Genomic DNA, 143,707 nt, shown 5'->3' with positions numbered 1-143,707 from the left:
ATACATATAATACTGTATATCAGAAAAAAGGAAATCACAATGAAAAAAGAATTAATTAAAATTAAGGTAAAATTAAGATAATACAAAAAATAGTGTACACTAGTTAGTCGAACAGCAAACCATAATATATAAAATATTGTACGTTATTACAGAAGCGAAAGTACTTAGTAAACGTGTTAAAGGGGCAGTTCTTAGCATTTTTACACAAGAAGTTTTCTTTTAAGACGACTCTCAATGAATAGTTTTTGTTCCAATTTCGACACAAATTCAGTAAAATTGCAGGCTTCATAGTACATTTTCTGGTAGTATAGGTAGTACACCGAATGCAAATATGGCGGACCACTCGGTTGTTGCCTGGGACGAGCTGCATGAAAGCGAGGCTAGTCAGGCTTCGGTGTTGTGTTTTGACAATGCTTTCGTACAGAAGTCTTGCTTATTCATCGATCTGGTGTGTTTCTTTTCGCTGCTGCTACGAGTTGCTGTGTTTCTGAATGCCACGAGAAGTGATAGAAGTGTTCACTGTTTGCCTCTTAGGGAAAAAGTGGATCAATGCAATTCGTTGAGACGAAACAAAGGAGTTCGCGATCGCCGCGGGAACTACCGGTATTGAGGTTTGTTCGCTACAGTTCGAAGATCTTAGAAAATTTCGTTTAAATGACGAGCTTATGTGGTGTCTGGTGGTGTTGCAGCAAGGGTTACATGGCCAGGACCTTTCCCAAGGTAAAGGAAAGCTCCACTTCCAAGACATCTTCTGTCTCAAAAGAAGATGTTCATGTCCGGCTTTGTTCGCGTACGATCCACTCGCACGGAATCGCACGATCAAATTCTAACCAAGTGAATGAAATTCAACTGCCCCGATAGTTAAAGCTAGTGAAAACATTGAGCCAAATAAGAACGACTTGGAGCTAAATGTGATCGCTTACACATATTTCTAAGATCTTCTAACCTGAAACATAGCGAACAAATTAACAGTTCCCGCGGCGATCGTGAACTCCTTTGTACTCCTTTCTTTCGTCTCAGCGAATTGCATTGATCCAATTTTTCCCTAAGAGGCAAACAGTGAACACTTCTATCACTTCTCTTGGCATTCAGAAACACAGCAACTCATGGGAGTAGCGAAAAGAAACACACCAGATCGACGAATAAGCAATACTTCTGTACGAAAGCATTGTCAAAACAAAACACCGAAGCCTGACTAGCCTCGCTTTTATGCAGCTCGTCCCAGGCACCAACCGAGTGATCCGCCATATTTGCATTCGGTGTATAAACAATAGTTAAATTTAAGTTCATTATTTCTTGAAATATCTAGATCTGTTCCCAATAGCTTTTCATGAGACGTTGGGAAAAAGAGCAGTTGAATTTTGTATTAAACCAATCAACAACTTTAGCAAAAAAAGTTCGAGTGTAGTGGCATTCAACAAAGTATGGAGAATAGAGTCTGGCTCTTTACAGTATGGACATCTGTTTTCATCGTGTACTCCATAGGTGCACAGCTCCTTTTTAGGTAATTATTAGTCTATGGAGTAATTTAAAATTGAAATCTTGTAGTCTATTTTCATGACATATTTTTCCAATGTTATTAAATTTTGTCTTCCAATCAATATTCCCTGATTTAAGTTCCTTTTCCCATTTTTGGGGTCCTGTGGCAGTACAGGTAGTCGCATTGATGTAAAGCCAATAGTAGTCCTTGCACTTCATTTTGTAAAGATCGATATTTAACAACAGCGTCAGGGGAAAGGTTGTCATATCAGCTACAGGGCTTTCTCGCCTTCCTAAGGATTTTGCCTTAAGTAGTAGATGCTTTGGAATTGCCGAAATAACCTGAAGGTAGCTTAGAAAATTACATTTGATGTTAAATTTGTCCTGAAATGATTTGAAAGTTAAGGGCTTTCCATCTTTATCCAGACCAAATTTAATTCCCACGATCCTGATCCGTGAAACCAAAAAATCGCTTATCAGGACGACGGGATTTTTCGCGCAAAAGTTTACAACAACTGCCCCTGGGTCTGCAAGATCAATTCATAAGTACGTCTGGCTTCACGCCAGGAATGTAGGTATCAGTGAGAATTTCGACAATATTCTCCATTTGCATAAAACTGAAAACTGGCCCAATGACAATGTTTCGCAGATACTATACTGTTAGTATTATTTTTGAACCTGTTTAACAGTTCAAAATGTTGCCCCTCTTTCGGTTATCATATTACAATAGGCGATTGTAAAATGTGTGACATTTCATGGTTGACTTGTTCCAGCCGGGATTAATAGTTTTTCTTATATGCAAATTCTGGCCGAATTCCCACGCACGGACGCTGAAGCTGTTTTTAGCACAGAGGGTACATGTATTTTCCTAGCATACCGAATGACGTAAACGGTACAAGTCAGGGCATGTTTGTGAAGGGAATTTTTCATATCTCTAAAATCCTTTCAAAAACACAGGCAAAAAAATAGATTACCCTTAAAAGAGAAATACTTCGCAATAACTTTGTTTAGTAAAGACCAAAGGATTCGCAAAGATTTGAAAGGTAGCTGATAATAGCTTTAAAACATTACGTGACTCGAGGTGTAGCCGATTGAAAGTGAAACTTGTCATGTCAGCACATTCTTTGACACCAACGTAATGGTATTTATTTACAGATTCTGGCCCGCTGAATTATATTTCTATTTGAAAGCGTGGAAATTTAGTATTTTCCATAAGTCAAACGCTTCAAAATCGAATATATCACACTTAACATTCTTTGTAAAGACAAAAAATAAGAAACAATTTCCAGTTGTTACTGATTTGTAGCTTCTAAACATTGCATGACCTGAAGCTTGACTGAGTGGAGGTCTGGGTCTGGTCACAGACAAAACTAAAAATAATAATAATAATAATAAACCCTGTGCAGAGCAAGAACTGCGCAGCGCAGTTAACAAAACAAAAATATCATACCTATCATCAAAGCGTTTCCACTGTGAACGGCAAGCCTAATCTTCGGAAAGTAATCAGCCTGTGAATTATGAATACTGAATGAGAAATAACAATAGCGGAATGTATGAATATAAATTAAAACAATCAACCCACAAAATGTGGGTACACACTTAAACCATGGCAAAGTTGTCAAGACATGCGGATTACAGTACACCATGTCTTTTTGAAATCCATGCCAAAGATATTCAGTGTAACCATAATGTGCAGCCTCAAATATTTATCAAGAACTGTGACGGTTTTCTCCTAAACCGAAGAAGGGTTATATACCTAAAATGTCTGTTTCTTAAAACATTTCTGCCACTTCTTGGTAGACTTCATCCTACAATATCTTGGGCTAGATTGTAGAATACCCGGTCACTTCTGAACGCGAATCTACTACTCCCACAGTCACCAAAAAAATTATGCAAGTAAATGAATGCTCCCGCAGTCCTGTAATAAGTTCTTAAAGCGTGTCGTGTGAAGGATAAGTGAAAAAACAAGTATATGTCTCGTTCTTAAAGCCTGTCCTGCCAAGCACAGTGAAAAACGTGTATATTTCTCGTTCTTATTAAAGCGTGTTGTGCGAAGGATAAGCGACTACAGGACTGCATGACTGCAGGACTGCAGGAGCAGTCGTTACACTACTTAACAAAGGCTTTAGGACTGTGGGAGCACTCGTCTTACTAGACTTACTACCCTGGACTTCATTATTAATCAAAGTTCTGTGGGACTGGAGGACTGCAGGAGCATTCATTTAAATGCATAATTTTATGTGGTGATTGCGGGAGCACGCGAGCAGCAGGGTTCTCGTTTGAGGCCGGAGCCAGACGTACATGTATTGTCCGGTCGTTTCCCATTCCACGTCCGGTACTTTTAATTAATACCAGTATTTGGGATTTTTTTTTTTTTTACTATTACATTTTTTTTACTTAAGCATTTCATGAACTTACTGACTAGAGGATAATAGAAACAATTCACAATGATAAATAACTGAAAATTCTGTTATTGCCAGTCTCCTTCCCCCTCCCCCTACCAACTGTCCATTTTCATTCAATATTTTACTTTGGAAACCGATTCCTGGGTTCCACAAATGCTGGAAACAGTGTTTCTGAGTGTTTTATTTTAAAAATGTCCTGGGGGCATACCCCCAGACCCCCCTAGGTGCTTGTGCTGTCGGTGCTCACGAGGCGCATTGCGGCACCAAGAAAAATTTCAAGTCCAGTGCTTTCACAACTATGTCCGCTACTTTACAAAGATGTTGAAAACCCATGGAGCAGTATATTTGAGTTCAGAGGTGGCCGGGTATTCTGCAATCCAATATCAATCCCGCCACTTATTCTAATGTACTCTCTGATTTTTCCTTATCATTTTAAAAAGCCTTGCAAATTGACATCTGGCACTACTAAGCTTTTAATCTGAACACAACTATCCAGCGAGACAGATAACTCTTTCTCTTTCTGCAGAAGAGAAGAAATCTGTGTGGGTAATTTGCCTGACGAATCACACATTTGATTCTTGCGTTTGTTTCGGCACAGTTGTAGAATCATATGAATTACTACTTATGATTCTCAACAATAGTAGAATATGTCATTGTATTCGGAAAATAATTTTGTTGTCTGTAAAATCATAGTTAATAGAGGGAACTGGTTATGAATCTCGGTAAACATCAAAGCAGGAAACAAAGAGACCAAGATTTAGGTTGAAAGGTCCACGAAGGTGCACACCTTTTGTTTTTCACTCATACACTATGCATGAATTACGTAATCGCAATGTTTCTATTGGTTAGTTGCATGAACACACGTAACCACCTATTATGTTTTGCCAGGTTTTGTGCACTCTCAACGCCCAAAATAGCGAACAAAAACCTACAACAAAGAACTTTGCGGGGTTTCATAACCATTTCCCTCTATTAACTATGGTAAAATCAAATACTTACGATCTAGTGTATTTCACAGGTCTGTGGAAGCAAGCTAAGCGAAATAATAAAGATGGTAGATTTTAAGCTCGGTGATAAATAGTGAAGAATATTATTCTACATGACACGAGCGTGGGACAAAGAAAAAATCTGAGTCCCCGACGGGAATCGAACCCATGGCCTCCCTGGATTTATTTTTTCAAAATAAATCCAGTTTGATCCCGATAATTAATCGGGCGTGGCCGATTTATAGTTTACCCTTTGGTCGTCCTAGAGCGTAGTCTCCTGGCGCGGCCAAAAAGACGGGGATAGCTTGGGGTTGCTACAAAACCGCTACGGGTGACGCATACCGCAATGGTTTTCATTTTAGTTTTGACAGGAAATCGTTGCAGGCACACTTGGTCAACTTTTGGGTTAATGTGTAATCAGGATGTTTTTTTTTTTGCTTCGGCGGAAGGACAGAGAAAAAAGCTTACGGGGCAAAGTACAGTATGGGGCCCAGTTCTCGGCCACTTTTGACGTAAACTTGTATTTCTTACCTCAGAAGAACCGCAGGAACTTGAAATTTCTCCCAGAGCTAGCTACACTATTCAGCTTTTTGGTGTAAAGCTATCGACCGGTCAAAAATTAATTTGCCCGAGCAATAATAAAAATAAAAGCTCCATTTGTGGGCCCAGTTCTCGGCCACCTTGGCCCAGTTCTCGGCCACTTTTGACGTAAACTTGTATTTCTTACCTCAGAAGAATCGCAGGAACTTGAAATTTCTCCCAGAGCTAGCTACATTATTCAGCTTTTTGGTGTAAAGCTATCGACCGGTCAAAAATTAATTTGCCCGAGCAATAATAAAAATAAAAGCTCCATTTGTGGGCCCAGTTCTCGGCCACCTTGGCCCAGTTCTCGGCCACTTTTGACGTAAACTTGTATTTCTTACCTCAGAAGAACCGCAGGAACTTGAAATTTCTCCCAGAGCTAGCTACATTATTCAGCTTTTTGGTGTAAAGCTATCGACCGGTCAAAAATTAATTTGCCCGAGCAATAATAAAAATAAAAGCTCCATTTGTGGGCCCAGTTCTCGGCCACCTTGGCCCAGTTCTCGGCCACTAAAAAGCTTGTGCGTAATTATCTGTAAAAAAATGCTCAATTAATTTTCACAGTCATAAAATCACTCTGTAAACCTATTTATACTATATCGATCCCAAATTATTTTTATGATGCTTTGTTTTACTTTAGAAAAGAAGGATTTTAACGCGCCTAGTTGCCTATGTGCACGTTCTGGCAAAACCGCATTGTGTGACCCGTGCATTTAGATGGTTTATTTTGCAGTGAAAAGGTCTTGAAAGATTTAGGTGTTGTAGAAATAATAGACAAGACAAGAGTCAGCTCAAAACTTAGAGATAAGATTGAACTTTTTTTTTAAAACATTTATTTCTTTCATTCTGGCAGCAGCAGATGAAATTATATTAAAAACCAAGCGCTAAGCTGTGATAGCGAGCAGGGTGGCCGAGAACTGGCAAATACGCAAACGTCGCAAGAAAAAATTTCGAAGTAAATTAAGACCAAAAAATACAACGGTTCAACGAAAAGTTAACTAAAGCAGAAAGCTGAATTATTCTACGTTTCACATGCCAAAAATTAGCTCGTATGGTGGGGGCTTTTGGATAAAATACGAATTTAACTACATCCATGAATTTGGAGCCGTAAACAAACAACTTTTTCGGGAATGCAAATTCACCTACCTCCGCGTAAACTCGACGTGTGAGCTTTCTATATCGAATTGAACGATCAAACTCAAGATACTTAAAGCACATGAATCAGTCTATCGTTTGAAGGAAATACCTTTTTCTTTTGATTCAACTGGAGTGTTAAAAAACGCGTTAAACACAAAGTGGCCGAGAACTGGACCCGGCCGAGAACTAGGCCCCATACTGTACTGATATTCACCATTGTGAAATTGCACTTACTTTGACAAGTTAAAGTTATTTTTGTAAATGAAAAAGGTAACTTCATTGATGTCACGCAGTGTTTTTTTTAGCAAACTAGATGGTTTGCTGGTTTCTGACTATGAATGGGGGTGTGATCTTGCGGTATATTTTTTGAGCCTGACTCCGCCGTAAAACTTTTTTTTTTATTAAGCAAGAACTGTGTCGATTTTCATTTCTGAACAATTGGTCGTCAAGTCGTTTGTCACAAAGAGTAGAATGTTTGTACAGCATGTTTTGGAATTATTTTAGATTTGGTTAGTAAGACGCTTCTGAAGACCTGAGCAAAACATTGGGAATGTACAGTATTAATAGGAACTTGAATGGAATTTTTCACAAGTTGGATAAAGGTATCAACTGAAAAAAATGGAATTCAAAATGAGAACTTGGATTTTGTTGTAATTAAATTTTATCGCGGATTGGATGCATAATATCACGGCTTTGAAAGTCTTCAAATAATTAGAAAGGTTCCTTTCTTCCTTTTGATCTTATTGTTATTTTCATGTATTGATTATTCGAAAGTGGTTTTCGTTGATACGAAAAAAAAAAACGGGTTTTCACTGAATTGCTTGAAGTATTTTTAGACGTGATAATATTGGCTTAATCAAATTACATTGTGCACGAAATATTTGTTATTCTTTTGTCTTGAAACTTTGAGGAAATTGAAATTTTTGTTTGACAGTAGTGTATGAAAGGCATTTTATAGAACTGAATAAAAAATAAGAAACATTGATAAAGGTTATTTCAAAGATTTATTTTGCCTGATTTTGAAGGGTTTCAGGAGTTTTAAAGAGTGCTGGTAAACGGCTGTATGTTGTTTGTGATTACGGATCTTATTTAGTTTCGAACGCTCTAATTTTTGAAAGGTTAAAACAGGTTAAAACCGGGCGGTTTCATGAGTTTTTTGGGTAGAAAGGTACGGTGGTGGTCAAAAAACAAATGTTTAGAAAGGAATGACTGTAGTAGCACGTAAGTCGGAGGTTTGCGTGAGTCACGGGGTATAGTATGTGTGAGCTGGATTTCCGGCGTCATAACGGCATGTTTTGTTTACTGAAAGATACACTCGACGTTTAGTTAGCTTAGTCGGCTTGGGAAACTATTTTAAAAATGAATGTTGTAATAGTTAATTAATAGTAATCTAGAATTAACCCACTCTCGATTGGAGTCTGTTCTGGATTCGCGCTACCTTTTCGCCGCGAAGGAATTTTGTAAAATTTCGCTAGTGGAAAGAGGGTACTGTAAGAACAGTATCAATAACTCAAAAGGAGGAACTTCTTTGTAGCTCTGAATTAAGACGTATGATAAAATTTTAGAATAAGAAACTTTCGATATATGGTTTTCATATTGTTTTTGTCAATTTCCTTTTGTGGCAGATTTTTTGAGAATCAGCTTTTCTTTCGTGTGATGACAGACACAGGACAGAACGAGAGGTGGATGAGAAAGATGCCGAAGATGAATAGGCACCGAAAAATGACAAGAACCGTCAAGGACTTATCTTTAGAGGGCGGGGAGTTTTGGCATACTGTATTTCGAGGACTGGACTGGACTAGTAAAACGCGGACTAGTAAAACGCGGACTCAGGTAAAACGCGGACTTGTAAAAGGCGGACTAGTAAAACGCGGACTAGTAAAACGCGGACTTGTAAAACGAGGACTAGTAAAACGCGGACTTGTAAAACGAGGGCTTGTTAAGCACGGACTTGTAGAACGCGGACTTGTAAAACAAGCGCTTGTAAATCGGATATAATTAAACGGTTTAGCGAGCGAAACAATTTGTGTTTGAAGCTCTTGTGTGTTTCTTCGACGGCATATTTCTAGCTTTTTTGAGCACTCTATGGTCTGTTTTAGCGTGGAGATGTTTTTGCAGTATAGCACATGTTCGTTCTGCAAACCCCTACTAAAACAACGGGATTGATGCTATGAGTTGTGTGCATATGTTTCTTTCTTTCCACTACTTGACGTCTGTTGAGTGCAGTCGTTTGTATTGCTCGCACGAGGTAGAACGGGGCCCGTCCAGAAATCAACAGTCAATCGTAAATAAAGGTGACGGGCCTACACGACTCCTATGTTCGTGACATTAGAATATTTGCCGTTAAATGTTTAAATTCGGTCTTTCGACCTTATTTGCTTCTGACTTCTTTCTGAGGGTACTGTTTTAATTTGGGGGCAGTATGTGGTAAATTAAGGTGACGGGCCTACACGACTCCTACGTTCGTGACATTAGAACATTTGCCGTTATATGTTCAAATTCGGTCTTTCGACCTTATTTGCTTCTGACTTCTTTCTGAGGTTACTGTTTTTTTGAGACATTATGTATTGAAGAGAGCTGTAAGATGATTGTGGCCAAGGAATTCGAAGTGTCTAGAGGCGTTTTACAAGTCCGCGTTTTACTAGTCCGCGTTTTACTAGTCCAGTCCAGTCTACAAGTTAAAGACACATCAAGACCACCCCACTGTGAATTGCCATAGCACAGACAAAATTATAGTCAATATCTTATGTGTTTTTAAGAGAATTACATAAGAACCAAGGCATGTCTTGTCTTGCCTTACATTGACATGCAATAATTTGGAAATACTAAGCTCGTAACAGTTTAAGACAGAATCCATCAGGAATTTGAGTAACATTAATTTTAGTTACGCAAAAATTGAGCACCAGAATAATTTAAATCCTTGTGTTCTTTCATACCTTGTTAAAGGCTTGACATGTGATAACACCAACATAACACCAACAACAGTTCTTTATCAGTGGGGATTGAAGAAAAAAATGGAAACATCATCACACAGTTGACCCCCATGCAAAAACACTTTACATTGTCTAGTCGTCTACTTCAATCGTTTATTTGTATTTTGTGAGATACATTTATAAATTGAAACCATCATGTCATTAAGTAATAATGCAATCTCGACAACGTTCTAGATATTATTTATATTATGCACACTAATACAGCTCATGCAAGCCCTGTGACTTACACAAACACAGTCGGACTGAGTGCTACTTAAGTAACTGCTTCGTGGTTTCTGCTGTACTGAACCCTGCCTTTCAAGGCAAAGCGCCCGATTTTAAGCTTCTCAAGCTTCTCAATGTTCTTGTTCAAACCTTACGCTAACTCGAATCTTTTCGATTCCCCTTCAGGTCATTTTCCTACTACGTTTAACTGTCGTTAACTTTATCTTCCTATAATTCCAACCCTCTCGATTTCCTTCGAAGGCTTGAATTGTCGCGTTTAAACTGCAGTTTTACAGGGAATATACTTCGCCATGAGAAGCGAGGCAGTTACCATTTGACTGTGCGGCTACACAGTTGTTTGACTCTTATAAACTAGCTATTAAACATGCAAACAGTAATTTGAATAAAACGTGGAATACTTCGCGAAACAGAGCGAAAGCTGTTACATGCCTAAAACTGTAGAATCAATTGTGGAATAGATCGATTTATTCATCAGGCAAATAACCTGTGGTAGAACAGTCAAAACATGGTGATTTCCCGTACGATACGCGAAGTTCAGCATGGCTTTTCCCCGCATCACACCGCACATTTGCTTTTTTCAATGTTAATTAAAAAGAAGATGTATAATAATGAAAATGGCTACGTTTCTTACCTTGTTAGCAGTTATATAATGTAGGGACCTTGGCGTCGGTAGCTAGGGATTATTCAAAATGGCGGCTGTAGCTTGATGGCCGCGCCATGACTGGACCCTTCGTTCGGTCTTCGTCCCCAGTTTGTCTCGGCGCTCCAACAACCACCTGGTCCCAGAAGGATCGGATTTGGGGACAAGAAAGAACATCAAACAAACTGAACGGTGGAGGAAAAAGTCTGTATTAAGTCGAAAAACGACACACATCACGAAGATGAATCCTCTTTTATTCTACGCATTTCATCGTGACTTGTGACAAACGTTCGCCATTAATTAAATGTAATAAAATGAAAAGTTCTCATTTATTAGAAGTAATAAAAAGTAGCTGGTCCTGTCTTGTCCGACAGCAGTAGAGGACACACGCAAAAGGTGAAAGCAAAAGGTTGGACTAATACAAAGTAAAAACTGTGTTTTTACAAACTTGTCTGTCTTGCCGTCTCAGTTTTTTTAACTAGTTTTTTTCCTTGTTTATGTTAGTAAAAGGAGGGGGGCTAGGGTTGGGACCCCCCAACCCCAGCCCTTTTCGTGGCATCATGATAGCTTTAGATGTATTTTCAGTCATTTTGGAAGACCCAGTACTCGTCATTCCCAGGCACTCTTGGCTTGCCCAGGTGCTTTTCTCCTAGATCCTAAATATTGGATCAGGTACGGCGTGGCGTGACAGAATTTCAGCTTAATATATGAATTCTCCAGCATTTGTTGGAAAGGGTTAGTCTGTGAACAAGTTCCCTAGTGAGTAGTAATGTACTACACTCTGAGGCAAATTTGCCTTAGAGATGTAGTACATCACTACTTCCAGTGCTGGATACAAAATATGGGACAAAAATGGATTCAAATATTGGAATCAAATATTAGAATCAAAAACTGAAATTCAAACCCTAGAAAAAAAAGCCTGTAAAACCAAGCCTGAAAAACCAACCCTAACTCAACCCTAGGTTCAAAATAAGAAAAACTTCTTATACTCTTTTTCAAACTTTTTTTATAGTGCTTTCGAATGGGATTGTCTTATATGGGTCCACTTGCTACCCAGACTGTACTCTTTTTTACATTGCTCACAAAACCATCGTGTATTTCGCATATAACGGGCTTTTGTGCGCCTTATAGCTTTCATTTTGTCTTCTTTGGTAAACCATCTCTGGTATCGGCCATTAACAATATTATCATTCCAAAACATCAATTGTTATATATTAATGACACAATATATTAATTTCTTATATCATTAATAGTGCGTTTAAGGAAAAAACACATATAAAAATAAAATCTCTTTGTAATATATATATGAATAATAAAAGATTTATAATCGGTTTAACCTCGGATAAAAATAATAGATCGAATGATATTAAAATAATTGCTAAAATCTTAGAAGATGAATTTAATTTCAAGCACATGGTATTTAATCAGCCAAACAGTGTAATTGTTATGGATGGCGGGGCTAACCCATGGGCCGATTATATTGAAGCATATTTTGATAATTATAAAGATACTAATTACGTAATATCAAATTTGTTTAATTTAGATATTGTCGAAATGCTTTTTGATAACGGCTGTAGTATTATAAATATTGATACCTTTTTTTATAATGAAAATCAATTAGATGAAAAATTAGTTGTTGATAAATTCAATGTTTTTTTAAAATGAATGTATGTCCTAAAATATTTTTTGTAATCAAATACTGATTTATAAAAATATTATACTTAATATTTTTATTTGCATGTGTAATACTTGATAATTGATTTTAAGGCACTCTTAACATATACTCCATAAATAAAATTAAAAATTGTTTATATATCTTTCAAATCCTTGATTGGAATCCAACTGTTGAAGTCATCACTGTATCCTTTCCACTTAACTAAAGCTTGTTTCTTCTTATAATCTCTACGGATCACTTTATCAATTCTGAATACATCCTGTTTTGCTTTTAATAATTCAGGTTCATAAAAGCTACCTTTTATTTCTTCATCATTCAAATCTTTTATTTTGTATGTAATGGGATTAGTATGTTGGATCTTAGTAATTACGAACATTTCTTCACTCCAATTTGGTGTATAACCCTTATCGAAAACAATTCGTTTATACTTAGATATTCGGACCTTATCACCAACCTTAAATTTGGGTTTTGCTGATAATGGCTCCATATCACCGTATAGGTTAAGATATACAATTCCTTGATTCTTTTCCTTTGAAGCTTCTGTTGGTGTCATCTTTATTGAACTGTGTTTTGTATTATTGTATTCTTTTACCAGTATGGGTAGCATTTCAAGATACTGTGTGTTACCTTGAATAGTAAACTGTTTGTACATTTTATTTTTCAAAGTTCTATTAAATCTCTCAATAACAACAGCTTTACCTTCATTAAAAGTGGAATACATGTTAATATCATTTTGCTTTAGCCATTCCTTGAATGTTTTGTTATAAAATTCAGATCCCTGATCGACCCAGAGAAATTCAGGTTTACGTTTGTCATTAATGACAATATTGTTGAATGCGTTAGTTATTGATGTACCTTTCTTATCTTTCAATTGTATAGCCCAAGCGAATTTACTGAATACGTCAATTATAGTCAATAGATATTTATAACCTTTATTCCATTTTGAAAGTTTATCCATAAAAACTAAATCAGCAGACCATATGTCGTCAATTCCATTTGATATTACTCTTCTAGTTTTAAATTTTCGTCTGATTGGTTTATGTAACTCATCGGCTAATTGTTGAGACCAATCATTTTTACTCAACGCCGTTTTCCGTTTTTTGTCTTCTTTTGTTTTACACCCATACCTACTTTAGCCTTGGTAGCAATAGTGTTCCTTGCAGTAGCATGACCCCATTGTCTGTCTTTCCATGGGATAGCATCAAGGGCTTTTACCATCTTTTTATCAGCTTCGTTTTTGCATTTAACCTGATTTTTTGATGGTTTGTTTGCACATACTGAGTAATCCACGTCATGTTGCATGCTCACGGCGTCCGTTTTTCCTGTTGGTTTTTCATATATCTCCAGTATTTTACCTGTTTTTTGATCCCACTTTACCTGTTTCTCTAAAGGATTACCAGGACCTGTATAACGATGACCAGGCATTACAAAACCCTTTTTTGGTGCTACTTTTAAAATAGCTTTATGGATATCGATACCTTCACCTTTGATGAATTTACTCTTTTTGTTTTTACAGATTGAGCAAATTGATTTTTCCATAAGTCGGCCATTCTTTGCTTTTACTTTTTTAGTATTGATTGAATTTGTTTTTTTATTACATGAAACGCAGTATGACAGGCACATATATATTATATGTTAGATATTAATCACAATAATGATTAACCCATTTGCCGTTTTTATATTCTGTGTAATTACATGATGGATTAAATTTTTCATTTGTATATGCACCAGCAGGCTTCCAAAAATTAGATGTCTGAATTCCGCTTTTTTTATTAAATATACCTTTAGCAAAGTCACCGCGCCAATATTTTTTAAATAGATCTTTATCACCTCCGGTAACTGCCATGATAGCCGATGCTAAGTCTTGAGCCTGTTGAAACCCTGGAATCTTTTCGCCGACCTTTTTGTTAATCGTTTCACCTACTCCACGCCCTTTTTTCTCACTAACAAAACGGGTTTTAGTAATACCACAAGAAACGCATTTCGATTTGAGTATTAAACGATTGTTTTTTGTTCTCATATATTTTTCAGAATTAGGAACTGAATTAGTTTTTATTTTTTCACGTACACAATACGATTTAACCATTATATATATAAGTTATATATTTCTGAAATAATGTTGAATGAATTTCTCATTCTTCATTGTGTCATATATGTCAAACACTTCCAACAAATTAGAATACGTATTCCCATGGTTCATCTCATTCAAAAAGTATAAACAGAAGTATCCGCATGTGGTTGTATTTATATTCTGTATCTGATTGTTTTGATGTAGCAATGTTAAATTCTTCTTTTTTGCGTGATCGACTATTTTTTGAAATGAAGGCATACCAAAACTATCAAAATAATTGATTACCTTATCTTTTACATAAGTTGCAACCCAATGACTACCACTCAGATATGACGGTTGGAGATTGTAAATGAATATTCCTAATTTGTGATTATGTGGCACAGTCTCGTCTCTCATTAGTACATTTTTTATCGGTATATTCAAATATAAACACCAGTTTATTAAATCAAAATTACTCATTGGTATATTCTTATGGAATGTTGGCTTTCTTACTTTCTTTTCGGTTTTAAGATCTTTTTTTTTGGAAGCACCAATCCACCTGTTCTAAGAAATTTATCATATTCATCCCAAGAACCAATGAATGGTGGCGGTGTGTAAGCTAATACATCTTTCTTACTTGGTAGTCTAATATTTCCACCATCCTTCTTTGAAGTGTTATCAGTTGTTGATTTGTTAGTTGTTGACCTTCTTGATCTTGTTTTCGTTTTCATAGCACTTATTCCAATCATTGGAAAACCAATCCGCGGTGCCCCATGACCGACCCTAATGACCTTTCGAATTTGTGCCTTTGAGATGTTTAAATAAGATCCAACACCTAACTTCTTAGCCTTATTCAATTTATTGATTTGTCGTTGAGTTAGCATTAAACTGTCATTGCCAGTCATATCTGAATTGCTTAAGCGAATAGTGATCTCACTTTTATTTCTATAAGCAGTCAAAAGCTTCCTTCGCTGTCCTTCTGACAGATTCACTTTATGAGAGTGATAAGTTGTCATTACTTGTATATATATTATATGTTATATAATTTCTTGTTTATAAAACGTATACAAAATAGAATGGTTTATACATAATATTCAATTGATTGATTTATACAATAACCAGCTCATTCCCCACCTTGTCAATGACGATTGTCTCATCATAAAGAACGATGGCATGGACGTTGAAAGGACTATCTCCCGCACTATTAGCGTTTAGTTTATATCTGAAGATCAACTGCTTTGGGTCTCTAGTTACTCGCTCTGCTTGATATGATAAATCAAAAAAGATAATAGGATAGAGAGAGTTGTAATTTGCCAAGTTGAGTTGTGTACCGCTGTTGTAATCATTCTTTCTCATACCATAAGACATCAAATCATTGAAGATCCTAACTTTGGACTCACTATCATATTCGGTCTCAGGATAAAACACTCCGTTGCCGTATTCCAATCGGCATGTTGTCAAATAACTACCATTCCCACGGTCAAGATTGATATTGAAGGTATCAAATTCATAGGGATTTTCATCTGCATTGTTTGATTTAGCTCGTTGTAGATATACAAAGATAGCCTTAACATTATCAATACTGGATGAGATCTGGAAGAATCCACTGCTATTCGTTGGTGCGGAAACCTCATACATTTCGCGCATATACGTCCAAGTGTTCTTTACCAAGAAGGAACTAACAAACTTATCATATAGGCTGTCCTTTGGAGTCAATTTTGGGACCCATAGAAGGAATCTATTAAGGACCACTCGTCCATCAGCTACATCATCGGCCTTTTTAAGTAATTCGGCGTCATTCTGTAACTGTATATTGAATTGGAGTTGCATTGGGAGTAACATTCGACCTTCCAGCTCTTCAAAGAAACTGTAACGATTTAGAGGTATAACAACATTGACATCATTGAGACCTGTCGTCAAAAGTCGCCTAGCCTCAAACCCTGCATTCTGATTAGCATTTGCTATCCTATGGTCGGTATCTAGATACCAAAGACTATTTTTTGCTACTGAACGACTAAAATCGTCACTATATTCGAGGAGATTCTTAACGAAAGTAACTTTATGGAGATTATCGGTATCATAAACGATTTTTCCTGCTGATTTAATCATCATGTGGGCAATCAATGAATGTGCTCCATTAATAACTGTGATACGATTCGCCCCCGTGGTTGCTCCATCAGCTAACATTTGCACCTGAAATTGCACCTCGAAATACGCATTATACCAATCGTAGAATGAACTTCTATCGTTAATCGTGAACTTATAGCCGTTTTTAAGTTGGTGCTGACCGTTAGCTGGGACTCGAATTACATCATCGAGTTGAAATCGAACCAACTCATATCTCTGTAAGTATTCGCTTGTTCTAAAAGACATATATTATTATGTTACATAATTTTGCAATTATGTACCAATTTTTTTAATCATTTTATTCATTTTACTCAACGCCTTCTTTTTACACCTGATCCTGATATTAATCTATTAATGATCATATCAGTACTTTCATTTTTCTGTTGGTGTCTGACAGGTGAGGCATTTACTTTCTGTAAGATTGGGGATAGTGACTTTTGCCCAGCATTTCCCTTCCTCATATTCCTTAGCCTTTCCATTATAAGGTCTCCGGCTTTTTCTGATGCCCTTTTACCCAGTTTATCACCTGCATGAGAAATACCTGATTTTATTGCCTTCTTACCTAAGGGCTTGACAATTTTTTTAACAACAGACGCCATAACACTCTTCATCGGTTTGAAAATGTTATCAACGATAATCCCTGACCCTTTGTGCTTATATACAAATTTACCAAATTTTGGATGGTAAAACCTCTTGAATTCATATGGTTTCATTATATACTATTATGTTATATTATTCTATCCTTTTCAAAATTAATGAAAAAGACGTATCCGCTCCATTCAGGTTAATTAACCGTCTCTTCCCATCTGTGATGTATATTCGAATGCTACTTATCTGTTGCTTATTAACCGGGTTATATGTGACCCTACGAGGCTCGATTGTAAACGAATAACTCGGCTGTAGTACGCTGGTCGAAAAAGTATAAATGATATCCGACTCTTCGCCATCGACTAAAGAAGTATTGACTAGATCGCAATGTACATTTAATATATCGGTATCTTGGCTTAGATTTGGGACTCTTGGACCAATATTAACCGCATCCTTTAATACCTTTTTATCAAACCCTATAAGGTCGTTGAAATTGCTATGCGTCAAATCAAGTTGATAATTTTGAGATAAAGTGATTGTGACTCGGAATGTTGTTGAATCAAAATCAATAGAGATGGGATATATAGGGTTATCATCATCCCCCGTCTTAGTAATCTCTTTAATATATTCATCAAATTCAGAATAATTCCAAACACCTGCAGGGAAAGTTATGTCTTCAAATTTATTCCCATTATCTGAACTATATTTAATCAGCTGATTACCATATGAGGGATTTACATTAAACCATGTAAATGACATGTTAATAATACGATTGAGACCTATCATATATTGGTAATTGCTATCCAATGTTATAGGCCTGTTGAATTTAGTTGTAAAATTTTGAGGAGTGTTATTCCCTTGATTTTTAACACTATATGATGATAATACTAACTCACGATCCATATATATAATACAGTTACATAAATTAGACTTTAAAGTACAGATTATATATCTGTTTATATTGTTGTTTATTTATAGTAGACCTTTTTAAAAGTGTGTCTAATATAGCGACTCCCATATTTCGCATTTTAAATGATGTGTTTCCTGCGTTTATTGAACCGATGATCAATTCCAATTTTTTGAGAAGCTGTTTTACATCGTTAAAAAATATAACATTTCCACCTTTCTGATTTTTTCGAATACCAGAACCTTTTATCGTTTTGGCTTTACTTTCGTAATGATTGATGTAGTCATTTAATGCAACTCTTGCATTGCTTATTCTCTTATTTTTAATCTGTCTTTCCGCTTCAGATATATTTCCCCTATTATATTCTTTAGTAACATTCGCCTTGAAACCTTTCAATTGTCTCCGTTTATATTTGGCTTTCTCTAAAATCTTATTAAGATAGTTCTTGGTTTTCTTTGGTGTCATTTCAAGCTGATCTAATTTCATTTGCACTACATCATAATCGTCGATACCAACGTCTTCTAGTATTTCACTTACTTCATCATCAGCATCTAAAGCATAATCAATTTCATCCTCATCGTATTCAGGAGGTAATTCATCTTCATATTCAGGAAAATATTGGGGATCAATATAAATCTCCTTATTTCCTTCTAAAAGATCTTTTAAAGATTCTTCATATGTTGGTGGTTTCGGTACAATCTGTTTTTCATTTTGTGGCATTACAGGCTCATCAAATAAATTATCTACGTCCATATCCTCAAAAGGATCAACTTCAGGATAGTAATCTGGAGCTTCCATTTCACCTCTCATCCCCTTTTTGACACGATTTTTGGGTACTTTTGCTATCTGCAAATTACTTTTAATTACATCATCTAATTTACTTGTCACTGGTTTGAATACCTTCGAAAATGACTGTTGGCTTGTCTGCTGACCGATATTATTTTGTGTGATTGCATTTTTAACATAATTGATTTTATCGCCCAAATCAGATTTACTCTTTGCAAGCTCTTTCCATCTAAGTAAACTCATTTTATTTTATATTATTACGTTACATAAAAAATGAAAATTGAATATAAAAATCAACATTTAACATAGCGTTTAACACCTTGATGTACACCGTGTTGAACACCTTGTTGAACTGAAAATAATATACCCATATAATATAATGAGAATACCGAATTATGACACTAAAGACGATATGGCCTCAAACTTTAGACAACTATACGATTTCATGCCAAATCAATGTTTCAGAATGTTGATTTCTTCTCCCTCGGGTGGGGGTAAAACCAACCTTTTACTTGATATGATATACCGGCTTTTGTTTTATGATAAAATATATCTTTATGGGAAAAATCTTCAGCAATCGAAATATCAACATCTTTTCAATACCTTTGAACCCATTAGTCAAGAGGCTGGTTATTCTGTTATTGAAGCAAGTAATGATAAAATAATACCGCTTGATAAAATATCAGATGAAGGCCAAAAACTAGTCATCTTTGACGATTATCTCAATACGGGATCAAAAAATGATAGCGAAATACGCAACTATTTTACAAATTCAAGAAATAAAAATTGCAGTTGCATTTATTTATCTCAAAGCTATTATAATACCGATAAAACAATCAGATTAAATTGTACTCATCACTGTATTTTCGAATTCCCATCTAATAATGAACAAGGAATGATTTGCAGAGAACTTGGAATCAGTAAAAACGACTATCTCAAAGCAACTGCAGACCCATTTAGCTTTTTATATATTGATAAGCCACGAAAATTCGTAACTAAGAATTTCAATGAAAAAATATAATATAATATAACTGATTGATATAATATGAGTTACTCAAACGGTTTATTACAATCAAATAACACTAATATTACACCAATTAAAGGCCCTCGAGGTGAAAAGGGTGACCCAGGAGTCGGCTTTGATGTTACGCCTGAAGGTAATTTCAATTTGAATAAAAAGAGAGTAATAGGGCTAAAAACGCCTGATGACGTTGCGATTGATGATTCAATTGAAAATTATTCAAGGGATCTCGAGACGGCCGTAAATAAACGATATCTTAACCAATTCTTCCTTAAAAAGAACAGAAATGAAACAGTGTTTGATTGTGCCGGCCTTTCATTGCAAAATACCGAAGTGTATTATCCAAGTTTATATAACGATCGATCTGTACCAAACGTAGGCTATGTTAGTGTTGAGGATAACAAAGTAAGGACTGAAATTGATACCAAACTTGCTACTAAGGCTGACAAATCGTACGCTGATAATACATATTTAACGAAGAAATCAGGAGGTGTCTTAGCTCAAAGCCTTCAAAACAAAGCAGACAAATCGTACGTTGATAACAGTTTTTTAAAGAAGGTCGTAGGACGCGTTTTGACTCAAAAAATTCAAAGCAAGCTTGATATTCACGGTAGTAACATGATGCAGGCAAATCTCCATATGGGTGGGTATAATATAACCCATCTAAAAAACCCAACCAATGATACAGACGCTGTAAACAAAAAATATATGCTTGATCATGTTGATAGCAGTCATATAACTTCCGTTGGCCAAGAAAACACGTTTGCCCATATAATGGCCGATAGTATCAATCAATTAAGCGAGGAAGATGATATAAAGTTAGGCAGTTTAATCGATCATCCGAATTCATACCATAAGATCAATACGAAAGTTGTAGACAGTAAGCTGGTACTTGACAGCAATAAAGGATACTACTCAAGCAGATTAGGTATCAATGTATATAGTTTACCAATCAATCGATACACAATGGTTTTCGAGCTATTTTTTCCAGCTGAAATAGATCATGATAGTCTAGATATCGATATTGTATCATCAATCGACAACATCGACAAATCAACTACGCGAGTTTATGATGGATATAGTCGAACAATAGCACAAATTAATAAATATCAGCAACATCCTAATAATTATCTCTATGTTGATATCGTTTTAAAGATGAAATCAGGGAACGCATATGTCCCAAAATTACAAACATATATCGTGATTTATGGAATAAAAGGTTATCAGAGTAACGTTGATCCTAGGATATACGATCAGCTATATTATGTTGAAAATGATAGAATAGCTTTCAATGCATCGATTGATATGAAAACAAAGGCTATTTATGGTATTAAACCAGCTACTACTAATGACCAAGCTGTTAATTTTGAACAGTTAAAAAATTTTCGGGACAATTTGAAGTCTGATCTTGAATTAAAAATGGATAAAAAAAGAAACATCAGCTATTACCATAAAATTTTCGAGTATTTTTATGATCTAACAGATCCATCTGAATTCATCATGTCAGATAGTAACGGTGCTGTAGTGTCTGGATTAAATGGCAATCTTGTCTTTAATCCCACAAAATTGTTATCAGATTTTGATCCAAAAAAGGGCTTTATGAGTGGTTTCGAAATTAATTTAAATGAAAATGTCACTGAATCCGATGACTGGACTATATATATGGTATTTAAATATGACTATAAATCCGCTGAAAGAATTAAAATTAACTTCGACAATGTTAGTAGTTTTTCCTATCCATGGGTGAAAGTAGAGTCTAATAAGTTATCACTCGATTATGATTTAGATGTATCTTATGAGCAAATTAGAGCTGGTTATATAGGTAAATATTTGAATCTCTGGTATACTAAAATAGGTAATCAATTTAGAATAGGTATTTGTAATAACGGCATTAGTCTCGATAAAATTTTCTCGGGGTATACGCTGAATGCATCTAGCCTTCAAATTTCTTCAGGTTACTATATACAAAGAATCGGTTTTAGTAAAAATACATACCCGATAAATGGGCCCATCTATCATAAAATTCAATTTTTAGATAAAACATACGATGTATTCTTTGAATAAATTATCTAACTCCAACGATTTTATCTAATTCACTTATATGAAAACAGTGAAATTGGTTAGCAATATTATTGATTCTATTGATAGATTAATTCAAAACATAAGGAAGCTGTATTACACAATAAAGAACAAGCGCAATGGTAAAATAACAAAATGATAAAGCAAAAAAATCATATATAACTAATATATATGACTAAACATCGAAAATGCATATTTACATGGAACCATATATCAAGCGAACTGACTGAAGAACAAATTATAGAATTGAAAGCTTATTATCAAACATATCATCGAAAATGTTGGGCTTATAAGCAGGCTGTTAAACGTTTCAAAAAATGGAAATTATTAGGGAATTCATTGTCTATTCTCTTTGCATCCGGCTCCATTTCATCAAGTATTGCTACAGGAGGTGTTAGTTTGGTTGCAATTAGTACAATAGCGCTTTTAATACAAGGCTGGATGCATCATCAAAATCTCGATTTAAAAATTCAAAATAGTACATATGCATATCAGAGCTACCAGCATTTACTCAACTCAATTAAAAACACGATGAGATGCGGTGATTACAATCCGTCTAGCGTCATAATTTCAATGAAGAACATTGACGATTATGTGACGGATACCTGTCCGATAATCGACAAGTACCTACGAAAATATGATAAGAAATTTATTGGATGATCCGATTTATTTCGCCAAAATTTAATGACAAAATCTCATTCCAATACAATCGATAATAGGCTAACGTTTTCTTGCTTTTGCTAATTTTGATAAATTCACAAGGTAGATTCATCATCAAAAAAAGCTGTTTAATTATGAATTTGGTTGATATAAGTCTTTTTCTACCTTTGTTTACAACAGGAATAGCGCCGGATTCGATAATATCAAACACTTTATAAATTCGATTCCTTTGATCACTAGTCAATTGTACCCTATTTTTAATACATAAATCGTTTAAAACATTCTCAACGTGATACTTCCGATGATATACCGATTTTCGGCGTATTTTATCCATATTTGCATAAAAATCAATGAACTCATTGTAATAAATAGAACCATGAACCAAACCGCAATTAATACAAACATTTATACCGTTTTGATTTGACATATCCTGCTTACTACAGCATGGCTCAGCATCCTTGTTACCTTCTATCAATAGTTGATCGCATAAATGGCATATAGGTTCTTTTAAAATTTTTAAATCATAGTGGATTTCAGAATTACAAGGCATTATATATATAACACACATAACTTCACGGCACAGCTGTGTTTGGCAGTAAATTTCAGAATAAACTTTTTGAGTAAACTTTTGAGTAAACTTTTGTGTAAACTTTTGTGTAAACTTTTGTGTAAACTTTTTGAGTAAAATTTGTTGAAATATGATTGGTCAATAGAAATCACACCAGATTAAAATACCTGCTGACGCGTCAGCAGGTTTTTTCGGTCAATGGTTTAGTCATTAATCATTTATAACTTATGGCTAAAACCGTAAACTGAATAATTATTTATTTAATGTTGATCTTTACGAGGTCTTCCACGTCGTCTTTTCTGGTCTTCAGGTATACACTTTAAACGTACATGATTTTTGTCTTCATTTGATATGTCTGAAGATAGCATTTTAATAATACAAATATTTGTTTTAAGGATGCTCTGAATACAATACATTTTATTAATGAAGGCTATATCATTCGAGCTTTGATCAGATTCTAAAAGGTGTTTGATATTTAATGTTATATCAGTCATTCTATATATATATTAAAGAAAATAATTATCTGTTTATATCTAAACGCACTATAACAGTCACATATATAAAGACAAGTTATGTAACATATATTGAAGAAGGCTATAAGGCTGGTTACACAGTATTGATATGATACTGTTATTGTTGTTGATGACAACCAATAATATTTTATTACTGGTTATTTTTAAACGCACAATATATTTATAGTAAAAGATATAAAGAAATATCATTTATAGTATAATAAGAGAAAATGGGAAGAAATTTAAAGTATGATAACGACGCTGATAGAATAAACGCTATCAAAAATTCAAAGACTAAGTATATGTTAAATAAACGATGGAAATGCGATATATGTAATTACGATAGTTCATTAGCAGCTAAATGGACACATTTGAAGTCAAAAAAACATATCAAAAATGCTGTTATCAAAGCAATAGAAGATGATGATAGATTTGAAATAATTGATAATAACAATACACAATAAAACACTTTCATGCACTTTAACAATGACTAAATATATAAATATATCTAGTTATTCAAAAACATGAAATTAAAAAAATAAAAAAAAATAATTTTACTATAAGACACTTAAAGAAATAATAATTTCATATAGTATAAAAAATGGAAAAAAAAAATTTTAAAAACCCGCTAAAAACTCAAGATGTGATCTCATCAGTACTCACATCTAAAAACGCTATTAAAAATAATATCTCTAATTATAATATGGACCAAAATACCATTAATCATAACAATAAACAATTTTTTATAAATAGTGTTGATAACACTCTTGGTGCTACTTCGGATGGAGATATACTCAATATTCCAAAAATGAAAGTAGTTAAACCGGGTATTGATAAAGATGAATATCCTTATATATATATCGCAGAAAAAGACTATGATAACCCTTATAATCTCAAGAAAAAGATATTAGTGAAAGACTTTATATTTAGAACATTTTATAACGAAATTCCTGATGATAAAGTCGTTGTAAATGAAAATGGTGACAAAAATAATAACAGTATTGGTAATTTAGTGTTGATTGATAGCATCACAAAGGCTGAACCCAAACTCGTAACCAAACCAAAACCCCAAAACAAACCAATAGTTCAACCAATAAAGAAACCAACAAACAAACCCAAACCCAAACCAAAAACTAAAACAATAAGCTTTATCAAACAATTATCCAATGATTACCTAGCTGATGCTAAAAAAATGGGTTTTTCATGGATGGATTTGGTGAAAAAGAGTACCAGACAAGCAGTGATTAACAAAGTACATAAATATCGAAACGATAAGACTTTGGATAAGGCTATACGGGACAAAAACGACAGTATAATACGTGATGCACAACTCAGTCAAATGGAAAATTCAATTAGAGAAGCTCACTTTAAACAGATGATGAACAAAATTAAACAACAACACAAGAAGCTGATTAGCAGTCAAAATCCAATTTCAAGAACTAAACTCACAAATGAATTTAATTTCGATGACAGCATTTATGATACAACATCCAATGACCAGCCTCTATTTAAAATAACTGAAATTGGAAATACCGAAAATAAAAAATTCAATGCTTACACTAATGAGTTCAAAATAAATGTACGTAAAAATGCTATAAGCAATAAAAATGAAATTTTTAGTGTTTTTGAAAAAATGGTTGAAATGGCAATAAAGAAAAGACAGTTAAAAGGTAATGACAGACTCAGATTGGTAATTTTAAATGATGAATTAAATAATCCTATATCAACAAAAATGATAAAAATTTTTGATTTCAAGTTAAATCAACTCTTAGACATAATCAATACTTTAGAATATAAAGAGATAGATTTAGAAAATTGCATAATAATTATTCAATCTGTCAAAATACCCAGTGGTAAAGGAAGATTATATTTATCAATACAAACAGTGAATAGAAAGCAATGTATTATCACCATAAAAAACACCGACTCAATATGCCTTGCTAGGGCCATTGTAACAGCTTATGCTAATTTACACCCTGAGAATTACACCACAACTCAGTTGAAAGATGGGTTCAATAAAAGCAGAAAACTACAAGAAATTCAAGCCAAAGAACTTCATAATAATGCTAATGTTGAAATTAACGATTATGGAAATTCTTTAGAAGATGTAAATAGCTTTGCATCACATTTAGATATTGAGATTAACATTATCGATTCTGAGCAGTTTAATGAAATCATATATACAGCTAATAATGGTAAAATTAACAAAATTTATTTATACAAAACACGGAATCATTTTGATGTCATAAAATCAATGACAGCTTTTCTAAATGTAGCATATTACTGTCATAGTTGCAAAAAAGCTTATACAAGACGTGATAAACATAAATGCCCCCAAAAATGCCTTTCTTGCTTTAAATATTTCCCAGACGGTAATAAATGCAATGGTAAAGACGTTACCTGTAAACACTGCAATCGTGTTTTTCATGGTAAAAGTTGCTTTAAAAACCATACAAGAAATCGATCGAAAAAAGATGATGATGATTCAGTGTGTATCAGTGTAGCAAAATGTTTAAAATGCAATCAAATCATCCTAAAACCATATATTAAAATACATAAATGTGGTTACAAAATGTGTAATAATTGTAATAGCTATTGTGAAAGCAAACATAAATGTTTCATGAAAAAGATCAAGTGTAAGGGTGGAAATTGCATCAAAGATAACAAAAATCCTTGCAGATTAAATAAAAACATAAAACGAAAAGATTATTGCTACTCATGTAGAACGTATAATGAAAAATATTTATTTTTCGATTTCGAATGTACACAAAACACTGGAACACATGAAGTTAATTTAGCTATCGGCCATGATTTCAATGGTAATGAATCAATCTTCAATGATATTAATAGTTTTTGTAGTGGTATTCTTAATGAAAAATATAAAGGATACACACTTCTGGCTCACAATTCCAAAGGGTACGACTCCCATTTTATTCTTAAATGGTGTATTGATAATGGTTTTAAACCTTACTGTATTTACAATGGTGCAAAAATTATGATGATGGAAATTTCACAATTAAGAATCAAAATAATCGACAGTTTAAATTTTATTCAACAACCCTTATCATCGTTTCCAAAAACGTTTGGCTTAGATGAGCTGAAAAAAGGATATTTCCCACATTATTTCAACAAAATTTGTAATCAAAACTATATAGGAGAAATACCTTCTAAAAAGCATTATGGGTATAATCAAATGAAAACCCACGATAGACAAAAATTTTTACAATGGTATGATGAACGTGTAAAGGAAAATTATGTTTTCGATTTCAAAAAAGAAATAATTGAATACTGTAGGTCAGATGTTGATATATTAAGAAGGTGTATGTTAAAATTCAGACAAGATTTCATGATCCAAGAAAATATCGATCCACTAAAATACATCACAATTGCTGGGGTGTGCATGGCTATTTACAGAGGTAATTATATGCCAAAAGATACTATAGCTGTGGTTGATAATGTTGTTCAAACAGAAAACCATAGTGCAGTCAGTATTGCATGGCTTGATTACATAAGCAAGAAAAATAATATTAAGATCCAGCATGCTTTGGCAGGAGGTGAAAAACTCATCAATAACAAATTAAAAGTTGATGGTTTTTGTAAGGAAACAAATACTGTTTATGAATTTCAAGGTTGTTTCTGGCATGGTTGTCCAGATTGTTACAAACCTGATGTTATCAATAATAAGAATCAATGCGATATGGGCACTTTGTATAATAAAACACAAGCTAAAAATAACAAAATAACATCTGCTGGTTACAATCTTATTGAAATGTGGGAATGTAAATTAAAAAATGATAAATGTTTCCAAAAATATTATAAAAATGATTGGAATAGAGAAGTGATTGCCCCACTAAACCCGAGAGATGCTTTCTATGGTGGACGAACAAATGCTGTAAAACTGCTGTATAAATTCAAAGAAGGTGAATGTGGTAAATATGTTGATTTTTGTTCCCTGTATCCATCAGTTCAGTTCTACAAAAAATATCCCATAGGTCATCCTGAAAAAATTATATCGCCAGAAAAATACGATAAGAAATGGTATGGATTCATAAAATGCAAAATTTTACCCCCAAGAGAATTATACCATCCTGTTTTACCTCAGAGAATCAAATGTGAAAAGGCTGAAAAGCTAATGTTCCCTCTGTGTATATCATGTGCTAAATCAAAACAACAAGAAAGATGCCAACATAGTGAAAATGAACGAGCATTTGTAGGCACATGGACAACAGATGAGGTCAATAAGGCCATTGAAAAAGGCTATAAAATTATAAAAATATATGAGGTTTGGCATTTTGAGAAGTCATCCGATGATCTATTCAAAGGTTATATAAAAAAATTCCTGAAGTTAAAACTCGAATCAACAAAATATAATTTTAAAAATGACAAAGAAGAAATGATGTTCAGAAATAAAGTCAAAAATAAATTAGACATTGAATTAGGTGAATTACATGAAAATTCAGGTCTACGAGCTATTGCAAAAATGTGCTTGAACTCACTTTGGGGTAAATTTGGACAACGAAATAACATGAATCAATGTAAATACGTAACTGATATAAATGAATTTTATCAAGTAGTTCTCGACGATACTTTAGGTAATTTAAACATGAATTTCATAACTGATGAGATGGTACAGATGAGTTACACTTATAAGGATCAGTTTGTTGATAATTCCTATAATACAAATATCTATGTAGCCTGTTTCACGACTAGCAGTGCACGGTTAATGTTGTATGAAAAACTTGACTATTTGGATAAACAGGTATTATATTTTGATACAGATAGTATTGTGTATATCGAATCCCAAAATAGTAAGGTGATAGAAACAGGTGATATGTTAGGTGATTTAACAGATGAATTAGAGGGTGAAGCTATAAATAATTCATTCGTTTCTGGAGGTCCAAAGAATTACAGTTTCACATATGGAAATAATAAACAGAAATGTGTTATTAAAGGTTTCAGGTTAAACCATGAAAATTCCCAGATACTGAATCACGCAAATATGATTAAAATTGTAAAGAACGAAATCAAAGAACTCACATTAGTAAATGAAAATAAAATAACCAGACAGAATAAACAAATTGTAAACAAATATGAGGAAAAAGTATACAGCTTTGGATATGACAAACGAGTCATTAAGCACATATCAGATGACTGTATAAATACAATACCATATGGATATTAATTTGACCTAGGGTTTGAGCAGAGCGAGCGATTTGATTTTTAAACCCACTAAGATCCAAGAGTTTTCAATTAAACTATAAGAGCATTTGATTTTAAATATTGTCAAAAATAATCTGCTTTGCTTGGTTTACATATTTTCATTTTTAATACAAAAATATTCTACTTAAAAAATTAAAAACTTAAGTTAATATATAGTTGGATAAAGATGGAGCGAGGCTTGATCCTTTTAAAATTTTAGGTAAAACGGATGATCTGCCAAAAAAGCTATCGCGTATTGCCAGCACTGTATTCAAGATTTAATTTCCAGATTAGAATTCAGGCCAGTAAAAAAATAAAAAAGATTATAAGAATGTTTTCAGGCTTGGTTTTACAGGCTTGGTTTTCTAGGGTTTGAATTTCAGTTTTTGATTCTAATATTTGATTCCAATATTTGAATCCATTTTTGTCCCATATTTTGTATCCAGCACTGGAAGTAGTGATGTACTACATCTCTAAGGCAAATTTGCCTCAGAGTGTAGTACATTACTACTCTAGTGGTGTATATATGGGTCGGAAAGAAAAGGAAAAAAATGAAAATGATCAGATTGCCGAGCGTGTTACCAGACCGCGGTTGGTTCGCTCCGCTCGCCGAATTTTGTCTCGTGTTACGTGACGGTCACGTCTTTTTTTTTCGCTTTATACCGCACTTGCACCTTTTCCCAGGTTGGAGGAGGGGCCGAGTACATTGACAGTGATGTCCATTTAAAAGGGACTGCGTCACGGATTTTAGCCAAATTTAGTCATAGGAAATGACCGTCAAATTTGGTGAAATATAGAAATAACCTCTTAAAACAGTAAAGGAACATTTCAATAACACATCAAATACGCCCCCCCCCCCAGAAGAAGGTACGGATGGCCAAAAGTGTCGAAGATTGAAACGGATTGCGGATTTTGTTGGGCTTAACAGTTTTCAAAGTTAGTCTCGTTTGCTTGAACTTAAAATTCTATCGCTCGGGAGACACACTTGGTTGCAATGAAGCTATGGTTTTGTCATTTAGATCCATAGAATGATTTTCTTTGCAAACATAAAGTTTCATAGCAAGTATTTGGCAAAATTTAATAAAATAAAGTTAACTCAACCATGACACAGTCCCTTTAATTTCCGGTTATTGTTTTTCGTGGGATACCTGAGCTGAAAAGGAGAAGGGAAGAGAATGGAAAATGGTACATATAGATGTCCCAGTTGTCGGACGGTTCGAAATCGTACTGTATAAGTACGAAACCTAAATGAAAGGACTACCTTAAAACCTAGTCCACAATTTCTAAAAAGGTTTTCTAGAAAAGAATTGTTCCGTTTGCTTTCCAAAAAAAATGAACGAGATTTTTGGTTAAAATGGTTATAAAGGGCACCCCTTGGAAAAGCGTTTTGAACCGGCACCCCGCAAACAAATTAAAAGGAATGCATCCCGCTCCCAGCAAGACAATTACATCCCGCATCATGGCACTCCTAAAATTTGTTGTATCCCAAACCTATCTTGGACCCTCCTCAATGGCTTACGCGAGAAAAAATAAAGAATCAGTCAATTATTTTATGAATACCAATCAGTCCATTACGTAGCTATTTAAATCTTTTATCGAAAGACAATACAGGAATGATTGCTATGTTTTTGCTTAATTATCTGTCATCACTTTGAATTCCGACAACGCCAATAAATATCTTGAGTACAGCTTATTCAACTGTTTCGTTGCTGTCAGATCCGCGCGCGCCAACAGTTCTTTTCAGCATTAGGGATCAACTATATCAATTCGTCGGAAAAATGACAACCACAGAAGCCAGAGTTCTAAAAAAACGCGCCGTCTGTCCAAACATGTAAGGCATGGTTTTCCAATTATGAAACAACAATCAGTGTCAAGACCTCGGTGCTTTGTTTGTTCCTGTACAAATACCTTCCCGAAATGTGACAGGCCATTGTCAAGCACCAACCGATATCCAAAGTTTTACGATCAAAAGTCAATATTTAGGCTAAGACGTTCAATTTGAATAGATTCGTTAGCGTCCTGGTGGCCAGCCAAGAATAAGCCAGGGTTTCAAGGATTAGCACGTTTCAAGAGTCAAAATCAATTTGCAACTGTCCAGAGACACACAAAACAGAGATCAGCCCAAGTTTTTGGATTGTTAAAGTTAAAAGCGAAATCCTTTTGACACTGTTCCTTTATTACAGATCGCTTTTCATGCCGAGCCGTTTAAGATCTGCTAAAAACAACTTAAACTAGCGCTTAGTATTATAACCGGTTGACAGCTTGCGTTACATTCAAATATGGGATGCCAGGCTTGCCCCGGAGACCCGCAACGTGGAATCGTGGTTCAGGTTGCTACAGCAGCAGAGAACTGACGGAAGAACTTCCGGCTGTTCAAGCATATAAAGGATGTGAGCTGCGATCAAGACGCTGCATTACACAAATACAGTGTTTACACTTGAAAGACAACTACTGCCGGTAGTGAAGTTGTATTGCGACAGGGCAATTGGCGAAGTCAACGAACTCAAATATGGCAGAGGTTCGCAGGTTCGAAGGCTACACTCTGTTGTTGCTCGAGATTTTAATAATCATCCTGAACATTTTAGCCATCATAGTCATTCTCCGCTTCAAAAAGAAATACAACCCAGATATTTTGATCTTCACCCTGGCCGTTGCAGATCTGTTAAAGGCGCTTATTCCGTTAAACATGACTTTGATCGCTTACCTAGGCGGTATAGCAATGACCGAAGGCTCGCCTTCGTGCAGTATCTTTGGCTGGACAGCTTTTACTCTAAACAGCGGAATAATGCTTGTGATGACGGTAATGGCCATTGATAGATATGTGGCGATATGTTGGCCTTTTAGGTACAAGCATTATCTCTCAAAGAAACGACTTATTTACACAATCATTGCAGTTTTTGTATTCAGCGGGCTCCACTCCATGTTACCTTTGGTCGGAGTTGGCCAAATGAGGTCGTATAATAACGGAAGCTTTTGCCATTTTGACTTCGATTCCACGATTCCAGCGCGTTTGGGCTACAGCATTTTCGTGCTGGTTTTGGGGATTTCTATGCTTGTAGTTGTGATATTTTGCTACACACGGGCTATGTTTAGCATCAGAGGGCTCATTCGCCGCCAGCGACGAATGTCCACTCCAACACGGGACATTGACAATGCGGATCAGAAAAGACAAGCGATGAATCGTATGTTCGCTCGCCTCATGATTGTTATGATGTTGGCGTTTTGTCTTTCATGGCTTCTCTTCTTGGTAAGTTCACTCATTTTTCTGTGTGTTATTTGCGATCCTGGGCGTTTCATCTTGTTTCGTGTTTAGTGCGCTATTTTTATTAAACAACTTCGATGTTTTTTTTGGGTGTCGATGTCGTGTGATTTTAGTAATGCTGCGAGACATGTGAATTATCTCATTGTTTTGTCTGTTCAGCGACTATCTGATGCCCCGTCCCAGCCGTTTACGTTATTTTCAGTTTTCTTCCCACTCTATTAATTTTCAACAAGTTATTTTCACATTTTAACCATTTTAAGCAAAAACTGAATTAAAACTACAATTACAATTTTGTGCTTAAAAAATTTTACAGCGTTAAATAAAGAGGAAAATTAGAATCATCACTTCTCAGCGCTTTACAGCTTTGTCAGTTTAAAAATAAAACAGTTAGCCATGGATACAGACCGTCGCCCTTCATTGTTACTTATGCAATTAATCCTGGATTATTCAGTAAGCCAAACATTGTCTTGCAGCATGCGAACGAAACCGTCACGAAACTGTCCGGTCCTTAAAAATTTTATTTCAATAATACTCACGAGAATCTTCACTATTGAAGGAGGTGAGTTACGTGGAAGAAGAAGTCTTTCCAAACCGCAGTGATCAAGCTTTTTTTAAACGAACGAATACATAGTTTATTTTGGGTACATAATTCTCGCATATTCTTATTATAACTCTGGCTTGTTACAAATTAACCTCGCGCGAGATTTCGGATGTTCGCGTATTCCTTGTGATATTTGACGTAATTCTGAAAACCGCTTCCATGCGTACCTGCATGCGCTGTGAAGCACTCCGAACAAACCCTTCACAATAATAGTTACAGCTGAGCAACTGAAAATAAGACTGAGCTTTGCATATATTTATTCACTTGTTTGTTCTGAACGTGAATATAATTATTTCAAAAAAAATAAACAAGTTGATTTCGATTGATTGTTTTACAGTAGGAAAATTGTCGTAAGATCCTTGAAAAGAATGCTTTTGCTGAAAATTTTTGTACCACGTTTGTTTCGTGGGAAAGGGTGACTATTTATTTGACTCACTTTGGCAAAACAAACACTTTTTGTGTTCCACTCTTAACAAAGCGTTTCCTATTGGTTCCTGTTGTACTGCTTTTATGCCTAGATTAGTTTGATTGACTCTGTTCAACAAGGCAGTATTTTTAGAAACTACCTGATTGATCTGGCACGAAAGAAATCACAGTTGCGTGAAGCTTTCAACGTACAAATATATAGTTATAAACATTTGTGAAATGTCTCTGTTGTTATGAAACAAAACGACCGCACTTCCTTGTTGCGCTAAGTGACGCACAGTTTGTTTTACCTCCGGTTTAAATTAATATTTTGCACGTTGAGAACAAAGGTATGCAATTAATGGTTTTGTGGCGACCACAAAGGGAAGGGTGTAAAAGAAATGCAACGTAGTTGTTAATAGGATAAAGCGTGTTTGTGCAATTGGCCGAGTCTCGATTGTTTTTCTATCAAGTTCTACCTTCTCCTTACGCTGTTTAACTAATTCGCACAGGCTGGTTGTGAGAACAAACTTCTGATCATATCCGCATAAAGAAACATTTTAGAACATCAATGAAAAGAAACGAGGAAAAAAATGGCTTTTGACCTGGAACATCGAAGGTCAAAATCTACACTTGGAAATTTGATTTTTTTTCTTGTATCAGATCGCCCTGTCGAGTTTTCTTCATAATATAGATGAGATTTGTGGAAGATCACCCCTCCAAACGAAAGTTGCTAGTCTATCCATCTAGCTTACTTTGCCTTGAATTTAATATCTATAAACTGGGTTATTCCATACGTATTAAATTGAGAAGAAAATTGAAATATTGAGGCAATCAGTGGACTATCAAATTAATTTGGCCTGTGACAAACTCTTTATTTTTTTGTGGTAACTGATATTTAATTATTTTTAGTTTCCGCAGTCGAAAGTTTCTTTTGGCTGCTTGAAATGTTTCAAACTTATTCTCACCAGATCAGTCCAGTCAGATGTTCTAATCAGCCACGCATTTTTTTTCGTGGATTATCAGCCAGATTAGGCTCGCCCCAAAAACTTAGACAGTACCCATTTTAATATTGTTGCATAATAAAAAATAAGTGACATATTTTACGTTGACCTTATTTACCGCAGACAGATAAGTAGATAAAGATAACAAAGAATACAAACACGCGCGGCGGTTTTGAGATAGAAAATTTCATTATGAACAATTGCAAACTGCTGATAAAAAATATGCGGTGTTGAACGGTTGGTTCAACTGGAAAAAGAGCGGAACTAATCATCAAATTGTGATTAAAAGCGTAGCGGTAGAGGGCACCCGGGGGGGGGGGGGACTCGCATATGAAACGGACGGGGATGCTCGTCGGAAATTTTGAAAAGAACCCCTAAAAGAGACCAATCTGGGTGTGGCTTAAGCCTTTCTTGACCCCTAAAAGATACCAAAAAACTAAGAATGGAGTTTATATTTGTATATTTCTTCGTGTGTAACCATAAACGAGACCATTATGGCTAAAAATATTGGCGTTTTGGGCGTTTTTTCCCTGAACACCCTAAGCGAGACCAAAAGTCCGAAATTTACACCCCTAAGCGAGACGACGAGCATCCCCGTCACTTTCATATGCGAGTCCCCCCCCCCGGGAGAGGGCATGCCGAGCCGGTGGAACATATCAATCCTCTATTGCTTTGGAGTTATATACATGCACCATGAAATATTCCAGAGTAAATTTATTTTTTAACCAATTAAAATCACGTTTGTACACTGAAGACAAGGTCTCAACGGCAGCAAAATGGGTCAGCCTCTTTCATGCTCAGACTTTACACAGCAGGGTGCGGGAAACGAAAGAATGAAAATAATAAATGCCTCACAATATTTGGATTGATACAAGTTGAAACTACGACTACGAAGTACAGATATGTATTTCAGGCACAGAGACGCAGACAAAATCCCTCTGTTCGATGGTGGTAATAATACACTGGCATTATGCTGCTTCGGCCTTGGCCTCAATAAGTAAATTGGGAAAAATATCTTTTTAAGATAACAGTCATTGTCATTTTGGGAGGAACGAACATTTATTACCAAGACATCGAGAAACGAACTAAAACAAGTTTCTTGAGGTGGACCAAAGTTCTGTAGGGGTAGGGGGGGGGGGGGGGGGGCAGGCAAGACAACACTTTTCTGATGAGCCTAATGGCCTGAAAATTGGAGATGAGACTAAAACAAGCTTTCATTGCTAGAATAATCGCATACAGAGGTTTGAATCGTCAACCTTAGTTTTTACACCTTATAAAAATGGCGGTAACAAAACCAAGACATCACCATGCACAATCACAATCTCTTTTGTGGATTGGTCGGTCCAGTACTTTTGTTTAATAAGTTTTTTTTTTCAGATTGTCGTTCTCCAACATGTCAGCGGCTGGTTCACAATTCCACCTGATGCACATTTCTGGTCCATGCGGCTAGTTGGTATCAACTCTGTTATGAACCCAATAATTGGTGCAGCAATGTGCAGGCCATACAGAAGGGGATACATGTTCATCCTGTGTAAATGCCTTCACTGCTGTGGTTTGTGTTCGTCTTACGATGCTGAAAGTAAGTTGAGTTTTACTACACTTGACACGAAAACAAGATACAGAGTTTGTTGAGCAGGCAGTTAGGATAAACAATGACAGCTGAACTGGCCCTGTTTGAAATCTATTTATCTGAGTTCATATTTGCCTGGCTTTGTATATCTACAAAGTACAAAGAATGTTCTTATTATGAAATTCTAGTTGCGGTCCTGCGATAAAACTACCTTAACAACGAGACAGAGTTATGTACAAGGGATCTCAGATCTCTTGTTTATGCCAAAAAGATCAGTATTCCCTTTGTAAGCGCTCTTCATACTGCTAGTATCATAACAGAAGAAAGTGTGTGATGATCAACCCGTTCCCTTGTATTTTATTGATATTTTGAAGAACTTCAGGCCTGATGAAGCCTGTCGCTACTGAACAGGGATACGCCGATATAAATATAACTCGAAATATAAATTATCTTCACTGATTTCCATAGGTTTTGGTTTTCAATGTATGTTTCCTATTTTTTGACGATTTCCGTTGTCAAGTTCTCCTACCAGAGAACTAAAATCTTAAAAGGAAACGTGAAGATGTTTCAAGGAGTATTTTTTAGCTTTGGGCTTTAGAGCAGTTTTCAATTGAGTGTCGTAAAACCAAAACCAAAGCAATTACACTGGCCAATCACTAAGGACACAGACAATCCAGTGAACCAATCAAAACTAGAAGCAAATACACGTAGCTGGCACGAAGCGCGGGAAAACGTGCGCGAGCTAGTCAGGATTGGTTTTGGTTTTGGCTTTAAGCCAATCACTAAGCGTAGTAATGCAAAACCAAAGCAAACGCAATTCCCTTTCGACACTCAAGTGAAAACCGCTCTATCCTATCAGCTAAGGAAACCATAAGCTAGCAAGCAAAAGTAATTCACTATCCTCGCCGAGGAAATCCGGCATTAAGGTATTCTTAAAACAGTGGTGATCTTGCATTACAGGAAACCGAAACTACTGAAGTTTGACGTTCTTTATTATTAGTGATCTTAAACGGAAAGCAGTAGCACCCCAAAAGGAACAAAATGTTTATTTTTCTGTGTTTAGTTTTAGATTATATCTCATTTCATTTACCGCCATGTTTGTTTCTTTTGCACTGTTTTGTTTTTTTATGTGTGCTTTTAAATGAGTTTGATAATTTGTTGTCTATGTCACAAAATATTAATGTCAGTTATGTGTACACCGCCATGGTTCGATTGAGCGCCCTCCTTCCAATAAGCGCCCCCATCCTAATAACTAAGCCCCCCCTCCCTCCCCCCGAAAGTGTTTTTTTATATATATTTATAAACGCGCCTATTCTAATTAGCACCCCTGTTGTTCGTCTTTCTGCTGAGAAGATAACCATCTTCACTTCCCTTAGAGATGGCGCCGTAAGTACATTGAGATCATCCTGAATGAACTTTGAGGTGGCGCCATCACACTATCATTGAGATCATCTGTGGTTCATCTTCTTCTATTTTTCTCGACTATTATTCCAACGTTAGGGCACAATTCCTTCCAACGCAAGATCTCTCTTTCATTTGACACGATTGGGTGTGATGTGAAAAAAAAAGCGGTCTGTCAGTAATAAGCACCCTTCCCCTCGGTGGAAGAACACGCGTCTTTTGTTAGACCTGGTATCGCAGTTGAAAGATGTCAGACGAGCTAAGCAAGTGTTTTTGTATTTGTATCCTTGACGTAATTCTGATATATCTATTTTAACATTGTTGTGTTTTATATTCAGATCCCTGGACGCGCTCAAGGAAAATGTCCTTGGGCTCACGAAACAGTTCTGGAGATCAAAACGAGCCACACACATGTGAAACTGCCAAAAGCCCACCTTCAAAAAAGATACCAAACAGGAATATCAGGAACAACCCCTCTTTTAACAGTTATCACGATTCTGGCATTGTTCCTGATAGCAATGACTATCCCGGAACCCTTGGGTATAACCAGGCTGGAGTTTTAAACGATGCTTATGAAATGGACACAAGTGTTGCGAGGTTCAAAGCACGTCCAGGGCTGACTAGAAAGCGTATTTCTTTCAAAGATGAAGTCGAAGCAAAACAGATAGCAGGAATGCTCCTAGGTGGAGAAGAAACTGTGGATCCTTTGGCCAGTATATCCGATACAACCAATCCACAACAGCATTCGTCTTTATCCATGTCTAGTATTCCAACTGATCCGTCAAACAACCAAGATGAGATAAATGGTACTGAAAACGCACCAAATAAAAACCAACCTACTTCTGAATTGGCACTACCTGTAGACCTCGATAGCTTGACTACAATCAGTTTAGATGGAAAGCGGAGTCGAAAGTATGGATGTTCAGGTAGCTATAATCATGCGTCATATGAATTTTCATTATTTAGAGAAACGAGCACCTGTGTTTTTAGCCCCAGTCCTTGAGTAGTAGGAGCTTGTTTCTGTCTGGCGTGCTTAAGTGGACAGGTCTGCCGGAGACCGATTATAAGCAGATAAAGGGCACTCATGGAACACAGGGCGTTAAAAAACAAATCTCCACTATATCCTCTCACACACGCCACAAACAGTTGTCACTGTCGAATCCTTTTAAGACCATACCGAGTTTCCTTTATTAACTGTTGATGCTTCTTTCTTAGGTTACGATCACTCGTCTTTAAAGAGCCTTGAGCCGTCCTCACTTGAAAGACCACCAGGAAACAGCGAGTCGCTTCTTACATCAAATGGCGACTTCACTCTAAAAGAAGGTCATAAAACGGAAGAGAAAACAACACATGGAGTAAAAAACCCGTTACAAAATTCAGTGAGTCAGCTGATGTTTGACAACGAACAAGCAGCAAAGGACAAATTGTCAAAAGGTTTAATTAGCAATAAAACTCAACCTTATCAGATTGAACGCAAAAAATATTTATCGGAGAAGAGTAAACAACGTCAATTGACCTCACCGAAGGACCGTTTCTGCGGAGCAAGTCAAACAGAACCAACTTTTCAAACAGTTCATGTCACCCATTTTCCTGTTGGTACAAACTCTGATATCAAGACAACCACACTGAAATCGCCAGTTTTGGTAAATGTGCAGCGGTCAAAATCATCTCATGCTTTTCTGCCACATTCCTTGAGGAGCAGTTCCTTCATTGAAAGAACTCAGAAAACATCGCTACAAGGACAAAAAGCTCGATCTCGCTCTTTCGCGAATGACTTAAGTGCTTCAGAAGCGAATAGTGCAAGAGGTATGGTGCATGCTCCAGAAAATACAACACGTGAGAGACAGGAGCCAAATGAACGACAGCACTCTATTCACCCAGCAACTCCAAAACGCACTTGCGGCACGGAGACTTTGCTTGACACTCAGCGACCCAAGTCTGACGAAGCTCTGCATTCGGAGCTTTTGCCAAACCTTAGCAGAACAAAGAGCTTTGAATCAATATTAAGCGATACTCGCTGCAATTCGGACAGCACAGCATATGTGGGACTTGATTTGCCGCCATTTCAGAGACATTTGTCTTCTTTCAAGGGTGGACAGTTAAAGGGAACATACAACTGGAGTTATTCGGAGCCTGATCTAACTCGCACTGTACCAAGGTTCCTCACTTTACCGTATACGGCTGGAGAACAAAGAGGTTCAGTTATCTGCGGACCTCAAATTGAGCGCTATAAAGGTAAGGAACTCAGACGGCAGGCAAAAAAACATGTTCAGCCCTGCTTTCCAAAAGCGAACACTATTTGGAACGGCATTTAAGTATCCACCTATGAAAGGTAAGGCAGCCACTGTCTGCGTCAGAGGAGAGTGGGGGGGGGGGGGGGGTGCACTTTGTAAGGGAAATACGATAAAGCCCGTAAGTAACTTCAAGCTACGTCTTAAGACCCAAGGAACTATTTCAAGAAGCAGAATCAGGTCTTTCGGTTACGTTCTGTTGTCTTGGTAACCTATAAATTGATATTAGCTGAAAATAACCGTCGAGTGACAAATTAAGTTTTCAGCTCGCATAATCTCGAAAAGAATCAAATATGTTAATCCGCTCACTTCTTTTTTTTCGTAGAAAATGTGCATAACAGTTACCAAAGAAGAGCATCTAGTCCCCAAGCTATGCCACTGCCATCAAGCAAGATTTACAGACAGTTGAGCGAGTTGAGTCAGATAGACCTGGAACGAGAAGTGTTCTGTTAAGAATGAAACACGGAAAGAGAATAAAACTTGTCTTATTGGACGAACGTTTATGCTGTGAAAATAAGCTTTTTGTAGGATTTTGACGTAAAGACAGTGATGACAAAAAAGGCCAAGAAATTTAAGACGTCAGAACAACAGTTGTTTCCGCAGGAGCAGGAGACCCGGAACGAGAGATATTCAAGATATATATGTAGTGAAAAGTGGATGGATAAACTATTCTTAATTTCGAATGCCTAGAAATCTCCTCGGGACAAGATGACTCTACTAATGCTCTAACGAACATGCAAGTGGCCAACATGCATGTCCTTCCGCAACACCATGCATGCTTTGTGCAGCAGTATGCATGTTTATATGTATGCAGCGGCATGCATGTCTATATGCAATTCTGATTTTGGTAAAAGGCAGATTGTAGGAAAAACTTGATCGCTGCTTCAAAGCGGCTTTACATCCTCAACGATTTGTCGTATTCGTCTTTGTAATAAACTGAATAAATTGGTATAAGAAAGAATGTGAACGTGTGTATAAGGGTTGTAAAGCATTTTAAACAGGAACACACGAAATTATATTGGGTCAGAGGTTAGTGTCTTGGCAAACTACAGGGTTCCGAGCCTAAATTTCTCTCTTTAACAGTCTCTTGCGGTTAACCCTGCACATTGTTAGGGGATGTACCGCAACTCTCGTGTCTGTTTCATGTGGCCATCATCCTCACTGCAGGCGAACCTCTTTAATACGGACGCCAAACAGACAGAGAAGAGTGTCCGTATTACAGAGGCAGAGTTTGAGGGCTGCGATACTACACGTGCACTGTCCGCGACGTAGCTTCTTGATACAAGGAATCGATGCAGTCAAAAAAGGGACAAAAAATAAGAAATATTATATCGGCGAGCCAAAACAGAGTGCTTTCTCTTATAACTGCATAAATTAAAAGGACGCCAAGGGTCAGTGCCCCAAACCATCCCAAACGCCGTTTTCTTTGCTGCATAATTTTTATAAGATTTCTGATACCGCTTATAAGCCCTGCCGCCCCCACCCCGATGTGTAAGCTCCCTCAGTTATAAGCCTATCCAAAACCCCCCGTAGTTAAGAGGTTGTAAAGGTCGTATAGGGCCGGCCCAAGTCATATCAGCCGGCATTTAATGGCATTTTGTTCGCGTGACTGAAACACAATACGATCCTGCAATTAACTGTCAATTACGGTGCGTCACGCGGCAATTATCTTCGATTTCTTAGTAGTCATTTACATATAGATATTCATAATCTGCAGCGCTTGACTAGACATTTTAGAACTACAAACGCGTTCCGAATGGAAACCACATATAAGGTTGTGGATAATCCCGGTCAAAGCAGCAAAAGAACTGGCGTTTTCTTGAAGTACAAAGCCATTGCTGCTATCACTGCAGTTGTGCTAGTTATTCTGATTTCAGTGGTTGTCCTAGCCGCGTTTCTCGGTCCTGAGCGAAACCGTTCCAGTTCAGAATCCTGTGACAGCATCGATGCCAAGCAAATATCTGGCGACAACAAAGGTAAGACATGTAAGGTATAATATAAGTCATAGATGTTTTGAAATAATGAATATAAAAAATGAAATTCGAAAATGTTCGACACTGATAAGAGACTGAAGGAGTTATATGGTGTTACATAGAATTTGAGAGCAAAAAATTTCCGCGTACGATCCACGTGCACATGCGTACGTTTTGTTGTGGTTGCGACTGAAATGCCTTGCTGTGTCATATGTCATGGCGATGAAGGATCTTGTAAACCTCGTACTGAAATAAATGTCAACGTATCAGTTACCCGGCCAATAGAAGCGGTTAATTTAATTTATGCCTCTGATAACGTCTAAGAATGGCTGTATGTTTGCTTCACGTAATTGACTACAATGCTAATGACTTCGCCCCACGGATTGCATGAACAAATCAGGAGCGTACCTATTTTATAATGTATTGTCGAAATACGAACAGCTCGATTCTGCTTACGGACAGTGTGCTGCTTCCGACTGAAACTCCGACACGAACCCTGGCTTCGACTGGCTGCTGACCACAGAACATGTCACAGAACAACACAGTCTTTTACAGAGTTAACCCTTACCCCCACCCCCTAACTTTGAGGTGTTTGACTGTTTTGCTCAGTATGTGTTTACCCAAATTGTTTCCAAGAATTATTTTCCTGTTTTACGTAGATTTATTACATTTTCTAATGTTATGAGAAAATAGTAAAATCTTATTAATGGCGTCACTTGCGGAGTGCGTGAAGTGAGTTATGAACTCAAAGTTTGACTTTGTAATAGATGAATCCGATGAACAAACCACTCAAATGTCATGTGATGTAGCAATCGTTGGTGGAGGCATTTCTGGTCTGTATGTAGCGGAAACTCTCGTCAGACTTCAAAAAGATACAAACGTTTGCTTGTTTGAAAGAGAAGATCGGTTTGGTGGACGAATACGCGATCACACTTTCCAGCGGGTGCCTAACATCCCAGTTAGTACGTATAAGCTATTGCATTTTATATATTATGTCTTTTAACTTAGTTGCTGAATTTCAGAGGAATTTATAGCCGATATTCGGAAATTTAGGATCTGTGCTCCTCCCAATTTTCTCAGTATAAAAGTATCAATAAGCCCCAGTTTATTTCATTATTCATCAGGAGACTATTACCCCACCCCCCCCCCCCTCCTAACAAGTAGTCTCTTGTAGCTCCTGATCCATCACCCAAAAGAGCCTACAATAAAGAATGATCATACGTACATGACGTGTACAAAGTAGCAGACGCAGTAGTAAGTAGCCTGCAAACAGGTGCCCTTGTGTTGTTTCAGCAAATTAAAAAAGAAAATACTAAACTAGAGGCAAGGTGGTAAGCGTGTTATTATAACGTGCCCAAGCCACGACCACTGCCTTCGTGCAATGTTCAAACAACACGAACAACAACAATAACAGAGTTGTGCGTCAAAACTAGGCTTCTGGAAACCTTCCACTTAAGATGTTATAGCTGTTTTCTACAAAACCAAATTGATTGCAAGGCTGGTACAACGGCAGGAGGGCAAGATTTATTGGCCAATATTTCAACTAGCAGAGCTAGTCTTCTTCAGGGCCAGTACTATAATATAAGGAAAATAACGGCTCTAAAATTTGAATTTGGATAATACAGTGTGGGTTAATGTTTAACTAATACAGGCTATATAAAGATATACGGTGACAAGATATATAATAATAATAATAAAATTGAAAAAAACAAAAATAATGAAATTGTCAATGTTCATTTCTACGGTTAATACCATTAGGCGTAAGTGTTTGGCCTCTGTGTATCAGGTAGGCCTCTCTAGCCTTTCTGCGGGATGCATTATTTGTCGGTTGGAGTTCCAGAGGAATGAGTGTCATGTCTTGGATAGAGTGATCAGGTAGATTAAAATGCGTAGGTACTGCTGCTGAAGCGTTAGCGTGTCTGGGATTGTTCGTGGCTTGTCTATGTTCAGCGAATCTTTCACGGATACTACGTTTAGTTTCCCCTATGTATTGTTTCTTACATTTGTTACATTCTATCATATAAGTTAAGTTTGAAGATTTACAAGTTATGCGATGCTTGATTTCCCGCACTTCTCCCGTGTTGTTGAAAGTGTATGTTGTTCTGCCATTTTCAATGTGGGGGCAGGTGAGACATCCGTGTTTCGAGTTGCAGCGGAAGGTGCCATGAGGTTGACTAGGTTGGTTGAGTGGGGCGTTTACTGGCTGCTTGAGTTTCGCGCGAACTAATTGGTCACGAAGGTTAGGTGATCGCCGGTAAGCTACAACAGGTGGTTCTTTGTAGATTTCGTGTAAGCGTTCTGTGGAATGGAGAATGGGCTGTTTCTTTCGTAAGATTTTGTTGATGTTCGGTAAGGCTGGGTTATAAGTGAGGATAAATGGCACTCGGCTAGGTTCCTTGATTTCATGAAGGTGTTCTTTTAAAGTGTCTTCTCTGGGAATTAGTTTAGCTCTTGATATTTGGCTTTTTACAAACCGGTTTTTATATCCTCGTTTTGTGAGGTAGGTTTGTAGCTCTTTAGATCGGCACTCGAAGAATTCGTCTTTGGAGCAAATACGGCGTAGGCGGAGAGCGAGGCTGTAGGGTATTGATTTTTTGGTGTGGTACGGGTGACTTGAGGAGTAAAGCAAGTACTGGTGTTTATCAGTAGGCTTGCAATGAAGGTCAGTTTCTATTTTACCATTCTCCAGTTGGATATTTACGTCTAAGAAAGGAATAGAGGTGGTTGAACGTTCGCTTGTGAATTTTATAGTGGGATGGATGCTGTTAAGGTAGGCAATGAAATCATCGAGCTTTTCGTTTCCATGTGTCCAAAACATCAAAATGTCGTCAATGTATGGGAACCAGAGTAAGGGTTTGTCTGTATAACCTTCAAGGGCTTTCCTCTCAAAATCCCCCATAAAAAGATTGGCGAAGGCAGGTGCCATTCTTGTGCCCATTGCTGTGCCATGTTGTTGAATGAAATGTTCACCGTTGAAGACAAAGTTATTCATGGTTAGAATGATACGCATAAGATCACAGAGTTTTTCAGTAGGAATAGATTTGTTCGTTTGTTGATCTAGGACTCTTCTACATGCGTTAATACCTTCGTTAGTCGGGATGTTCGTGTATAAAGAGGATACGTCAAGGGTGACAAGGATGGTACTGGAAGGTAGAGTGTCAATATCATTGAGTTTGTTGAGGAGATCAGTGGTGTTCTTTATGTAGGAAGGAAGCGTCTGTACCAAAGGATTAAGATGATAACTAACAAATTCGGATATTTTTTCAGTAGGGTGTCCATTTGCTGAGACGATGGGACGACCAGGGTTTCCAGGTTTGTGAATTTTAGGCAAAATATAGAAACGGCCAGCTTTAGGGTCTTGAGGTGTTAAGTAGCGGTGAGTTTCTTTGTTTATGATGTTATCTTTTAGTAGCCCCTTGAGGTATTTTTTAACTCTTCCAGTTATGTGATCTGTGGGATCTTTCTTTTCTCTCTTATAGAACTGTTGGTTGTTTAGTTGTCTGTAACATTCGCTTAAATATAATTGTCTGTCCATAACTACAGTGCCAGATCCTTTATCAGCAGGTTTGATTACAATATCCGTTCGTTTTCGTAGTTTTTTGAGGGCTTGTCTTTCTCTGCGAGTTAGATTGTCACGGATGCGTGTTGGTTTAGCTGTCATGATATCCCGTTCAATGGTGTCGATGTATATGTCAAGAATCGGTTCCCGGTTGGCTGGTGGACACCAAGTACTCTTAAGTCTGAAAGGATTAGGTGAAAGGTCAGAGTTATTTTGGTCGTTGTAAAAGAACTCCTTAAGACGTAAACGTCTTGAGAAATCAGAGATATCAGCTTTCACCTGGGCCCAATCGATATGCCTAGGGGTCGGACAGAAGGTTAAGCCTCTAGACAAGAGGAGTATTTCATCCTCCGTCAGTTCAACGTTAGAGAGGTTGATGACAGTGGACGTGTCCAAGTGAACAGGAGCTTTTCTTTTCGCATAAGATGTTAACCGGCTTAATCGTCTACGTTTTTTTGTCCTTGTGTTACTTTTTGAGTTGTTTTCTAGCGGTGAATTTGGGGGGATTTGTTGATTTTCTGGCTGCCTTTCAGGATTAGGGTCGGTGAGAGTGCGATCTGTTTGGTTTCCTTGATTAGTGTCTGTGTTGAAGCCTCGTTGAAATAGAGATTGTGAATCATCGATGTCCGCGTATTGGATGTAAATGGGGAAGTCAGTTGGATAGTGCATTGTTGAGTCGTTTTTATCTCTTCTTATTTTCGACAAGTACTTCAAATGAAGTTTGGACCGTAAATTCGAATCTACTGTGGCTGTAAAATTGATCAGGCGGCCCAATTTCATTATTTTTGTTTTTTTCAATTTTATTATTATTATTATATATCTTGTCACCGTATATCTTTATATAGCCTGTATTAGTTAAACATTAACCCACACTGTATTATCCAAATTCAAATTTTAGAGCCGTTATTTTCCTTATATCATAGTACTGGCCCTGAAGAAGACTAGCTCTGCTAGTTGAAATATTGGCCAATAAATCTTGCCCTCCTGCCGTTACCAGCCTTGCAATCAATTTGGTTTTATAAGCACTTAGAGTGACGTCTGGTACGAGCATTTCTTCAACAAGAGATCCGGCAGCAGAGAAGCCAAGCAGTTTTTTCTTCGTTGCGTGGTCCCCTGCATCCAAACTGTTTTTGTTTTCTACAGTTTATTGTTCTCTTTCGCAACGTGCACTGCAAGTGTGTCTTGTTTGTTTACAGGTCTAGGCGCGTGGCGCGTGGATGAAGGTCATTCAGCAGTTTGGTGAGTAACAAGTGATGGTTCCTGGACGTCGTGCAGGCCACAGCCTGGATAGTTGACGGGAGGGAGGGAGGGAGGGGGGAAGGTTACCCCAGTGTAGGTACAATATTCTGATCGACGCGGGCACGACATAGCGGGGGGAGGGGGGGGGGGGGTTCGAGGGTTTCCTTTTTGAAAATTTCTAAAACGTTTCTTGAGTTTTAAAAGCCGTTTTACACGAGACCAGGCGGATAAGGGCGAACGTAAAAACATGAATGTTTCTGGAACTTGTTTACATTCATATTGGATTTTTGATAAACAGAAACTTCGTGAGACATGTAATTTATAATTTAAAAGAGTACCGATGATCGGATCAAATTGTCATTTGCAACTTATATCGTACATAAAAGGGTGTACCCAAAACAACGAAAAGAAAACCAAACGAACGAAACGAAACAAAATCCCTGAAACAAGCGAAACCCATTACCTCAATTGAAATCATCTAACTGTAAACAGGATAAACAGACTAACGTTACCCCCACCCCCCTTAATCCTTTGGCCTGTCGTGGAACACATACAAGTAAGCAAATAACATTTTACTGACAAGTTAAAACAATCATTTAGTTTTAACTGAATTGCAGTTAAAAATATCTAGTTTCCGTAAGTTTCAGAGTAATAAACAGCTCATTTTGTGCACATCCTTGAACAAATTGGAGGGGCGGATCCAGGTTTTTTCTTAAGAGGGGGTGTACCACTAAGGAATGGCGTAACGGCCTTTTTGCAGAATACCAGTTGTATCTGAAAGCCACAGGTCATCTCAGGGGTGGGGATTGCACCCCCTGCATCCTCCCCCTAGATACGCCCCTGAATTGTAACAGCTGAACTCGCTCTATGCGTAACGACATAATGAAATATAAAAAAATTCTGACTAAACATCAGCTGTCAGCAATTCGATGGCGTGTAAGAACGGCTTTCTTAAAAGATACTTGGCTCCTACGCAGATCAACTATATAAAACCCGGCCTAACCAATCGATGAAACCGATAATCGATGATAATCGATACCAATCGATAATAATCGATGCCAATTAATCGATTGATATTGGAAATCGATGACCAATCGATGAAGGAAAATTTTGTGACCTTTAATTTCATCGATTTTCATCGATTATGATCGATTATCATCGATCGTTTTTTATTTGGTTTGATACAATATGGGTGTTATTACATCAACTCAGTGGCCCTTAAAAACGATCAATACCTCATTTATTCATTTTCGTGATATACTGTTATGTCTGTTATGCAGCAAAAACAACGTTATTAATTAAGAAAAGGGGCAAGGTTTACACTAGCGTATAGGTTACTTGAGAAGATGGTAGCCTTTGACTACGCACTTTAATAACAAGTGTAACGTCCGTTGCATCCGCCTCTTCAGACATTGTGCGCTCAGCTCACGATCAGTAGTTTTAGTATTTCGAAAATCTGTTTCCGGATATCCTGTATTACCGTACCCAAATTCGCAAGTAGCCAATCAGAAGCGCGATCTACTGTCCTGATATCCTACGATATCAAGTCACTGACCTGATATGCCACCATATCACGGTCACTTTGAATTAAAGTAGTGTTTCCGTACGATGAATTGAAAAGAGGTTTTACCAATAAAACAGAAACGAGTATTTTTAATTAGCTGGTGCTTACCGGTCGTAAAATGAGAAAAACTTTCCCGCCAAAACTAAACTTGAGCACGCTCCATGAGCCAATTGCGCGATGTTTACCGACGAGTACTGAAACATTCACACTGAAACAATGGAGTCGGAGTTTCCAAATTTTTCGCTAAATTTGGATTTTGAAAATTTAGGGAATGAAACTCCAAACAAACGAGTAGAAAAATGTGAGAAGAGGACTTGATAAAAGTGTTGAAGACTAAAAAAAGTATCAATACAAGCAGGTCAACACATTTCGCACTACGTGTCTGGCAAGCATGGCTTCAACAGAGCAAATAATATCACCGGATTTTTGGCTAAATTTGGGTACAGTAAATACCTAATAGTACCTTTTTGGTACGCTTCGGCGGCATATCAGGCTCGTTTGGTCTCGCCATGGGTATTTTGGCTCGACTGCGTCTCGCCAAAATACGAAGAGAGGCGGTAAGGGGGGGGGGGGGGGGGGCGATGCCAATCGATATCAATTAACTAACCATCATCGATTGATATCGATTGATTGATTAATTTCCGATCATCGATTTTCATCGATTGGTCAGGTCGGGATAAAACCATGGTAAAAAAGGGGCTGGCGTAAATAATTAGTCTTGTTCTTGTACAGGGATATCTTCAAACGCTTCAACATCTCAGTCAGTCAGCTTGCTAAAAGCCATCATGACAGATTAGAGGCGCGAGGTATCTTCGCCACTGACATCCTGACGCTGAAACAGAAAGCGTTTCCCGCACTTAACCATGGAAGATTCCAGAATGCTACCTTTACACAGATGATGGGTTATTTCTTTAGCCAACAAAAAGAAGCGTCTAAGTTTGCAAGTTTTTTTGACTTCATGTCGGAATATCTAACGCCTGAAGGATTGCAATTGTTTAGCCATTTGACTTCACTAATACCAGACTATGCCCGGCAAGCAAGTGCGGAAACATTATTTGAATTTGCGAAAGCAAATGCAATGGTTAACAGTACGGAGAACTACTTCAGACCTGATAACGGATTGACTGAAATAACGCGAGCTTTAAAAATGTCTGCTCTGAAATACGGAGCAAAACTTTACAAAGACCAAGAAATCATAGCCATCGACGAAGACCAGGAAAAACAATTCAAGTTGAGAACATCTAAGTACTTGGTAACAGCTAACAAACTGGTTGTCGCTATTCCAGTAGATCCAATGAAAAAGATAAAGGGTTCAGTTGCTGAAAAGATAATAAACGACTCCATCTTTGATTCAATAGGACTTCAGTTGGCCTTTAAAGGCTTTGCGGTGTTTGGGGAGGCCTGGTGGCAACTCAACTCTACCGGAAGTCGTTATCTGGCGGACGAGCAAGAAATGTTGTCTAACAGCGACTGTCTTGGATTCACATTTCCATACAAGTATGTCTGTCTTGATTTAATAAAAGGTGTCTAAAGATTTTGACACAGCTCTAGTTCTAAAGACATATTTTTGCAAGAAGCTTTGCATGAATCGACTAGTTGTAGCTCATGTTCAACGTAAATTACTCTAATAAATCTCTTTATGAACCAAAAAGACTGCATTTACGGCATTTTGTTCAAATCATGAATTCTACCAATTTAATTAACTTGTTTACAACATGAAATAACATCAAATGAAAACAAATTTTTAAAGCGCCGGAGCGAGAGATGGACTAAAGCTTTCTAAATCCATGCATGGTCTAAAATGAACTATCAGAAAGCATTTTACATCGACGATCGCTTCATTTTCAACGAATTCGGGATTAAAATAACTAAATAATTCATGACTCAGCGAGACCATTCGGTCATAGTTCATGTCAATTCACGGCCAGAAACCCCGCATATCGAATTGCTGCTGACTATCCACTCACTTATGAAACATGATAAAAACACGGTAATTTACCATGGGAAAAAAAGTATTAGAAGGACACAAATATGCCTGTTTATACCACTTCATAATATCGACTTAAATCGAATCCTTAGCGCCCCAACATAACTGTATCATGTATAGTATCAAAAAGCTTAAGGTTTTTACGCGATTTAAACTGTTTATTTAGATTTGCACGATTTAGTAGCCGTGGTAAGTTGACGCGCAAAATTGTCACTACACCACCATGGTACGGTGGTGGCTAAAGCTATCTTCTCGTTACCATCCCTTATAAGTTGCTTATCGGCTGCATTACTTTTATTGGGAAAAAGGTTTTTCGTAACTGACAACACTAAAGACAGTAGTGGAGCCCTAGTCAAATGAAAAAATTTATTTGCTTTGAAATTTTTATGTATAAGTTACAACAAGGATATTATACTCAAAATTCATCATTCATTCATTTGAACAATCCAAGACCATGACTGTTCATTGAAAATAATTTCTTCAACCTTTTTATGATTCGACTAAGCAGAGAAGCAGCACGCGCCAAAGCTAAAAGAAATTGAATACTTCATATCTTGTAGCTGAATGAACAAATAAATTACCTTATTCTGACTAATTTCATACTCTAAGTCACTGTTAAGTGTTCGTGGTATTATCAGTTTCGTATACGATGAACTTAAAAAAGGGCTAACCTTTTTTTATCCCCCTTAACCGCTTTTGTATGAATAAACCGTTATTTCTTATTATTGCTGACTTTCAATGACCAAATATTTAGGAAATTAAGATTTATTTTATTCAAAATCTTGAAAAAAAAACCTGACGTTAAATATTATTAACTATGATTCTTTGTCACTCTTAGAAGACTTAGAAGCGATAACAATCCGCCACGAAAGTTTTGAGCTTACGCTTAGCTTACGCAATGTGCTCCGTCAAAGAATGGTATGAATGTATTTGCATTCGGTAGAAATTAATTGAAAGTGCCAGTGACAGAGAATGTATAATTTTGTATTGGCATGAAACGCAAGTGCGCTGTTATGGCGCTAATTGAGTTTTTGTTTTGTTGCTTATTACAGTTTAAACTTTGGCATGTGTTATTTATTCATCTCAGCTTTCGAAGTTTTTCAAATTATTTTTTTAGTACAAAAGAATGATTCAAAACTAATATAACGGAGCACATCTATTTTCCCTTAGAAGAATTCAGTACATCTTGCAGACAGCAACAACTGCACCATAGGCTCTCCCTGGATTCCGCGGACTTAGAAGGTAGAAGCAATTCCTAGGGGGGAAAAACGAAAAAAGCGAACACAGTAAAATAGTTGAGAAAAACAAAGCACGCGTGAGAACAAAATCCAGCGAGTAAACAATGCAGTATTCGCCTTGTGGCGAGAGCTGAAAAAAAAATGAAAGACCCTCATCCGGCTAGACAAAAGCAATATCTGACCTAAGACTGGAACAAAAAATTGCAATAGCCACCAGGAAAAAATAAGTGACAACCGGCAAAAATAAGTGCCAAAAAGCAAAAAATAAAAATAACAAGTAAAAAAAGTGCCACCAACCATAGTTAATAGAGGGAAATGGTTAGGAAGCCCGGCAAAGTTCTTTGTTGTATGTTTTTGTTCGCTGTTTTGGGGGTTGACCCTGCACAAAACCTGACAAAATAGTTACGTGTGTTCATGCAACTAACCAATAGAAACATTACGATTACGTAATTCATGCATAGGGAATGAGCGCAAAACAAAAGATGTGCAGGGTCGTGGACCTTCCAACAAAAATCGTGGCCTTTTTGTTTGTCCCTTTGATGTTTGCCGGACTTCCTAACCATTTCCCTCTATTAACTATGCACCAACCAAAAATTGTCACCCAGCAAAAAGAATTGCAACTCAGAAAAAAGTGCAAACCAGCAAACGTCTGTCGTGATCTCTCCTAAAACTTGGTAAGTAACAGTGCCACCCAGCCAAAATAAACCAGAATGAACTTCTCTGCACACTGATGCGAGATAATCAGTGACCGCTTTTGACATACGGTAGCTCCGTCAGCGTGCAGAGTACACATGATGAAATTGGCTACTACTAAATTCCTAAATTCGTGCAAGCCACCAAAAAAAATACCTCATTGACGGTAACTTAATTCGCTGGCCTTTGCAAGGTATCTGTTCCCTTAAGATATCTTTTCTTCTTCTAGATCTTGTCTCGCAAGCTGTATCATTTACATAATGTTTCAGTGACCACTATCCAATCAAAATATGTAGTTGCCTGAGCAGTTCTAATCTCAGCTTGCAGAGTACATATGGTTACTGCTAAATTCCCAGGCGTGTTTGGAAAATCACGTTACAGCGAAAAACTTCGAAACAAATTACTAGGTTTACTAAGATAGTTTACCTTTCTGGAAATGAAAAGGTCTGACACCATCCTAAGAAACAATTAGTTTTTTGTCTCCAGATTTGCAAGATTTCTGTGCCTTTTATCAAGATGGTAAAAAAGTGACTCTTTTGGGCACGTGTTCACCAATTGTAAAATATATTACTGTCGGCTACTTCTCTCCACAATGCGAGGTAATGATCGCCTTTGGCATACGGCATTTGTAAACTTCGTAGTGTAAACAGTAAACGGGGTGTGGAATTTTAAGTTCTTCCATTTTCCAATATTTTGGTTGCTTTTCCCATAAATGTTTCCCTGGTTTCCAAAGGATACCACACGGCTTTAAGGTAAACTTGCTCAAGTTGCCTGTAGCCAAATTACAGAGTGTTACTAGTTTATGGTATTATCCATTCTACAATCGGCGCTTTCCAAGTAAGATTATTGGTATTTCTGCCGGCCCCAACCAATGTTAATATTAAAGGTCTTACTAGTTTGGAACCGATATAAAATGGGGCAAGTTAGCAAAATTGTTAGAAGAGTTTCATTGAGCAATAACGTTCATACCTTCTTGCATTTGCAAATCCCTACTTGATTGGAATTTAAAAGAGTAATATGAAAGCAACGTCAAAAACAGTTATCAACCCGTATCCCGCCTTATTTTCCTGTTTTCTGCGCTTTATATTGAGATGGTGAAAATGAGGCTCATTTTAGCACGTGCTCACCACCGAAAAAAATACCTTAATTCGCTGGCCTCTGCAAGGTATCTGTTTGCTTATTATATCTTTTCTTCTTCTAGATCTTGTCTGGCAAACTGTATCATTTACATAATGTTTCAGCGACCACTATCCAATCAAAATATCATAGTAGCCTGAGCAGTTCTAATCTCAGCTTGCAGAGTACATATGATGAAATTGGTTACTGCTATATTCCCAGGCGTGTTTGGAAAATCACGTTACCGCGAAAAACTTCAAAACAAATTACTAGGTTTACTAAGATAGTTTACCTTTCTGGAAATGAAAAGGTCTGACACCATCCTAAGAAACAATTAGTTTTTTGTCGACAGATTTGCAAGATTTCTGTGCCTTTTATCAAGATAGTAAAAAAGTGACTCTTTTGAGCACGTGTTCACCAATTGTAAAATATATTACTGTCGGCTACTTCTCTCCACAATGCGAGGTAATGATCGCTTTTGACATACGACATTTGTAAACTTCGTGGTGTAAACAGTAAATGGAGTGTGGAATTTTTGGTTCTTCCATTTTCTAATATTTTGGTTGCTTTTCCCATAAATGTTTCCCTGGTTTCCAAAGGATACTACACGACTTTAAGGTAAACTTGCTCAAGTTGCCTGTAGCCAAATTACAGAGTTTGTTACTAGTTTAATTATGGTATTATCCATTCTACGATCGGCCCTTTCCGAGTAAGATTATTGGTATTTCTGCCCTAACCAATGTTAATATTAAAGGTCTTACTAGTTTGGTACCGATATAAAATGGGGCAAGTTAGCAAAATTGTTAGAAGAGTTTCATTGAGCAATAACGTTCATGCCTTCTTGCAAAGCCCTAATTGATTGGAATTTAAAAGAGTAATATGATAACAACGTCAGAAACAGTTATCAACCCGTATCCCGCCTTATTTTCCTGTTTTCTGCGGTTGTTATTGAGATGGTGAAAATGAGGCTCATTTTAGCACGTGCTCACCACCGAAAAAAAATACGTTAATTCGCCGGCCTCTGCAATGTATCTGTTTGCTTATTATATATTTTCGCCCTCCAGATCTTTCCTCGCAACTGTATCATTTACTTAATGTTTCAAAATATGTAGTTGCCTGAGCAGTTCTAATCTCAGCTTGCAGAGTACATATGATGAAATTGGTTACTGCTAAATTTCCAGGCGTGTTTGGGAAATCGCGTTACTGCGAAAAGCTTCGAAACAAATTACCAGGTTTACTAAGATAGTTTACCTTTCTGGAAATGAAAAGGTCTGACAACATCCTAAGAAACAAATAGTTTTTTGACGCCAGATTTGCAAGGTTTCTGTGCCTTTTATGGTTGTGAAGAGTGACTCTTTCAGTTGAGCACGTTTTCACCAAGTGTAAAATATATTACTGACGGCTACTTCTCTCCATAATGCGAGGTAATGATCGCCTTTGGCATACGACATTTGTAAACTTCGTGGTGTAAACAGAAAACGGAGTGTGGAATTTTAAGTTCCTCCATTTTCCAATATTTTGGTTGCTTTTCCCATAAACGTTTTCCTGGTTTCCAAAGGATACTACACGACTTTAAGGTAAACCTGCTCAAGTTGCCTGTAGCCAAATTGCAGAGTGTGTTACTAGTTAATGGTATTCTCCATTCTACGATCGGCCCTTTCCGAGTAAGATTATTGGTATTTCTGCCCCAACCAATGTTAATATTAAAGGTCTTACTAGTTTGGTACCGATATAAAATGGGGCAAGTTAGCAAAAGTGTTAGAAGAGTTTCATTGAGCAATAACGTTCATACCTTCTTGCATTTGCAAATCCCTTCTTGATTGGAATTTAAAAGAGTAATATGAAAGCAACGTCAAAAACAGTTATCAACCCGTATCCCGCCTTATTTTCCTGTTTTCTGCGCTTTATATTGAATGGTGAAAATGAGGCTCATTTTAGCACGTGCTCACCACCGAAAAAAATACCTTAATTCGCCGGCCTCTACAAGGTATCTGTTTGCTTATTATATCTTTTCGCCCTCCAGATCTTTCCTCGCAACTGTATCATTTACGTAATGTTTCAGCGACCACTATCCAATCAAAATATCATAGTTGCCTAAGCAGTTCTAATCTCAGCTTGCAGAGTACATATGATGAAGTTGGTTACTGCTAAATTCCCAGGCGTGTTTGGAAAATCACGTTACCGCGAAAAGCTTCGAAACAAATTACTAGGTTTACTAAGATACTTTAAAATTTCTGGAAATGAAAATGTCTAACACCATCCTAACAAACAATTAGTTTTTTCACGCCAGATTTGCAAGGTTTCTGTGCCTTTTTGAAGATGGTGAAAAAGTGACTCTTTTGAGCACGTGTTCACCAAGTGTAAAATATATTACTGTCGGCTACTTCTCTCCAAAATGCGAGGTAATGATCGCCTTTGGCATACGACATTTGTAAACTTCGTGGTGTAAACAGTAAATGGAGTGTGGAATTTTTGGTTCTTCCATTTTCTAATATTTTGGTTGCTTTTCCCATAAATGTTTCCCTGGTTTCCAAAGGATACTACACGGCTTTAAGGTAAACTTGCTTAAGTTGCCTGTAGCCAAATTACAGAGTTTGTCACTAGTTTATGGTATTATCCATTCTACGATCGGCGCTTTCCAAGTAAGATTATTGGTATTTCTGCCCCAACCAATGTTAATATTAAAGGTCTTACTAGTTTGGTACCGTACCGATATAAAATGGGGCAAGTAACGTTAGCAAAATTGTTAGAAGAGTTTCATTGAGCAATAACGCTCTACTTGATTGGAATTTAAAAGAGTAATATGATAACAACGTCAGAAACAGTTATCAACCCGTATCCCGCCTTATTTTCCTGTTTTCTGCGGTTGTTATTGAGATGGTGAAAATGAGGCTCATTTTAGCATGTGCTCACCACCGAAAAAAAATACGTTAAGTTTGCTTATTATATCTTTTCGCCCTCCAGATCTTTCCTCGCAACTGTATCATTTACTTAATGTTTCAGTGACCACTTTCCAATCAAAATATGTTGCCTGAGCAGTTCTAATCTCAGCTTGCAGAGTACATATGATGAAGTTGGTTACTGCTAAATTACCAGGCGTGTTTGGGAAATCACGTTACCGTGAAAAACTTCAAAACAAACTACTAGGTTTACTAAGATACTTTACTTTTCTGGAAATGAAAAGGTCTGACAGCATCCTAAGAAACAGTTAGTTTTTTGATGTAATGTATATGAAATGATTCATATATGAACTGCGGATGTATATGAAAGTGATAAATGATCGTCGCAGTGAATTTCCAATTTAAGCAATTGGAATAAAGAAGCCTGAAAAAAATTCAGGCTTCTTTATTCCAATTGCTTAAATTGGAAATTCACTGCGACGATCATTTATCACTTTCAGTTAGTTTTTTGTCGCGAGATTTGGCAAGGTTTTTGTGCCTGTTATCAAGATGGTGAAACAGGGAATCTTTTGAGCACGTGTTCACCAAGTGTAAAACTGTTGTAAAATATATCACTGTCAAATCACTGACGGCTACTTCTCTCCACAATGCGAGGTAATGATGGCTTTTTTACAGGAAAAAAATGCCGAGTCAATACCACTCAAAATATTGAGTAAATCATTTCATCCACAATGACTCTTAATAGCGAGTAATTTAAAGCAATTTTGCTGAGTAAAGGGTACTCAACATAGTGAGTAGAAATAACTCATATGAGTAAATTGTACTCAGCCCATGAGTAAGCTTTACTCAACTCATGAGTAAACTGTACTCAACCCACAAGTAAACTGTACTCAAATTAGGAGTTAAAATCACTCAAGAGAATTGCATCCACAGTAACTCTTTATTTTGAGTTAACACGTAGTTTACTCAGTTTGTGAGTAAATGGTACTCTTGAAAAAGAGTTAAAATACAAATGTTATGAGTAAATGGTACTCTTACAGAATAAAAGATAGTTTACCTTTACAAATCAGTAACTAACACTCTTAACAAGGAGAAACGTTTTGCAGTTGTTACCAAGGCATGTTCTAATGATATTTGAACAACGAAACAGACTTGTACCCACAATAAAACTTATTTGTGTGCAGAAAAAAGGGGCAATTGCAAACTGTGAAGAACTTATTACAATTATAGCAATTAATCAATAAAAATGATCTACAAAAAATATTAAAATGTATATATAGCCTGTGTAATAGCTAGAAAAAGTACAAATTGAGTCTTACAATGATCATTGAAATTTCGACAAAAGCTTAATACATATCAAGACAATAAACATTGCATGACACTTAGAGCTCAGGTTTGATTCAAGCTTAATTGAATCAAACCACAGTGTTAAGAAAACTATGTAAACCACCCATCTTGCATTTATTGCAACCGAAGTTATGCTGTGATTATAACTTTAAGTGTTTTTTTTTTCATATATTTTTTCTATTTAGTGCTGATAAAGGATGTGGTAGAAATTAATTGGAAAGTAAATTAAAATAAATAAACTCCTTTCTGACTTGCTGGTACATTGGAGGATAATGCCCTTGGCTGAAAGATTGTCCTCAAAGTTTCACAGTTGCTTGACGCTTCTCAGCCAACTGTTGATCCATTTTTGAGACAATCGTTCAGCTTCGGGTATTATCTTCCAAAATACCAGCTGCCTGAAGGGATCGATTTACTAACTGAAATGGGGTACAATGATAATTACTAATTAGCTGCCTCTCCCTTTGAGTACAATTAAAACTGAAGTTAATAAAAAGTACCCTCTGTAAATAGCGTACCAAGCTATACAGATGACTGATTCATATAAAATACTAACATGCTATTAAAGAAAATCCATGCATAAAGTGAATTCTGAAGTGACCCTGTACCATTGATATATATATTTTTCTTTTTAAAACTTTAACAAGGAAATTGAAACATGACAAAGCCCACAATTTGCTACGTGGCAACATGCAGACTGTAAATTAGGAATAATTTTCTAATTACAGAATAAAACTTACATGTGCAGTCAAACTTGATAATCTTTAGCTAGAAACTTTGCCAAGTGGTGGGCTGAGCCATTTACTAGGTTCATATCTGACATGTGTCTTGCATACTGATAGAATCACAAGTGTGATTCTTGCTAAATGTATGACTGAATATAATTTCTTGCCCCGGCAGGGTTCCGGCCCACAGTCGGGAACCCGAGGGGGCACCTTAGAAGTCCCCGCGTAGACAGGTAATTAAAAATGTGTGCATTCAGAGAACGATACCGGAAAAAATCTCGATTTTGGTCAAGCCGGGTAGCAAAGGATTTTCGAATAAAATCAAATACACCTTACGATGATATGATAATATCATATGATATACATGTCTCCCATCTCACTTGAGTAACAGAGAAGTTCTAAGTTTCTCAAATATTTTAATTTCTCAACCAATTAACAAAGACGTAAGTCATCTACACAGAGTAGGTGTATCTCTGGTATTTTAAAAAGGGCAATGGAAAACAAGCAGGAGTTTCTTTCAAAACAGTGTTTAAAATATTAGTAAACAAGAGCTCTTAGAGCTTACAACTGCGCTGGTCTCGTGAGCACTTTAGGGGAGCCATGTGGGGGGGGGAACAAAAATGCACCCCTCCCCCTCCCCTTATCCCCTTTACATGCGTCGAACACTGTTGCGACTGACAAACAAGATGGTAAGAAAACACTTTGCGTGACATTTCATGGTTGACTAGTTCCATCCGAAATTAAACATTTTTCTTATATGCTAATGGTGGCCAAATTTAATTCCCACGATCCTGATCCGTGAAACAAAAAAATATTTTAAATCAGCATCCAGTGTTGTCTTGAATTACGTTTAAAGATTGAATAACCAGCTCCGAAAATGGAATATATTGGAGTAAATAAGAAAATCAAATTTGAGAAGAACACTAGACCTGTGTTTTGCTGAATGGAAATTCCCTGGGGAATTAATTTACCAATGACGTAACCCTTGCAAGTTAGGGCATGCTTGTCTCAGTGGTTTTCCATCAGATTTCAGAAATCCTTTAGATGACACAGTTCCAAAAATAAATAACGCTAAAAAGTCGAATAATTCACACTTAACATGCTAAGTTTAGACCAGAGGATTTGGTTAGTTTCCTTTTTAGCAGATTTAAACCATTTCAGAGCATTGCGTGATTCTTGCCGATCAGTGACTTGTGAAAGTAAAAATTTGTTAACGCCAGCACATTCCAGGACACAAACGTAATGTAAATAAATGTAAATTCTTGCCCGCTAAAGCGTACTTATTTAAAGCGTTAAATTTTAGTATTTTCTTTGATTCAAACGCCTCAAAATACTTCACACTGAACTTTGTAAGTAAAGATTAATGGATTCGCAAAGATTTGAAAGGTAGCTGATAATAGCTTTGAAAAACTACGTGACTCGAGGTCTAGCCGATCGAAAGTGAAACTTGTCATGTCAGCACATTCTTTTACACCAACGTAATGGTATTTATTCACAGATTCTGGCCCGCTGAAATATATTTTTCTTTCGAACCATGAAAATTTAGAATTTCCTTTGAATAAAACGCTTCAAAATCGAATATTTCACACTAAACATTCTTTGTAAAGACAAAAAATAAGAAAATGTTTCCATTTGTTACTGATTTGTAGCTTCTAAACATCGCGTGACATGAGCCTGACCGAGTGGAGGTTTGGTACAGGTCACCGACAAAACGAAAAATAATAATAAACCCCGTGCAGAGCAAGAACTGCGCAGCACAGTTAATAATAAAGATGGTAAATTTTAAGCTCAGTAATAAATAATGAAGATGAAGTATTCAACATGACACGAGCATGGGACAAAGAAAAATTTTGAGTCCCCGACGGGAATCGAACCCATGGCCTCCCAGATACCGGTTGGGCACTCTAACCAACTGAGCCACGAGAGACTCGCTGTGAGCTGGGCCATTTTACTAGGTTGATAAGTGACACGCGTCCTGCATACTGCTAGGATCAGCAATGTCGAATTCATCAAGTTTTGCAGTAAATAATAAAGATGGTAAATTTTAAGCTCGGTAATAAATAATGAAGATAAAGTATTCAACATGACACGAGCATGCCAGGTGAGGGACAAAGTGTTTAAAATTTTTCGACCAATTAAAAACAACATGACTCTGAACTAATTCAACGGAGCAGGAAATTCTTCTGCATTTTGAAAGAGCCTTTAAGATTAATTTATTTGACAGATTTTAGAAAAACATGATGTGTCCAACTTTAGAACACAATAGACGCGAGTATCCTAGGTACACAGCAGAGCAAAACTTTCTCCGGTATTTTAAAAAGGCAGTTAATGTTTTTAATGTATCACCAATTAAATTGAACTCAGTACACAACTTGCATTTAAAATGGTGTTTTAAATTTTTCGTTCAATTAAAAAATGACTTGACTCTGAGCAGCAGTTTCTGTGGCACTTTTATATTGCAGAAAGAAACGTTTTTTTTTTAAATTTTTTGACCAAATTAAAAACGATGTGACTCTGAACTAAGTACACAGAGCAGAAGTTTTTCGTGCATTTTAAGGTCTTTTAAGAGGGACGTTAGTTTCCTAAGGAAACTCTGTAAAAGCATGCCCTGCATGCTGTGGACGCAGGGAAAACTACATCTTGTAACTACATCAGTTCGCCGTTGACAAAAAACCGATAGATTGGCCGTAGTACTCTTATTTAATTCTTTCCTTCTCTCTCGCTATTGCAATAAAGGTCTTGTGGTTCCTCGTCATTTTATTTCTTCCATGTCGCTATTTAAACGCCATGTCGCTTGTCAGAATTTACCCTAACAGGGCCTCATAGCTCTGTGGTTAAAGTGCACCAGTGGGTATCTGGGAACCTATGGGTTTGATTTTTGTCAAGGGAAGTCATATTTTTTTCCCAAGTTCACAACATAATGAACATAGTTTTCATCTTTATCGTTTTTCACTGAGCTTAAAATTTACCATCTTACCGGTAACTATTTATGACACAATTCAAATTTGCCTTGCAAGTAACGGCTTGCATTTTTAATTTAAGCGATTCTCAAATTGGCGATTCAATGTAAGCCTGTTGCTAATTTCTTGCAGTCTGTTGGCAAACAGTCAACAAACTATGGAACAATTGTTTGGCTCAGCCTCTATTAAAACAGAGATGGTAATAATTATAATTTTTAACAGCAAAATAAAAACTAGAATTTAGCAACAAGCTTAAACAAATTTGAATTGAAAGATGCAAGCTGCTTTGATCAGACTGTCAATCAGTAGTATTGATACATTGCTACGCAACATTGCAAAGTTCCCAACAAAAGAACATCCAGTTTGAACGTAATATCAAGGTTACATGTAAGTTATAACTTTTACATATGAACCGTGACACTTCTTATAGGTGAGTACAGTAAATTATATTTGGAAAGTATTATTATTGAAGATGCAATCTTGCATTTTTTGAAAAAAAAGTGAGGGCTCAGAACTAGAGTGGGTTAGCCCACTCTTGTTGTAAGCCCCTCAAATTTAAATAAAAGTTATACATGCAAACATAAAAAGCAGTCATGAGGCCAAGTGTATACGTAGCTTCTACAAGATTTTCTGCAGTTACACGTACAGTTGTATGTGTACATTCACCCCTCCTGGCTTTTTAAGGGTTCCCTTGAAAATTATTAAGATTAATTACTATAAAAGGACATGCTTTTTCCTTTTATGAAGCAATCTTCTCTGCTCTGCTCTGGAACTATCCTGTTATAAAGAAAGAAATTACGTGATAAGTTATGTGAACTGATAACCCATGTTCCTTTTACATGTATACGGCGGTATAAAAAATCTCTATAAAATGAAGTCCTGGGAACAATATTCTTTGCCCCAGTTATTATAACCCCAATAAAATGAAGCCTTGTTATGACAAACATATTTTGCTAGTCCCTTGGCCCTTCATTAAATCAACCTTCAGCTTCCCCATCCATCAACATTTGCCTCACAAAGATTAGGGATCTCCTTGCAGATTTTTCCATCACATTCTCTTTGTTGCTCAAGGGTCGATCTTGTTGGCATTTTTCCAAAGGTGTTTAAAGAAAACGACAATTTTTTTATTTTACATGAAATGTTTCGACAGAAACCTCTGTCGTCTTCAGATGAATGACTTACAAATAGTAACATCATACAGTGCAAAATGATTAAAAGGATAATTTTAGGCTAGATTGCAGAATACCCTGCCACTTTTTGCATCTCATTGAATAACAACAGTGCCTATTGTTCAACTACTGATTAAGACAAGGTATTTCTTTTTGAATATAGTTAGCCTCCTTTATCTTGAGTTGAAAGCTGGTAGAGGCGTGATCTAAATATGACAGCAAATTATATAAGTGCTCACGTAAATGTCGGGTGATTTCGCCGAACATATCAGGCATTACAGCCCACACATGCAATCTTATAAACCACACTCGAACGAAGCATTACAGCTTCTTAGCATAAACATGTATAACTCACACATAGCATGCAAAGGCAATACAATTTTGAGACATCTCATACCTTACAGCTATAAAACATTCATCCGGCTTAACTGTATTATTACAGTCATACATTTGACTTGTATTGCTTAAAATACTACTAATAATAACAAAGTCCTGATGTAACAAAAAATCACTTACTACGTCCTCGTAGACTTCCGAGTGGACTTCATTTCTTCCCGTATTTTTCTTTTTCACACTTGCAGAATCGCTAAAATCTGTTTGCAGATTTCCACGCGTTGGCATTTCTCTAAGCTTAACGTCGACATGTAAAAGCAACTCAATCCAACCAAAGCAACTCAAACCGTTCAAAAGCTAGTCAAGCTGCAAAAAAAGGGTAACAGACGGACTTCTCAGACTACAAACACTCTCGATAACCTTTTCCTGTGAACTCGCTGGCTACAAACGAAGAAATTTCACAAGTTCTCCTGCTCTGAACGAAGACTGAAGAACCAGGGGTAGGTACTTCATATATGGTAATTATAATGTACCCAAATGTGGTGCTGACCAATGCTATTGCAGTCGGTGGTAGAAACAATAGTTTTTTTAACCCTCTATTCTCATTTTTACCATGGGAATTGTATGGAAATTTGATCTGTATTATACCTCGACTATCGAATCACAGGCCGCTCTGATTGCTAGCTTAGCCAAACGGCAAAATAATCATCAAATGAAGAGAACTCTACTCACATAAGGGTTTGAAGTGATTTCCTTTCGACCATCAGCTGCGCTCTTTGCAACCTTTCCATCTTATTCACAATGTAATACCCCGGATGTGGAAAAAATCGTTATAAAGGGAACCAATACCCCCGGACATTACAACAAGTCTCCAGCCAAGGAAGAGTTCAAGCCGAATATCGCCATGACCGCCTTCAAATCAGCCCTAAAGTCTAGTTCCGAGTCCTAGTTGATGTGGCTGAAGACCTTTGCCGTCTAAAGCAAGCACAACGCTATTTGTACCTAGCAAAACTGTACCGAGTCAAGAGTTCAACCACAATAACAGCCGACGCAAAACTTGCAAATCGTTAGACTTCCACCTTCATAGGACTTAATGATGTCCTCCGGCAAACTTCCTTTAGACAGCAAAATGAAAAACTAGATCACCTCTGTTCTACAAGTCAGCGCGCGCCATTAGAATTCAAAGTTCGGTAGATATGGCGAGTTGGAGCCTGGGTAAACTAACCAAAAGTAAATGGAAGGGGGGGGGGGTGGGTAAGTAGGTAGAAGGGATAAAAGCCATGAGTATAAAATTGAAAGCACTTCATTTCCACTGAAAGTAAGCCAAATAATCTCCCATGTCCTTAAAAGAAAAAAGAAAAAAAAAAAAAAATCTCAACCCCATTCAATTTTCTTGACAGCCAGACTGTAGCCACCTTTTATTAAATCAAGACAGATGTATAAGTAGACAAAGGTAACAAGATACGCGCCGTCTCCAGCAAGTGGCTAATGACTGAGTTAACTAAAGTTAAAAATGAAATGGATTTCTAGCCTACCACAACAGCAACGGAGCATGTATTTTCGTTCTTTCTGATGCTTATATCCGCTGTTATTATTCAACACATGCGCGCGCTGCCCATATATGGTCAAAATGTTAACGTTATCTGTCATCCGTACGTAACAGATATCCTGCGTTATTATTCAACAGATGCGCGCGCTGCCCATATATGGTCAAAATGTAAACGATATCTGTCATCCGTACATAACAGATATCCTGCGATATTCGTAGAGGGTACCAAAGGGGGGTTCGTGATCCCGTTTCACGCACAAGTTTTAACCAAATTCACGGGTCACGTATACTTGAAACAGCAAAATTCACGGATCATGTTTCTTTTCTAACTATTTTTCACGCGTCCCGGTCTAATTTTTGCCCTATTTTCACGCGTCACGGCCTAATTTTTGCCCTTTTCACGTGTCACGCATAAACCCTTTGCCCCCCTCTTCGTAGGTTGCGAAGATTCATCCGAAATCTTGTAAAGCGCTGCACAATTACAGTTTTCCTATGTGCAAAATGTGTTTCGTTGACAATTTGTTGAATAATAAAACAATTATCCTGCTCAATCTTGCGGAATATCGTCTGATTTTAGCCAACTCGGCCTACGGCCTCGTCGGCTAAGTATCAGGCGTTATTCCGCGCGATTTCGCAGGATAATTGTTAAATATACGTATGTTGCGAAGATTCGTCCGAAGTAATGTAAAGCGCTGCATAATTACAGTTTTTCTATCTGCAAAATGTGTTTCGTTGACAATTTGTTGAATAATAAAACAATTATCCTGCTCAATCTTGCGGAATATCGTCTGATTTTAGCCAACTCGGCCTACGGCCTCGTCGGCTAACTGGGCTAAGTATCAGGCGATATTCCGCGCGATTTCGCAGGATAATTGTTAATTATCCTCCCTGACTGAGTGCGCTTATGTTCATGCTAGCAAAAATTCACCGTTATAAATCTAAGATCATTGCGCATACAAATTTCCTGGTCACTAATTTCTCATCATCCTGACCACCAGAGCGCGGCGGGATACATCTGGACTAGTTCAAGGCAGTTGAGCGTTGTCATTATCAAAGCACCAGCGCTCAGGACCAGAGGCTTTCTGCGCAGGTGACAATAGAAAACTCACTGGAACCGAAAAACCGGGAACGAAGACCCTCTAGCATTAAAAACAATTATTCAATCATAATTTTATGCAATCTTGTACTGGACATCATGATTATTGGAAAAAAAACAATAAATATGTAATATTTCTAAACTGTAGTAGTATTTTCTTCCTCTAGATCACGCGGTCCTAATGGCGAGGCGGTGCTTCAAATGAGTTATGCCAAGCTTCATTGTGCTGTTAAGTGGGGAGAATTGTTAAAAGTTCAGTCCAAGGAATATGTGGATCAGGAGATGCACAGAGCGCTGGAAAGATTGTTTCCTGGTGTTGATGTTCCCAAGCCTCTGGAATCAGTCTATGTCTATTGGGACAAGGGCTTTACGTAAGTATAGCTGCATCAGCTTACAAGAATATGTTATAATATGTACGCGAAGTGACGTAATATGGTAATCACTTTGACAAAAGGATCTCTCCGGATGTAATTGTCAGCTTCTGCAGCTTCGTGAGACTGACAGGGGCTAAGGCTGTATTTTACAATGACTAGGGTGGTGGACGGCGCTTACAATGTATATTGAGACGGACGGCGCTAGGTGGGGTAGTTGAAAAGATTGGATGTTATAACTGCCAAAAATCCCTGCGAAGCTGACTTCTGCCACAGAGTTCCTGTGTGCACATTCAATTTTGACAAGTCGTGTTTGTCGTTCATAATACACGATAATAGTTCTTTCCTTCTAGTTTCTTGTCTCAGTCTACCTTGGTACACCAGCAATCACATGTCGCTTAATTAGTCGTAGCTACTAAGGGACGTGTATACCTCTTATTCAGTAACTGTGCAGGTGACGCATTAATGCCTTTAGTTGGTATGTAAATTCAAGTAATGTCAGGAAATCATCTCGCTCACGCGCACGAGCTGTCATAAACAATGATTTGATTTGTAATCTGACACAAACCCTCCAAAAATATATTCCTGCATCTCCTGCTTGGTGGGATCCTGGTTAAAGTGCTTGGCCTCCCGAGAATCCACGTACTTCTCGGTGAATTCCTCGGGCTACCAAAGAAGGGTCTGCACCGCGAGGAGCTGGGTTTGTGAGAGTGAATCCCATCTTAGAGATGTTGAACAACCTTTGGACGTTCTTGTCGAAAGGATCAGAGCCTTGTAGCAACTGCATGAAGGTTCTGACGTGCGCCCTAGCTTGTGTCGTGAGCCCACTGCCTCTTGAACTCCCTCCTGGAGCTCTGATGCACGTGTAGTGGATTGTAGGGTTTCACCTCATCCTTGTAGGGTGTCAAAGTTTCTCGTCTGGTTTACAAGCTGTGCAAAATGTGACCCCATATTAGTGGCAGGGCTAGTATTCTTCTGCACAGTGTAGTTAACTGCATTTTTACAAGTATCAATTTCTTCGTGTATGACAAAGGATTGACGTAGTGTGGTTAAAGTCCCATTCTTTTCTTATGTCTAATAGTCTTCACTATTAAACGGCAAACCCATTGTCACTGCCAACTGTTATAGGGATACCATGAATTCAAAACCGTAATGAAGGGAGTGTTAGTAGTGCACTTCAAAATAACCAGAGTAGAAATCAACAGCTTCTATGAATGCATATGACTGCTTGTCCACTGAGGTCGTCCCTCCTCGGCGACTTAGGGCCGGTCGCCGGCTCCTCACACTAAACTTCGGTGATCCCGCCTCTGGCAACCTTTGGGGCAAGGTGCCTCCCACTCCGTGTACTCATGTTTGGGTGGTCTTATGTTGTTCGTCCGGGTGGGCTCAGTACGTTCTTTCGATCACTCTTTCCTCCGCCGGCCTCTCTCGGAGGGTGGCATCTGGTGTGGTGGGCCGGGTCGGGTGGCCATGGGGGCTTCGCTGTCTCCATCGGCTTTCTTCCTGTTCAACTTTAGGTTTCTCCACACCAGTTCAAAGCAGTACATTTCATGGTCTTTCCATTCAGCGGGTGCCTTACCATATTCATCTTCTACTTCGCTCCTCTTCCTTTTGTGCGCTGGGATTGTGGCCTCTGGTGCACTTTTTACCGGCATTCGCTTCCACCGATACTGTCCGAATGGGGTGTTAAATAAACGTGGCAAGCGTATTGAATTCTCCACCAAGTTCCACCTACCAGAAACCATTGCTGGCATCAAACACACTAATCAATTTCGCCCCATTTAGTTTGGTTGCAAGTTTCTCAAATGCTGGCGTATGGCATTGGGAAATGTTCGCACTATATGCCCACGTAGCAAAGGACAATTTTTCGTCCATCTCAACTTTACAGATCTTGTCATCATGTTCTACAAACAATTTTTAAAATGAAAATAGTAGTACAGAGTACCTACCCTCTCTCCCCTCCTCTCCTGAATCGCTGTGCGCTGAGTACAGTTAATGCGGTTAGAGAAACAGTGGTGTTTGTAAATGCATTTATGTAAATGTATTTAAGAAAATAAAAGAATAAAATAAAATAAAATACAAAAATAATATAAATTTATGACTCATTGGCAAAAATCTTCTTTTCAGGCACGCTCAGCGCGCTGGCACATATATTTCTTCATTTGAAATTGTCGACTGGGCCAAACGTCCCTTTCCAGGACAGGATCTGTTTATAGTTGGAGAGGCTTATCACCCGTTGAAGGGCTGGATAGAAGGTGCATTGCTATCAGCACATAATGCATTGCAGGAAGGATGGAACATAGGAAGTCTGAAAGATCCAACACTGGGGAGAGAGTTATCACAAGAACTTATGATTATTGACCACTTAGATTTAAGGCTGTTTCCTTGAAATAGGTTTGCACACACTAAACGCTCGACTTGTTTGTAAGTACTTTGTTTACTCTTCAGCCACAGTTTATTTTTCAGCCACAGTTCTCAACTGTGTTTCTATCTAACAAATAGATTCCAATTTGCCTTGCGTCTGCTCATTTATTATCACAGATAACCTGAACTTGAATATGGTAAGAACTAAAGGCGAGTTGGTCACTTCTGCTCCTACCACTTTTTGACGTCTTCTGTGATCTGTACTTGAACAAACCCAAAGGCGTATTTAGTTACTGATTTTCTCGTTAGTTTAGTTATTTTTAAGACAGCACACGGTAACTGCTGAAATTTAACAGCTCTACTTTTTCTGTACCATCGGACTAATGGCAATATATTGACAATCCTGAGATGTCATACTCTCACTGCTTCCAAGATGCACATGACAAGCGCTACTGTCTTTATAACCAGTTTTAACTTAGTATTAGTATTTATATCTTTTTTTCATCTGCTTTTTTATCTTATTGTAAACTTAAGTATAGTCCTTGTTTTTATTTAAACTCTTGCCCACGCCTTGATTAGTTTTGTAACTATTAGCGGTGGGGAAGCACTTTTGTAAAGTTGTATGTTTAAAAAATAAATAAAAGTTGATTTGAGTTGAATTCCATACAACTTGCAGTTATTAACAAGTTGATATTTAGTGGGTCAGTAGATTTATTTTCTGAACTTGAACAGCGTCTTTTTAACTTATGCTTTGCTAGTGGAGCTACCATAGGCCTTTTCTCTCGAAAAAAGTAAGTACCAAAACTCTAGCAAGATCGTGTCATCGAATTTGCGAAATACCGTACTCCGTCAAGAATTGCATTGCGTTACTACTGACTTAGTGACTGACATCTGATTTCGACTGATCAGACTCAGTTTATTCAAAACTTTATGCTTAGTTAGGAAACAGTTCGTGGCCCGGAGTTTGGAAGCCGATTCTGCATTTCAAAATGGGCAAGACTTTACCCAGTTTGGCTTTTTTTTTTATCTCACTCTTTTGTTGGTTCCCCCGTGCCCCTCCCCTAGATGCATGACTGCTTGTTGATTGACAAGACCAGCGTTATCCCAACTCCAAAATGACTCAAGATGATAACAAAACATAGGTTTTAATATTGAAAATATTTTTTATACACAAACAAAGATTGAAACAGAAGCGACAAGTTTACATCATACTTTTCTTCCACTTTAACTTTACCCCATTAAAGCTGGTCACTCCTCGTCGATTAGTAATGTTAATATTATAGGCTCAAAACTGGACAAATTTCCAGTGTTAGTGTTGTCACAGTTCCGAACCGTTAGTAAGCAAAAAAAGCCGATCTCCATCTGCTACCTTTTCTTTTGCCCTTTGCGTGCTTTCTCGCTTCCCGTCGCTCCCTGGGTTTCGCCTCTCCGCCACTCACGCTTCGTCTACGTTTCTCTCGTTTCTCGTCTCTGTCGTGTGTCCGTGTGTCACTTTCACCGCGACTCGCCTCGACACGATTTCGTCTTCCCGTCCTCCCCGTCGCTTTCGCTGTACTGCGCGCTGTCGCTCGATCCGCTCGACGCCATCAGTGGTAATAAAAAATATTCCAGTTTTAAGCCCTCCTAGATATTAGCCCTCCTCCAACTTTTCCACATCATCATAATAACGTCCTCACAACAAAATAGACAATAAATAAATTTTCAAGAAAAGTGCAGATCAAACGTCAGATTTAACCAGATTGGCTTTATAACAATGTCTCGCCTTTTAGAGCCTCTAAGTAACTTTTTGCCCTTTCATTTATAAACGCTTTTGATGCCGCTAGAGGACCCCCCCCCCCCCCCCCGGTATTAGCTCCCGCAGTTACTTCTAAGCCCACCCAAGTCTCTTTAGGGACGGACCATTATTTTCTGGGGGGGGGGGGGGATGAAAAATTTTCCTCTGCAAACTTTTTTTTTATTTATGCACCTCTGCAAACATTTTTTTTCGAAATTTTTACTATTTTTTGTTATACATATCGTGTTTGCAAACAATTTATTTTGTCTTTCCAGGCCCTGCAAACAATTTTTTTCAATATTTTTCATCCCCCCCCCCCCCTCCAAAAAAATAATGGTCCGTCCCTTATAATACGAAGGTGTTTGCGTGACTGAAAAACAATCCATTCCTGCAATTACGTCATCGTGGAAATTATCTTTCGGAAATTTACATTACTGAAGAGACGCTTTCGTGACCAGACGGTTTGGAACTACAAACGCGTCCCAAATGGAAACCACATATAGGGTTGTAGATAATCCCGCTCAAAAGAGCAAACGAACTGGCATTTTCTTGAAGTACAAAGCCATCGCTGCTATCACTGTTGTTACACTAGTCGTTCTGATTTCAGTGGTTGTCCTAGCCGCGATTCTCGGTCCTGGGCGAAAGCGTTCCAGTTCAGAAGCATGTGACGGCAGCAATGCCAAGCAAATATCTGGTGACAGCAAAGGTAAGACATGTAAAGTATTAAGGCATACATGTTTTGCAATAGTAAATACATATAGAAAAAGAAGTTCAAAAATGCCCGACACCGTTCCTGAGTTTAAAGGAGTTACGTGGTGTAACACACATTTGTAGAATTGGAGAGCAAAATTTCCCCGGAAAATTTCGCAATTTCGCTGATCTGCGTTCGATCCACGTGCACTAGCGTGTTTGCTGTGTCAAATAAATGTCACGGTGATATGGGATCTTATGAACCTCGGACTGCAATTGTTGAAAGACGAAATGCCACGGTATGAACCGGGGGAGGGGGTCACTCCCATATACCTGTTGAGCTATATAGTATGTGCCGCTGTGAAGGGTATGGTTTTCAAGTAGTTTAGTCTGGGATAGGGTATAGAAATCAGATTTTTGCTCCAGAATAGGGTATCATTTGCCGGGAAACTGATCAGTGGTATAAAGAATTACGTAAATAGAATCATCGCGGATGTAACTCATGCAATCAGTACTTCGTTTGTTTCTAGGGAACATTTTGATGTGAAAACTATTGGTCCGCGGTTTTTGAGTTAGCATGGTAGCCTGCGAGCAGGCTCTCTATTCGGGGGCAGTTCTATTCTATTCTCGCGCCTTCAGCACTCGCGGGATCGCGCCTTCGGCGCTCGAACCCAATATTCACGTTGCCAATATTCACGTTGCCCCCAAATAGAGAGCCTGCTCGCAGGCTATTAGCATGGCAACAATACAAGTTTACCGGAATTCTAAAAATTTCATGTGTCATTGTTTATTTCATCTATTTTCAAGTTGTTTTCATTATTTTGAACTCTGTAGCCAAAGTTGATTTAAGCTTATCTTAATTACTTTCTATTGGAATTGTTTTGTATATATTTATTATTTTTTCTAACGTAATAAAAAAAATAGCAAAATCTAACCTGGCGGATATTAATGGCGTCACGCGAAGTAACGTGAGTTATGAACTCAAAGTTTGACTTTGTAACAGATGAGCAAACCACTCAAATGACATGTGATGTGGCGATCGTTGGTGGAGGCATTTCTGGTCTGTATGTAGCGGAAACTCTCGTCAGGCTACAGAAAGAGACAAACGTTTGCTTGTTTGAAAGAGAAGATCGGTTTGGTGGACGAATACGCGATCACACTTTCCAGCGGGTGCCTAACATCCCAGTCAGTAAGTATTGAGCTATTGAATTTTACATATAATGATTTATTTAGCTGCCGGATTTGGGATTGTACAGAGGAATTTATATGCGATATTCGGAAAGTTTGGGATTTGTACTCCTCCCAGTTAACTGCTCGTGATTGATGGCATTCAGGAAGGTTCATGTACCCCCCCCCCCCCCAGCTCCGCTTCCTCCTTACCGAGTAATATCTTGTACGGCCTGATCCATCACACAGCAGACCCTACAACGTTGAATGATAAAAAATGAACGGCGTGTACAAGGTATAACTGCTCGGCGGCGCAGTAATAAGTAGCCCGCGAACAGCGCCCACAGTGTTGTTTTAAGCAAGGGAAAAAGCAGAAAAACCTGTTCGCAGGCTAAGTCATTGGTTAGCGCGTTGATTATAATAGATTGTCGAGCCCCGATCACTGCCTTCTTCCATGCAAAACTCAAACAACAACAACGACAACAACAACAGTACACAGAAGAGTTATGCATCAACACAAGGCTGAGAAAATCTCGCCTTTTTTAGAAGATATTATTTGTCTTCTGAGTTTACACTTCTCTTTCGTCACGTGTCCTTCAAGTGTGTCTTGTTTGTTTACAGGTCTAGGCGCTTGGCGCGTGGACGAAGGTCATTCAGCAGTTTGGTGAGTGACAAGTGATGGTTCCTAAACTTCGTGCAGGCCCGTAGCCAGACATTTTGATGCGAATGGGGGTGATGCCTCATGAGCGCCGAACGACAGGCTTTTTAGGTGGCTCGGGGGTATCATCCCCTGCAGAATTTTAAAAACTTATCCGAGACAGCATTTCTTGCGTTTTGAAGGCAGTTTGATATTAAACTAGGCTGCCAAACGCAAACGTAGAAACTTGAGTAATTCTGGAACCTGTGTTTTTGATAAAAAAAAAACCTTATGTGACATGTAATTTGCAATTTTAGAGAATATGGATGACAGAATCATATCGTTACTCACAATTTGTTTAGTACTTTAATATAAAAGGAACGCAGACACAAAATAAGTATCTTTACTGAGTATTATTACGTCAAATCTTAATTGAAAAAGTCCGAGATGTAGGGAGTAAAAATGTCTATAAAAATAACTTGATGTTATCTTTTTTGTCGAAGACGATGGGATGTAAAAACCTACCACTAAATTCAAACCTTTCATAATGTTGGTATTTAACATGGATCAGTTGATTAAGACCATTTTCAAACTTCACCAGATCGCGAATAAATTCACAGGCACTACTCATTCAGTCCTTTTTTTCATTCCATGTTCCCCACAGGCCTGTCGTGGAACATATATAAGTACAAAGATAAGATGAGATTAGATGCGATGGCTTTATTTAAACAAGGTTAAAAATCCTTCAGCATTTTACATTTTACTGCAAAAAATGCCTTGAAAAAAAGGAATCAATTCTCACGAAAAATCAGCCACTAGATGGTCATGTTCCTGTGCGATCAAAGTGCTGTCTTTGATTGTTGTTCTTGTTCTTGTACAGGGATATCTTCAAACGCTTCAATATCTCAGCCAGTCAGCTTGCTAAAAACCATCATGACAGATTAGAGGCGCGAGGTATCTTCGCCACTGACAGCCTGACGCTGAAACAGAAAGCGTTTCCCGCGCTCAACCATGGAAGATTCCAGAATTCTACCTATATACAGATGGTGCGTTACCTCTTCAGCCAACAAAAAGAAGCGTCAAAGTTTGCAAGTTTTCAGGACTTTGTATCGGAATATCTAACGCCTGAAGGATTGCAATTGTTCAGCCATTTGAATGCATTCATACCAGATTATTCCCAGGAAGGCAGCGCGGAATCAGTATTTGAAGCTGAAAAGGCATATGCAATGGCCAACAGTACGGGTAACTACTTCAGGCCTGATAGCGGATTTACTGAAATAACGCGAGCCTTGAAAATGTCTGCTCTGAAACATGGAGCAAAACTTTACAAAGACCAAGAAATCATAGCCATCGACGAAGACCAGGAAAAACAATTCAAGCTGAGAACATCTAAGTACTTGGTAACAGCTAACAAACTGGTTGTCGCTATTCCAGTAGATCCAATGAAAAAGATAAAGGGTTCAGTTGCTGAAAAGATAAAAAACGACTCCACCTTTGATTCAATTGGAGTCCTGTTGGCCTTTAAAGGCTTTGCCGTGTTTGAAGAGGCCTGGTGGCAACTCAACTCTACCAGAAGTCGTTATCTGGCGGACGAACAAGAAATGTTGTCTAACAGCGACTGTCTTGGATTCACATTCCCATACAAGTATGTATAAGTAGACAAAGGTAACAAGATACGCAAAGTCCCCAGCAAGAATTAAGGCTAAAATTGAAAATGGAAAATTGATTCCAAGCCTAGAAAAACAGCAAAGAAATAAGTGCGTTCGTTCATTCTGACGCTTATGTCCTCACTTGCTTATGCTTGCGCTTAGGTTTATGCTAGTAAAATACAACCGTTATAAATCCAACATCATTACGCAAATCTCTCACCACTCTGTCCACCAGAGCGCAGCGAGATGCATTGGGATCAGCCCAAGATAGTTGAGCGTTGTCATTATCAAAGTACAAGCGCTCAGATCCAGAAACTTTTCGCGCGGGTCGTTGCTATAGTAGAGACTTGACTGTGTCTGGGAACAGCGCAAGAAGGCCTCTGGTACTTAGGGTAATCTCTCAACGTTGCTTAGCGCAAAATAATAATGGGAATCATTACTTATAGTATAAAACTATTTCGAAGTTAGCACGTTTCACAGATCAGCATGACACTATAGAGATACTTGGTAAGTTAACAATATTTTACGTACTTTCTTTCTTTCTTTCTTTCTTTCTTTCTTTCTTTCTTTCTTTCTTTCTTTCTTTTTTTTTCTTTCTTTCTTTATTTCTTTCCTTCCTTCTTTCTTTTTTTTCTTTCTGTAGACCACGCGGTCCTAATGGCGAGGCAGTGCTTCAAATGAGTTATGCCAAGATTCATTGTGCTGTTAAGTGGGGAGAATTGTTAAAAGTTCAGTCCAAAGAATACGTGGATCAAGAGATGCACAGGTCACTGAAAAGATTGTTTCCTGGTGTAGATGTACCGAAGCCCCTGGAATCAGTGTATGTGTATTGGGACAAGGGCTTTATGTAAGTATAGTCGTAAATCAGCTTACCAGTACGTGTTATAATGATAGAGCATGCGTAAGGACGCAATAATGTCACGACAATGCACGATCGTAGTTGACGACTTTATCTCCCTTAATCGATGTTAGTCTGTAGCTAAAGCTGTAATTTACAATGACGCAGGTACTGGACGGGATTTATAATCGTGCGTATTGATGCGGACGGCGCTTGGTGGCGAAATTTAGAAGAATGGAAGTTATTTCTGCAATAACGATTTAAGACCCGTAGCTTTACGTAAAAAACACAATATTAGTTGTAACGGGCGCAAACAAACCAGGTTTACCGTAATATTGACCCAGGTTATTCATACTACAAAAATGTTCGGACCGTGAAATGTTTGGACTTGGAAAATCTTCAGATGCTTTCTTATCTTTCCGAATAGTTTCATTTCGTCATAGGCAAAAATGTCATCCCTAGGTTAATCGAAAGACTGAACAAAAAAGTTGAGTTGCGCCAAGCATCGTGGCAATGTTGGTCCAGTTCGTTCTCAATATAGATCAAAACGAAGCCAAACAGTTGCCTTTTTATCCATTTTTCGCGCATGTACATCTCAAACTTCAAAGATCATGTCATGATGTTCTAGAGACAATTTATAAATCAAAATCAGTGTTAGATCCCTCCTCCGTGTATTCCCGTACGCTGAGTGCAATTGCTGCGATTAGAGATATGGTGGTGATTGTGAATGTATTCATTTAACTGTATTAAATTTTAATGATAACATTAAAATAATTCATCGGCAAAAATCTTCTTTCCAGGCACGCTCAGCGCGCTGGCACCCACATTTCTTCATTTAAAGTTGTCGACTGGGCCAAACGTCCCTTCCCAGGACAGGATCTGTTTATAGTTGGAGAGGCTTATCACCCGTTGAGGGGCTGGATAGAAGGTGCACTTCAGTCAGCACAGAATGCACTGTTGGAAGGATGGAACATAGGAAGCCTGAAAGATCCAACACTTGGGAGAGCGTTATCACAAGAACGTGTGATCAATAACCACATGTACTTAAAATTGAGTCTGTTTCCTTGAAGTGGATTTGTACGCTTTTGGACGAGTTGGTCACTGATGCTCGTACCACATCTGTAGCTGAGCATACCCAAATGCCCTAAAACACGAGGCGTATTTAGTTAGTGATTTGCTCTGTAGTTTAATTAGTTTTTAGGACAACACACAGTCAACGGGGAAAGTTAACCGCTCTCATTTTTATTTTCATTTCAAATCATGGCATTTATATATTCACAGTATGCACATATATATATATATATATATATATATATATATATATGCACACTGCTTGCAAGATGCGTACGCAAAGAGTCCCTATCTTCAGTGTTCGACACTAACTTTCTTGCCAATTTGCCCTTTGGGCAACCAGTTCTGTAGTTTTTCTGGTTGCCCATGTGTCTTTTTGGTTGCCCACCTAGTAAACTGTTGTTGCCCATTAGCACTCATAAGAAAAATTCAAACTTGCAAAAAAAATGCTCAACTTTATTTTACAAACTTGCCTTCTTGCAACAGTGATTCATTGGGTGATAAATCAGTCGTAGAGCACAGGATCATTGATATTGAATAATAACTACAACTATTATCTCATCTCTTGTGTTCACTCCTGTATCTATCAAACATCAGCCACAGAAAGTCCGTCTCCCACTTGGTTTGGTATTTTCTCACTGCCATGCCTTCGTACTTAGTTCCGGGTGTCTCAGTAGAGATTTCCTCCAGCTTTGGTTTCTTAGCTTAGAACTTTAACCTCTTCAACTTATTTTCTTTTTTCCTTTTCATTGTCTTTCGTGTTTTCTTCGAAAAACCAAATTGAAATCGACTCATTTTGTCTTGTTTTCAGGCATCAACAATTTGATCGCCAACGCCTGCGCCTGTAACAATGCCAAGCGGCTGCTTGGAAACTGGGTATCATTTTGAGATTTGCCAACATTCCTTGCGCGTGATAAAACATGGCGGCCACGATTTTCTGCAAAGTGTTTTGCGCTTGTTTCGTTGTATCTTGTTCAAACTAATATGTATCTTTATTCAATCTACGGGTATGAAAATATCCTGAGGTGGGTACCGATATTAACACAACAAATAAACTGACATCAAAGAGTTTTCAATTTGCTTTATTTCTTGCTGGACAGGAGCAAAGCATATGATTGCCCGATCGGGCAAGTTTTACCGTAGTTTTACTTGCCCATTGAATCATTTAACTTGCGCCGGGCAATCGGGCAAGTGAGGCAAGCGTTAGTGTCGAACACTGAATTCTTTATTCAGGTTTAACTAAGCACTTAGTGTAACTCGATAAAACTTGCAGTTATTAACAAGACTATATTTAGCAAGTCAGTTGATTTTTTGTTTGAACCAGAACAACGTCTATTCAATTTATTGTTTCCTTTCTATCTTGTCAAGATGAGCAGTTCAAAATAAGATTCTGTCTTGAAAGGTAAAACTTTATTTTAAGCTCTTAAAGTAAGAATTCATCTTGTGAACTTTCTGCTATACTTTGTTTTTTTCTACTTTTCTGTTTTTTTTTTTTCATCTGGAATGTCTTCCAAATTCCAAGCGCGACGTGAACAAAACTCTCTCTCTTTAGTGTTCTTTGCAAATATTCTAAAAACAAGCATAACGAGAAAATTGTTTAAACATAAGAAAAACGTACAGACATACATACCTTATCCACACCTGTAAAGAACGGTAATTTTCCTTTTACTGAACACTACTTATTCTCACGCGTGTCAAACCTCGAGAACGTAATTGTAGTTTTAAATTTAGTGCATATATGTAATTCAAGGTCAGGGAGACGTATCATCTATCTATGATTAGCTTAGCTGTTATAAGCTTACATTGGCTTATAAACAATGGACTAATAGTTAATAGTTTAGATTAGGTCTAATATTGCAAGTAATTATTTTTGTTGTATCTAGTTTTTAATTTTCATCACCATGAAACTTTGAAATGTACTTTATCAACTAGACACATGAGACACATTTTTACACATTTTAACTGCTGCCGTTTTATCCTTATTCGTTGCTGTGAATGGCACAGGCATGAATTTTAGGTTTTTGCTAGTGACAGTTGCTCTTTAACCAAAGAGGCAGTTACAAGTACCCACCCACCCTACAATCTACGTCTCTGCCTTGTGGTTAGGTTTAGGTGCTTGTTTATACCTTTTCTTTCTCGCATATATACCCTCGACTTTCACCACAACCTTTATCGTGCCATTGTCCAAAGTATATTTCAGTACCAGCGAACTTTCCATTTCTTATTCCGGCACAGTTCTCTTTGTGACCTTTATCGTTGGGTTGCTGTATTTTTACCCCTCCCCAGTTTGTGTAGTTGCCTAGGTTACTGTCATCAGACCATTTCCATTTGTCTTCTTCTTGTTCGTCTGTCAAACCGATCCAGTAGTCCACTTTACTAGGTCCTGAGAGAAGCCTCGATCTGATAAACTCGTTCTCATCTGCTGATTCTATTTTCACCAAATGCAAACCAAGTCTTGAACAGTTCTCTTTGGCATTGTGCCATGTCTTCTTTGTTTTGAAAAGGACATAGCAAGAACTAGAAGCGGCGTCTCTTTCAACACAGGCTGAAGTTTTGATAGATATAAGGTTTTGTTAGTGCGAGGAAAAAGGAAAGTTATATTTTACGTAAACTTAGCTTCTGATTCATGCTAAACAGGGCCAATAACGCTCGGAGCGTCAGCTTTTCGACACAGCAACTGGTTTACGTTAATTATCAACTTAAAGTTGAAATTTACTGTTCTCTATCAGTGACGCAGATTCTTTAGAACTCAAATCAACTTCATACAGATTAGATACAAAAGGCCTATTTACAAATAAGTCTGTGATGAACTAAACGAATCACACGACAATACACTATCAGCTCGTATATGCACAGACCGTCCTCCCTGCCTTGTAGTGGACTATCTTTTTTCGCTCGAAAAGTTAGTTCAAATTCTTGCTAACCTGTTGTAAAGTAGAGTTGTTTCTACTGAAGGCCTAATGATCCAGAGTGATTATTTTCTTCATCTACTCGCTTATAAATCTTTCAGTTTTCAAGCTTCAGAAGTGGATTAAAGGCTACTTACTGCTAACTTTTTATAGTTGATGATCTCTTACCGAAACATTCATATCCATTTCCAATGAAGCCAGGTTTACAGTTGCATTTAAACGAGCCTGCAGTGTTTTCACAGTTTGCTTCAGGATGACAGTTGTGATCCCCAGTCGCGCATTCATCGATATCTAACGAGAATAGAAAAGCTCGATGATAAATCTGGATAAATTATCTTTAAAAAGACAACAATGCTTTTCCGCTTTCGGAACATGTTTCGATGTTTCACACATCATCATCAGCCACAAGGAATATCGTAAGGCTTACAAAATGATCGGTATTATATATCCTGCCTTAGAGGAGCCTTATAAAAAAACATAGAAAAGAACAATAATAAACAATTATTGGATGAGGTTTTTGTGATATCCAGAATAATCAAGGTCGAGGTAAAAATCGCCCGTAATTCCGAATATCACATAAACCGAATCTAATAATTGTTTTATTATACATTGTTTTTCTGGAAAAGGAAGTAATGACAAACGATTTCAAACTGTTTCAAAACTTGTGCTAATTCCGGCTGGTCTTCCTACTAAATCGTGTTTTCCTTGTGTTTTCCGAGACTTTATTGTCCAGCAATTTTTGAACTTTGGTCAAACTATTTCTATCTCGTTTGAAGAAGTGAATCGACAAACTATGAATTTCCTTCGCCGCCAGATGCCTGACACATTGCTCTTGGAAATCATGCATCGCGCGCGCAACCTACAGATTAGTGAATAATCTGCTAGCAGATTATTCACTAATCTGTAGGTTGCGCGGGGTTGCGCGGATTCCCAGAATTAGCTGTAGGCTCTTAGCCAATGAGAAGACAGCTAGTGACTACAATGTATAATAATAACAGTAGGCTGTAATAAATACATTTAAAAGGGCACGTAACGATAGACCAAAAAACTTGTTCGTTTATAAGTTCAGGTTTCTACTGTTCAGTACCTGTTAGCATGATCAATAATTTTGATACAGGAGACATCACAATTGTCCCGAAAATGCCTAGAACAGTTGAGATGTTTAATTAAAAGCAAGCAAATTCTTGTCCCGTAAAAGATGCTCATTTACACCTGTGTGAAAATGTTTATTGGTTTCAGCCAAAACTGAATTTGGACTTTGAAGCATTTCTGCCAATAACACAAGAACTTCATGACCTAACGATCGATTACGTATTATGCTGCCATCAGTTATAATCATTATTGTAACTCCCCATGTTTCGTTGTTATATGTCAGAATTGGAGTGATTGTCGTACCGAAAACTTTACTTGAAAGGAATGGTGTAAGTCGGAATTTAAAGGGAGTGGGACAAGGCTAATTGCATATTTAATACAACTGCTTTACAGCGGTTGATGATCTCTTACCGAGACATTCATGTCCATTTCCAGTGAAGCCAGGTTTACAGCTGCATTTAAACGAGCCCGCAGTGTTTTCACAGTTTGCTTCAGGATGACAGTTGTGATCCCCAGCCACGCATTCATCGATATCTAACGAGATGGTAAAACTGTATGAGCACTTTTACTAAGCTTTTCTTTCAATAACAAGAAAACTTCAAAACCTAACTACCTATTGCGTTTTATGTAGTCGTGAAATGTTATCATATTTACAACGAAAACTAACATGTGTGGGGCTTCGAAGCAAAGTGGATCAACCTCCCCACCCCCATTGTTTTGTGTATATATTATCGAGTAGTATGACCTCGTACTTGGTTTTCACATGGAAAACACTCTTCTCAAACTCATTAATAATTCATCAAGTTAAATCAAAGAAAATTATAATCGTGACGGTGGTTTGGAAACCCGATCTTAATTAGCATAGATTTTTTTATTTTATTTCTCCGTTTACTCCGTAGTTTTTGTTTTGATTGAGAAGATATATCAAACACTCGAGACAGTGTTTCATCGGCTATCCAAACACCTCGAATTTCGTCAAAAATACTCCGCCGCGCGTCGTATTTTCAACTCTCTTCTCGGTGTTTGGATATCCCGATGAAAAACTGCCTCTCGTGTTTGATATATTACTTAAACATCATGTTTGGTTATTACTTCCCTAATCTGTGTTATAACAAATGACCAAACAGCAGGGGGACCAGGGGCAATGCCCCAAGCCCCTAAAACAATAGCAAATGCTACATCTTGAGGGCCAGTAGAATTAACAACTTTGAAAGCTGCTACACTACACTACTCTAATTTCGTTTGTTTGTTTGGTTGGTTGGTTTCTACCATATTAATCAGTAACGAGGGTAAATCAGATGAATAGACACTGAAGCAACTGATCACACCTTCAGTACAGCTTGGACCAGTAAATCCTGCGGAACATGCGCAACGAAAACCTTCCCTGGTGTATCCTCTTTGACACTTCGTGTTTCCAACACAAGGATCAGCGTTACAATGATTCTATAAATAAATATATAAATATATAATTTAGCTCCCTCCTTCCCTCCCTCTCTCCCTTCACCCTCTCTCTCTCTCTCCCTCCCTCTCTCTCTCCCTCTCTCTCCCTCCCTGCCTCCCTCCTTCCCTCCCTCCCTGCCTCCCGTCCTCCCACCTTCCTTCCCTTCCTCCCTCCCTGCCTCCCTCCTTCCCTGAGTTCCCTCCCTCCTTCCCTCCCTCGCTCTCTCTTCCTTTATTTCTTCATTATTTACTCAGAAAACATAAAGGTTTGACTCCATGTTCACAAAAAGCGCTGAGAGATGTGTAACTTATATGGAACGTACTCCCATACTTTCCTTACTTTTTACAGTAAACATTAAACTTTTCTTAATCTATTATAAGAGAAGTGTTTTATAATCTTTATCTTTTCCGCCGCATTACCTCGACCTCTAGGTACGTGTATCCTTGCTTATCCTTCAAAGACGATTGTTTTTCATCGGCCTTGTTCAGCTCGCAGGTGTGTTTTCCGTCTACCACTGGTCCCACATTAATGGACACACAGTTGGACTCTAAATAACACTTCACACGACAGCTACCTGGATTTGGTACCTCCACCACTGGCACTAACGAGTGCCCCAGCAGCGCTTTGTCGAACTTTGGTTTCTTCCATATCATAGTGCGACAGTCATCTTTCAAAAAATAGAAAACCCACGGAAATGGTTAACAGAATTTAATTTGGTCCTGCATTTTTGTGAGTTAATTGAATTAAATTTGTAGTACTAAGGCTCAAAACAATGAGGTTGAGCAGTTAGAACCATAGACAACTAAAAAGGAGCAAGTTAAATGTAGGATTGTCGATTTGGGTAGGTAAATATTTCCAATATTAAACAATTAGAGAAAACGATTTTCGAAATGAAACAACAGCTTGGAAATTGGGGAATAAGATTTCAGTCGTTTCCTAAGTATCTGCTATTTTGATATTCAGCTTAGGATATCCGAAGAGACTGGGAAAACAGTCCAACGTGTCCAAGACGGGCGGAGTTAGAGTTACTTGAGCGTCTTATTGAAATTTTACCGCTCACTGACAAGTGTTGAAGTCTCACTAGGATTAGATTTTTAGGTTAAGATGACATCTCTACTGCCTCAGTACATGTACAATGTAGGTTAAAGATAGCTCTTGTATAGGGTCGGTTGAAGTGAAGGGATTTTTTAATATTTGCAAAGTAAATACAAGAGTTGTGCATTTTGTTAGCACCACCTGGTTGCTAAACAGTAAGTGTCTGAACGAGTTAGTTGTTTTATAAAGGGACTCGTCTAAAGTTTTGTAGCTTATTGAAGGGTATGGATTATGAATGCATGGATTTTTCTTGTTTAAGTAATTTTATAGCTTTTGATATTCACTTCTGAAAATTACACTAACATTATCTTTTCACTACTGAACAGCGGTAAATTCACCACTGAATGTGGTAAATGATCTCGACTTTGCCTCGGTGAATATTTAACAATTATTCCATAAGCCCGCGTTGGATACGAGGTGGTAAATAGCCAACGAGGCGCGAAGCGCCGAGTTGGCTATAACGACTCGAATCCAACAAGGGCGAATGGAATAATTGTTTTATTAAATTCTTCTCAAGCATGTTCAAATCGACTGGACATTTCATTTTGATGTAAACGAAGTGATAGTATGAGGAGGCGCGAAAATTTCTGGCGCGGTGTTCACTTCTTGAGTTGAATGAAACATACGAGGAAAGCGAGCAAGAGAGTTTTCTTCAGAAGATTTTCCTCAAACAATCCCCTCTAAAGTCGTCTAAATATCCTGGAAATTGTGACAACAGTTAAGATTTACGAGAATATCCGAAGCAAAACCTTTTCTGGAAACTACAAGTCTTGTGCAAGTCGAACGAAGCAAGTGTTTGCATTGTACTTCTTTACGGCTCCACGGCTGTCATCAAGACTGCTATATTATTTGAAGCGAAACTGAGCTCAAAGTGGAACAGGTTTATTGAAGAATGAAAGAACAAAACCAAGATTGAAAGGTAACAAACTTTACTGAAGTGCTGAGCCTAGTTTTATGACGAACACTGAATGAAACTGTGTCAGTTTGCCGTTCTTTCGTAAATTATTTGCTGCTTTTCTACTTTATTCACTCGCTCTTGTTGTGCGTTCAGTTTAAAAGTATTATTAATTACACTTTTCGCATCTATCCTTTTGTTTTGCGTAGTTAAATTTACTATGGTATTTCTGTGGTTTTTGTAGGCACCGCTAATTATTTCTTGTTCATAAAGCTCGCCAAATTCGCTGTTCAAAACCATTTTTCCGATGGAACTGTCGCTCCCGCAGAAAAATTTTAGCTTGCCAATAGTAACGCAATCATTTTCCAAATAAGGTCAAACTAAGGTATTCGAGCTGACAACCGGGATTGAGTGAACCAATCAGAATGCTAGAAATGCAATATCCGAGGTTGAGAATTTAATAATCACTAATATTACATTTGCCTTCAGCAAGTAACTGTCACAAGAAATACTAAAACCAAACATAAGTATTGGTGGTTGCTGTAAACTTATTTATTAACAATTATAAATTAATATAATCCAATCAGCTTGTTTATCAGGCAAAATGAGCCACCTTTTCAACAAGCAAAACGATAATAAAATCATTGACATGTTCTTACCAGCGCATCCTTGAAAAATCCGTCCAAGGAAAAGAAAGACCAATAACATTGTGGCAGCAGTCTTATCCGTAAATATCTCGCTTAGGACGAAATTCAGCGTTTGGCTTGGACATGCTGTTTGTCACATCTTAGGTAATTTTAGGATGATTTACTTTTCAAAGACTAAATGAAAGACAGTTTTGACATATGTCAACTGTCTATCCCCTACCAAAAATGCCAATTTGTTTAACTGGAATATGTGCGCAAGAGGGTCTGCACAAACAGACAGGCAAAACAGACAGCAAGCGGAAATCTATAGCCGGACATGAAAGCCATTTTCACGATATACAATAAAACTTTTATTATAAATATGTCTTGATATCAGCTTTTGTTGAACTTACCATTAATAAAAGCCCTTAATTTTTACATCGATGAGCTAATTTGTTAAAGTAATTTAAGCTGTTAATGGCAAAGCAAACAAAGGCACTAAACAAATAGAACATTTTTAGCATTTTCTCCATCTTAGAAAGGATCTTGTGGACTTGTTGAAAAAAAATACTTAAAATCATAACCTGATATATCTTATAATGATCAATGCTGTGCTACAGGTTGAACTAAAGTACTTCTTTCCTTACACAATAAATTAATAACACCTTTCTTTGCCGGTAAAATGACACCAAGTTTTTTTTTTATTTCAATTCCTTTATGCTCAAATTCCTGTTTGCATACAAAACGACTTTAGCTTCCTAATCTTTAATTAAGAACACATAATTACAGGTGAATTTAAAACTGTGTATTCACAACAAACATCTTGGTGTCTTACTCGGGCGCCGTTATAAAACTGAATTTCACCGAAAAACCGTCCAGATCCCGAAAAAATCCCGTGTAACTGAAAATTCTCATAGTATATCTTCCAGTGTTATTATAAATTGATTCCTGCGTAATGCTAGCTGGCGTAGCAGGTGTTTTCGTTGGAGGAAATACGGAAACGACGATGGCGTAAAAACGGGAGAGGAATAAAAACGTCGACAACACAAACTAACATGTATCCAATGAACATGATGAAAAATGTCGAATAACTCATTCGCAGAATAAATCTTGGTAATAAAGTTGAATAATTCATTGTGTTGGGAATGGCTATTGTCGAATTTGCTTGCACTTTTTTTTAGTACAGGTATATGATCTGACAAAACGATCATAATTTTTCAGTGCGATTTCACTCAAAAGTTGCACCGCTAACATATTAGATGAAGCCCAGTTTTACCTTTTTGAAAGCACAAAAGTATTTTATTTTCGTTGAGTGTATTTGTAGCTCTACTGAGTACGAAAATAATCAATGAGATTTTCATCGTTTTTGAGACTTTAGCACTGTAAATGACATAGAAACTCATCTAAATTTAAAGAAAAATATTGCGATATTTTTTGAGTCATTTTTCTAGTGAAAACACAATTACTTTTTAAATTGAAAAGGAGCCTTAATTTTTTCCCATAGTATATAGGTAGAAATTTAGCCACCAAAAAATTAAAAAAAAAACAAATGGTTACGAATGCAGAGCTAAAGATTGAGATGGATTACAAACGACAAACGTAAAAAATGGCCACTTTTTTTCAAAATACGCTTTTCATTACGTAGCTCGTTAACAAATTACTATCGTCCTTTTTTAGATGGCTGAGCCATTTTCCTCCATAATGACAGCGATTAATATATGGAAATGATTATGACCTTCGTTGAAAGAGATTTCTTGGAAGAAAAAAGTCATTTGACATCACGTACAACACGTTACAGTCATTCATTCCCTCTGAGCAAAAGTCCCTCACACGTTAACTCATTAAGAAAGTTATTCACTGCATGACACATTGTTTAAGCCGGTTGTGAATCCTTACTTACAATATTTGCCTCATTCAGTTTCTGATCGAGCTACAGAAATATCAGTTCTGAATATGGTTGAGAATATTAAAATTTCGCCAAATAAGTTTCACAAGCTCTTTGGAGTCAATTCGTATACCGTATTTACTCGAATAAGCGCCGAGGCGCTTATTAAATTTTTCGTGCTTCAAGTGCGGCGCTTATTCGAGGGCGGCGCTTATTTAAAATTTGGAGGTCACAAAGAATCTTATCTTTTACAGTTATTATACCTAATCGTACCTTTTTGGTACGCTTCGGCGGCATATCAGGCGAGTTTGGTCGAGCCATGGTTCGTATTTTGGCGAGACGCAGTCGAGCCAAAATACCCATGGCGAGACCAAACGAGCCTGATATGCCGCCGAAGCGTACCAAAAAGGTACTATTAGGTATTTACCGTACCCAAAATGAAATTTAGCCAAAAATCCGGTGATATTATTTGCTCTGTTGAAGCCATGCTTGCCAGACACGTAGTGCGAAATGTGTTGACCTGCTTGTATTGATACTTTTTTAGTCTTCAACACTTTTAGTCTTCTCACATTTTTTTACTCGTTTGTTTGGAGTTTCATTTCCTAAATTTTCAAAATCCAAATTTAGCGAAAAATTTGGAAACTCCGACTCCATTGTTTCAGTGTGAATGTTTCAGTACTCGTCGGTAAACATCGCGCAATTGGCGAGCGCGCTCAAGTTTAGTTTTGGAGTTAGTTGTTTTATAAAGGGACTCGTCTAAAGTTTTGTAGCTTATTGAAGGGTATGGATTATGAATGCATGGATTTTTCTTGTTTAAGTAATTTTATAGCTTTTGATATTCACTTCTGAAAATTACACTAACATTATTTTTTCACTACTGAACAGTGGTAAATTCACCACTGAATGTGGTAAATGATCTCGACTTTGCCTCGGTGAATATTCACTAATATTACATTTGCCTTCAGCAAGTAATTGTCACAAAAAAATACTAAAACCAAACATAAGTATTGGTGGTTGCTGTAAACTTATTTATTAACAATTATAAATTAATATAATCCAATCAGCTTGTTTATCAGGCAAAATGAGCCAACTTTTCAACAAGCAAAACGATAATAAAATCATTGACATGTTCTTACCAGCGCATCCTTGAAAAATCCGTCCAAGGAAAAGAAAGACCAATAACATTGTGGCAGCAGTCTTATCCGTAAATATCTCGCTTAGGACGAAATTCAGCGTTTGGCTTGGACATGCTGTTTGTCACATCTTAGGTAATTTTAGGATGATTTACTTTTCAAAGACTAAATGAAAGACAGTTTTGACATATGTCAACTGTCTATCCCCTACCAAAAATGCCAATTTGTTTAACTGGGATATGTGCGCAAGAGGGTCTGCACAAACAGACAGGCAAAACAGACAGCAAGCGGAAATCTATAGCCGGACATGAAAGCCATTTTCACGATATACAATAAAACTTTTATTATAAATATGTCTTGATATCAGCTTTTGTTGAACTTACCATTAATAAAAGCCCTTAATTTTCACATCGATGAGCTAATTTGTTAAAGTAATTTAAGCTGTTAATGGCAAAGCAAACAAAGGCACTAAACAAATAGAACATTTTTAGCATTTTCTCCATCTTAGAAAGGATCTTGTGGACTTGTTGAAAAAAAATACTTAAAATCATAACCTGATATATCTTATAATAATCAATGCTGTGCTACAGGTTGAACTAAAGTACTTCTTTCCTTACACAATAAATTAATAACACCTTTCTTTGCCGGTAAAATGACACCAAGTTTTTTTTTTATTTCAATTCCTTTTAGCTCAAATTCCTGTTTGCATACAAAACGACTTTAGCTTCCTAATTTTTAATTAAGAACACATAATTACAGGTGAATTTAAAACTGTGTATTCACAACAAACATCTTGGTGTCTTACTCGGGCGCCGTTATAAAACTGAATTTCACCGAAAAACCGTCCAGATCCCGAAAAAATCCCGTGTAACTGAAAATTCTCATAGTATATCTTCCAGTGTTATTATAAATTGATTCCTGCGTAATGCTAGCTGGCGTAGCAGGTGTTTTCGTTGGAGGAAATACGGAAACGACGATGGCGTAAAAACGGGAGAGGAATAAAAACGTCGACAACACAAACTAACATGCATCCAATGAACATGATGAAAAATGTCGAATAACTCATTCGCAGAATAAATCTTGGTAATAAAGTTGAATCATTAATTGTGTTGGGAATGGGTTTTGTCGAATTTGCTTGCACTTTTTTTTAGTACAGGTATATGATATGACAAAACGATCATAATTTTTCAGTGCGATTTCACTCAAAAGTTGCACCGCTAACATATTAGATGAAGCCCAGTTTTACTTTTTTGAAAGCACAAAAGTATTTTATTTTCGTTGAGTGTATTTGTAGCTCTATCAGTACGAAAATAATCAATGAGATTTTCATCGTTTTTGAGACTTTAGCACTGTAAATGACATAGAAACTCATCTAAATTTAAAGAAAAATATTGCGATATTTTTTGAGTCATTTTTCTAGTGAAAACACAATTACTTTTTAAATTGAAAAGGAGCCTTAATTTTTTCCCATAGTATATAGGTAGAAATTTAGCCACCAAAAAATTAAAAAAAAAACAAATGGTTACGAATGCAGAGCTAAAGATTGAGATGGATTACAAACGACAAACGTAAAAAATGGCCACTTTTTTTCAAAATACGCTTTTCATTACGTAGCTCGTTAACAAATTACTATCGTCCTTTTTTAGATGGCTGAGCCATTTTCCTCCATAATGACAGCGATTAATATATGGAAATGATTATGACCTTCGTTGAAAAAGATTTCTTGGAAGAAAAAAGTCATTTGACATCACGTACAACACGTTACAGTCATTCATTCCCTCTGAGCAAAAGTCCCTCACACGTTAACCCATTAAGAAAGTTATTCACTGCATGACACATTGTTTAAGCCGGTTGTGAATCCTTACTTACAATATTTGCCTCATTCAGTTTCTGATCGAGCTACAGAAATATCAGTTCTGAATATGGTTGAGAATATTAAAATTTCGCCGAATAAGTTTCACAAGCTCTTTGGAGTCAATTCGTATACCGTATTTACTCGAATAAGCGCCGCGGTGCTTATTAAATTTTTCGTGCTTCAAGTGCGGCGCTTATTCGAGGGCGGCGCTTATTTAAAATTTGGAGGTCACAAAGAATCTTATCTTTTACAGTTATTGAAAATAGCGTTTTTTGATTGTTAGTATTCGTCTCTTGCTGAAGAGAGAAGTGGTGTAAGCTGTTCTAGCAAAGATCGCGGGCTTCACAACATTTACAGAACTACGTATTGTAAGAATGTTGAATAGAAAACTAATGGGCGAGCGGTAAAACAATCACTTTGAACTGCGAAACATCGCTTTTGATGGAAACAAATGTCCAAGTTTGTTTTAGACGTGCTTTGTTGTGCTGTTTTAAGTTAACCGAGTTTTCTCCGATAAGCGCCACATAAGGAATGCGGCCCTGATTCGGGGGCGGCGCTTATTAACATTTTTTATCCTAAATGCGGCGCTTATTCGAGGGCGGCGCTTTCTCGGGGGGCGGCGCTTATTCGAGTAATTACGGTATACATAGCCTGCGAACAGGCTTTCTGGAGAGCGCTTCGCACCTCGTCACCGGCGCTTTCCGAAAATTTCTGGAAAGCCTGTTCGCAGGATACGGTATACATGCAGCATGATGCCTTCTTTACGCAAAGTCGTATGTCATATGAGGCAAATGTAAACAATTATGTCAACAAGGATTCCTCAATAGTTTCATTAGTTTTTACCTCAATTTTTTTCTAGGGCTAGGGGTACTATTGTGACTTGCTATCCCACCTCCCGCCCCTCCGAATCGGCCAGAAAGCACAAAGAGACAAAAAAGTCTAGCTTCAAGGAATCCAAACCAAATTCGGTACAGAATCAGATTCCTTTTTGGAAACCGAGGTGGGAATGAAACCTTGAGTTACCAGCGCCAATAATATAAAACAAAAGTAGTCGAGGAAGAAGTTGTCACATGATTTCAGTTAGTTTTAATTTGTTTTAAGTAAACACCAGACACGAACTGTTGGAGAGTTTTTCGCTCCCCTCCAATCAATGTGAAGTCTCATATGTACAATCTTGTGTAAGGTTGATGGAAGCTCAGTAATGAATAGGGGAGGCAAAGGGAAGAAAAACCTGGCTAGTTTGTATAGTTTGCAATCACTAGATATTAGGAGCTAATGGAATCGAAAATTGTAGAAAATATTGTAAAAATTTTTAAGATAAAATGCTGTTAATATATGAACATAATGCGTGTAAACCAACGTCATGCATTTTGTGACTTTCTGTCATGTTACGATCCCTTGAAAACCAACTCACTGAGGTGAAACGAAGGTCATGAGAGGGTTAAACTGATTCTTAAGAAACGACCAAATATGTAAAGTATGAGCTGAAAAGAAACATTTATTTTTAACCTGATGACATTCAGCTGGGAAAATTTGACTGATAGCTAAGAACTGAGCATCCCATTCAGGGCATTTTGAGAAGTCAATTGTAAAGGAAACATTTCAATACACCATTCATCTCACGCCCGATACATCTCAGCCTGACTGTGTTTTTGTGACTATCAGGTAGCCGCTTGCTAGAGTTCAACAAAATCATGATATAGCAATACACAAACCATCAAAAAGTAAAAGATTTACTATTCAACATTAAAAGACTTAATCCATCCAATATAAACTTGGTTACCGATTTACAAAAACGAGTAAAATTACTTTAAATGGATTGGTATCCATCTCGTCTCCACGCATCATTGCATTTCGTTGGTGAAAGGCGGGAAACATGGAGCGCGGGGCTTGGTGATCAGGCGAAACGCGGAGTCCAACAGGCCCACAACACTACGTACACCGCGCTCAAACCAAACAGCTTAATCCATCAGCTATATAGAGACCTTGTTCAGCAGAGACCGCGTGTTCTGGAGTGCACTGGGCACGTGACACGCAAAACTGCCTCGCGCATCGCACTCGCCGCTAGCACGGAAAAGCACGTCAACAAATGGCTTATTACAACGTAACTATAAGCAAGGTAAGGCCCGGCAAAACGAGGAAACGTGTTTCCAGAAACATGTTTCCATAACTGTTTCCTCGTTTTGCCATGGTTCCATGCTGTGCGGAAAAAAGGAATGTTTCTGCGGTTTAGCACAAGGAAATTTTGCTTCTTGGAGTAGTATGACAGAATTGAAAAACATTGGGAAAACATGCGCGCGCTACGAATATTTCTGGAAATATGTTTCCGCGTTTTGCCAGGCCTTAAGCTAAACCTGCTATCCAGTTAACGACACAAAGAGGGTTTTGACTTGTGTTTTCAACAGAAAGAAACAATAAAACATCAACTGAAACTTTATTTTTTTTTTCAAAATGGAAGTACATCACCAGTCACATTGAGACATGTACAAACCTATATTGCTATTATATTTATCAGTACTTTATAGTACCGTCTGAGGCTTTCTAGAAAGAAAGAAAGAATTGAAGGCACGTTTTTATACGATGGCGATATTTTGTACGCCAACGCCTTGTACATGACACCGTATGTAGACTAATTCCCTTAAAATCAAGAATAGTATGGTAGAAATTTGAGTTGAATCCATATGAAGAAAACATACAAGCACTAGATATTCTGATTGAGAAAACTCAACGATACAACTTTCCTTTGAAATGAAACTAGAAATCAACAGCAATTCAAGGTAGTCTCCATTAACAATAACGAGAATAGCTGAATGGCGAGCCTCCTAAATATCCTTAACCAGCTGTTTACAGTATATTAAATTATAAATATAGCTTTCTTTGAACAGTTTATATTCTCCACGTTTATTAAAATAGTGATTTCAAATAAATTTTAAATATTATTATTAATTAAAGAACTCCAAAAATCCGTTGATATCAGCTTTCTTTCTATCGAGTGCTGCAATGTATATTGAGCATAAAAGTGACGAGCACGTGACTTTCCATTCACGTGGCATTTTTCTTCATAGATACGATGTCCTTTTTCACTGTTCCCACTCCACACTCATTCCGATCATTTCGGCTTGTGAACATAGCGCAGTGAAAGATACGTTAAAATTCTGAATACTACGATAAACAGGAAGAGTGCGGCAATATTCTCGCCTGCAGTTCTTGCCACATTTAGTTTTTCTATGATTTCACTGCCTTCAATGGCGGTTCCATTGTTCCTGCACCCAGCATATGACGAGTCCACTTCTGAGCAACTAAATGAGGTAAAAAAGATTGTTTTATGTAAGTAAGTACTTGCAAAACGAAGCTACGACAAGGAGCCCTAGGTAACCATGTAGTTATATCGAAACACACCGAGAGGGATGAGAGCAATTACTCCTTATACTAATCCTAATACTTCATTACAGAAGACTGTTTGTCAAGAAAGCAAACGACGAAAAAAATAATCGAAAAAAAGAAACACGCTTTTTATATATATATAGCGATTGATGCGGTAAATTGATGCTTAGGTATTTGGCAGACAATCGTATATAGAGCGGGTTTCGAATGAGTTTCGTAAAACCAAAACCAAAGTAACTACTGTGGCCAGCCAAAAAGGACACAGACAATCCAGAGAACCAATCAAAACTTGAAGTGAATAAATTAGCCGGAACGAAGCGCGGGAAAACGTGCATGAGTAAGCCACGTTTGGTTCTGGTTTTCCTTCTGATTGGTTGAGAAAGTGGCACCATTTTTTTTAAACCCAATCACTAAGCGCAGTAATGCTAAGCGAAAGCAAACGTGAACTAACTTTCAGCACTCAAGTGAAAATCGCTATATTGTGCAAATACTTCTTCCACCACCACCCTGCCTTCCTCCCCACTCAAGCCAATGTTGGGATTCATTTCCTCAGGTTTTTGCAGCTGCACATGATTGAATGAGGGGGCCTGGCACATTAGAGGATCACCCGACATGTTTTGTATAGGAATGAAATAAATAGAATGTTAATCAAATAGAGCGCGCTCACCGCGAAGTTATTTACCCTTGGCTCACCTAAATGTCGGCGAATTGGCAAATTCTATGCCAAGGACTGCATCATAAGAGTATGTTATGACAGCAGCGTATTGGAACCAAGAGAGCCATGGCGGGATGTGTTTCTGATAAAATCCACCTAATAACATGCAGGTCAGGCCATATATAGCAGCACATACAATTGACTTCTTAAAGTCCATCACTGTAGCACCAATACACAAACCTACAGACTGAACAACAAAAACAAGGTTTTATGCAAAGGTTTGTTTCCTTTTTGTTTGTTGACATTAAAAGATATAGCTTATATTTAATTTCTTATTCGTAATAGTGACTTCTAATATTGAAATAATCCGTTGGAAATACCAACTTTTTTCGATTATAACTTTTATTCTCGCTTTTCTTCACTTTTCGTGCAGTTTATTAATCTCTTTTTTTTTCGTGTGTTTTTTTTTTTTTTTGTAATCTTTTTTTACTTTTAAGCCCTGGCCAAACGGTAACGCAACCATACGCCAGTAGTCGCAAGTTGAACTTCCGAACAGACTTGCGTTTGGTGGCCAAACGGTGAAAAACTTGCGTTGACTCGCGTGCACATTTGATCTCGACCAAAGTTAACGCAAGTCAACGCAAGTCGTGGTCAAATGGAGACGCATGTAGACGCAAGACTTTACGACATGAAGGTTGATTTTCTAGCCCACCCATATAGAAGAGGTTTCTTACGAAATAACTTTTAATTTGCTTCACCGGAGTGAAAAAAATCAAAAAGTGAAAACTGCACACCTGTCCAGTAAGGGCTGTTAGCAAAAGAACGAAAAGCATGCCAAGGAAAGCCTCGCTCCTGTTTAAGCCCGCCATCCAATAAACAATGATTAAGAACAGCGTTGGTTGTAATATGACCAGCGGTAGTTCACTAAATAGCTTGGCTAAATAGTACGCAGACAGTCTGTAATATCCAGCAGCTCGCTCTTTATTCACCACTGTTCTTTCATTTGGAACTGAAAACAGGTTGAGAATATTATTATTAATGCATCAATAGCTCAGTTGTGCGTCTAAGATAAAGCTCTTACAATGTACGTGTGTGTTAAAATTAACGAAAACTCGGAAAGCAAATAGTCATACAAAATGTTGCTACTACTGCAGGACTAGTGAACTGGACACACAAGACGTTTTCTTTTTAATTAAAGAAGAGACAAAAAATAATGGTCAATCAAAATTAACACAGCATGGAAATCGCATACATATAAAGAACAAACAAAGAACGGAGTCGTGTGGAAATAAATAAAAAAGATTAAAGTTAGAAAATAATGGAGTTTAGTAAAGTCGAATAAAACATTTAACAGTATGAATGTTTTGCCTTTACAATAATTGTACGTGAAAAAAAAAATGTTGCATAATATTTATCCTTATTGCGCGGTCTGTGGCTGGCTAAAACTACATGTAACGTTTTGAACTACTTCTGATGGTATGCATGTTATCACTTACATGAAACGAGTGAACCGAAGAGTGTCGTGAAATTCCAGTAAACAACACAAAAAAACAGCTGAAAAACAAAACAAACGTCTTTAAGGTGACTCGATCGAAATAAATGACGTGCTGTATGCCGTCAAAAGTCTAATAACTTCACCATTTACTCGATTTCTTAAACTTTCCATTTTACTCGAAATTTATCGAAGAATAATACGCAGTCAATATGGCGATGTAATTATCGTGAGTTTTGCGCGATGTTAACTTTATTGAACAAACCTATTTGGATAAAACTGCTATTTACAGAAAACTGAGCGCTAGACTCTTAAACTACTGCAGCAATAAATCTTATTTACTCTCAAGTTTGAAATCGTCGGAACAGATCGTTACAATTTATCATAAAAGTTCGAAATTCGAGGCTGGGCTCCAGCTTCACTTCCTCAGTACATAACGAAAGAAACATATTTTTGCTCCAAAATTCAAGCGCGTGAAAAAGTTTGAGAAATACTATAAACTACATTTGCGCCAAAATGTAGGAGGTCGCCAAATTAACGTTTTTCTAAATTACATGAAAACTAACCGTACAATTGCTTAAAAAACCGGACCATTAAATTGAACATCTTACACAAACTTTGCGCTACTTTACGTTTCTGGAGCTGCCTTTATATGGACGAATTAATTTTTTAAAGTGAAGCACTACAAACTCTCTTTTGAGCACGGCCATGGTCGTTTGAATCTACAGCTGACGCTATGAATTGCCTTGAATTTGATGGGAATTTGAATAATACAATGGATAAGGGGGTGCATTACCCCATAAGACAGCGGTTATTTGAATAAAATAAAAATAAATTTTTAACACGTAGGAACCTCTGACTCAAAATTCATCCTGAATTTTTCATTTTATAATCCAAGAATTTGCTAGCGTTAGCTGCAGAATCTAAAAACAACATGGCCGTGTTCACAATAGGGTTGGAGTAGTGCTTCTCTTTAAAAATTATTTCATCCAAATCAAGGCAGCTCCAGAAAAGTAAAGAGCGCAAGTTTGTGTAGATGTTCAATTTAATGGTCCGGTTGTTTTAAGCATTCGTACGGTTAGTTAATTTAGAAAAACGTAATTTGGCGACCTTCCTACATTTTGGCGCAATGGTGAGTTAATAGTATTTGCTCAAACTTTTTCATCGCTGCAAATAGGTGAATGTGATTTGGAGCTAAAAAACTGATGAATTGAACTTTCTTTGCCTTCTTGGTACTTTTGGGCGAAATGTGGAGCGCTGGGCATTCCCACCGAAGTTTGCTCGAGATTAACTTTTTGATGATCAAATTGTAACGAGGTTTCTGTTCCGACGATTTCTCGGAAACTTGGAGAGTCATAATAAGATGTTATAATTAGCTAATTGCAGTAGTTTAAACGAAGTCCTAGCGCTCAGTTTTCTGTAAATAGCAGTTTTATCCAAATAGGTTTGTTCAATAAAGTTAACATCGCGCAAAATACGATAATACATCGCCATATTGACGTGCGTATTATTCTTCGATAATTTCGAGTAAAATGCGAAGTTTGAAGGAAATCGAGTCAGAAATGGTGAAGTTATTAGACATTTTTGACAGGCATACAGCACGTATTTATTTCGATCGAGTCACCTTAAATTGGCGAATACATTCAAATAATAAATTTTACGAAAATTGTTTTGGTAAAGGAAAAAAACAGCAACAGATTCAGACAGGCAGATAGTAATTCCCTCAATGAGTCATGCCTGCAGGGAATGATACATAGTAGTTGTATTAAACAAAACTTGCTCTAGACTTGGCAACAATGAATACAGCTACCATGATTCCCTGCAGGCATATCTCATGGAGGGAATTTTGCATTGCAACAACTGGAAGTCCGGGACCAATGACATTGTCAGTGTAGGTATACCTTGTCAGATGATAATAGTGAATACATACGTACCAATGAATATCTGTCCACAATACTCTCCTCTTTGTAAGGAAGCTGAAACCAGATCAACCCAACTATCAAGGCGAGAAGAAGGTGCTGAAATGAAGATAAGAGTTCATGCTATAAAAACTAATTTGAAATAATATCTTCACAAGGAATAATCGACAGCTTGCATATAGTTATAATGAAAGGGGAAACAGGCAACAAAATAAGCTGAAAGGGCTTTAAGTTACATGTACTCCAGAAGAATACCTCGGTCTTAATGACAAAAAACAACACCTTCAAATTAAATTTACTAATATTTATCGAGCCTTTCTTCAGTAGCTTTGTTAATGCTTCTTCGATATGAATGTTTCTGTTTTTGCTTTCGTCTACATGTACATGTATACAAGGTAATATCGGGATGATAGAATGTTTTGTTTAGATTTGAAACCTGAACTAGGAATTCGGTAAGCAAAAAACAATTTTAGGCAACGTTCACAAACTCCAGTGTTGTGGCCTGTTCACATACGCATTCATCGGTTGGATGGGTTGTCATAAGCATCTTCACACAATGGACATGTATGTAAACGATAACGTCGAATTTCACCCCTGACTCGAGTTGTAACACATTTGAACGTACATGTAAACAAAGAAATGCACTACATAAGCGCAGTACCATTTCATACCTGAGTAAAATTCAGCTTCGAAAGAATCTCTGGCTTGGACTGCTTGAATGTCCTCTGCAACAGAACTGTGAACTGTGTCCAGAAACTTGTGGCCCATGACGTGGAAATATCGCTGTACAGAGCAGAGTGATCTTCATCATCATCATGATCATGAATGTCGACTTTGGAGTAATCACGTGACGTGCTACGCTTGTAAGTGACAACAGCTACATTGAAGTCTGCAGAGGACAGCTGAGCCTCTGTGTGAACTGGAGCAAGAGCTTCAGATGATTTAGTAAATGAACCTCTTACGTTCCTCCATAAGGTCTTGGATGGAGATGATCTTGCATTTGCAATCAAGGGAGTGGAACTTTCATTTGTTTCTGAAAGCTCTAGTGATATTTCAGGAACTTTTGATGGTACATGTCCATTTGGGGTTTCGTTATCATTCTCCGTCTTCTGTTTTTCATGAGGTAACAGTTCAGTTCTACTGTCCCTCCTTGGAGTACCTTCCACCTCACTCTGATCGACTGACTCTGACAACTCTTCATCCGATTCACTAGCTATGTTGCCTGCAGAGATCTTTAAATCGTCTTTTTCTGCTGGGACATCAGAGTTATTATCCACGACATCTAAGCTAGGATAACCTGGTTCATCTTCACTAGCTGTTGGCTGGCCACACTCAGCATTATCTACAGCTATCTCTTCATCAGAACTTTTGCTGCTTGTTTCACTTGCCATATCTTGGGTGTTTTCTAACCTGTCTTTGTCTTTCTCAGGAGTAGGGCTTGGAGTATCAAGTCTTGGTGGTCCATACATATTAGACATTGCTGAGTACTTATGATTTCTTCTCCGCCTGAAATACAAGTATATATTGTAAAGGCCTGGCTAAACTAGAAAAAATTGTTACAGATTGAAACGCTTTTGCGGAGCCAAATGTTTCCCAATTTAGCCGCGCGGGAAACATATTTTGCGAAAACAAATTTTGCTTCTCGGAAACAAAAAAATGTTCTTGGCTAACGACAAATGGAATTTTTGCTTCCGAAACATTTGTCGCCTAGTTTAGCCACCATGGAATCAGTGTTGACTAGTTTATGCACAAGTTTTACACTTTGTTCCCGGAACATTGTTTCCTCGTTTAGCCACCCGGGAAGCAAAACATTTTCCTTGCTTCCAGCTACTAAGTAAAAGCAACCAAAAAACATGACAAGAAACAATGTTTTCTAGTTTGGCCAGGGGTCAACTTAATGTGCATTAAATCAACCAAAGTACCATTATGATATTGTGTACAGGCAGCCTCCCTACTAAGGTAAACTTAATTATATGAATACCTTTACTCGCTACATGTACAGTCAACTCTCGCCTTGCGGACACCCCGCTATTTCGTTTTGTGTGGGACATAAAATGTTCACTTTTTGCAACTCATAAACTATTTTAAATCCTAAATAAGTTACCATAAATTATGGTACTTGCACTAAAGACAGGTGCCACCCAACTTAGTTGAAATCAATGATTCTTGAAGTTGTGCTTCATTACAAAGGTCTTATTTTAAGGGAAAAAAATCACATTTTATTAATTTTCTTGATATTTTGCTGTGCTGTTTTTACACCAAAATAATATGAATACTAGTGACAACATTCAAATTCACCTACTGTATTGTAATAAAAATAAATTATAAGGGCACCTCATACTTGGGAACATTATTCTATTACTGCATGTCCAGTGTCACAGTTTCGTGTCGCGTTTTGCTTATTGTTACAAAACGGACTTTTCTTTTTACCCACCGCCATGTCATTGAATAACGGTATTCATCATGTACAAAACAATACGAGGATAACCGATGTTACAGTGATGATTCTCAGAACTATGCTTTTCGGGGATGGCACTTATTTAACTCATTGCCGGTGGGTCAAATTACTGTCAAAATTGACCTTTGTCCTTCTTAATTTTATTTCTCAGCTGGGATTTAGAATTGAGATAAGAGCCATAGCTCATTTGAAAGCATATGAAATAGGCTACCAGAAAAATTTTTTTGTCCGAAACAACACATAATACTTTTGAATACATTAATTTAATTCACATAAATTAGCATAAATTTGCAAAAGATAATGGACAAAAATAAACAAACCTAAAAATGGTAAAAGTTTCCAAGAAAAGCTTAAAGGGTGGCACTCTTTAATCAACATAACATTTTGTAAATGAAACAGTGAACTGAAAAACATTATTATGATAGTCTGGGCAAATAAATTTCCGAGGCTGGTTTAGATTAAGTTGAACCATATAATTTTGTTTTTTAGTTTACTCCTTGAAAAATTCAGTCTGATGAAACAGATGCTTCAATTAAACACCACATTGTTGTAAATATGTTTGCTCTTATAATTATGTGGTACTTATAATCGACAGAGGGCACAGTTTCATGAGGCGGCACTGAGCCTTAATCAAGTAAATATGGTAGTTTCACCACACTCACCTCTCAGTCCAGCCTTTCACAATCTTTTCTTGTATTTCCTCTCCTTCTGTCACCTTTTCCACTAATGATAAAAAAAACACAAAACAACAAGATCCAAAATGAGTTTACTACGTATAAGCAGACCAAAATGTTTATCTGAAATAACGATATAGAATTATTACTTACATATGAAATCTGCTGGGTTGAAGTGTGCATCACAAACCAGGCCAATACTCTCAAAGAAATCAAGCACTTTGCTTGCCTTTCCATAATAAGCTATCTGTCATTAAAACAAAATACAAACACCTTAACACTGTTACGCTCTCTCTTGTTCCCATGTGTTTGATGCCACATTGGGTGAGCATGCAATGTGAGATCATTCATATAATGTAAATCAACTGATAGAATTAAGCAGCCAGAGGCACGCTTTACAAGCTTTAATGTACTCAGAGTGCCCTGATGATACAATTATAATTAACCAAAAGATAGCAAGCTTGATGTTTGTATTGGCTGATAGTTGACAGGGGGCAGAAGCTGTGGGTCAACTATAAAAAAATTGATTGAAACCAAGAGCGCACCCTCTAATTGTTTTAGCACACCCCAGAGGCCGATTTATTTGACAAAGAGTTTGGTGAAAATGGTTTCTTTATAGTTTTGGTTTGTGATTTTGGCAATTTTACTTGCCTGCACTTGTTAAGTCTATCAAAAACTAGGCTGCACTTGCATAGCCAATCAGATTGTGTTTTCTAATAGTCAGTCTCTAAAGCTGTAGGTGATGCTTAAATATTCTGTGCACCACTGATAATTATTTTTAATTATCAGTTCCATTCCCTAGACAGTTAACAACTATTTTAAAATATGACATACTTTCAATGTTAAACATGATCATGTAAGAACGCTGAAAGTAGATGTATAATTCTGGTTTCTAAAAATATATAGTAATAGCAATGTAACTATTAAGTTATGGGTATTGACAAAGTAAATATATGAAAGATTATATATTATGTGAACTGCGGATTAATGAATGCAGATTAACGAATGATGTGATCCTCGCAGTCTGTTACAACCAATTTAAGCTATTGTATTTTTTAGCCTTAAAAAAATTCAAGGCTACAATGGGATTTAAACCATGACCTCCACAATACCTGTGCATTGCTCTACCAACTGAGCTATGAAGCCTTGATATGTTGGGAGCAGGTCAAAAGTAGGTATAATTCTTTTGTCCCCCATGTGGAGACATAAGAACCTGACCAAAAACAATAAAAACAAACACTGTATCGTGGAGGTCATGAGTTCAAATCCCGTTGTATTTTTTACGGCCAAAAATACAATAGCTTAAATTGCTTACACACTGCAAGGATCACATCATTTATTTAACAAGGGTATTAACATGTACACAATGTACAAAATCTGAAAGCTTTCATGATTGTTTTTAACTAGCACTGTACCTGTCCTCCACACAGAAGAAGAACCTTGTCAAACATGTAAAAGATCTGACTTGATGGCTGATGGATTGTGGTCACCACTGTCTTCTTTTCTCTTGCTGCAAAGTTCTTCAGAGTTTTAACGAGGTTCAATGCATTGCTTGAGTCCAACCCAGATGTAGGTTCCTGATACAAAGTCAAGTAAAAAAAATTTGAATTACCAAACAGATTATCAACTGGATATAAATCTCATGCTGCACTGCTACAGGAACTATAGGCACAAGCCAATGTTCACTTGAAAGAGGACAGACAAGTCTACTTTTATTAAGCAATCAATTAAATTGTACATTTTTGTATCAATGACAATTGATACAAACTCACATCAAGGAAAATCAAGGAAGGATTTGTTATCAGCTCACAACCAATGTTTGCTCTTTTCTTCTCTCCTAAGATAGAACAAGGTAAAGCATTATTTTAAATCCGATACAGTTAACTTTAATGATACCCCAAGCATTTCTTTTGCCTGGAACCATACCATAAAGTCGTAAAGTTGAATGTAAAACACTGTACATGTAATGATCAATAAGTTACAATGTGAGCAACTACAATGTAAATTTTACAGACTAAACTTAAAGTACCAAATAAATAAATTTAGTTTACTTATAATTAATGCTCAATTCCTAATACCTCCAGACAATCCTCTCTCAAAAGGGCTTCCAATTTCTGAAGGAATAACAATTGTAAACATAATTAGTTTAATTATTTTTGGGGTAACGAAACCACATAGGTACATGTCAACTAGAATTAAGAAATTAAATTGTAAAATGATTAACATAGGTTACAAAAAGTAATTTTGAAATTGGTGTTTTAAATTTAAAATGCAGCAAGAGTGTGAAACCAATACGGTACATGTATGTAGACTTTTCTGTAAATAACTGGACAAAACTATTTATAAATAAAAGAAGGACTAAACAATGTATTTCTCTTCCAACCCCCTCCCACTATTCAAACTTTGTTGATTTGAAAGGTTAACCATTCAGAAGGCATTGGCAAGAGGGGGTGGAGAAGGGGGGGGGGGTGGTAGGGGTCACAATTGTTTTCTTTATTGAGCTGCAAGAGAACCATCTTGTAATAAAAAAATCTCACTTGTATCCAAACATCTTCTGACATCCAAGTTGTCAACAATTTCCTCAACCTAAAAATGTACAAATTGTAAGTTTTCATTTAATTTTGGGACCAACACTTTGACAGAATCCAAATGTGGGTGACCTTATATGGTCAACCCAAGTTATGGTCTACCAGATGGCTAATCACAATAATTATTATGGCCTAACCCTTTGGCCCTAAGATTTTTTTTAATTAGTACATGTATACTAGTATACAATATACCTTAACCCTGTAGCTTACCCTAGGCCCATGGCCTACTTATTATTATTAGCCAGAAAGTAACAAGTGCAAGTTGGGTAATTTTTTTAATTCGTGCAGATAGTAAATCGAACATTGTTTCAAGGGGAGGGGGTAAATATCAAAGGGGTGAGGGATAAAATTTGTCCAAGGCACTCAAAAAGTGCAGAGTATCTCAACACTTTTGGCACTCATTGATGATAAAATACAGAACTTTCTAGGCAACGACAAAGTAAGTACCTTTTGTAACTTTTGTGATTTAGATAATGTATCTGGTAGGCGAAGCATCGCAGAAAACTGAAAATAAATAAAAATAACACAATATTATTATTAAAAAAGTTGCTCCAGTTCAAACATACACTGTACAGGCCAAAGGTTTACTTACAAGACATGTAACACCTACCGTAAGTGTTTCCCGAAGAGTCAGATTTGCAAAGAAAATGTCCTCTTGTAAGACATAACAAATTTTCTTCTTCAGTTTCTTGTTCAACTTTGTTCCATTGAGAAGAATTTCCCCATCTTCTGGTGACAACCTTCCAGCAAGAATGTTCAGCAATGTTGTTTTACCAGAACCTAAAAGTTAAAACAAACAAACAAACAATGAGTCAACACTTCAGTGGTAAATGGCCTGCAGTACTCCCGGACTGATCCAGGCTACAATGATAGAAATTTTTTTTTTTTTAATATTTTTTTTTTTTCAATACCCCAAAAAGAATTTTTAAAAAAAAAAAAAAAAAAAAAAAAAAAAAAATATAAAAAAAAATCAAAACATACTGATGTTTATATAATAAAGGTGTATTAAGTGCCTGTGAAGTTGAATAAGATCATTTTCATTAACCGCATTTGTTGCTGGGATGACAACTAACAACTTTCCCAGCAGCAAATCTTCATTGTACTCAAACCTGAACAGGGACGTTGCTAAGAAAACACTTAGCCGGCTCATCAACAAGCCCTGAGCTGGCTTTTCTGGTCTTGGTAGCTCTAAAAGTTTGCCGAAGTCTTTGTGTTTGTGTGAAATTTTGCTGGATTTAAGTTCTCATTCAGCCAGTGAAATTAGCTGGCAGCTGGCACTTAGCAACCTCCCTGCCTCAAGGTTGCTATTACCTGACTGCCCTATTCAATTTGCCAAAAATTGGGGGGGGGGGGGACAGGAAGGGGCTGCGGCTCCCCCTCCTCTGCTCTGGCCCAGATACTTTGTAGAGAGCACTGTTCAATTGAGTGAAAGTAGCGACAGCACATAAAATGAAATTGTGACAAAGAGTAACCTTTCTCACCAAATTCTGAAAAGTCACAAAAAGGCCTAGAATGACCAAACAAAAAGCAACGACAGACATTTTAAATTCAGACAAGCGATTCGGCAGGGCATCTGAAAAGGTATCAAAATTTGGTTATTCTGCAGTTTAACCCTAACCCTAACCAAAAACTATAAACCTCGACCCTAAAAATTGACCCCAACCCTTAAACAAATCACTATTCTAAAGGTCGGCCAGGGGGGTAAGTGGTATGGTAAGTGGTATACCAATATACCTGAAAAAACAAGTACTCAGTTCACCCAAATTTCCCCTTCAAAATCATGTAAAAAACCAAAAATTGGAAAAACGCAGTATACTTAATTTATACTCATAAATGACCTAATTTCAGCGTAAAAAATACTGTATACCCTACTATTTAAAATCCCCTGTATACCATATACCTGAAAACCCTGGCCGACCCTGATTTCTGAAAAAAAAAAACAACAACTAACCATTACACCTGTTAGCTAATTAATCCTTCAGGCATTATCAGCTGAAAAACATTCTCACTCTGCGGTGTAAAATGCAGACTGAAGACTGAAATTAGTAAAATTATCTATTAAGTAATTTATAGAGCAAGGTTAGTACTGTATTTGCTCAGGGCGAGGAGTAAGCAGCTGCAGACGTCGCCATTTTAGTTTCTGCTAAATAAATAAAGAGCGCACATTACCCAACATTCCTTTTCTACAACAAAAACAATCTAAAACAATCAAGCTACCATATTATGAATGAACATGTAACTCAAAACGTCAAAAGGTAAAATCAGTTTAAAGGAAACGCTGAGCAACTAATACATGTACAATGTGACGAGAGCTGCTATGTGGGCAGAGCACTTGGCGGACGGACAAAGCTTACGTAATCAAGCAGCTCATAAACAAAAACATGTGTACAATTTTACATTTTTTACAGTTTTTGCAACGAATGTTTTAATTCATGCATATGGTCGGTTGACAACGACATTTTGCATAGAAGAAAAAACGATAAACGTACAAGGAAAGCAAACAGAAACTGCTGACTCAGTGTTGCTAGTCTAGTTATGATGAGACTAAATAACTCACAACTGGTAATCTTAATACGAAATAATGCAATGGAGACACCAGTGTACACGGTTGTGCAGATCGATCGTTTAGAGGGAAACAATATCAGTGAGATATAACTTACAAATAAGCTTTTAAAAATAGAACTTAAGCTTACCACTGGGACCCATCACAGCCAACATTTCTCCCGGGTGAACTTTCCCGCTCACATTTTCAAGAATTTGTCGATCGTTTATTTTCACGCCAAGGTTACTAAACGAAAGGAAGATGGGTACGTTCTCTTCGACTTCTTCACTCATTATTCTGCTCTGTCTTTAGTGTAATCTATTAATCTAACTTCTTCACGATTAGGCAAAATCTTAGCAACCCTTCCTTTGTAGCGTGTGTGAAATTTTGACGAATACCTCATTCATATTCACCTCATTAAAAATATTTACATTTTTCATTGGTTCTTCCCTCAGCGGTAAACCAATCGATCCAAGAATTGAAGTATGTCACATCACACTGTGTTTACGTGACGTAGTTGCTGCTAGTCGGAGCAATGATGGTGCAATGTGTCTGATGAAATGCACAATCAGTATTGAACTGACGGGCAAATATAAATATGAAAAATCCCGCGAGTCGTGTGAGCTTAAAAGATTTTTACCGATCATCGATTTATATTCTTAAGATAAATTTTAAAATAACTAAAGCTCCCTGGTTCAGTACTAGTCAAAACAACATTAGCAAGGTCAATGGAAAATTTCAAACACAAAATTGGTCAAAATTCATGTTGAATGCCGTATCGAACCCCTAGGTATGACACAGACCGGAAATACTTTCTTACAATGATGTATGATGGTGCAATTTTTGGCATTCAAGTGCGTTTCATCACTTCCCCATCACCCGCGAGAAATTAAAGTAAGTTTGTTGTTTCCCCGAGATCTTCAGTAGAAGAAAACTATGCATGTATACAAATAACAATGACGCTACAGCAACTACTTAGTAAAGGAAACAGTCGACTAGATTAAATTTTACAAAAAAAAAAAAACACTATATAATGTTGTTGTTATATAGCTAGAAAGTTTCCCCCTACAGCGCTCTACCTTGAGGTCACATGACATCTGACACTAAAACCTGTTTCCCACCAAAAGTCGCTGAGCGCGCAATATTATTGGAAAATCTATGACGTCAGAGGTTAACAGTGCACTATTACCCGCGAAGGTTAGCCTGCGAATACAGCCGCCTCTCATTCGCTCCCGCTACTACGTGCGAAACGCGTAGTAGCAGGAGGGAATGAGAGGCGGCTGTATTCAACCGACGACCGTTTCCCTCGGACCAGTTATTAAGTGTATATGAATGTTCCCTAAGCCTTGTTAAAAAAAGAAACCTGGTAGACCCTCCACTCATTAGAAATATAATTATCTTGCAGGTATATGAAGTCATTTTCTAGTTCATATAGAACGATCTTCCGCGTGAGAGTAGTTCTGAAAAGGACTGTTTTGTTGGTGACTGACGTTTCGACAGCCTGAGCGGAAGTCATCTTCAGAGTCATCTGAAACATTGTTGTCAGTCGATGATGTCATAAGTCTAGTCCGTTGAAACTGATTGGTCTTTTTGGCCATGTTTATTAGTTTGTTGATATTTGTTGAGGGGCGTTTGTTCTAAGTTTGTGTACCAGCTCAGCTTTCTAGATTAAGTCGCTAAAAATAATTTGTACTGTACTCCGGGCTGAGGGTAGACATTCAGCAGAGTCCCCCAGGGAGGAGTCTCATATGAAGGGGGCAGGGATGCTCGTCGTCTCACTTAGGGGTGTTAATTTCGGATTTTTGGTCCCACTTAGGATGTTCCGGGCAAAACGCTAAGAATTTTAGCTATCAAGTTCTCGTTTAAGTTTGCACACGAAGAGTATACAAATATAAATTCTATATTTAGTATTTTGGTATCTTTTAGGGTCAAAAAAGCTTCAGCCACGCCCAGATTGATTCTTTTCAAAATTTCTGACTAGCATCCCCGCCCCTTTCACATGGGAGTTCCCCAGCCGGGCAGAGTCCAGTAGACTTTGTACTGTGGTTAGAAAAAGTCGATGGTGTTCAGAAATGAATGTTGACACCACCATTTCTCGTCGCTCGTTTGCACTTAGTCAGTCTCGTGTTAAGGTTTCTACCAGTCTCTTCGATGCAAGAGGCCTGTCAGTTATAATTAGAGCATTTGATCTTATAAACCGATGCATGCTTATGGTTATACAATAAAAGAATTAAGCCTGATGATAACAGTAACTTGCAACTGTTTACTGATGTACAGTTGATTGGGAGGGGGGGGGTGGGGGGGGCACAGATAAGAAGGAATGAGTAATTTCCTGGTGTTTTTATGTTGAGGTAAACATAAAGTGCTTTTGTGTAGTTTCCACCTCCCCCTTCTGTTTTATAATGTCTAAACTAAGAATAGAAAGTGACACCTTTCATTTCCACAACTCAATTGTATTTTATTCAGGAAAGTCGAAAGCAAGCGGTTCATAACAAGCTCCTAACTGAGTAATATGTAACAGTTAATCGAGGACTTCAATACTAAATTGCAGGTATTGTCTTTAAATTCTTTTCAGGTAACCATTCATGTTCCACGTTGCATTGTACCTGAAACAGATTAATACATAAGATGAAATTAAGGTACATACAGTTCTGATTGTAAGCGACGTAGATGATCTGGTGATTAAATTTCATGGCCTGGGTATCAGAGGCTTTTTCTCGCGCGCGGGAGGATACTGAGGATGCTTGGAGATCGCCCGGAGGCCGACGAAAGCCGGCAACAGACTTTGCTTGACCGCCCCGGAAACCTACTAAAAAAAGTCTCTGGAACCCAAGGCACGGATGAAAAGGTAACACAAGTTCAGCAAGTTAACACAAGTTCAAGTTCATATATCTACACCCTTGGTCGGCCGAATTCCCTCGTGTCTGAAAAACAGTAGGGGATAGTATTATGCCTGATTTCGCTCAACACAGTCCAGAGGGGATCCTTACAAGCTATATAGCACAAGTTACCCTACCAGGCGAAAGGTAAGTACAGTTGAATCCCGATTTCTTGAACTCCAAGGAAAACTAAAATTACTTCAAGAAATCGGAACGTTTAGAAATCGGCGGTAAAGTTACAGGGAAGTACTATTCAATGGAAACGAAAATTGGTTCAAGCAATCGTGAATTTCGAGAAGCCGAGTGTTCGAATTTAAAGCCGTAGAACAGCTGAAAAAGTAGCCGTTAGGCGTAACAATTAGAACATTTTAACCGTTAGCCGTCACATATGTTAAACGTAAAAAAGTCGGTCAGTAAGTTTGAATAAAACAGACTAGATAACTTCGTCGTCCCAGAACGGTCCAAAGACCTAAAATATGTTTTTTAGTAATAGAAATTAATTTTTAACTTTTAAAAACAATGGAAATTAATTTTTAACTTCTGTTAACTGCAATGGAAATTAATTAACCGTAAGCCATAAAAAGCCAAAATTTTAACCATTAACCGTAAAAGCCACCACCCCATTGTGACCCTCCTTATCCATCCAACCATTTCTTACCCAAAAAGATCGGTGTATCTTTGATCCACATGATATCTACCAGAACGATCCATCAGGAATTTCTTGAGCTCGTTCAGCTTAGCGGGACCCTTTTCTGTATAGCCGAGCTCCTTTATGAGGCCTTGACCACTTTGGTTTGGAGCAGCTGGAGTTGTGTCCTCGATACATATGTAGTCACCACGCTCCAAGAATGCGTCGAAGTACTCCAACACTTTAGTCATATTCACATGTGAGTCCTCCATTAGGAACCACGGGTGAGGCAGACTCTGTAATGACAAATCATTAACATCAGTATTATACATCTTAAATTCTGCCTTATACTGACTTGTGTAAGCGTTGGAGACAACAATTGTAACAACTTTAAAGACCCTTCGACCGAACAAATAAGGCCTTTGTAGGTTTATGCAAAATTAATTGCAACGTATGCAGCCGCGCGATTGATTTTCCATATCATACCTCGATCTGCTCAAGTCATTAAGCTCAAGTCATCTTCAACGCAAATAAGAATTTGCTTCTAGGATAATTAGCTTGTATCTTCTTTTTATAATGATGGCAGTTTGTAAAATTTAAAGTGCTAGTGTGACTAAAAACACGGTAACCTAGTCTTTACCTCTTAGAAAAAAAAATTACCTTTAGAAAGTCCCCTGGTAAACATTTTTCGACATGAAACAAGTCACCCTCAACGAACTCCACATCCGGGGACTCTCTGGCCACAGCGTCTAGCAAAGAGAGGTCGATATCGATGGATATCACGCGTGACTTACACCCAAACATCTTTAACATATCTGCTGTCCACAAAGCTGAGCCTCCCTTCCAGGCACCGAATTCAATCACAGTTGGAGGCTTGAGTTCCCATAGCAACTGCTGGTTTGCTATCAGAGTTAAAGGGTCTTTCAGAATTGATACGCCACGCCAGCACGTCATGTATTTTCCTCAGGAAAAAAATAATATATAATATTAATAAACATCAACGTTATTTACCTTCCTTGTCTAAAAACTGTCGTAGTTGTCAGTTAGTCATTTCCCTCCCTCGGCTTTACATCCCCCAAAAATGGTCAGTACATTTTTACTAGGTTTCAGTTTGTGCGAAGTAGACACAAACTTCTTAACGATTGCAAAGCGCGGAGGGTGGTAAGATTTCTTTTGAATGTTAATGTAAATGCGGTGTGAAGAAGATCGTAATTCTTCTAATATTGCTTTGTACAAGGGTTCTTAATATTTTTTCTGCGTCTCTTGATCATGAACAGAATTCTTAGGTTAACATCAAAGGTTGAATAAAACAGTTAGACCTTTGTAAACCGAATGATTTTGTTATTTACCGTAACAATATCACAATTCTCAAATCTGATAAGTTCTTAGCAGACTTTGTAATTAAAACGTAAATATACACGAGGCTGCTCCCGTTTGGCCTCGTAGCTTAGTCGATATAGTAATGGTGTTTTAATCACGACGTCGTGGCTTTGAATCCCACTGAGATAAAATAATTTTTCTTTGTTTTTCCAAGGCTGACGATCAGAAGGAATTTCCCGCGTTACTTCACTACAGTTTATATCACCTGAAGTCGATTTTCTACTTTTCAACTTCAAGTTCTGGTGCTTCGTGTCGCAACGATGCATTCGTAACTGTAACACGCTAATATGCTAGCACAGCTACAGTCCCTGCCTCGACCCTGCCCTACTAGGACCTAACTGCTAGATTACCATGAGATATGGACGCCATAAGCTCAGTAGGCAACACTCCAGTGTCTCGCCTTTCTTCAATTGGAACAAATCTGTTCTTGTCATTTAATTCCCTCGCGATGGCTTCTTCCAGTGACTGGTAGTTTGTCAGGTCTTCGATAGTGCTCCCCATAATGCACACTGAAATGATTGAAAAAAAGACACTGGTAAGATTCAGTTCACTTCATTCAGGCCACGAAATGTCGAGTTTTATAGGGGTTTCTTTTATAGGAGCATAAGCCAGATCGATCACAAGCCGGATCATTAGTAAGGGCAGCACTATTTTTAAACGAATAACTCTAATTTAAGATTTGACTCATTGACTCATTGACCATTTGCTGAGTTTTAAAATGACAAGAAACTTACTCGAGATGTAATTCGTGATGTTAACGCTACAAGCTCAAGAAAACAATATTGCAAACTACTTTTCTTTGCTCGGCTGCCTTGTTTAAATGCCAGAAATGCTAATACGAGACATTCTTGCTTTTTTTTTTTTTTTTTTTTTTTTTTTTAAGGCATTGTTTACACGCACGCGGTGTATTTTATGCTCGCCAATTGAAAATGGCGTGACTTTAGATACAGATCTAGAGCAGACGTTTACAGGCACTTTAAAATCGCAGCTAAAGCATTTTTTTAAACGATGTGACTCTGAACATAGTGCACTGAGCAAGGGTTTCTCGGCATTTGGAAACAGACCGTAAAATAAATTTATTTTTTGACAGATTGAAAAACACCGTGATTATAAACTCAAGTTCACAGGAGCAGAAGTTTCTTTAGCCCTAAGGGCATTTTCAGTGCATTTTATAAAGGAAATTAAAACTGTTTTGATTTTTGACCGAAGAAAATTTCTCTGATGACAAATTAATTTTCCGCCGAATGGAAATCTTTACTGATCAAATATTTTTCGAGCTAATCAAGTTTGACCTCGACGGGACATTTTCTGGACTGTACCTGTTTTTAGCGATCCACAATTTTTGATCAGCTGAAAACTTGTTTTGTCAGTACAGAAACTTTCGTCGGTCAAGAATAAATACATTTTAAATTTCCTTAATAAAATGCCCTTAGGGATAAAGAAACTCCTGCTCTTGCGTTCTTAAGCTTATAGTCGCGCCGTTTTTTCATCTAGTAAATGGTTTTAACCCTGGAGTATCCGCTGGTGGTATAGTGTGACAATCTCGTCCCCAGAGGCCCGCAATCCTTCTGGTCTGCGCCATAAGGGGAACGCAGAGTAGATACTTCAAATATGGTTTTTATAATGTACCCTTATACATAATTCTAAACGGGCTCCACGGTCAGCATTTTGGAGCAGTCTTTCGCGCATTTTGCTCCATTTTCCCGCTTTCCAGATTCTACCCTTACTCAAGGAGACCAAACCGACTGACTGTCTTGTAGCGAGCAGGAAAAAAGCAGTGTAACAAGTCCTACACCAGTTGCCCTTTGCCCTTTGTTCATCGCTGTTTGTAAGTGACTTTCAAATTAATTTTCCTCTTTTCCTGTTTCTTTATTTAAATATGAAAAACTCACCCGAGTACCACTTCTACTTCCATAACCCATCACAAGACAAGGCCTGCACTTCCTAACCCGTGGTTACCCTTAGTATATCAAACGTGAGCGCAAGGCTAATATATCAAGTAAGCAAAAAAACACAGTGTGTGAGCACAAAGCTTATATATAAAGTAAGCAGAAAACGCAGTCTGTGAGCGCAAGGCTTATATACCAAGTAAGCACAAAACGTTATTTATGAGCGCAAAGCTAAAATATCAAGTAAGCGTAAAACGTCATTTGTGAGCACAAGGCTTTATATTAAGTAAGCAGAAAACGCAGTTTCTGAGCGCAAGGCTTTTATTTCAAGTAAGCAGAAAACGCAGTTTGTGACCACAAGGCTTCTATATCAAGTAAGCACAAAACGCAGTTTGTGAGATCAAGACTTATATATCAAGTAAACACAAAAGGTCATTTGTGGGCGCAAGGGTTATATATCAAGTATGCTCAAACGTCTTTGTGAGCGCAAGGAATATATATATATATATAAAGCACAAAAATTGTCATCTGTGAGCGCAAGGCTTATATATCAAGTAAGCACAAAACGTCATTTGTGTGCGCAAGGATTGTACATCAAGAAAGCGCAATACGTCCTTTAAGTGCACATGGCTTATATACCAAGCCAGCACAAAACGTCATTTGTATGCACAACGGCTGTATATCAAGACAGCACAAAACGTCATTTGTGGGCGCAAGGGCTATATATCAAGAAGGCAAAAAATGTTATTTGTGTGCGCAAGGATTGTACATCAAGAAAGCGCAATACGTCCTTTAAGTGCACATGGCTTATATATCAAGTAAGCACAAAACGTCATTTTTGTGCACAAGGCTTATATATGAAGTCAGCGCAAAACGTCATTTGTGTGCACAAGGGTTTTATATCAAGCAAGCACAAAACGTTATTTGTGTGCGCAAGGGTTATTTATCAAGTGAGGAAAAACGTCATTTGTGTGCACAAGGTTAATATACAGCTAATTCGAGAAAGGTTGTCAGAAAAAAAGCACAAAACTGCAGAAAACGTCCTTTGTGAGCGCAAGGCTTATATATCAAGTGAGCACAAAACGTCATTTGTGAGCGCAAGGCTTATATATCAATTGAGCACAAAACGTCATTTGTGAGCGCAAGGCTTATATATCAAGTGAGCACAAAACGATATTTGTGGGTACAGGGGTATTATATCAGGTAAGCACAGAACGTTAATTGTGGGCGCAAGGGTTATATATCAAGTAAGCACAAAAAGGCATTAGCGAGCGCAAGGTTTATATATCAAGTGGCATAAAAGGTTATTTTGGTGCGCAAGGCTTATATATCAAGTAAGCGCAAAACGTCATTTGTTTGCACAGAGCTTATATATCAAGTAAGCACAAAACGTCGTTTGTGGGCACAAGGGTTATACCGTAAAATTCCGGTTATAAGCCCTGGGCTTATACAACTTAGTAAGGGGTTTTGGGTGGGCTTATAAGCGGAGGGGCTTATATCCGGGAGAGCTTATAAGCGGAATAAAAAAAACGTTTCGAAACGAGCCACGGGAGTGTTGATCGAAATACGTTTTTAGTTTAAAAACACATAATAAAGCAACATTTAGCCCTATTCAGTACCGTCTTTAAGCAGAGGGGGGCTTATATCCGGGGGGCTTATAACCGGATGTATTTTTTTGTTTCCAGGTGTTGACCGGTGGGGCTTATAATCGGAATTTTACAGTATATCAAGTAAACTCAAACATCATTTGTGAGCGGAAGGGTTATATATCAATTAAGCACAAAAATTGTCATTTGTGAGCGCAAGGCTTATATATCAAGTAAGCACAAAACGTCTTTTGTGTGCCCAAGGATTATACATCAAGTAAGCAGAAAACGTCATTCGTGTGCACAAGGCTTATATATCAAGTGAGCATACAACGTCATTTGTGAGCACAAGGCTTATATATCAAGTGAGCACAAAACGTTATTTGTGAGCGCAAGACTTATATCAAGTAAGAACAAAACGTTATTTGTGGGGGCAAGGCCTATATATCAAGTAAGCACAAAGCGTCATTGTGTGCGCAAGCATTATAGATCAAGTAATCACAAAACGTCAATTGTGAACACAAGGGTTATATATCAAGTAAGAATAAAGCGTCCTTTGTGTGCGCGATGCTTATATTTTAAGTAAGCCCAAAACGTCATTTGTGAGCGCAAGGGTTAAATATCTAGTAGGCACGGCACGTCATTTGTATGCGGAAGGGTTACATATCAAGTATTAAAGCACAAAACGTCATTTGTGTGCGCAATGGATATACATCAAGTAAGCACAAAACGTCATTTAAGTGCACAAGGCATATATATCATGTAAGCACAAAACGTCAATTGTATGCGCAAGGATTATATATCAAGTAACCACAAAACGTCATGTGCGCGCGCAAAGGTTATATATCAAGTAAGCACAAAACGTCTTTTGTGGGCACAAGGGTTTAATATCAAGTAAGCACAAAACGTCAATTGTGGGCACAAGGGTTATATATCAAGTAAGCACAAAACATCATTTGTGAGCGCAAGGCTTATATATCAAGTAAGCACAACAGGGGATTTTTTAGCGTTATGGTTTTATATCAAGTAATCACAAAACGTTATTTGCGAGCGCAAGGCTTATATATCAAGTAGGCTGATAAAATGCAAGGGAGCGCAAGGATTATATGTCAAGTATGCAAAAAAGGGCTATTGTGAGCACAAGCTTAAGGCTTATATATCAAGTAGCACAAATCGTCATTTGTGAGCGCAAGCCTTATATATCAAGTAGGCCGACAAAATGACAAAATGGCTATTTGTGATTAAAAGGCTTATATATCAAGTACCCACACAACGTCATTTGTGAGCGCAAGGCTTATTTAGTATCAAGTAAACCCCAAACGTTGTTTGTGGGCGCAAGGGTTAGATTTTAAGTAAGCAGAAAATGTCATTTGTGAGCACAAGGCGTGTATCAACGCTTGTATATCAACGAAGCACAAAACGCTATTTCTTAGCGCATGACATATATATTAAGTTAGCGGAAAATGTCATTTGTGAGTGTCTTATATATCTTATATATGGTTTATATAAGCTAACAAGGTCATTTGTGAGCGCAAGGGTTTTATATCAAGTAAGCTTAAAACTTCACTTGTATATATCAATTAATCTATAAACGTCTTTTGAGAGCACATGTCAACAGTAACAAGTAGGTTAGATATGTCTGTTTTAGTGCGCAGAAACTTTTACACGTAAACGAAAAAAGTTTGTTGTGATTTGATCACAACAGTAAGAACTAGGTTAGAAACGTCTTTTTTTGAGCGCGCGGTAACTGTAACAAGGAGGCTTAAACGTTACGTTATGCGCTAGGCGATAACATAACGTTATGTTATGTTATGCGCTAGAAACGTTATTTATGAGCTCATGGAAACTGTAACACAAGCAAAAAATGGTTATTTGTGAGCACACGGCAAAAATAACAAGCTACAACCTTATTTCTGAGCGCACGGCAACAATAAGCAGTAGGCTAAAGACGTTATTTGAGAGCACGCGGGAACTGTAACAAGTAAGAAATAACGTCGTTTGGAAGGTCATGGCATATTATAAGAAGAACTAAAAAAACGTCATTTGTGTGCTCAAGACAAAGACAACAAGTATTAAAACTGAAAACGTCATTTGTAAGCGCACAGAAACTGTGATAACAAAGCTAACACCGTTCTTTTAACGCAAGCGGCAACTGTAATAAGTAAGTTGAAACCGTTATTTGTGAGTGCAAGGCAGATATAACTTGAAAGCTAAAAACGCGATTTGTGGTGCATGACAACAGTATCAAGAAGGCAAGAAACGTTCTTTTAACGCAAGCGGCAACTGTTATAAGTAAGCTGAAACCGTCATATGAGAGTCAGTGCAAGACAGATATAACTTGAAAGATTAAAACGCCATTTGTGAGCACATGACAACAGTATCAAGAAAGCAAGAAACGTTCTTTTAACGCAAGCAGCAACTGGTATAAGTAATCTTGATACGGGGGGCTCGGGTGATTTGCTGTGGGCAAAATTTTTTCAACCCGTTCATTCTCAATGAAGTTCGTGTCATGAAAAGATCGACGTAGGTTTGTCCTACAGTCAATTTTCAAACGTTTTATCCGTTTAAAGCAGACGGATAGAACGTGTTGGTCGATCTTTGTTTAGTCGGACGAACTCAACTGAGTCAAACGTCGAACCTATCATGAACTTAATTCGCTCAGTAAAAGCTCGTTCATGTGAAGTTCGATGTTTGGCCCGGGCCTTAAAGAGTTTTTGACAGATCTTTATAATACAGTGCATCAAGCAGTCAACACCCAACACCTAATCATTCACATAACCGTCATAACGGAAGCTGATTCTCTTAATATTACGGATATGCCAGCAGTTTATGTTATGGCGGTTTAAATGCGCAAACTACTTCTTTCTAGAAGCGCTCTTTTTAAATTCCGCTTCTGTTATGACACACTACAGTATTCATAGTTTACCAATCTGCAGTGAAGTCATGAAGTTCTCCGGCGTATTCTGTACTGCACAAAATTGTCAGAAAAGTCCAAATTTTAGATTTCCGAAGGTATACTGACCAAATTACAGGATCAGTTTGCAAAGGAGATATGAAATCCACGGTTTTATGGTGAGAACAACGCGTTTTTTAAAAGAACACGATTATTTATACCGAATATTATTGTGATACCCCTTCCCACTGATAGAAAGGAGTCAGGCCTGTTCCTGAACATCTGCTCATCTTTCAAGTCATCATAGAAAATCCATTGGCCACGCTACAGATATCATTGCAGGTGTAAAGTAACGGGATATTGAGAAAAATGTGAGGCGTGCACTATGTAACCTGTAATAACGTCGGAACTTGTAATACCTGTCGTAAATCGTAATAACAGTTGTCGTGAATTGTAATACCTGTCGTAAATTGTAATAACAGTTGTCGTAAATTGTAATAATGTACCTATCGCAAATTGTAATAACACATTGCCGTAATTTGTAATACTGCGAGCTGTCGTAAATTGTAATAACACATTGTCGTGTTTTGTAATAAGCAGTATTATCACACTCTATTCTTAACTTCAGATCTAGAGCAGTTTCTAATGGCAGCCTGGCAGGCCATTTTTCATCGTTTGGTAATGCTTTATGGTGAATTTGTTGCATGGAACGAGAAAAACTACATTGAAAACATAATATTTCGCGCTCGTAACTAGTGCCAGTCCAAGAAGGACCCCCCTAAACTCTGGCGACGTACGTCGAAGGGAATTAGTGAGAGGCTCCGGCAATTATTATTATTTTTTTTAAAAAAAAATGTGCATTATTTTGATAAAAGAGAGAAAATACAAAACAAAATTCAAGTTCACAGCTTGTTTGTTTTTCTAAATAAAAGGGTCAAAGGGTAGAAAGGGTACCTCATTAGTACTTAATTGCATTGCCCAGCCCCTTACTCTCAGGAGTGTTGGCACGGAGTGTGAAAAATTAACTTCGCTGTTTCTTAGTTTTTACCTTTTTAACATTTATTTTTCAGTTATCTGGCTTCAACCTTTCTCCGCCGATGATATTATTAAAAGGGTTATTCACCGGACAATTCTTTCAGCCAAAATAAAATAAAAAAGCCATCCAAACAAAATTATTTAATTGAACATGTGAAAATAGGAGGAGTTCGGAATTACAATGGGTGGTCTGATACCACAACATCATTGCCGTGGAGCCTGGAAACAAAATCAATATGATGGCAATAAATATTGAGGAAGACAAGGTCGATATGGTTGTAAAAATCAAACGAAAACACGGAGAAAAGAAAGAAGAACCGCCATTACTGCTATTGAGTGTTAAGAAATGTCGTTAATCTGTTGTGTTTGACTACGTCATTATCTTCCTCATAGCTCGTTTTACTTTTTTTAACGTGAAAATTTAAGTCGGTCAGACGACACCGAAGGGAGATAAAGGGTGGAGTGGCTCAACACTTAAAAGACAAGCTAAATATCATGAAAATATGTTTAGATGGTTTTTCCCTCACAATAATGAAGACCAATGACTTGTTAAAAACCGACTAGAGGAATAACAAATGTAACTTCACGTTTCCTTACAACGTGCTTTGCTGCAAATTTGTCGCAGTTCTGGTGAGTAGTTAGCTAATAATGTTGAATAACTATGACGATACAAAGCAGGAATAAATTTACACCACGAAATCTTTAACTGTTTTTCCCCAGTTATAGAAAACGAAAACCAGATTTCTGTATGATTGCTAATTCTCATATTAAAGGATTATTACAAAACACGACAATGTGTTATTACAATTTACGACAGCTCGGAGTATTACAAAATACGGCAATGTGTTATTACAATTTGCGATAGGTGCGTTATTACAAATCACGACAATTGTTATTACAATTTACGACAGCTATTACAATTCACGACAACTGTTATTACAATTTACGACAGGTATTACAATTCACGACGTTTATTACAATTCACGACAGTACACACGCGCCCATATTTTTATCCAGTCAGGAATATCTCGTAAAGTTGTCGATGTCAGTCGTTGTACGTCGCGCATACGCTTTAAATAAATGCATAATGATGAGCCAAAGGTGTCCCCCGCGACCTTAAGGGAAATCTCATTCAGCCAGTTCAAGCAATGAGTGCAAAAATTAAGTTCCAAAAGTCTACTCATAGCATGACAACATTTTGTATAAGTGACTCCGTAATTAAATTCTAAAGCATTCTCGAGAAAATTAAAGTCAAATCTCGTAAAAATGTTTAAAACGCGTGCCATTTTGTTTTGAACTGGCGTGAAACGTCCGTTTTAACTGAAATATAGATAATTTCAAATCCATTTTTCTCTCGCGGGGTCAGCCTGAGTGCTAAAGTTTTGGCAGGTTTTTGTTAGCTGTACCTAAACTGTTACCATGCCAAGGTCTCTTTCGTGACTTTATATTTTGCATGTATATTGCTCTAATGTTGGGCGAAAACCATCGTAATTGTTTTAAAGTACCTTGTTTCAAGGAACTGGATCTGCATCGGAAAGTCTTTTTCTGCAAGACCACCTGAGGTTCACAGAAATTCAACATACACCACAGGAAACAATGGTGCAGCATCTGGGAAGTGGCGATTACTTTGGGTCCTCAGACCATCACAGTATGCACGCTGAATCAGCCTGGGTATAAAAACAGTTGTAAGAAATATATATTATTGACATATTGGGTTAATTGAGAATTAAAGGCTTACATATTTCCACCGCGGCCATCAGGCACTGTTGTTGTCCCAAGATAAAAAGGTGCACCAGGGGGCACGACTTGACCAGTAAGCCGTCCACTGCATTTCGTCTGTTTACCACACATCACCAAGCTTGTATTCCTCTTAAATACCCTGGCCTAGATACTAAAAACTCTTTTAATAGTCTGCTGGTATTATTTTATTTATTTTATTTTTTATTTATTTTAATAGCTTCGCCTTATAAATAACACATACAACTAACAAAAAACTTAAGACAGGGAACCCGCAACAGCAGGGCCATTAATTACAATTAAAAGTTCAAAGCGTCAACCCAGAGAACATCTTGTCAGAATTTTTTCCAGCTCCGGCTACGCATGCATGGTTTTTTTGGACCATTGTCCCGTGGAGGAATTTTTTTCTTGCACGGGTGCGCTTGAAGGAGAATTTTTTCTTGCACGGGTGCGCTTGCAGAATATATATTTATTAAATCACCACTCTTCCCCCCCCCCCCCAAAAAAAAAAATGTAAACTAGTTGGTCCTTTTTGGCCCCTGACAAGTAAGCTACAAGCGTCAGTTGTACTACCCTCTTTAAATAAAGTTGTCTATCGATTTGTGAGCGCACAGCACCCTTAACAAATGGGATAAAAACTTAATTTCTTAGCGCCAGGCACTTCTTACAAGTAGGCTAAACATGGTCATTTATTAGCACACCGCAAGTGAAACTGAAGTCATTTGTAACAATTAGGCCAAAAGACGTCATTTCTTAGCGCACAAAAAAAGAAACCTAAAAACAGCATTTGGGAGCGAAAGTATGCCTAAAACGTTATTTCTGAGTGCACAGCATCATTTTAAATGTTGAAAGGAATTAATGAAGTTGCTGTTAACAAATGACCATAAATCCTACCTGCAAATTTTTAGATCATTCGAAGATTAAAAAGGCAACTCAAATAACGTTACACCATTGGTCCTCCATCTTGCACGAGGCAAACACCTTCAAGTCAAACATAATGAATAGAATTTCGAATTTAATTATTATGCATGCATACATTGTTTTTAAAATATGTTATGATGTGGTTCAAATGTTTGTAAATGTTAAATCACCTGATGTCATCACTGGAAACCACATTGTGTTACTAAAAAAACTGTCAGCAATGAAGTTAGTTGAACTTGTTGAAAAGACAACCAAGCTGATAGTGACAACCAGTACTTAAAATCCAACTTACCAAAGATGATGAACTATGACTCCATTACCTGACAGGACAATCTGGGTTTGCTTCACGATTCTCAGTGCCGCGTTTGTTATAATTAAAACAAAAAATAAACAAAGATTATTATATTATTTGAAACACGTCATAAACAACAACAGTTTAGGAACAGTTACATTCACTTTCTACTAGAACTCTTTCTGAGAGTCATGTCTACCAATAACCATACAAGTCAGAAAAACGTGTTATCTTTTAGGAACTTAAAAATTTCAACCTGAAGCGGTCAACATGACTGGGAAACCACTTCCACATTTGTTGAAATAATATAATATGAAGTGGCTGTAATATTTGTAAATGTTACAACTCTTAATTCATCACTGTAAACCTCATTTTAAGTTACTGAAATACAAACTGTCAGTAATTAAGTAAGTTTACATCAAAAGATACAACAAAGTATCTGATAATGACAACAAATACTACTAATTTCATCTTGGAAGGTCCAACATACCAGAGATTTAAAACAGTGACTCCATTTCCAGACAGGACAATCTTGTTTGCTTCGTGATTCTCATTGCCATGGTTGTTATTACACAAAAAACAAAGATTGTTAGAAACAGTATATAATGAACTACAGGTTTGGTTCAGTTAAATTCACTTTCAACTAAAGCTTGTCATAAAAGTTCATCTACTACACATGGAATGTATCTGAAGTAATCAAGTAATATATATCACGCTACTGTTGCTGTTTCAGAAAACAATGGCGCAACAATTCAACCAGGAGAAGAGTCGTTGTCATTTGTTAAACCACACTAAAGAACAGTTTGAATGCCTGTTTTTAATTGAGAATTTAAAAGACGGAGATCGACTTGTATTGCTGGTCAGTTGACGAATCAACTAATCGCGTTGAATACCAACGGAAAAGAGACGGAAATCAAATTGGCCGAGAGAAAATTTGTTATCTTTTAGGAACTTGAAAACTTTCACGTGAAGCAATCAACATGACTGGGAAATTTGGCTTAAACACAAACCACCTAACCCTATTTCACTGACCTGCCGTGCTTACGAATGAAAAAACAAGGAGAATGCGAAGATCGACTTGTATTGCTGGTTAGTTGACGAATTAAGTAATCGCGTGAAATACCAAATATGCAATGTTTTAGAAGCTTGAAGACGTTCACGTAAAGCGGTCAACAAGACCGTGAAATTTGGATCGACACAGGTGCACACAAACCCTTGCATGGGATACTGGTGATCAGGAATTTTGGACTCTCATCGACTCTCTTTTAAACCAAGTGGTTTTCATATAATTAAATATAATCATCGAGCCCCAAAAACGCAGCCGAAGAACACCTTCGGTGATTTTACCAAATATCCAGGAAGAGTGTTGCATGAACCAGGAACAGCCAAACCACCTAACCCTATTTCACTGACCTGCCGTGCTTCATATTGTTTTCGGCGTTCTTCTTCCAAACGTTCCGATACGGCGAATTTCATTTGCGGAGTTTTCTTCAGTTGCTCCAACAATTTCAGTTGATGACAACTAAATTATGACAAGTCTGTGGAGGCCCTTAGTTTCCATGCAAGTTGAAACGAACATATGACCTGACATATACAACTGTGAAGAGTGCGGTTTACTTAGAAAAATTAAAGTTGACAAAGAACAGCATCACGGAAAACGAAGCTTGAAACGACGATTATTACTATAAATTTCTAATTTGTTTTGTAGAAAAAAATTAACTTGAATATCGATACATTAGGAAAAAACATTTTGCTGGAATAAAAAATCCATACGCATCGCATTTATTCCAAAGTAAATTTTGTCAGTGCGGATTAAGCTTCTTGTAGCGGACATAGCGGTAGCGATACCATAAAATGTTTTGAAGCTGTGTCTCCTTTATCACGACTTCGAGCTTACATGCATGTAAAATTGCTAGCTTGCTTATTTAAGGACTGTATTGACCAGTAGTCCAGCACCAAAAGTGCATAAGATGTCAGCTAAAATAAAAAAGGAGTAACCTTGCTGTCTTTGCTTTCAGAACCTCTAGATCTTCTTGCACATTTACACGCTTGAAAGCCAACATAACCTTGTTTGTACTCATTTTCTTGGCTGGAAACATCGGTTTAATCCCATTTATACTTTTGTGTCCTGTTTCATTTAACTCTCAGCAATTTTCAGGCTGCATGCCAACTAAATTTAGTCTTAGAAAGCTGATCGAAACGTGACAACTTGAAGCACAGCCAGCAATAATTAAAAAAATTGCATAAAAGCAACATTAGCATACACTGCACACGCCTGCAAAACAGGGAAATTCCATCATGCAACGTCTGCAGAACAATACAAGCATTCAAGCGTATATTGCAAACATCTTTGCCATTGTTTTCAAACGTCCAAGACTAGAAGGATTCTTCTACAGCCAACACGTTTTACCTTTTACCATTTTACATTTAGTGAAATGCAAATAACTATTAAGGCGTTCCCTCGCCCACCAAGGGGGTCAAATTGATAAGTACATTGTTTGAAAAACTGCGAAGGATAATTTTCAGCCTGGAAAGTATAGTGTCAAATTTTTATACAAAGGCTGTCAGGGACAGAGGGTTATACTCCCGGGACAACTGTTCGGCTCCACAGCAAAGGGTCATGCATCTATAAAACTGTGGGGCAATTATAAAAAGACATGTCGACTTATTAACAAACGAAGATGGGCGGAGCCCAGCAAGGGCCACTCATTTCTCCTCGTCAAATTTTCCTTTTAAGACTTATATTTCTATGAAATGACTTCTAAAATTGCTTCGAAAAACTTTTCTTTTTAAGGCACGACTTTTTATTTTTGGCATGACTTCAAATTTTGGGACGAATTTCAGTTGTTGTACAGCAGGTCTATTCCAGTGGTGGGGAATAAGAAAAAAAAAGAAAAAAGAAAAACCCTTTTGTTCGATTTGCTTTAATTATTTATACACAATAATCCGGTACAAGTATGTAACATAATGGTGCTAAATTAAAAGATATATTTACAATATAACTGGTAAATAAATCCAGTAGAAGCAAAACATAACAAAAAATTATTATAAAAGAAAAAAAGAGTTACCGATAAACTTCGATCAGCCATACGATATTGTTTTTTTTCAAGTACAAGTAAACAAAGTACCTCAAGTAAGCAAGGTATACCTCAAGTAAGCAAAGTATTTCAAGTAAGCGAAGCAGCTCAAGTAAGCAAAGGAACTAAAAAAAAAAAAAAAAGCAAATCAGGTAATGCATTGAAAGCAAAATCAATCAAGCAGATATACCGTAAATGATCTAATAAACACCCAGGGCGTCTGTTAAATTTTAGGGGTCCTAGGGAAGGCGTTTAATAGATATGAGGCGTTTATTTGAGATGGGCGTTTATTTTACTTTAACCGTAACAACGTCAGCAAAACAAATAGGACGCGTAGTTTGCTCGCAGAGTATGATACAAACACAGTAGTTGAGTTTCAGACTAATCTAATCTGCACTAATGCAAAGGGGGGGGGGGGGGAGGGAGGTGGGGGGAAAAAAAAAAAAAAACAACTTCTTTCTCTTACTATAAACCTAGAGATGTGTACTTACTTCAGAGTCACGTATTTAAAATTAAAACAAGCGGCTCTGGGGAGGAGATTGCGTAGTCCATGTACATTCTCGTTCCCAGAGCCGCTTGTCCCTCTGAGCTGGCGGCGGAGCCTTTGAACCATCAACAAGTGGCTCTCGGAACACTTGATTTGATTGGCTAGATTTTAACAAAGGGAGTTTCAAATCTAGCCAATCAAATCAACTGTTTTAAACTGTCGTATAACAAAGGGATTTTCAAGTCATGTGTCCTTAGAGCCACTTGTTTCTCATGTACAGGCTCTGTCGGCTAAGAGTGTCAAGCGGCTCTTGGGACGAGAAAGATTCTATGCACAGTGTAAACCAAGGGTTGTGCCCAGTGATTTTGACGAGCAAAGATTGTATGATATTAAAGAATTTATAAACAACAACAACAAAAAATATTCACCACTTATCAAAAACACAACTGATTGCGCCTTCACGATAGCAATACGAAAACAACGAGTTGAAATACAAAGCAACTCTGCACAGTAAAACCTTATAATAAGAGATATGTCTTTCAGCGGGGAGGGGGTGGATGCCAACCCCCTCCCTTGAGGTTTTTTTTTTTGTTATTTTGAAAAGAGGATTCCTCTCTATAATGATGAAACTTTCCGTAGCTGTCAATTCATCCCTTGCAAAAACATTTGATAAGTAAACTTTGCGTCCATGATTTTTGACGTTGCCATGGCCGTATCATAACTAGAAGCGGGTCTGGCCAGAAATCGTCATTTTGGACATTTTTTCATTTTCCCCAGTTTTTTAAAACAATATGGTACGATTTGTTTAGTTTCATATTCCATAAGCATCCTGGTTTGATTTCGCATCAATGTCCGTTTCTGGAATTCCGAGTTTAGGGGTAAGGCAAAAATTCGTGGATTTCCTTAGGGGTAAGATAAGAAACACAGGAATGCGTGAATAGTTATGGAATTTTTTAGTGAAAATCCCGCGGAATTCTTAGCAGACAAACGCTATTTTAATGGAATTCTTGAGGGCTTTTTAAAACACATTTTCAGCGGATTTCTTTAGGGGTGTAGAAGTTTTCAAGAATAAAAGACCCGTCCTCAACGGGAGGGGGCGGGGGGGGGGGGTGGGGGGATGGGTGGGTGCGAATATTGAGTGCAATGGCTTATTGGGTGCGAATATTGAGTGCAATGGCTTATTTATTTGTCCCTTTGAGAAGGGACAAAATGACGTTCCTTGTCCTAATTAGTTCGTAGCAGTGTAGCCTGCGTAGCTGGCGGTTTTGTTGGGGTAAAGCGCACGACAAGGTTGGTGTGATATCTCTAGATTTTTACCGACCTAATTAAAGGGAGAAAAAGGAGAGAGGCCCTGGGAACGAGGTTGCTACGCAGGCTAGTAGCCTACTATTTTTAAAGAATAGATCTTCGTCTCGTGGCACTTCTAATTGTGAAGATTGAGAATAAAAGTAAATGGAAAGTGCCAAAAAGTTCATTACAAACCAAACGTTTCAGGCTTAGCCCTTCATCAGTAGTAAATTGGTCGTTAATAAAACGACCGTTAAAAATACGCCACGAGAGCCAAGTATGTCTCTAGCAAGCGCGCGCGCGAGAACAATATAGAAACGGAAATCTAAGTTGAGGCCGCGCGGTTGGCAGGTGCCTACTAGTATTAGAATAGAAGCAGTGTTGCACCACCACTACGACATTTCCGGTTAGTTGAGTTCCACGTCATTTATGAACAGTGTGAAGTGATACATTTCAAATGAGACGCCATGATTGGCTAATTTTAATAGGAAAAACCAATGAGCAATACAGATAATTTGATGACAATTAAATGAAGTAGATTTCTCATTGATTTGGACGGGGATCGATCTTGGACAATCTTCACTTTACGACTGCTTCAGCTAGTATTAGCTAGTGGTTACGTCGATCGTTGAAAAAGCGTAATAACATCACAAAAGAGAAGAAGAATGAGTGGAGAAGTCGAAGAGAACGCACAAATATTCCTTTCTTTTAGTAACCTTGGCGTGAAGATCGCCGATCGGCAAATTCTTGAAAATGTGAGCGGGAAAGTTCACCCGGGAGAAATGTTGGCTGTGATGGGTCCCAGTGGTAAGAAAACTGTTTTTCACTTTTCTTTTTCTTAACGCAATACAACGATAAACCGATAGTTGTTTGTTCAGAACTCTTTGAAGAACGGGCCTGTGCAGGCTAAAAAATCTAGCCCCATTTCATGTGAGGAAACACCTGGCAGAGAGTTGAGTCCTTTCTAAAGCGAACTATTCATGCTGTTTTCCACCCCCTTCCAGCATTTCAAATGAAACGCCTTCAAAGGCTACAAAATGCATGCGCTGGATTTGTCACAGGAAGGTTCGCTGGAGTGGAGGACATTGTAAAATTGCTGAACTGGCTTTTTTTTTTCCCACAAGCAGTTTCTCAAAATGAAAGGTGGTTAAATTCCATTCAATGGCATCCAAAGAGAAACCCCACAATTTATGTTATGTCCTCTTACTTAATTTTTCTGTGATTTTTTTAAGGTTCTGGTAAAACAACATTGCTGAATGTCCTTGCTGGAAGATTATCTCCAGAAGATGGGGAAATTCTTCTCAATGGAACCAAGTTAAACAAGAAACTGAAGAAGAAAATTTGTTATGTCTTACAAGAGGACATTTTCTTTGGAAACCTTACTCTTCGGGAAACTTTAACAGTAAGCATTTCAGAGATTACTGACTTAATAAATGTCACTCTCAAACTTTGTAGTTAGAACCCCTGTGTGTCTATTCTCAACTTTGTACTTAGTGAATCTCCTTAGAAAGTCAAAATGTTTGAGATATTTATGAAGTCCTGGCTAAGTTGTCAAAACTTAATAATTCCTTTGCAGTTTTCTGCAATGCTTCGTCTCCCAGATACCTTATCAAAGACAGAAAAGTTACAAAAGGTAAATTGTAAATAATGTATGTGCATCACATGCTGTAATGATTTGATTTAGTGACCCTCCACCCAGTAAGTATCCCCTTCCTAACCCTTATTTGAATGTGTCCCTATTGACTAATAAATGCCCTTATACATTAAAACCAGCAGCCCCTAATACTATGTAAGTGCCCCTGTTCCAATAAACATCCCTAATTATAATTTACACTGTCTATACTTCAATTATGACACCATCAGTTGAGAGTATGTTGAGATCGAACATGGTTCATCCTCCTTCATTCCCACCAGCATTACAGAGAACTGCTCTTTTAAGTGTCTTGACTGTTATATTTTCCTGTAAGGGCACAATTCCTTTTAAAAGATCTTTCTTATGTTTTACAAATTCAGATCAGTGTTTTTGTCAAAAAAGAAATGGAGCCCCTCCCTATTAAGCTACCCTGTCTCCAATAACGGCCTTCTCCTTAACTATCATAATAGCACCTAATTATGTTTCCTGCATGCACCCTGCATGGGTGCCCTGGGCAATAATTGAACCATGAACAAACCTTGTTACCTATAATCTGTCAGCACCCTGCTACATTAACATGATTGTATAACTTTGTTTAAGGTTGACAAAATTGTTGACAACTTGGATGTCAGAAAATGTTTAGACACCAGTAAGTATAAATTGTAATAATTTTGGAACTAAATATAATTATGTTGTGTATGTGTAAATAATATACCATGAGTTCTGTGAGGCAAAAATAAGTTTTAGTTTTAATGCTAACTAGTTAATTGGTATCTCTGCAGAGTGTCAAAATAATTTTGAAAAAAAGGGTTGGGTGGAGGGTTTATTTTTCTCTACAAAAATGGGAATTCTGGAAAGGTGGGGGTCTAATATGATTTTCCCACTGTGGTGGGGGTATGAATATTTTCTGGAACCGCACAATACTGATATGTATTTATTTTGATTTTTCAGAAATTGGAAGTGCTTTTGACAGAGGACTGTCTGGAGGTAAGAGTATTGTCAGTCATTGAATTGTTTGTAAACCTGGTTTATGTTGTCTACACTCTTGATATTCATTATTATTGTGAACATGTTACATGAAGTTAATTTAATAAACTAAATAAACTACTTTCTACGGGATTTTTTATAGAGGTATCCCAATCGTTGACCTGCCCAGTTAATAGTGTTAAGAGTTTTAAATTGTGGCTGTTGTTGGAAAGCTCATGTCAATGTGTTAATGTTAATGTTAATTCACCTCATTTTACAAACTGAAGATTTTTTGGTTTACTTTATAACATAGGAGAGAAAAAACGAGCAAACATTGGTTGCGAGCTGATAACAAATCCTTCTTTGATTTTCCTTGATGTAAGTTTAGAAAAATTACATATTAAATGTATACTTGTATGGCATCTTAATAAAAAAATAATAAATGAATAATATTATTACTGTTTCTTGATGCCACACTTTACACATTCCTGCATGTGAGCTCAATAATTGGACTTGTGGATGCAGGTGTCTGTACATACATGTGCAATTTACAATGTATGCCAGCATGCAAACATGCATTATGCATATAGTATGCATAATGCACATCAATCACAAATACAACTTCTACACAACACTGAAGTCACTATATTTAGTCAATCTCTCAGGTAATTTTTTTTATACTCTACTTTTCTTTCAGGAACCCACATCTGGGTTGGACTCAAGCAATGCATTGAACCTTGTTAAAACTCTGAAGAACTTTGCAGCAAGAGAAAAGAAGACAGTGGTGACCACAATTCATCAGCCATCAAGTCAGATATTTTACATGTTTGACAAGGTTCTTCTTCTGTGTGGAGGACAGGTAAGATCACAACTGGGTGTCAGAGTTGGTGCACTGTCTACATGCTGTATCAGTGTTTGTACTAGCTAATTCTTGTGAACATAATCTGTTTAAAGTAATATCATTATAATGTTACATTGGTATTTTTGTAGGGCTCGACAAAAACTTGAATTCCAGCTTGCCCATGGGGCAAGTAACTGGCCCGATTTATACTAGAGACAGATTATCCGTCTGGATGAACTTGCATTTTAATTAGACGAGCATTTTTTAGTTTGTGCGATAATTCGTCTGTGTATAAATACGGGCAAACAGACGGATCATCCGTCCAGACCAACTATCTTCATAATTTGTCTTGGCAGACCAATGTTTATTTAAGCTTCCTTTAGTTTTTGTAAAAGTTCATTTATAACCTTTGATTACCCATGACAAATAGGCCAAAAAATTTACTGCTTTGTTTCAAAATCGTTGTTTTAGAAATTATGTTAATTGATGGTTTGCCTGGGCCCTTGCCCAGTCGGGCAAGTGAGCAATTGAAAAGTCACTTGCCCAACAGGAAAATCTACTTGTCCCTGACGACTGGACGGGGGTTTTGGTGAGCCCTGTTTTTTAACCACAAACATGAAATTGCATTACGAACACATAATATCATCACTTTTAGAATCACTGGAGTGTCCATAATAAAGAGGTTAAGTTTATATGAAATTGTTCCCTGGGGCAGAGATTTAGTGTCCGTTGTCTGTATTAGAGAGGGTCCGTATAATAGAGGTTTCTTCTAAAGAAAATATATGAGAATTTTGTTGGGACATCGGAGGAGGTCCGTAATAGAGAGGTGGCCGTATTAGAGTGGTGTCCGTACAGAGAGTTTCGACTGTTAATAAGTACTGTTTTTAAAACAGGTCGCTTATTATGGAAAGGCTAGCAAAGTGCTTGATTTCTTTGAGGGTATTGGCCTGGTTTGTGATGCACACTTCAACCCAGCAGATTTTATTTGTAAGTATTTAATTAAGGGTGGATGAACATTGTATTAATTGAAGGTTAATGAACATTTTTTTTTTTTATTGAATGAAATACAAACATTTACAGTAAATCGACACACACACAAAAAAAATACAGGAAATAAAGTAAATAAAAAATTAAAGGAATAAAAGTACAACAAAGGAAAGGAAAAGGAACATTCAAAACTGCAAATTTTAACCGAGATAATACTTGCTGAGTGCATGACTACATGCCAGGGATGTGTTTTGTTATGCAAAAAACCAAGGCACATGTACATGTACATGTACACTGATCTGATCTTTGCATTTTCATATTGGATCCTTGCACATGATGTATTTAAGGGCAGACTTACAGATACCATCGTATTGGTATTCTTTTTTTTTGAAAAAAGATGTATGTTGTGGTTCAATTTTACCCCTGGTACAAATTGGTAAAAGTACTTTAGTTTGTTTTATATTCATTATCATATAATTATTACCATAGACCCATAGTTAGTCGGTAGAGGAGACTGACTAGGATAGACCAGAGCAAAGGAAAATACTAATTTCTATAAGTACCAAGGCTAAAATCGAACTACATTAGTGCACTGTGTTATGTAAGAATGCCAACCCTGTGGCCCTTTTGGCTCTTACTGTATATTCTGACATCAGCATGGCAAATGTAATTTTGTTGATTCATTATTTGTTTTATACACATTAGTGGAAAAGGTGACAGAAGGAGAGGAAGTACAAGGAAAGATTGTGAAAGGCTGGACTGAGAGGTCAGGATATCTTTACAATTCATAATAATAATATTTATTCAAATACAGATACAAATACAAAGCAAAAATTAGTATTTTTAGTATTTGAAAAGGAGGTCCATGAGATTCACTGATGACGGAAACCAAAAAAGGGCACACATATCTAGCAATGTACAAATTATAATAACAACAGTTTTCTCCCTTACATCAGTCATGTACTTTATACCAGTTATGGTCATGCTTACAATGTAACAGTCAACTGTAGACACACTGGCTCATCACACATTGGCGAGTATAGATCGATTGATCAATCAATTAATAAGACAGACAGACAGACAGACAGACAGACAAACGAATTAACAAAAAACATCCTGACAGAAACAAAGAAATAAAGAAATAAACGAACAAAATCAAGAGCTGCTAAGAGAGAATGTTAGAACATCAGAACAGTAATGTTCTTTTTGTGCATCCATGTAGTAAGGTAGTTGATGTATAATTGCTTCCTTTAACTGACTATCTGTTGTAAGTAAATGTTCAATATTTTGGTATTGCAGGCAAAAACGACATAAGAAGTACTCAGCAATGTCCACTGAGTATACACCAGCAACACTTGAGACTCCAAGCCCTACTGCTAAGAACAATGAAAGACACGAATTGGAAAACACCCAAGATACAGCAAGTGAAAGAAGCAGCAAAACCTCTGATAACTCAGCTGATCAAGGCAACGTCGAGCAAGAAGATGGACAGCCAACAGCTACTGAAGATCCGCTGTGCAAGGAAGAAGAGTCATCTGGCTATTCTAGCTTGGATGTAGGGGATGGTAACTCTATTGCTCCTGATAAAGAAGTTGAAAAAGAAAGTTTGGAGAGCTCAATCCTAGACAGTAACGGAGTTCCAAAGGAACGTGGATCTTCTGTCAATGACGAAAAAGAAGTTGCAGATGAAAATGACAGCACCAATCCTTTAATTGCACACCAGAAACTATCCGCACCAAAGACCTTGTGGAAAAGTGTGAGGAATTCATTCACTAAGTCGTCTGATTCACTTCCCCCAGTTCACACAGAGGCACAATTGTCCTCTGCAGATTTTAGTGTGGCTGTTGTCACTTACAAGCGTAGCACATCACGTGATTACTCCAAAGTCGACATTCATGATGATGATGATGATGAAGATCAATCTGCTCTGTACAGCGATATTTCCACATCATGGGCCACAAGTTTCTGGACACAGTTCACAGTTCTGCTACAGAGGACTTTCAAGCAGTCTTTGCCAGATATTCTTTCAAAGCTAGAGTTAATTCAGGTAAGTGATCAAATTGCACATGTACCGATTGTAAATGGTCAAACCCAGCAGTAGTTTGTATAGTGTGATCGTCCGGGCGAGAGTAGTTCTAAGAAGAACTGTTATTGGTGGCTGACGTTTCGACAACCTGAGCTGACATCATCTTCAGCTTCTGCTCTGAAGATAACTTGCGCTCAGGTTGTCAAAAAGTCAACCACCAATTACAGTTCTTTTCAGAACTACTCTTACCCAGACGATCACAGCATACGAGCTACAGTACACATACAGCACAGAGAAACTGTTGTATTATGAGTATATGTATATATGTATACAATAGCTGCATGTAGCGATATAATTTCCAGAGGCAATGTACATGTATTACTGTATAATCACGCCCTCTCCACAATGCTTATCCGTTTCATCTTTTCATATATTTAAATCGTCTTTATTTCATTAAGGAGATCGACCCAAGTATAACTCTGTGGTACACGATAAAGCTACTTTTTGAGCTATAGTTTCTCCCTCCTCCCTATTTTTTTGGCCAAAATTTCTCCCTCCTCCCTAATTTTTTTGGCCATTTTGCCTTCCTCCCTACACTGTACCTCCCTCCTCATTGTTGGAACATTGGGATCTGAAAGTAATTAACGTTATAGAAACATTATCGAATAAAATTCATAGGAGGTGATGATTGTGAGACAAACCTTCGAGAAGCTGGAATCTAAAATATATTGTTTCTCTTTTCCGGCCCCCTTCTCCTCCTCCCCCGCGCCCCCGCGCCCCGGTCTCCCCCCCTCCCCCCTCTCCCCCCCGCCCGGGTGCCCCCCTCGCTCCCCTCCTCTCTCTCGCGCTCGCGCCGCCCGCGCTCCTCTCCCCCCCGGGGCCCGCCGGCCCCCCGCGCCCGTCCGCGCTCTCGCCCCCCCCCCCGCTGTCGCCTGTCCCCCGCGCCCCTCCCCCCCCTCGTCCCCTCCTCCACCCCTCGCCTCCCCCCCCCCCCGTGGGCCTCGGCTGCTCCTCTCCCGTCCCCTTCTTCTCTCCCCGCCCCTCCTCTCCCCGCTCGTTCGTCCCCCGTGGGTCTCTGTCCCTCCCCTCTCCATTCCTTCCTCTCTTGTTCCGTTGCGCTCTCCTCGTGCGTGCGCTCTGTCGCCTCCGTGGCTGGCATGTGTTCACTCGCAGGGGGTGTGATGTCGTGTGTGTGGGTGGCGTTGGGGTGTCAGTGTGTCGTCGGTCTGTGGGGTGTGTGTGTGGGGGGGGGTGGTGCTATATGATTACGTGAATTGCAGTACACTGTATTGCGGCATGTCATAACTGAAAATATTATTACTTGAAAGCTGATAATAACATGCATTGCAGATCAGTTAACTTCTGCTGGATGGCCAGTGTAAAAACAACAACAACGAAACAAACAAACAAACAACAAAACAATACATTAGTTTAGCTTGCAAATAAACACTGGATTTCGGTTGTGGCTAAAATGCTAACTGCTAGCCTTTGCAGGCATGCAGTTACGGCAGATAAGGATATTACACCAACAGGACGTGCTTGTTGTAGGTGTGTGATCGTCCTAGTGTCTGTAAGCGTTGATTGCCGTTGGTAAATTCTAGCAGAAAAAACAACTACAGTCCTTCTTGTGACTACTCTCACCTGGACGATCACACTTATATTAGGAAATCATTTATGAAACATCTATCTCAAAGCCAACATCTAATTATAATGTGTATAATATTTATTTCAGAACTTACTTCTCGCCTTGATAGTAAGCGTGGTCTGGTTTCAGCTTCCTTACAAAGAGGAGAGTATTGTGGACAGATATTCATTGGTAGGTGAATTAATTATCCATGCAGTAGTCTGCTATAAGTAAGTTTTCCTTTTTATCTCAAGTCTCATTTTGGTGCCACCATATATAGACCTGTACGTTGTCAATTAAATCTCTTTCTGATTTAAAGCTGTTTTATTGCAAAATGGAATAATCGACACAATATTGTGCTGTCCTTTATTTGTTTCTTGATACATTCAGTAAGAGTTACTTATTATTAATTTTTTTTGCAGATGTTTTTCTTCGTAGTTCATTGTAATTTTGCGTCACTCTTCCAGGCCCTGATGTCATGTAAGTTAAAAAAAATTGTGCGTTTAACATTTTATAACGCAAAAATTTCCCATGCTGTCTGAATTTCTATTGGCTAACGAATATTGTGGTGGGGGTGGGGAGAAGTGTTCAGGGCCCCTCCGCCATTGGATTATGTCGATTATGATGCGCGGGTGTGCAGACTATTCAGTTGATGATGGGAGTTAAAGACTGTGCATGCTTTAGCTGTCGTCAAAACATAGTTAATAGTTCATGCGTTTTGTTTCGTGATTTTCAGTCCCAAATGAAAGGACAGTGGTGAATAAAGAGCGAGCTGCCGGTTATTACAGACTGTCTGCATACTATTTAGCCAAGCTATTTAGTGAACTACCGCTGGTCATGATTCAGCCCACTTTGTTCCTAATCATTGTGTATTGGGTGACGGGCTTAAACAGAAGCGAGGCTTTCCTGGCCCAACTTTTCCTGTTGTTGTTAACAGCCATTACAGGACAGGTACAGTAATCAATTTTCAGAAGTGTAAATTATAGCGTGATTTCTGATCAACATTGTTCCCGGCTCTTTGAACCTGATTTATTGCATACACTGTATGAAAAAAAAAAAACCAAACGAACGCTGGCTTTCTACTGTAAAAAGCATTTTACGTCCATCATCAAATGCTATGGATGAATTTCCACCAGAGAAAGAAAAGAATAAAAAAAGAGAATAAAAAACGCTAGCTATTTTTTATTTTGTTCAAACTTTCACATGGTTCGTGACTGACAATATTACTTCTGGCGTACACACACTTACATTGAAGTAATCACTGCTTGTTTTCATATATAGTTCTGGCTCATTGAAGTAACTTATTTAAGGAAAAGTATTTCTAGTGCAGTACCCAACACTGCACTTTATTGCAACTCTCTTTGATAACCATTATTATTCTAACATTCATTGGGAGTACTTGATTTAACCAATACGACAATCTCTCTTCATTGATCAACTTCGTGTTTTTGTAACAAGCGGCATCTTTCCTCTCTTTTTTTTCTTGCTGCTTGTGAATACTTGAGAAAAACATGCTTGTGTTTTAAACCCTTGCTAATACGTTGATTTGTTGTTCAGTCTGTAGGTTTGTGTATCGGTGCTACAGTGATGGACTTTAAGCAGTCGATCGTGGTAGCTATCATTTTTGGTCTGTCGGGTATGCTGCTAGGTGGATTTTATCAGCAAAACTTACCTCCCTGGCTAGCTTGGCTTCAATACACGTCTTACTTGGCGTATTCCTATGACGCAGCCCTCGGCATAGAATTTGCCAATTCTCCCACATTCAGGTGAGAATTAGGTTTGAAGTAGTCAGCGATGAGCAGACAGGGGCTACAGTTATGTTTTACTGTACTTTCTGTCTGACTGACTAACGACTCAAAACCACATATAGTTGATTTCTCCAAACCCCCAAATCATTGACGCAAAATTTTTTCTGATGCAGAGACTCTCTGATTTAATATTAAGATGTAGGCTAATACGATTGTAAGCCTATTGGAGAGCTTGTTTCGTATTTGATGTCGTTACAATAAGCTCAGAGACTTGAAAGCACCAAAGAGTTTTCAGGCGCAACTTCCCTTCCAAAAATAAGCCACTCCTCCTCCCCCTCTCCGAGGAAAACCCACCAGAAATTCAGTTTGGACAAAAACTAGCCTAGGGTTTATTGTTTGCATTATTTTGTTATCTGGCAGGCTAAGCATACAAATCATAAGATTAGTTTTTTTGAGGACTAAATGCACTCTTAATCCCGTCGTAAACTGTTGAACACTAGGGCATTTCATGTTTCGCTTGCAAGCACTGTAGCTGCTTTGGAGAGCAACCTGTATTAGTAGTTAATTTATATTTAGCTTATTTTCTGGTCATAAACAATAGTTACTCCTTACCGTGGTTTCTAGTCTTTACTAAAAGCTAATCTTTTGTGTTCTCTTTAGCTGCCGAGAAGTGGACTCGTCATATGCTGCGTGCAGGAACAATGGAACTGCTATAACAGGCAGTGAAATCTTAGAAAAACTGAATGTATCCAGAAGTGTGGGCGAAAATGTTGCCGCACTTCTCCTGTTTATCATTGTATTCAGGATTCTAACCTATCTTTCACTGCGCTACTTGCACAAGCCGAAATGATCGGAATGGAGTGGAAGCAGTGAGAAATCTGTCCAAGGCCGGGTACAAATGGTCAAATGTCACGCGCCCTTATTTCGTTGCGTTAGCACAGTTCGAAGATGAGTACCTAAATGTCCACAACATAATAAATAAACCATGACATCTAAATATTAACAAAAATTGTTTGGTTAATTTTCAACGTTATTACCCTGGGTTCCAGAGGTTTTGTTTGCGTGGTTAACCCACCGCGCGCGAGAAAAATCCTCTGGTACCAAGGGTACAACGTTATTGGATGTGTTCAAGTTTTTGAAGATTCGCTTCCTTTTCATTCGATCTAAGGAATAGGTTGGTTGTTGAGTTTTTACCAAGTCAAGCTTGTCAGGTTTCTTTGTGTGACCATTTGTGTTAGATGAGTGTGGTAAAAGATAATTGCCATCATGCAACACTGAAACAAACTTAAGATATACAAAATTCTTTTCGAACTCTGATACAACGGGATTCCACTCAGGTTTCCTGCAAACCTTGTAGTTGCCTGTGTTATATTGTCCGTGATTATGAATTACTTTGTTTCAAGTCTGTTTTGTTTGTCCGTTTGTAAGGCCTGGTTCACACTAGCGACATAACGGCAAGGTCACGCAAATACAAAAAACACCTCACGTTGATGTTTTGTGTCACCAGTGTGAACAACATAACATAGCGACATAGTTGGAAATAATGACATAAGAATAACGACATAAGGAAAGTACTGAACTTTTCTTTATGTCGTTATGTCGTCATCAGTGTCGCTAATGTGAACCAGGCCTAAGCCTTTGAGCAGACGTCTGCAATAACCTTTTCTTTAGCAGGGTACTAAAACCTAATTAGACAAGCAAACGTCCATTTTCCATTTGAAGCAAAGGAAACTGAAGACGTCTGCACGCAGGCCACTGTTTGTGAGGAAAGGTTTATTAATCAGGAGCATCGGTCATTGTGGGAGAGTGAACATAATTGAAAAAATGGCATGTCTTGTTTTAAAAGAAAATTTCGTTTTCTTCACTAGCTCCCCTTGTTGACCAAGCATTCTGCTCAATAGGGACTTTAAGATACCTGGACGGCTGACCTCGAGGACGGTGCGAGGACGATGAATTCGCGAGGAGGACTGGGCCGTGTCGACGTTCTGGCGGGCTTCCAACGTTAAGAGCCGGCGTGTGTGCGGGGACGGCTTCGTAGTGGATATCCGCCAAAACATGCGAGCATGCGCCTGCCTAAAGTCGGGACAGAAAGCACATTTTCATCACAGGGTACAAATTCCAATGAATGTGAAACACAAGCAAGAAAGTAAAAATTTACGCACGGGCTTCGCCTCACGATGCAAACACACAAAAATTCCAACTGCAAATAAAACTTCTTCTACTTTTATCAGTCCAAACCAAGAATACCATAAAGGACATCAACAAATAAAGAAAAAAAAAAGATTTAAACGAAATCATACAAAAGCACTCCCGTTCACTGGTGGACGGCAAACTCTACTTCTCCGTCCTCGACAACAGCTGGACGGAGCTGGACGGCAAGCGTGGAGCGGGCGCGCAATATGGCTACACGCGAAAAATACTCCGGTCACCGCCTCGAGGTCAGCCGTCCAGGTATCTTAAAGTCCCTAATATAAGGAACAAACGCCGCTTGGGGTCCAAATTCAAACAGTGTTCAGGTTGTGGTTAGAAATATTTTAATTGATCATACAAGGTTTTGTTTGTAATTGCTCAGATTTACTATAATTATTTTAAAAATATGATTCACTTAATGATTGTGTAAGGAAAAAGAGATTTTATTAAGGTGAAATTCAAATTCGTTTTATAGTAAAATATATATTTTTAAATAATATATAGATATAATATAGTTTAATCTTAATACTTAGATATTTAGGCAGTATACCGTGTATTGCTGTGACTTATAACGACGTTGGAAATTTAAAAAACGCGAATTGGGTAACAAAATCACAAGTCACAGACGCGTAGTTTAGAATCATTTTTCGCAAACACTCAAAACGTTTAACTTGCGATTGTACTCATTCTTCTCGCATTTTTCCAACATCCCAAATATGCGGCATATCAGTGAGCTATATGTGATATAGTCAAAGTAATATATGGAAGTGTAAAAACTAATCAATATGGATAATAAAGTGTTGCCTTTCCAGTGGCTCTGTGTATTTTTACTGCAGAGGTTCGAAAGAGCGCTGTTTTGATGGTTGCGTGGATTGCCTTGCACGACATTTGAGCACATTAATTTGATACGCCCTTCTTTACTGCCCGGAACTTGGTCTATCTCTCATCTCCGTTAAGTCCTAGCAAAACGAGGAAACATGTCTCCAGAAACATTCGTAGCGCGGCATGTTTCCCCATTGTTTCCCAGTTTTGCCATACGGGAAGCACTGTTTCCAGCGTTAAAAAAGATTTGCTTCTGCTACCCCGCAGTGACATTTCGTGTTTTCGCGCGGCATGGAACCATGGCAAAACAAGGGACAATTATGGAAACATGTTACCTCGTCTTGCCGGCTCTTTACTACTAGTAGCACAATATATATATATTTGTAGCAGACAGCCATATATGGTGCTGGGTACACCCTACCCAAAAAGTACCAGCGTATTGATTCCTTTATTACACGTCAAATGATTTCGTGAATTTATCATCTTACACCACCATCTCTTCGCTCGTTTGTGTTCAGTACGTATATTGTTGTAGGGGTTTCTACCAGTCACTCACTTGTTAAAATTAATTGTAAAGAAGGGAAAGAAGTTATAATATATAGTGATTTATGTTAATTATGTCCCAAAAGTCAAGATTGGTCAATGTTCCAAAAGATAACGGTCATCTGAATCTTCTCCCTGCATTGTGTTTATGGTCATACATTGAGAGTGCGATAACAACATTGGGTTGCGAACTGTTTTCTGAAGCGGGGGAGGGATAAAACGTTTTCCCAATCAGATAGCGGGAATTCGTAATTTCCTGGCATTTTTTATGTGAGGTTAAAAAATACAGTGCAGTGCTTTTGTGTTTTTCCCCCTTTCCCTTTCTGTTTTTTAAAGTTCGTCCGCGACGCAGGCTACCTTATTAAGGATTTCTAAACTGAAAATAGACGGATACCTTTTATGACCACTACTCAATTTTGTTTTATTTAGAAAAGTCAATCAGCGGATGGCTTAACAAACTTCAAAATAGTAATTACAGTCAGTTGTGGACTGCAATACTCATTTACAGATATTGCTTTTAGATTCTTTTCAGGTAACCGTTCATGTTCCACGTTGCGTTGTACCTGGAAAAGAAGAAATAACGAAAAGATCGTAAGTCGCGGCAAAAACATAAAAAAATAAGAGCACTTGTTTTCAAATCCACTGTATTCAATTCCGGAAGTTGTCCAGAAAAAATGGAGTAGAAAAGCAAGGCGAGGCATTCTCTGCGGCGAATGGCGTTACCTCTTGAAAAAATATTAGCTTACTTTGCGCCTGATAGAGTAACATTCGATAGCTTTTTACTGAGGCTGCCTTACTTTCTCCTGTTGTTTGTCAGTCACGAGGGAATTCGGCGGACTTGAGGTGTAGATCATATCGAGTTATCAGACAGATGACTTTGTGTTACCTTTTCATCCATACCCTGGGTTTCACAGGTTTTTTCTTTCTAGAACTTACTAGGTTTCCGGAATCGGTCAAGCTTATCTTTTCCGGCTTCGTTGTTCGTTTCGTGCGCTCCCGGGCGATCTAGCAGCATCCTTCCGCGCATGCGAAAAAGGCTCTGCTCTGATACCCAGGCCATGAAATTTAATCAACACCAGATACAGAGGAACCTCGATATAACGAAGGGCCATGTAACTACTAGTCTCACCCGAAAAAATCGGTGTATCTTTGATCCACATGATATCTACTAGAACGTTCCACCAGGAATTTCTTGAGCTCGTTCAGCTTAGCGGGACCAAACTCGGTAAGGCCAAGCTCCTTTATGAGGCCTTGACCACTTACAGCAGGAACAGCCGGATTTGTGTCCTCGATGCATATGTAGTCACCACGCTCCGTGAATGCGTCGAAGTACTCCAACACTTTCGTCATATTCACATGTGAATCCTCCATTAGGAACCACGGGTGAGGCAGACTCTGTAATGACAAATCATTAACATCAGTATTGTACATCTTAAATTCTAACGTCAAAAGGGCTCAAATACTGGGGACTACCAGGTTGTGAAAAGTGATAATGTAAATAAAGAAACAACGGTTAACTTGTTTTCACCTTTTAGCAAGAATTCATTCACCTTAAGAAAGTCCCGTGGAAAACATTTTTCGACATAAAGCAAGTCTCCCTCGATGAACTCCACATCCGGGGACTCTCTGGCCACAGCGTCCAGCAAAGAGAGGTTGATGTCGATGGATATCACACGTGACTTACACCCAAACATCTTTAACATATCTGCTGTCCACAAAGCTGAGCCTCCCTTCCAGGCACCGAATTCAATCACAGTTGGAGGCTTGAGTTCCCATAGCAACTGCTGGTTTATCGTCAGTGTTAACGGGTCTTTCATCACTTGTACGCCACGCCAGGAAGTCAGATATTTGCCTAAAATGCATTTAAAATTAAGCCTCACTTGTCTAAGAATAGCACGTTTCTCCCGCGCTCAAACTAACACCCAGGCCAACTTCCTTCGTCACGCCCAGGGAACAAAGTTGGACCCGGCGAAGAGGCCTGAAGTCACTTGATCTTTCGAAAATGGTAGATACTTTTTTTGCAATTTTTGTTTGTGAAAATAAATGCGTTTCTTTATGGTTTTAAAAGCGGAGAGGGTAACTATTGTTGGATGCAAAGATCTAACTGTGGTGTGAGGAAAATTAACAACCTTTTTATATTATTCTGTACTAGTTCTGACAGTAAAAGTTTCTGTTTCTCCTGCACAGATTACTTAGGTTAACTGTAAAGCCAGAGAGTAAATGAACGTAGGCCTTTTTTTTAATTGAATGATTCAATTTGTTATAAGTCTTGTTAATTTTCCAGCAGCAATAACATATCAAGCCAGACGCGCGTCTAACCATTACGCTAGCTTAGCTACTGCCAAGTCTCATATATTACCATGAGATATGGACGCCGCAAGCTCAGTAGATAACACTCCAGTGTCTTGCCTTGCTTCAATTGGAACAAATCTATTCTTGTCATTTAAGTCCCTCGCGATGGCTTCTTCCAGTTCCACTGACTGGTAGTTTGTCAGGTCTTCGATAGTACTCCCCATAATGCTCTGAAACTGAACGACAATGCAAAAATGAAATAGGCATGAGTTAGCTCACTCATTTTCCACCGATTTTCCCGCTAACATTAGCCACGATAGAAAACAAGGACGGCATGAGCCCACTGTGCTGGTCCGCGGCACACATTTAGACGTGACCACAACCTTACAATCCTCTTTTACATGTCTTTAAGTGAGGCTACAGATCGCCAAGAATATTATTTTACACCCACATTTAAATACGTTTAATTGCGGCGCCTAAACCATTAATTGATATGGTCAGTCCACTTGAAGAAGCAAAATAAGTCACCATAAATGCATGGACAACATGTTTTAAGTAACTGATTTAAAAGCCGGCTTTGGACGTTACTGATGTGCGTTCTCCCCAGAGGGTCTCAGTGCTATCTTAACGTTACGAGTCCATTATGTTCCCAAAAGGCGTCCAAAATAAAAGCTGGGAAAGATACTTGCCAAAGCTGAGTGTTGCCGAACTGTCGATCGGTAATTTAGACATCGAAACCTGTATTCTATAGCCTCCCACGCAGTCGTCTTTAGGTTCATTTAGGGGCGGTGTGCGGAAGACCGCCGCCTGCTTAGCTCAGTTGGTAGAGCGCCGGACTGCTGTGCGGGAGGTCGTGGGTTCGAACCCCAGACCGGACCAACACTCGGGTCTTAAATAACTGAGGAGAATGTGCTGCCTTGTAATTACATCTGCAAATGGTTAGACATTCTATCTTCTCGGGACGAAACCGTAGGTCCAGTCTCTGTATCCTCAGTCTATAACGGGGACGTAAGAACCTACACACTATCGCGAGTAGGGCACGAAGTTCCCGGTGTTGTGGTCTGGCCTTTGTGTAGTAATTACAGTATGTGTACAGCGCATTTGAACATTACATATGAAAAATGCGCTATATAAATTGATTATCATTATTATTATTATTATAAGAGCGAAACGCCCTAAACGCTCTTAAAGGTCAGGCCAAACGCACGAAACATTTCAACGCATCATATCGCAACATTGTTGTGCACAACATGTTGCAATCGTTTGGCCACCCTGTTGCAACATGTTGCGATATGGATGGCGCATTATCGAACTAGTGCGCATGCTCCATCGCAAAAATGTTGCACGAACGTGGCCAAACGAGTACAACATCATGTTACATCCAAAAATGTTGCGAGATGTTGCGAGAAAAGTTTGACCATTTTCAAACTTGGTCCAAATCATCCAACATGTTGCAACATGTTACAACAGGGTGACCAAACGATTGCAACATGCTGTGCCCAACAATGTTGGGATATGTTGCGTTGAAATGTTGCGTGCGTTTGGCCGGGCCTTGAAAACGACTGCGTGGGAGGCTATGCCGGAGTACTGCGTGAGCCTCGCACGCAGACGTTCTCATGCAATCTTTCCCCGCGCAACGTACCCTTGTTTTGAATTAATTTTTGACAACATTTTTACATAGATCTACTTTCTCTTTCGTTTAAGGGCGCTAATTATAACTTAACTGTACGCTATGAACAGTCCATTTTTTCTTTGGTCCGTCGAGCCCTTCCTACACAGACTTTCTTTTTGCTTGTTACGCAATCCGCCCGCTTGAGTGACGGTGCGTTTCGCTCGTTCGAGTCGTTTTGTTTCGTTCAATTGCTTCGGGTTTTAGAACAGGCCTCGAAAAAGCTATCAGTGTTTTTCAGAGAGATAATTTGTGTTTGACCAAAAGGATATACATGAATTCGTTGCGCAATTTGATCGGGCACACGTATAATTTATGTGAAATTTCAAACCAATAATAATTGGCACTGGCGTTCCTTTACGGGTCCTTTAATACCTTAGCAATCTAGTAGCTTTTAGTAAATGCTTTGCAAGCAATTTTAATACAGCAAAGTAAGGCAATTGATCTGGTAAGTCAACTAACTCAGGATCTTCGTGAAAAATGTTTCCTTGTATCGAAAAGCTACTTTGTCACCTGTGGTAATAGGCTGGCTTTTTATCCAGAAAAATATTTTTTTATTATTACTTTTTGGCTTTCAACAGCCCGGCACGCCGCGTTTTCCACAGACCCAAGACCCTGTACCCCGGCACTTTGCGTTTACCACAGACCCCGGGAACCTTAGCCCTGCGTTTTCCTGTAATGACCTGTAATCTGTACAAGAAACTTCTTGGGCGGCTTGAGCGAAGAAGTAAATGCTTAGAGAAGCATGACGGGCCTTTTCTGAATTTTTAATGTTCCCATTTTGCACAGGCCTCCATGCAAGTCGCTGTTTCAACGCCGTGTTGTGTTGCTTAGTTCATGTCGAGTTCCACATATGCATCTGAAATCAAATCGACCTAAATTATTTTGATCGAATAAATTTAAACCTAATACAACAAACCTCTTGCAGCAAGGCGCCCAAAAGTGTGACCACTTTTAATTTATTCACATTCTTTCGTGCAAATTTAATCCAATCAGAAGTCAACTGCAAGCTATCCACGGCTTTTGATTGGATTAAATCTGCACGAACGAATTTGGTCACACTTTTGGGCGCCTTGCTGTAAAGACTCGGTATCGATTGATAATATTCAGCTGGGACACAGTTTAAATATTAAAGTATCCGAGAATAACCCATAAAAATGATATATATCCCAGATGCTCCAAGCATTTGCATTAAGCGCTAGCTCACGGCTAACGTATTTCCTTATAACTGAACTGGCTGGTCATGTAATAACAGTGCTTTTCTGCATTTAATTCCCCCTTCGCCCAGCTATTGTTATGTTGTGTCTGTTGTGATCAATAATTAGCTGATAAGTCACCATGAATATATCATACTATGGAATATATAGAAAATATGTTTTAGACCCCAAAGTTTTAAAGGTTACTCTGGTTACTGATGTACGTATAATAAGCCTCTCAGAGGTTTCTTACCTTAATGCTCCCAAACGGCGTCCAAAATAAGAAGGAAAGCAGGATGCGAGCCAGTGGTCTTGCCTCGCCGCCGGTAATTTATGCATTGATACCCCAGAGCTCTTGTCTTTTGCACGTGACTGACGGCGACAAAAGCTCTGGGAAACTCCACGCAAGCGTAGCCAAAAACATTCTCGACCCCAGCGAGGTCGCGCTTCTCGCGACCTCGCAATAACCCCGCAAAAAATAAACCGCCTGTTGTGCTGGCTATCACTTGACTGACGGCGTAGCCAAAATTGATCTGACTATGATCACTCTATCGCGCACGCTCCACATTCCAGAGACAAAAACGCCTCTTGTAACGATTACTAGCAGTAGCATCTTGTTGAAATTTTCAGCAAAATTAATGTTACAGCTTTATCTCGTGTAAAGCCCTAATAAAGTTAAAATCAGCAAGGCAGTTCTTCTAAATGAATATTTTTTTTAAATGTTCAACAACTGACTAATTAAAAAAAGTCATTCGATCGTTACATTTATTCACCAGAGACTAGACAGAGTCTGCGTTTTATGCAAATTTAGATCGTGTCACGTAATTGTAATAGGCCTTATCACGGTTTTCGACGCCATCTTGACGAGTGGGCAAAGCGGGTAGAAATTACAGTATTTTATGGGAATCCGACGGGGAAACGCGAGAGATTTGAGAGAGAGAAAGACATTCAAACTGTTAATAAGTTAACTACTAATAGTTCTCACTATAAAGCTGCCCCCCGCCTTTTTATAATTTGTTTTACAGCAATAATCTATGATTAGTGGAGTCTTTTTGTCGCCTTTAAAATTTAGGCTTCTTTTTTACTGTGTCATGTACGTCAAGGCATTGTTTGGTCTGTTTGTTGCGGAATTTATTGTTGTGTGACAAAATTGCGTCCCTAAAAATATTCACAAGTTCAATTACCTAGCGCGCGGAAATAACACCTAGCGGAAATAACACATAACACATTATTCGTGGTGACAACACGCAAGATTATTTGCGGGCTTATAACATTCA

General features: G+C 37.9%; 9 protein-coding genes and 2 long non-coding RNA genes across 14 annotated transcripts in view; 4 read left to right on the top strand and 7 right to left on the bottom strand.

The window, feature by feature from the left end:
- The window catches only part of LOC144656832 (double-stranded RNA-binding protein Staufen homolog 2-like), an 18,574-nt gene extending 7,992 nt beyond the window's left edge, over window positions 1–10,582 (bottom strand). The window contains exons 1-3 of one of the 2 annotated variants that reach the window (XM_078517077.1): window positions 10,439–10,514; window positions 4,884–4,904; window positions 2,930–2,987 (exon numbers count right to left, since the gene is read on the bottom strand). The gene's annotated coding sequence lies outside the window, so the exon portion shown is untranslated. Of the gene's footprint in view, window positions 1–2,929; window positions 2,988–4,883; window positions 4,905–10,438 lie in introns of both variants that reach the window. The other variant, XM_078517075.1, reaches the window with a different exon arrangement.
- A 19,746-nt stretch (window positions 10,583–30,328) lies between these two features.
- Window positions 30,329–40,114, top strand: LOC144655920 (uncharacterized). Its single transcript, XM_078516106.1, has 5 exons — window positions 30,329–31,866; window positions 35,269–35,470; window positions 37,201–37,788; window positions 38,078–39,097; window positions 39,479–40,114. The coding sequence occupies exons 1-5, from the start codon at window positions 31,129–31,131 to the stop codon at window positions 39,604–39,606; spliced, it is 2,676 nt and encodes an 891-aa protein (XP_078372232.1). The 5' UTR covers window positions 30,329–31,128; the 3' UTR covers window positions 39,607–40,114.
- Window positions 40,115–40,746: 632 nt separating this feature from the next.
- On the top strand, window positions 40,747–67,992 carry LOC144656829 (flavin-dependent L-tryptophan oxidase VioA-like). 2 transcript variants are annotated; one of them, XM_078517072.1, is made up of 6 exons: window positions 40,747–41,129; window positions 41,903–42,088; window positions 45,882–45,924; window positions 48,221–48,985; window positions 64,766–64,969; window positions 67,097–67,992. In XM_078517072.1, the coding sequence occupies exons 1-6, from the start codon at window positions 40,910–40,912 to the stop codon at window positions 67,356–67,358; spliced, it is 1,680 nt and encodes a 559-aa protein (XP_078373198.1). In that variant the 5' UTR covers window positions 40,747–40,909; the 3' UTR covers window positions 67,359–67,992. The 2 variants fall into 2 exon arrangements, with proteins under 2 accessions (XP_078373198.1, XP_078373199.1); XM_078517073.1 differs by lacking the exon at window positions 41,903–42,088 and having other exon boundaries at window positions 40,772–41,129.
- Window positions 42,842–45,825, bottom strand: LOC144656834 (uncharacterized). The gene is made up of 2 exons (XR_013571398.1): window positions 45,680–45,825; window positions 42,842–42,922 (listed from the first exon to the last, which is right to left on the bottom strand). It is a non-coding gene; the product is annotated as an uncharacterized LOC144656834 (long non-coding RNA).
- LOC144656094 (uncharacterized) lies at window positions 56,344–62,446 on the bottom strand. The gene is made up of 2 exons (XR_013571257.1): window positions 62,137–62,446; window positions 56,344–61,228 (listed from the first exon to the last, which is right to left on the bottom strand). It is a non-coding gene; the product is annotated as an uncharacterized LOC144656094 (long non-coding RNA).
- Window positions 67,993–69,455: 1,463 nt separating the features above from the next.
- LOC144656828 (aplysianin-A-like) lies at window positions 69,456–75,578 on the top strand. The gene is made up of 6 exons (XM_078517071.1): window positions 69,456–69,813; window positions 70,801–70,986; window positions 71,586–71,628; window positions 72,482–73,246; window positions 73,894–74,097; window positions 74,889–75,578. The coding sequence occupies exons 1-6, from the start codon at window positions 69,594–69,596 to the stop codon at window positions 75,154–75,156; spliced, it is 1,686 nt and encodes a 561-aa protein (XP_078373197.1). The 5' UTR covers window positions 69,456–69,593; the 3' UTR covers window positions 75,157–75,578.
- A 1,046-nt stretch (window positions 75,579–76,624) lies between these two features.
- On the bottom strand, window positions 76,625–83,462 carry LOC144656831 (aggrecan core protein-like). Its single transcript, XM_078517074.1, has 6 exons — window positions 83,251–83,462; window positions 81,021–81,268; window positions 80,489–80,603; window positions 78,237–78,359; window positions 77,286–77,704; window positions 76,625–76,728 (listed from the first exon to the last, which is right to left on the bottom strand). Exons 1-6 carry the CDS (start codon window positions 83,297–83,299, stop codon window positions 76,708–76,710), a joined length of 975 nt encoding a protein of 324 aa, XP_078373200.1. The 5' UTR covers window positions 83,300–83,462; the 3' UTR covers window positions 76,625–76,707.
- Window positions 83,463–90,508: 7,046 nt separating this feature from the next.
- Window positions 90,509–104,234, bottom strand: LOC144656827 (uncharacterized). Of its 2 annotated transcripts, XM_078517070.1 has the most exons (16): window positions 103,954–104,076; window positions 103,212–103,296; window positions 101,871–102,040; window positions 101,708–101,764; window positions 101,210–101,258; window positions 100,751–100,786; window positions 100,445–100,509; window positions 100,088–100,249; window positions 98,826–98,919; window positions 98,661–98,721; window positions 96,212–97,046; window positions 95,556–95,639; window positions 93,626–93,683; window positions 92,924–93,138; window positions 92,168–92,376; window positions 90,509–91,389 (listed from the first exon to the last, which is right to left on the bottom strand). In XM_078517070.1, exons 4-16 carry the CDS (start codon window positions 101,753–101,755, stop codon window positions 91,200–91,202), a joined length of 2,106 nt encoding a protein of 701 aa, XP_078373196.1. In that variant the 5' UTR covers window positions 101,756–101,764; window positions 101,871–102,040; window positions 103,212–103,296; window positions 103,954–104,076; the 3' UTR covers window positions 90,509–91,199. The 2 variants fall into 2 exon arrangements, with proteins under 2 accessions (XP_078373196.1, XP_078373195.1); XM_078517069.1 differs by lacking the exon at window positions 103,212–103,296 and having other exon boundaries at window positions 103,954–104,234.
- A 2,014-nt stretch (window positions 104,235–106,248) lies between these two features.
- On the bottom strand, window positions 106,249–109,190 carry LOC144658778 (rhamnosyl O-methyltransferase-like). Its single transcript, XM_078519243.1, has 4 exons — window positions 109,040–109,190; window positions 107,970–108,271; window positions 107,340–107,605; window positions 106,249–106,408 (listed from the first exon to the last, which is right to left on the bottom strand). Exons 1-4 carry the CDS (start codon window positions 109,188–109,190, stop codon window positions 106,363–106,365), a joined length of 765 nt encoding a protein of 254 aa, XP_078375369.1. The 3' UTR covers window positions 106,249–106,362.
- Window positions 109,191–124,457: 15,267 nt separating this feature from the next.
- On the top strand, window positions 124,458–135,612 carry LOC144656821 (uncharacterized). The gene is made up of 15 exons (XM_078517065.1): window positions 124,458–124,700; window positions 125,126–125,295; window positions 125,470–125,526; window positions 126,127–126,175; window positions 126,478–126,513; window positions 126,806–126,870; window positions 127,190–127,351; window positions 128,227–128,320; window positions 129,026–129,086; window positions 129,620–130,367; window positions 132,079–132,162; window positions 132,393–132,450; window positions 132,707–132,921; window positions 133,528–133,736; window positions 134,379–135,612. The coding sequence occupies exons 1-15, from the start codon at window positions 124,559–124,561 to the stop codon at window positions 134,566–134,568; spliced, it is 2,340 nt and encodes a 779-aa protein (XP_078373191.1). The 5' UTR covers window positions 124,458–124,558; the 3' UTR covers window positions 134,569–135,612.
- Window positions 135,613–137,092: 1,480 nt separating this feature from the next.
- Window positions 137,093–139,744, bottom strand: LOC144656833 (rhamnosyl O-methyltransferase-like). Its single transcript, XM_078517078.1, has 3 exons — window positions 138,824–139,744; window positions 138,403–138,668; window positions 137,093–137,836 (listed from the first exon to the last, which is right to left on the bottom strand). The coding sequence occupies exons 1-3, from the start codon at window positions 139,088–139,090 to the stop codon at window positions 137,791–137,793; spliced, it is 579 nt and encodes a 192-aa protein (XP_078373204.1). The 5' UTR covers window positions 139,091–139,744; the 3' UTR covers window positions 137,093–137,790.
- Window positions 139,745–143,707: the final 3,963 nt, after the last annotated feature.

This window comes from Oculina patagonica, chromosome 6 (assembly GCF_052425735.1).
Source record: "Oculina patagonica isolate OP01 chromosome 6, crgOcupat, whole genome shotgun sequence".
Classification (NCBI taxonomy): Eukaryota; Metazoa; Cnidaria; class Anthozoa; order Scleractinia; family Oculinidae; genus Oculina; species Oculina patagonica.
The sequence above is the reverse complement of the archived record's forward strand: the minus strand, read 5'-3'. Positions and strand labels throughout refer to the sequence as shown.

Coding starts and splice junctions, on each gene's coding strand:
- LOC144656833 (XM_078517078.1), bottom strand. CDS start 139,090: ATGAAAGACCCGTTAACACTGACGATAAACCAGCAGTTGCTATGGGAA. Junction 138,669..138,823: donor TTCCACGGGACTTTCTTAAG/GTGAATGAATTC, acceptor TTGTCATTACAG/AGTCTGCCTCACCCGTGGTT. Junction 137,837..138,402: donor AGATACACCGATTTTTTCGG/GTGAGACTAGTA, acceptor CTTCTTTTCCAG/GTACAACGCAACGTGGAACA.
- LOC144656831 (XM_078517074.1), bottom strand. CDS start 83,299: ATGTTATTGGTCTTTCTTTTCCTTGGACGGATTTTTCAAGGATGCGCT. Junction 80,604..81,020: donor ACACGTACCTAGAGGTCGAG/GTAATGCGGCGG, acceptor ATTTATTTATAG/AATCATTGTAACGCTGATCC. Junction 77,705..78,236: donor AAATGGATATGAATGTTTCG/GTAAGAGATCAT, acceptor TCAAAACTTCAG/CCTGTGTTGAAAGAGACGCC.
- LOC144656828 (XM_078517071.1), top strand. CDS start 69,594: ATGGAAACCACATATAGGGTTGTAGATAATCCCGCTCAAAAGAGCAAA. Junction 71,629..72,481: donor GAAGGTCATTCAGCAGTTTG/GTGAGTGACAAG, acceptor GTTCTTGTACAG/GGATATCTTCAAACGCTTCA. Junction 73,247..73,893: donor GGATTCACATTCCCATACAA/GTATGTATAAGT, acceptor TTCTTTCTGTAG/ACCACGCGGTCCTAATGGCG.
- LOC144658778 (XM_078519243.1), bottom strand. CDS start 109,190: ATGGGGAGCACTATCGAAGACCTGACAAACTACCAGTCACTGGAAGAA. Junction 108,272..109,039: donor TATGGCGTCCATATCTCATG/GTAATCTAGCAG, acceptor TTTTTTCCTGAG/GAAAATACATGACGTGCTGG. Junction 107,606..107,969: donor TACCAGGGGACTTTCTAAAG/GTAATTTTTTTT, acceptor TTGTCATTACAG/AGTCTGCCTCACCCGTGGTT.
- LOC144656829 (XM_078517072.1), top strand. CDS start 40,910: ATGGAAACCACATATAAGGTTGTGGATAATCCCGGTCAAAGCAGCAAA. Junction 42,089..45,881: donor GGTGCCTAACATCCCAGTTA/GTACGTATAAGC, acceptor GTTTGTTTACAG/GTCTAGGCGCGTGGCGCGTG. Junction 64,970..67,096: donor TATTGGGACAAGGGCTTTAC/GTAAGTATAGCT, acceptor TCTTCTTTTCAG/GCACGCTCAGCGCGCTGGCA.
- LOC144655920 (XM_078516106.1), top strand. CDS start 31,129: ATGGCAGAGGTTCGCAGGTTCGAAGGCTACACTCTGTTGTTGCTCGAG. Junction 35,471..37,200: donor TTCGTCTTACGATGCTGAAA/GTAAGTTGAGTT, acceptor TTTTATATTCAG/ATCCCTGGACGCGCTCAAGG. Junction 37,789..38,077: donor TCGAAAGTATGGATGTTCAG/GTAGCTATAATC, acceptor CTTCTTTCTTAG/GTTACGATCACTCGTCTTTA.
- LOC144656827 (XM_078517069.1), bottom strand. CDS start 104,095: ATGAGTGAAGAAGTCGAAGAGAACGTACCCATCTTCCTTTCGTTTAGT. Junction 101,259..101,707: donor AATCACAAAAGTTACAAAAG/GTACTTACTTTG, acceptor GTACATTTTTAG/GTTGAGGAAATTGTTGACAA. Junction 92,377..92,923: donor TAACAGCCCTTACTGGACAG/GTGTGCAGTTTT, acceptor TTTGTTGTTCAG/TCTGTAGGTTTGTGTATTGG.
- LOC144656821 (XM_078517065.1), top strand. CDS start 124,559: ATGAGTGGAGAAGTCGAAGAGAACGCACAAATATTCCTTTCTTTTAGT. Junction 125,527..126,126: donor AGACAGAAAAGTTACAAAAG/GTAAATTGTAAA, acceptor ACTTTGTTTAAG/GTTGACAAAATTGTTGACAA. Junction 133,737..134,378: donor GCCAATTCTCCCACATTCAG/GTGAGAATTAGG, acceptor TGTTCTCTTTAG/CTGCCGAGAAGTGGACTCGT.